Source organism: Melospiza georgiana, chromosome Z (assembly GCF_028018845.1).
Source record: "Melospiza georgiana isolate bMelGeo1 chromosome Z, bMelGeo1.pri, whole genome shotgun sequence".
NCBI lineage: Eukaryota > Metazoa > Chordata > Aves > Passeriformes > Passerellidae > Melospiza > Melospiza georgiana.
In genome coordinates this window covers 39000220-39144398 of record NC_080465.1, presented here as the reverse complement: position 1 = coordinate 39144398, position 144179 = coordinate 39000220, and the positions used below count along the sequence as shown (strand labels likewise).

Here is a 144179-nt window from a genome sequence, read left to right as displayed (position 1 = left end):
TCCATGGATGGTGACTCCCCCACATCCCTGGGCAGCCCATTCCAATTCACAATCACCCTTTCTGTGAATAAATGCCTCCTGATGTCCTCCCTCCCCAACCTAAACCTCCCCTGGCACAGTATAAGACTCTGTCCTCTAACCCTGTCACTGGTTGCCAGGGAAAAGAGCCCAACCATATCTGGCTACACTCTCCCTTTGGGGAGGTGTAGAGAGGGATGAGGTCCCCCCTGACCCTCCTGAACAACCACAGCTCTTGCAGCTGCTTCTCATAGGACCTGTGCTCCAGAACCTTCACCAGCTTCATTGCCTTTCTCTGGACATGCTCCAGCACCTCAGTGTCCTTCCTAAATTGAGGGGCCAGGAACTGGACACAGGATTTGAGGTGCAGCCTCACCAGTGCTGAGTACAGGGGGACAATCCCTGCCCTGCTCCTGCTGGCCACACCATTGCTGGCACAGGCCAGGATGCCATTGCCCTTCTTGGCCACCTGGGCACTGCTGGCTCACGCTCAGCTGCTGTCAGTCAGTATCCCCAGGTTCCTTTCTGCCTGACCACTGCCAGCCACTCTGTCTCCAGCCTGGAGCTCTGCCTGAGGCTGTTGAGCCAAAGTGCAAGACCTGGCACTTGGTCTTGCTGAACCTCATACTGCTGGATTCAGCCCTTTGATCCAGCCTGTCCAGGTCCTCCTGCAGAGCCCACTATACTCCAGCTGATCAACACTCTCCTCCAACTTGGTATCATCTGAATTTGCCTGTGCTGGACCCTAACAACTCAGCAGCTATGATATTGCAGTTTTCCTTATAAGAGGAGATGTGATATCTTGTAATATTATCAAGGGAGGAACATCTTTAAACTAAAATGGGGTAGGTCTAGATGAGACATTAGGAAGAAATTCTTTACTGTGAAGTTGGTGAGACACTGGAACAGGTTGCTTAGAGAAGCTGTGGATGTCCCATCCCTGGAAGTATTCAAGGCCAGGACGGATGAACCTTTGAGCAATCTGGGTTATAGTGGAAGTGGGGATGGACTAGATGGGTCCCTATCAACACAAGCCATTTTATGACTCTATAAATGTGATTAAAACTCTCAACATTACGCATTTCCTCCTCTCCAGATAGTAACAGATATTAAAATGTTTTAAAAAAATCTTTGTACACTTCTAGCAAAAGGGAATTACATTAGGGAGAAGAATAAGTATTTGTTGTAATCTCACAATTTAAGCAATTTAATCTTTCCTACTTTTTCTAATCCTGTTTCCAGGATGGAAATCGTGGCAAAAAGATAGAGAAGGATGTGGGCATTGGGGTTTTGGAGGTACAGGGAAAGGAGCAGGTAGGGAATCAGGTGCTGCAGAGTGATTTCAGCCAATGATAGCTCTTTGGGGGCACAAACCAAAGTGCCAGTACTGAAAAACAGGCTATCATTCCCCATGGAATGGGTCTCTGGGGGGTAGCTGGACAAGCTGCCTCCAGAGAGTCTTGGAATGGCATTGACTCAGCAGGAGCTGAGGGAGTTGCAGGGAGGACAGGAACACCAAGGATGACTGAAGCACTGGGAGGGCACTTGCCTGGGACAGAAGGGGGAACCCTCATGCTAAGGACCTGCACTTATTTCAGGGACAGGGTGACATCTATTGAGGGGACAGGGTTGGCAGGAGTGCTGGGCTCCCATGGCCCTGAGGGTTCCACCAAGCCCTGTTCCCACAAAAGTGGGGGTTGTGACAGCTCTGGGGCTCCTGAAAAGCTCAGGAGCCCCCTCTCTGGTCCCAAAGAGGGGTATCCCAGAGAGAGGGATGAGGTAACACAGACCTGAGGGTCCTGATGAGCCCAGCTATCCCCCTCAAAAGATGTGTCATTACCTGGTTGTCCCAGGAGAGAGGTAATGGGGGTATGTCATTGTCCCCAAAGTCCCACCAAACCCAGCATGCACAGGAAGAGAGTTCTCGAGGAGTGGGATATCCAGGGCCATGCTGCTGCCATTCCATCACAAAAGGGCAGCAGTCTGTGGGCCAACACTAATCCCTATCCGAGCTACCATCCCCTGAAGGTCTGAGGGAAGTAATCATTCTGGCCCTCTCCCAGTCCAACTGGTGTCCATTTCCCCAAGCTTGCACATCCTTCCAGCCCAGCCTGGCATCTACCTTACAGCCCCATGCAGCCGGCATTGTGGTGTAGTGCAGCACTGTGTTGTAGTACAGGTCAGATTCCAGGCCTGCTTACCCTCCAGAATGAGTTATACTGTCCATGTAAAAAACCAATCATAATAAACAAGAGAAAACAAGATCCATTCCCACACTGAGGAAACACTTCCCACCCTCCAAGCTTCAGGGCTAGGATGAAGTCCCTCCTATCCCCTGAGGTTCAGCCATAGTGGAAGGTCTCCCCAAAACCTCAGAAGTCCTTGAGGTGGCCATAAAAATCCTACCTTCTGAGTTTGCCCTCACAGAAGAAGCCTTTGAAGTAGAACTTGCACAGCCCCTCCTTGAAGTCCATGTAGTCCGTGGGCCCACATTTTTGGGATCTGCAGCATCGAGACACCCGTGGCCCTGTCAGCATCTGCAGCACAGCTCTTAGCCAGACCCATCCGGGGCACCTGTTGCGTTCTGCTGTAGGGAACTGCGAGTTCTTTCAGTAATGGGTTTTTGGGAATGAAATTAAGCCAAACGAGGCAAACATTGTATCTGTAAGCTGTTTACGGGAACAAAACCGAAAAGGAGCTGCCCAAATGAAAGACGAAATAGATAGAAAAGGAGGAAGGAAAACGGAGAAGGAACGGGGTAGCTGGGAGAGAGAGAAGACAGAGAGGAAAAGAGGAGGTTACCCCGAGCGAGCCAGGGAAGTGCTGTCGGCGTCCAGGTGCGGGGCTGCGCTGTGCCTGCCTGGGCGCGGCTCTCGGGTGGCGGACAGAGATGGAGCTGCTCAGAGACACAGGGAGGCAGGGCAAACGCGGGGGCAAGCAAGAGCCGGCGAGGGCAGGAGACCCAAATGGCAGGCTTGGAGCCAGGGTAAAAAGCATAAGACTCAAAAAGCCCCCACTCAAAAGCAAGTTTCGAAAAGTCTCAAAAAACCGAGCCTCAAAAACAAAGCGGAGTCTCAAAAATGCCCCAAGCTAAAACCACGAAGAGGAAGTTTCGAAAAGCCCTGGGGGCTTGTTACGCAGTTACTTTTTATGCCCCTGCCCCCTCCCCAAGCCTGCCTACCGGCAGGAGACTGCTGATCGGTCCAGCCTTTCGCCACCCGAGGGAAGCAGCCTGTCCGAGGGGGTCAGTGTCCCCTCTGCCTGTCCCATGCGAGGTGTTGCCAGGCAGAGTCCTTCCCGAGACAGGGCTTTTCCTATTCTCCTCCTGCAGGTGCACACGTGCAACCCCTCCCCTATCTGCCTCTGACAGCCATTGTTGAAGTGCAACAGAACTGAACTGGCTCCTCGCAGCACCCATGATGTCATATTCTGTCTTCTGTCTTTTGATTAAAAGGCAACAGCTCTCAATACGTGTATTTCCGTCTGTTCATTCAGAGCCTTTGTGACCTTTGTTCTGGGTTAGGACTCCACTAGTGTTACTGTGCAACTAACAGCTTCAGCAGTCAATGGAGTAAATTTACACTATAGTATGCACTGCAGGACTTAATTTTTAGTTGCTTTAAAAAGATTAAACTTTTTGTTCTGGAAAGTTCTTTGTTATGTGTTCTCGGGATGTGTACACAGACTGGGGATTCCCAATGCTCTCTATTCTTGTCAGAAACGTCTTTAAACCCCACTGATAAGATGTACCTTCCCACTCAAATTATACTCCTCCACGGTATGGCAATGGCCTACTGCCCTCCAATTAGTATTTTCCTTACTGTGTTTTCTTTAGGCTAAGCAGTGAGATGGATTTTTCTTCCAGTGTTTTTCTTGGATGCAAACTTTCAATGCACAAATTTCAACATGCCTTCAAATTCTCAGAAGCTGACTTTGCAATTTGTAATGATACTGTTTAATGTAGGGGTTGGACACAATTAAATGTTTACAGTAAAATAGACAGAATGTCCAAAAGAGCTTACATTATGGCTTGTTTCGTATGTCACCCTTAAACTTTACTTGCTGTACTGTTTTATCCACTTACAGGGCCATTAAGAAGTGTGATTAAAAATGGTTTTCTGTTCCTACTCTGTTAGATGTAAGTGAATATTTATCCATTATTTTTCTAATCACAATGCTGATAAACAAATGTAATAACAGATTTATAAATAAAGACAATAGTTAACTAAATTACAGTAAGATATCACAGGTGCAATTACAGAAAATTCACATAACTGAAGCAAAAGCAAAACACAAATAAGATATAAGCAGTCCAATGGATAATACTAATGAATAAAGAAAAAAAAAGCCAACTATTTCAACAGAATTATTTGAAATATTGATCAAGATGCTAAACAGCATTGATTTAAAGCTAATGAACATTTGGAATTCCAGTTTGGAATTCCAATTTGGCATTCCAAATGTGTTCTTCAGAAAAAAAACCTGCTATTATGACTTTTACATTTCAGAAAAAAAAAGACAGTGCAATTATGCTTCATTCAAGTGGGACAGTCAAATCTTGGGGAAAGTCCATACTCCTTTTGTCATCAGAAACACTATAACATAGTTATATTCCTTCCCCAGCTGGATTCCATGGCACTTTCATTGATGTCATGCACACATGGCAGTGAAAACATTAAGCAGTCCAACAATTTAAAGAGTTATATTTAATAAATGATTTATAAATGGTTTACAGGTTGAAGGTGAGAATTAACCTTTTTGAGTCTTGTAGAATTTTGGCTACTGACCTTAAGTAGAGCCAAAATGTCACTGAGTCCATTCAAAACCACTGTTCTCTGCTGTAAGCCTGCCCATGACGAATGGACCTGCAGCAGACAGGTCAGCAACAGACTGTTCAATTAGAGTACATACCAGCTTCTTCTCAGGAACTTAAGGATGTTTCTTCATGTTGCTCTTATGCCTGCTGGCAAGTTGTCTAAACCAAGAAGCCTTGCCTGTTACAGACGTCGAGGCGTGAGTTTTGCTTCTGCTCCTTCATAGTGTGGTGTGCAGGTATGTCCCTGCTTCTTCATTTGCAAGCCTGACAAAACTCCTCCTGACCTCCCTTGTCTTTCTGTCTTGTTGTTTATCCAACTTATGTCTCTCTTTTCCAGGGGGAACACATGACCACACATCAGCTCAGCCACTGGAAATGTCCTGCACAAAGATTACCAAAGAGTCAGGTCCTTTATCTACAAGCATTTACTGTCTACCTTTTGATTCTTGCTCCTGGGAGGTAGAAAACTTGAAACAGGATATATTGTATGCTAGCCATTGTATGCTAGTTTGGGGGTTGTAAATGTCTTAATTCAAATACAGAATGCACATTAAATGATGTTTCCAGGGCAACACTGTGACTGTTCCATCAAAAAAAAAAAAAAAAGAAAAAAAAAAGAATGTTTTATGTTCTTAGGTATTTGGATTTTCTAAACTTGGCAAGTTTGGCAACAGTTTTCTGGCCACACCAATTGTTTTTTTAAATCTTTCACTAGTTTTTCATTTTTTAAACTAGGTTTTCAGCTTTTTGTAAACAAATCAATGGAACTGGAACAGTCAATGGTGCCAAAGAACAATCCCTTTCTTTTAAAATACAGACTAATGTCTCATACTTTTTCTTCCTTCCCTCTGCATTTTGGCAGAAGTCTCTTCAGATGATACAGTATGCTTTTACAGGACTTCAGTGTGCTGAAATGAGGCTGTTAGGAATGGAGGAAACATTCTATTCATTCTCCCATCCATCCATCCATCCATCCATCCATCCATCCATCCATCCATCCATCCATCCATCCATCCCTTGGGTCATTCACCTAATAGCCTACTTTTAGATCTCCAGTTACAAGTTGAGCATACACTATTACTCAGAAGCGGCTGACCTTTAAGAAGCTGAAAGAAAAGTAATTTAAATAAGCCAACAAAACTTGAATTTGGCACTGAATGAACCATTGTGCTTCTGCTTCTCAGTAAATTCATAGATCAGTGGCAAATACAGCTTGTTTGCCACAGAGATACCATGCTGGTGCCTTAGCAGCAGTATAAAGACATCACAATATGCAGTGATAAGTACTATGTGGGATCTCATGAAGCAGAACAAGAGACAGGGACATTGCATCATCCCTAAGCAACCGGGTCCCCCAGGGGGTCACAGGTCGAAGTGAACTCTGCTCACTCTGCTGTGTTACAGGGACTTGGGTGAATGAAGACAGCAATGCCACAGCATTGACAGTGACATCAGCTTCAGAAGAGGCACATCATGCTTCGCAGGCAGTGAAGCAGAGCAGAAGTTTTGCTGGATGGCTGCAGTCCTAGACACAGAATAGGGCCACCAGTGTCTCTTTAAGTTTATTTCAATTCAGATAAGCATTTCTTCTTGTATGTGTCTGATTTGCCTTAATTTTTAGAAGATGCTTTCCTTCCCAGACTTCTGGGGTTTCTGGAGTCTGAGCACTGTCTTTTCTCCTCTTCTAGCACTGGCTGTGCTCCCTCTCTTGTGGCTGTTGTCCTGTCATGATGCTTCTGCCCCCTGAGCAGACAACTAAGATGTTTCCTGTGGCTGTAAGTGATCCCCTGCACAGTGAGTTTCCAAGATTCTTTAATGATATTACACTTAAAATCTTCTAGTAGACTGGTGGTTTTTATTTTTAAACACACTTCAACTGTACTTGCCAGTTGCTGTTCCCACTTGCAGCACAAAGTAAGATATGTATTTGGTGAGATGACAGTATGCAGCATTTGTCATTTTGCATTTTCCTTTAGACATCTCTCTTCTGTGTGCTTTTAAAAAGATTGAGAAACCCTCCCATTCCTTCCCTTTCCCTCTGCCTTAGAAAATATATTTGCACTAAGTACAATTAAGGTCTGACTGACTCCCCCAAAAGAGGAACGTGTCTTTAGGAATGTAGTTTAAATGCTTCACATGTCAGAGGCAAATTAACTGTGGTTTATGATCATTTCATGGAATTCGTCTTCTTCATGCAGGGCTTTACCATGGCCACTTCAAGTAAAATATAGAAAGACAGTGTTGGTCAGAATTTACAGAATTCACAGAAATCACTAGGTTGGAAGAGACCTTAAAAGATCATCGAGGCCAACCCATGCTCTAACACCTCAACTAAACCATGGCACTGAGTGCCACATTGTCTTTTCTTAAACACATCCAGGGACGGTGACTCCACCATGTCCCCCGGCAGGCCATTCCAGAACTTTATCATTCTTTCCGTAAAAAACTTTTCCCTAATATCCAACCTATATTTCCCTTGGTGCCGCTTAAGACACTGTCCTCTGGTTCTGTCAGTTGCTGCCTCGAGAAAGAGACCAATCCCCCCTGACTGCAGCCACCTTTCAGGGAGTTGTAGAGGGTGATAAGGTCACCCCTTTTAGTCTCCTTTTCTCCAGGCTAAACACCCCCAGCTCCCTCGGTCCTTCCTCACAGGGCTTGTGTTCCAAGCCCTTAGCCAGCCTCGTTGCCTCCTCTGGACAATTTTTTCATTTACATCCACTATGAGGACATCGGGGGAAAAAACCCCAAAAGAAGTTAGTGATTTACAATTGATGAACTGTGTGTTGCAACAATTAGACTTCTAAATCTTTATTTAAAGGAGCTCATATGTGCGGTTTTTGGCTCTGATTCAGGGGAGCTGAGCCCAGAAAGCAGCATTATGATCATCTAATCTGAACCCCAGAATCACAAAAGCCATAGAACCTTCTCTCATAGGTCCTGAACACATTAAGTTTTATATAAATTGCTCCAGCTTTTCTTTCCATGTATGGCACAGCAACTGTGACATCTGAAGAACCCGTGCACCCTTAGTACCACGACTCAGTGACTTGCAGCAGTAAACCTGCAGAACGACACCTGAGGCAGTGAATTAGGTGCCTGTTTGGGTACTGTACTTAAACCTCTAAAAAAGCCTTACAAGTTTGAAGTGGTATGTCTTACTTCACTTAGTTTCATTTGCTCCTCACTATTATGAAATGATCTTAAGAAGAGAGAGATGACAACACAGACAAGATTTGGGTAGGAGCTGTTCACCCAGGTGGAGCAGACAGCAATGAAGCAGGGCTGACCGTGTGAATTAGACACAGCCTTTTGCACAAGCTTTACAAAACTCTAGGCTTTCTGAGCTCATTTCCACCCCAAAATAAGGAAGATCTTCTGGATTATCTCATCAGTTTCCTCTTGTTGTGCTAATGGAGGGCACCAATGTCACATCCTCTCTGCTGGGCTGCATGATGATCACTATCCCGCCTATCCTCAGCCATCCCAGTAATGGCCCAGGTAACTGTGCTACCGTTTGCCATGCCCTGGGCTGGGGAACTTTTCTTTGGATGAAAGGTGAAAAAGGTCTTTCAGATATCTAAGGTAGGTCTCATGTTAATACATCTTAGTGTTACCAGAAAAGCAACATGGCCAAGAGCTATGTAATGTGAGTGATGTGAAATAAGATCAGAAACAAATTTCAAACAAAATAAACAAAAAAGAGAGACAGCCTGATGAAATACTATTTGTAGGAAAAGGCAAGGTTTTGAAATTTACGAAGTATCCATGGATATATTTTCAGTTCGTGTGAATGAATGTTACTTAACAATTCAAATTTTAGAAAACTGGGTATGTGTTGAACAATAGCTCTTAGCATATTGCATCAAGCAACATTTTATTGAGATAACTGACTTTTCTGTGAACTTCTTTCCTGAATTTGAGAACACTGAAAAATACTCTACTTGTGTGTGTTCCTAAAGTAGATATCAAAGTCTTCCTTTCTCTTTTCCATTCTTCTCTATATTGTATATGGTTTCCCACAGCTGAAAATACAAGATGCAAAAAGCAGAACTGCTGCACTATTTTCTTTTGATTGGCCTCTTCATTTTCAAAGCAGACCGAACTTGTGTTTTGGGCTTTTTTTTTTTTAATTACAAAGATTTTAAACATACGAAAGTATGCTTGTTGCACCTTTTATCTAAGTACAATTTGGTGTGTATATTAGTTTTAGGTCCTTGCTGGCAGTCTACAGGCACACTGAAACACTGTGAACCGTGTCATTCATTGTAGATAATACAAGCAGGACCTGTGAGTTACACAGTGAGAGGTATACAGATATTCAGAGACATATTTTGATATTTGTGTATTTATATATAGGCAGCACAGTTGTAGCAATTTGTAATTATATTCCCTGTTTACTGGCAGCAGATCTACCTTCCTAAAGAACAACCCTTTTCTTACACCATGTGAACAGAGCAGTCTCCTGCAAGGGCAGGGGACTCGCTCCCCCCAGGGCAGTGCCAATTTTCCAAGCCCATGCCATCCCTAGCCCGGCCACCCACGACCCGCCCGTCTCACCGGTCCTTCCGACCTCGCCGAGGGACGTGGGCCACAGCAGCAAGTCCCCTTCCAGTAATGTACTGCAAGTCGTCGGGCAGACGGCTGGTCACCTCCAGGCCAGCGTCCAGCTTCTCCTTGTTGGCCTTGGTCAGTCTCTTGATCTCTACGAGGAGGTCGGGGCGGCCGTAGCGAAAATGCGGGTTCCAGAAGTGGTGCAGGGGCCCATCAGCGTAGCTGGTATCGCCCACCGCCGTGGCCGGCCTCGGTCTGGACCCGACCGTGCTGCTGGCCGGACTCACCGTCAGCTTGTGGAACCCGTACAGGTTGAGCTGGCGAACGATGCTGCCGAAGTTCTTGGTTTTGAAGAGCTCCTCCTCCCCGGCGGCGCTGAGCCCCACGCCCAGCAGCTCCTGCTCGAAGAGCCCCTGGTCGATGAACAGGCCTTCGCCGTGGGCGTCCCAGCGCACCGAGTGGACGCAGGGGCTGTTGACCAGCAGCCACAGCTTCATGGGGAAGGTGCAGGGCCGGGGGATGACAGGGCGGGACCGGGGCCAGAGAGCGGCGGAGGAGGGGCGGAAACCAGCCGGCAGCGGCGGCTTCGCCATCGCGCCCGGCGGCAACTGTCGCGACACGCGGCAGCGCGCGCACAACGCCCCGCCGCCCACAACGGCAGCCGCGCGAGGGCGGTGCCGCCCCCGTCGAACGCTCGCACGCGCCCGACGCACGACGCGCGCTCGGGCCGGCCCCGCGGGAACCCTCAGGCTCGCGAGCCTCGGTCCCGGAGCGCGCGGCGCTGCCCACGGCAGCCCCGGGCCCTGCGAGCCGTGCGGTGCCCTCAGTGCCCCCAGCGCAGACCCCGCTGCCCTCCGCCTCACAGAAAGAATACAGCTCTCTAGTAATTTCAGTATTAGAAAGCAGGCGTTACTTAATTTCAGCGCTGGGTGCACGGGGGAGGGGGGGGTGGGGCGGGTCCCCTTATTAACATATAGAAAGCCGTACACCTTATATCTTGGGCATGCGTACAGAGTTTGGAGAACAGCCTCAAAAGGGTCTTTGGTGGTTATTTGGAGAATGGCTCCCACCTTACTTTATCCTTTCATGGCCACAAGTTCACCTGAGGACATGACATGAATTGGCTCACAGTCTGCTGTCTTGGTTGAGCAACTTCTTTCCTTGGTAAGAAAACTTTTTTACAATTTATGAAACTTTAAACAACGCGTCTCAATTTCTCGTCACATCTGAGATACTGCAAACAATATGCTTTTTGAGTATTTACATCGTCAGTTTCCTCATGTCCCCTCAGTGTCCCCAGCCCACACTGTAATGTCCTCATCCTCTGCCCCTGCCATCCCTCAGCCCTCCAGGCTCTGCCACCCCCCTCAGCCACCCCAGAGCCCTCATGCCCACCACCTCCTCTCAGCCCCTCAGCCCCACTTTCCCCTCAGCTGCCCCCAGCCCCCTCGGCCTCCTGTGCCTTCAGTGGCTCCCCAGTTCCTTCAGATGTGACATCCCTGAGGAGGCCAGTGCTGGTGCCACCACAGCTCCCACTGTTCCTGTGAGTGACCCAGCCGAGGGGGTAACGCAGGGTGGATGGGGGGGCCAGGTGGGAAGGGGTTCAGGGGACGTGAAGAACAACCCTGGTGATGGTGAGAGGGCATCCCTACCTGGGCCATGGGCATGACAGACTGGCTGTGCTCACTCCAGGAGCACTGCCTGGATCAGTGCTAGCACAGACCATCAGCCACTCCTCAGACCCAAAGGTCACCTATGCCACGTGCATCAGAGCATCGCCTCTATCTCAGGAACCCAGTGCAGGTCAGTGACTGCAGATCTTCAGTAGCAGCAGTAAAAAAATAATGAGGAATGTTTCATGGCAGAACAAAGGGAATAGCAGTGATGTAGTCACCCTAAAATGGGGTAAGGGACTTCTGCAAAAGCCCCAGAGACACTTTATGGTCTTGACTCAGAATGTGAAAGGGAAGTGGTGAAACATAAACCAGAAGCTGGTTGCAATGTCCTGGGCACAGTTATGTTAATAAAATGCAACACAATGGCTGGAATGTGATATGGATGACTAATTGCCCCTGTTACAACGCGGTATCTACTTGCTAGGTGCTACTCAGGACTCACAATTATGAAATGCTGAAGAAAGGTTCATAGACCCACATTTTAATGTAACTGCTGTGTGTTGATAATTAGAACCTGGTTTTATGCCTTGATCCTTTAAAAGGATTTTAAATCCCTTAAATTATTTTCTCTTGTAGTTGTTTTTGGGGTTTTTCATGCTTGCATGCGTGCTGACTAATGCATGCTCCTTCTATAATATAGGGTATGAAGGAGACTGATTTTCAGTCAGCAGTACATCAGGGAGAAGCAGTTCAGCCATTATTTGTCAAAAGAGAAACAGTCTTTTGTAATATGGGGCAATCTCTGGCTAAAATTCAATAGAACCAAATTATCTAGCCAAGAAGCTATTGAAGAGCAAAGGGTTTAATCCTTTGGTGCAGTATGGTATAGACTTTGGGATCACTGTCAGTGAAGATTGCTTTTCCAGCAAAAGAGGCCTATGTGCAAAATAGCAAGAGGGATGGAGACAGCACTCCCTCTGTCACTTGCAAATAAATATTGTGGTTTTCTGCTCCATTTAACCTTAGCTATGGATACTTGTGCTGGTTGTGTGATTAAAGCTTATAGAAAAATACTTACCCAGCAGTCTGCTGGGGCCAGCATTTTTGCTCTTGCCCTGAAAAAACGAATTGTTCCTTGGAATCACAGCAGGAAAATCAGCCAAACCTGAAAAAATGTTACTGACTGCTGACTTTGGTCAAGGTTGCAGCCACAGAACGAGAGAGGGTTGATGCTGAATAAACTCACAGACCAATGCTGGACCAACTGTATGTGATGGTTTTGCCTGCACATGTGGAGCAGGAAGTACAGTGGCTCTGCAGCTGGCAGGAGTGAAGCGGAGCAGCAGCCAAGACTAGCTGTGGCAATTAAATTTTACTAGAAATAGTTGCTCTTATGTTACAAAGCAGGTGGCCTGGCACTGGGCCTGCAGAGCTACAGCTTTGCTATCCTCCCCCTAAGCCACATCACATAGCTGCTTGCAATTCACTGTCCAGCCAGTCATCTCTGTGAAGTTGATCAGAGAGAAAGGTTCCACTTGCTTTGTAAGAAATAGACCCAACAAATTGTCAGAGGTCACAAAACACTATTTTGTCATGCTGGAGTTCTCACATATGAGAGCTTTTTTATCTTTAGCAAAATACTCAAATAAAATAAGTGAACCAAGCAAACTCAGTGTGCTTAGGCACAAGTTCATATTTTCAAAGGCATTGAAGCATCCAGTGCAGTAGTCTGGAAGCAATATCCGAGACTTTTTCTAATGGCAAACCAAAAATCCATGATTTGCAAACTGTGTCAAACAAATTGCTGTTTACTCAAGCAAAAGCTTGAAAACTGATTGCACATTCCTGTGGTATAGCTATATTCAGATTTACTTGTGGGGTCATTTATCACCTCAGCTAAAGCTGCAGAATCAGAACAGATGCCTGGAATTCTAAAGTCAGATTAACTTTACTTATACCATATTTCACAGCCTTTCAGCAGTTCTTTCTTCCCATGTGCCCTGCTACCCTTTCCTTGTCATTTCACAAGCAAAATCAGACACTGATCTAGTGGCAGAAGGGTCCCAAAACCAACCTTACAAGGAGTAGTAAGTCATAGCTGTGCCATCCCTCAGTTTCTTCTATGAGACAGGGGTGGGGGCATTTTCTTATTTATTAAGGCAGTTGAGCATAGGAAGAGGTGGAAATACTCAGATGTTACGAGACTGCACAAGAATATTTTCTTGCTGCCATACCAGACAGTCTACATTTCAGGAGTCTGCAAAACTCTGAAAATCCCTTACTTCCATGAAGAACTTCCACTCTGAAAATCCTTGTGGTTAGCCACATTTGCTCTAAATGAGATAAACTTGTTAAGATACAGTCATGTTTAAGAGGTCATGTTAATGCCTGGAGGAATCTAGAGGTTCTGGATAAGGCTTTGATCTATCTAATTTTCATCAAGGATTGCAAGATGTGGTTACTTAAAAGCCTTGTGACGAGGTCGTCCTTGGCACAGTTAGCGCAAGCCGCGCCCAGAGCACATGCCCATCCTGCTGCTCTGCCTGTGCAGCTCACACATCTCTTATGACCCCTGCTCAGCCTTATGGGATCCAAATTTCCTCAGACCACTGCCTTCTGGAGAGAAAGGGGCAGGTTCATCGGTACTGGAAACGTTGGTATGAAATTGATTATGACAATCGGGAAAGCAAGAGTGGAGTCCCTTATCTCTCCCATAGCTTTGTCATTCTCTCTCATTGTCCCATGTCAGTTGCCTGCAGTATGGGACATCAAAGAACATTAACAAAGATGTTGCCAGAGGTGTTGTGCAGTGTGATGCTCCCAAAACACCTGTGCTGGACTTGCAGGCCTCTGCCAGGCAATGCAAGCTCTGGACATCTAAGAACAAGTGACAAAAGCAAAAGCGCTCCCGAAGCTTTCAGTGTTCCTGAATTAAGTACTTAAGATGAATACATAACAGGTATTTTTCAGTCTAGACTGCTGTTTGCTGTGAGAAATTAAACCCTCCTGAGATGTCAGCACTGATCGTTTTTGCATCCTTTAGAAACTTTCTTGTTTTAAGCAATTAAACTCCAGTACTTTCATACTGTTCTTAGTATGCTTCTTTATGAGTAGGCTCAGTACTCCTAAATGTGTGAGCTGCCACATTCACCTCTGTTCCGTCACTGACATAGTCCTGCTGCCTGTGATGAATGAGAGGGCAAGAGCCCAGGCAAGTCCTGCCTTTGATGCAGATTTCTGAGAGTGGCTGTTTGAAGTGGCCTGTGCCAGACTGCTCTCACTGACAAGTTCTTAATAATGGTTGATTAGGTCTATTACAAGGTGAATTATTTATTGAATTAACAAAATTAACAGACATAAGACTTTATACAGACTACTTACTACACAGGAATAAAACAAAAAGAACTACTAGTAAACAAAATACAGTGCATGATAAAGGTACCTCTACTTACAGCCAGAAAAGAAATAGTACAGATTAGGATTCAATGTAATTTACCACTGAATTGGTGATGGAGTACACTAGAATTCGTTCACTCAATTCCCAGGAAAGTATCCAGCAAATTTGCATCCAAACTCTGCTTGAGAAGTCCAACAGGTTTCCAGGGTGTGTGTAGGAGGTTTCTGCCTCCATGAAAGTTTGTGTAGCTTTTATAATTTGTAAAGTATTTTCTCAGTCAGAAATATCCAGCTTATCTCCCCACGTGTTCTCACACTCAGGTGTTTATTGGGAGTTCTACCCCTGGTGCCACAGAGAGAAATAATTCACTAGCAAGTGACAACTTACAAGTCAGAGAGCTGGCCTGGGTCATCTCATCACGCCACGTGTGGGGGGAGAATGTCCACAGCTATTGCACCAGAGCTATTGCACCAGCTGATCGACAGAGCAGAAAAGCTCTTCTGTGCAGGGGGATGTTCTGCCACAGTGCCATCTCCTTGATTCCTCATGAATTCCCTTTCAAATTGCACGTCAGTGCACGCTCTAATCCTCATCAACTGCTTTTCTTCAAAATCTGCAGGTGTCCACAGTTTTCCACAGGCAGTTAAAAAAATCTCCAAATAACCAGACTGAAGTTTCATACTAAAGTGGTATCATCAGGCCCACTTTGAGAGCAAAGCAAGCAAACCCTATATATATTCCTGGTAGGTCACAAGGCAAATGTCCATATTAAGGGGTAGTCATTTACCTGAAACACAGTTTTGGAAGAACTAGAAATAGCCCAAAAGACTCAAGTATCTGATGCTTGAATAGAAAAGAAGCAAGCAGAATTCCATCTAGCTGCCTTGGTGAGCAGTATCTGTTCTTAAAAGCCTATGCTTTTCAAGCCACAATAGATAAGAGACCAATTAATGAGTTGATTCCTGGTTCTTTTTCCATTGGGAGCACCTGATTCATTGTACAACTAGCAATGCTTCATTGAGCACCAGAAAATACATTTCTGAAGGTGAAGAAGGGCAGTATCTACTGTCAAAGATATAATTTCCAGTACCAGCTGTTCCAACTACATGCTCTAGAAATACTTCTTTGGGGTGCTGCAAGAGGGCTTTTATCTTTCACTAATCATTCTAGTGTGATTTAGAGCAATTCTAGTGTGATTTTTTCTTTTCTTCTATTTTGAATAACTTGTTAGCCATACAGTAGCATACTTACTTGCCTTGCTTCCTTCTTGGTAAAATTGGAAATGTAGCCCTTTCAGTGAATTTTTAATATTGAGAGACCCCCAAAGCGCAATGTTACCTAAAACTGCTCCAACAACAACCACCAGCAGTTATGCACCTCAGCCACTTTATTGTATCCAGTTACAACTCCTGCAAAACCTCATACTGCTATTTGAAATTTGACTTTACATGGTTCCTGTCTACTCGACATTTAATGAGTCAGTGCACCTCCTTTGTTATACAAAAAAAATCTTGGAGGGCATGAGCCTGGTGTAAAGTTACCAGATTTGCAAAGAGAAGGCCACACTCCTTTTCTAATTACAGAGATATTTATTTTTACTTTATTTTTGCTAATTCCATGATCACACCCTTCTGAGAATATCATTACATTTCAACTATAGTTTTATGTGAATAAAACTTGAAGAGAACGAGCCACCATAAAACAGCGAAGAAAGAGTTGTGATGATACATGACTTCTGATCCTTTAGATAACAATATAACAAGACTGAAATTATCAGATCATCATAACCTCAGCACAGATGGTTTGCTCTCCGGATATCTGTATTAAAGAGATGCCATTTGCTTTCGACACAAAATAACGTAATCATACAAACACATGCAAGTGTAATGCCACCCATGCACCTTCCAGGTATATGGCAACTGAAGTTAATGGCAATAATTCACAGCAGAAAAATCATTAGTATACATTTTTAGAAGAGGATTTGTGCCTGACTCATTCAAAATTAGAAACCTCAGAGAGGCAGGTCCCAAGGAAGATGTGAAGGATCATAAAGAAATACAAGTAATAATATAAATATGTGATAAGATACAGCAGACTTTCCCTGGGCCTTTCACTAATTTACTAACTCTTAAAAAATTCATCATCTTCCATAAATGAAGACACCAACAATCTAAAAATAGTCTTTTTTGCATATATAATGCCCAAATTTTACTCCCTGTCTTGACTTGACCTAACACATATAAGGACCAAACCACACATTTATTACAGATTTCCTAACCTTTTTTCAACTGTAAATAGATAAAAAGAAACTAATCTGCCACCCTCACAGTTTTTAGGTTTGTCATTTACAACTAACAAGACTACTGCAGATATTGTTACATGGAAGGTAAGGGGAAAGGAAAAAAAATCAGTATTTCAAAAAAGACTGTTCGCTTTTCAAAACAAAACTAAGGACTACTCTTCCGGTTTCTTCTAGACCATCCTATCCATGTCCTTTAAATAAAAAGACAGTTTGCAAAAATAGCTTACCTAGGCATTGGTGAGTTTGCTCTGTATATAACTAGAGAGAAAAAATATATTTTAGGCTGCTGTTGAATTTTGTCAAAATATCTGTTGAATCAGAAAAATACTACTTTCTCCCCTCCCCTTCAAACTATTAGTAACAGCTAATAACTCTTTCCTAATACCTTTCAAAGGTATCAGGGATTTTGTTTCCTAGGAACCTCAGGCACAACAAATAATGAGTGTAGAGCTAGTGTAATAGGCTTTTGTCCAGAACTTGCACTTTAATGCAGAAATACATGGGTTCTGCAGCTGTTAGTTCTTTTCAGCTTCAACGGATGTAAACTTTGTTTCACATTAAAATTGCCGTGACTGAGCACGATGTTATCTACTTCTGCTAGGTACAGCAAAGCTGGATGTGTTTTTAGAAGCTTAAATCCTGATGTGTTTATATCCTTGATATTTGTAAAGGACAAAAAAATACAGTAATAAATCAACAGATGAAACCAAAACCACTACAAGATTCCAAGGATTCTATCCTTGTAAGTGTATTCAAGACAGCTTATTTTGTTAGATAAGGTGGAAAAAATACTTGAGACAAACTGCAGCTAATGGTCTTTCAGAGCAATTAAGCAACAGTATAACTGAATTAGAGCTGTACCATATGCCAAAGTCTGAACCTTTCAATAACTTCACTGGTCTCAGTTTAAGACCACCAAGGTCAGTTTAGATACCAATTTATACAGGATAGGGAATCCAAGAGGCCTAGCAGCTCTGGAGAGGCCACCCCACTACTATATTTGCATCTTAGGACTCTGCTATCTGCTCTTAAGGTTCCTTAGATCCAGGTGGGTTGCAGCTCTGGATTTTCTCTTGGCCTTCTGGGAACACTCCCTGGACAAAAATTTTCTACTTTCTTCTGAGAAGTGCTCACTATTTTTACCAGTGTATTTACTTTTGATCATTCCATAAACCAGCTATAAATTACATTTTTAGTATCACACCCCAAAGCAATGCACTGTGTCAGAGAGCAGGATTTCTTCTGTTCAGCACCCATTAAAATATTTTGACTGAAGGTCCGAGTCTTCTTAGTAGCAGCTGCCTACCTTTCAGGAGTTGTTTTGCTGATTACATTTTCATTTCCAAATCAGCAGTGATGAACTGTGCCAGACAGTAATTCAGGCCAAGTCATCATCTGTCTTATTGACAATACCTCTCCTCCACAAGCGGCCTCAAGAGGCACAAAAGTCTGCAGCTCTCCTTGGCTTCACAGCTCACCAGAATCCATGGTTTTCCTGATGGATGCTCCTCCCGAAGCAGTGCAGCTCCAGCTCAGAGCCAGTCCGTCTGCGCCACACTCAGAAGTATACTCACCTGCTGCCTGAGGCACCTGTACTTGGTTCCTCTTTCTCCACATATATGAATACTGCATTGTGGCAATTATTGCTGTCTACGGTCCCACACCTGAAACAGGTCCATTGTCTGATAAAGCATAATGACATCTTTTTTTGTGTTTTAATATCTTGTATTTGTCAGTCTTTGCAGGAGCCAGTTATTCCACTTAAGAAGAAATTCTATTGCTTCAGCGTTCCTTTCTGGGTAACAGAGTGGTTGTACTTACATCCCGTGACTTTAGACACTGTATTGCCCCAGCATGCATCCCCATGAAGGGCAAGTGTTTAACGCCTGAGCTGGTGGAATTCTTACAAACAACTGCGAGCAAAGAGCACAAAGTCCAGCAGCCACTCACTTGTTAGACTTTAAAATCACTCTGAGTACCAGTAATAAACTGTATACTGTGTATTATGCTATGTAATGTAGTCTGCATTCTTAGTTAGCTCTGTACTTAGTTACGATTATTAACTTACAGACCATAACACAAAAAAATCAGACAAATGCAGTGGTGATACATGAAGTATAAAAACTATAGATAAACTGAGTGCTGTAACAACATCCAGTCCTGATGGATCTGAACTTGGATTAATTTTTGACCAGACAGTTTGACCAGGAATATTTTATGACTTGAAAACACACATAAAAAGTGCATGCTTTATTCTCTAAAAAAATATTTTCCAGAAAATATTTTCTTATTGGTAAAGAAAGAAGATGGTTTTGAAAGGTAGATTTTTTTTTAATTTTGTTGTTTGTTTTTGTTACTTAAATGACAAAATCATTTAGGTTGGAAAAGAGCTCTAAGATCATTGAGTCCAACTATTAATTTTTTTTCCAGACTTATCCAATACATAGGGGACATATATTTATGTAGGAAGTTTGAAAGTAAAGTAATTTTCATCATTTCAATTTGAAGCAGGGAGGGAGGAAAAGTCAAGATTTCAAATTATGTCAATTCTTTTTATTGCTTAAATAACATATATCTACCATATGTAGTGTGTTTTTCTAGTATTAGTATCTGCTTATTAGAATGATCTTACTAATGTTTGTATTTTTTCACCCACTGGTACATTAGCAGTATTAATTATAGGCTGCACCATCTAGCTATTTGCAGACTTCTTCTCTTACCTAACACACAAAGTATTCAAGCATCAAGTTGCTGATCTACCAGCTTCCATAAAAAGTTTTGTATTACCCATAGGGTCTGATAGGGCTTAACTTGAACATCTTCTTACGAATGGAAAAGAAAAAAGAAGACAGCCTGTACCTCAAAACAGGTTTGCAATATTCCTCTCTTTTACCAACAACAGCACACCGGTGCATCCTCACCCAAAACTTACAAATGTGGTTTTATTAAACTAAAGCCCAGTGTTGCTGGACACAAAGAACTCAATGTACGCACACTATAGCATCAAAGTTTTCAGTTGTGTTCTATGTGAGCCCTTACATTAATATAAAAAAAATTCCCCAAAGCAAGAAATTGTTAACTTTGAATTTCTCTCTGCTTCAGCAGGTCTTTCACATGAAAGAATGTGTATGAAAGGAAACACCAAGAGAACAGTAACTACAGATCAGTCTTCTGAGTAATACAATGCAAGATAGAAGCCCATATCAGCTGTGATTAGTGGTCAGTTAATGTCACTTATGCCTTCTTAAATGACATGTTAGATGACTGAAAACCCAAGTCCATATGCCAGTACTAATACTGATTCATTTACATTACTGACCAAAAACCAAGCATAACTCAGCACAAGTAAAATATCTATTCCATCAATCCATTCAGAAGTTACTCAGATCCATTTTGAAAAACCAAAGCCACGACAAGCACTGCATGTCTAGAACAGTTCCAGATTGGTCTCATTTGTCCACCTCACTAACTACTTTTTGTACATACACCAATTTCAGGTGGGGGTTTTTTTCATCATCTTCCCCTCACCTAGATTCAAGCAGTTGTTTTTATTTTAAAATTTCAGCTGTGCTATTACCCTGAAGAGAAACAAATTTGAAAGATTGATTTCAAGAAAGTCAGTAAAGATGTCCATGCAGACATCACTTCTGCATCTTAAGCCAGCCTACCTACAAAGAGCAGAACCAGAGAGAATTACGTCAGGACTAAGCAGCACCCTTCTGGTGGACCAATTTGGGCTTTCCCAGCAGCAACAGTGCATCCCAACACACTGCTGTGCTCTGCTGCCGTCTCAGCACAGCAGTCCAACTAGCAGCAGCAGCAGCGAACAAATGTAGTTATGTTCATACAATTACAGACTGGCTTCCATTACTTCCTACCCTTTCCAGCTGGTTTTCTCTCTCCCATTTGGCTTTATCGCAAGAGAAGACCCTGTCCTTCAGGTAAGGGGGAAAGACCTCTTCTGACCATCCTTGCCTTAAATTACAAACTCAAGAAGAGGGAGAAGAAACAACCGTGGCACACCAGTCTGTGCCTTTCCCGGACTGAGCAGCTCCCTACAGCCGAGAAGCGCTGCCCCGCTGCGCTAGCCGGGACAGCCGTGCCGGGACAGCCGTGCCGAGGGGGTCGCTCCCAGCGGCTGCCGGCCTGACCCTCCGAGTGCCAGCCGGATCTTCGCCAGCAGCACCAACGCCGCACCCGAAGAAAGCCGCTCGCACAGACACGGGCTCCAAGGGCAGAAGTGACCCCAAGGCCTGCCGCTGCCGAGCCCGGCGTCCCATGGCGGAGGGGCCGAGCCTCAGCCACCGCACACCGCGGGAGACGCGGCCCCGCCTAAAGGCCGTCGCCGGCACTTGGGCAAGGCGAGGGAAGGCGGCGGGAGCCTCTCGCACCGCACCGGGGCTGCGCGCAGTGCTGACAGCCCGTGAGCCACAGCACCTCGTCCCGCCGAGCCGCCAGCAAGAAGTACCCGGGGCGCTTAGGGACCAGCTGCTTCCCGGCCGAGCGGGATGCGGAGCCCGCCCTGGGCGGCGACCCGCGGCAGGAGAAGTCGGGGAGCTTCGGTACCCACCCGAGTGTCACAGTCACGTCCGCGCACCCATTTCTCCAGCTGCAGGACGTTCTGGACGGGGCTGGCGAACAGCAGTCCCGCCGGCAGCCCCTCCCTAGCGTGGAGCATCCTCACGCTTCAACGCTGCGGGTGCGGAGAGAGCACGGCCGTGATCCCGTGTCCCCCGCTCGTCCCCGCGTCTGTGTCGCTGCGCCCAGGGGAGGCAGCGGGGCACGCGAGGCGAGGAGGTGGTGACACCTGACACCCTTCCTTCCCCCGTCCGTGTCTCCCTGCTGCATGACCACGGCCCTTGGGGGCAGCCCTGTGTTGAGACCGCAACCTGAGGTTCGTGGCAGCCATGCAAGGGAGAAGGTTCGCGAGCTCCTTGGGAGTTCAGCTTTCCCCTCTCTGGCGTTTTCACCTTCACTTTATTTTCGAGGACCATACGGGTGCAACTGTGATGTCCAGCAGTGGGTGTCGCTGTTTTGCTATAAAAGTTTTTCCTGGATTGTTTGGTTTTTGTTGGGAGTTAGGTAGTGCCAGCCCCGCCCCGTCGTGGTCAAAAGGAAAAAAAAAAAACCAAACCCCTGTTAATTAATTTAGCATGTACGCCACTGTGCTGAAAATACACTATGAAGATTAATTAATCAATCTTTGAGAAGTGCTCTTGGGTTTACATACCGTGTGGATTTTAAGTTGGCCTCAGCTGTGTTTCCAGACATTTTGTAGTATGAATGTCGGTAATCTGTGGACTCAATGGTTACTTCGGCTATCCTGTATGGAAAGGAAGCAGATGTATCCACCCTGAATGCATTCAAAGGATTGTGGGGTTGTACAAAGTGACAATCTCCTGCTACATAGAGAATGGTTCATCCGAGAATTGTTCCTTTGAGCTTCTTTAGCCACAAGATGTAGAGAGATGTGGCACACTTTGCTGAACCTGTGTTTGCACTGATGACTGAGAAGGTTCATGTATAACAATAACTTCTTGATTATTCCTGTGAGGGAATTTGATGTTACCCCTGTATGAAGGAGGAGCAGGGATGTGCATGTGCCATCAGGTGCACAGCGCACTGTGCACAGTCAGTACTTCAACACTCAGCAGGATTACTTAAACCCAAACCCAATTCCACAGCCTCTTAATTAACACCCTGTCCAAATAACAGAGATTTCTGGGCTGTCAAATTCATTCTTGCAACGAAAGGTTGAATAAATACAGGTAAGGCAACACGGCATTTGTTTAGCACAGAAGAAGGTATCTACAGGTAGCTGAAATACAGGGCAAACGGCAGCTAAGAGTTTAGAAATCTAGTGCATAAGCAGGAAAGTGACATGCGGATAGATTTTACCTCTCCTAGATGTGAGAACCTGATGATGGACCAGTAATAAATAAAATGGAGCAACAGGCAGGATGTTGCTCACAATGCTCTGAAAAAGATGGTGGCAAGACTAGTTTGAAGGGTAAGTTTTTTCAATGTACAAGGAGACAGAGGAATATCTTTTTTCAACCAGGATCTTTACTGGATGACTACCTCACCTCAGTAGAAGTGTAACACTGACCACCCAGTCCTTGGCAGCTTCTCATGAGCATAAAACACAAATAGTGTCCCACAGAAGAGGCCAACTTCAGGCAATGGCTGTTGCTGCTTTTACTGCCTCAGCTTCAACTTGCAGCCTTGGTTCCAGCTTCAGGCCCCACCATTAAACCACTAAACAGCTATATGCCTGTGGCTCCAGTGCACTAGTTTTCAGCTGCAACTGTGAGTCTAAGGTAGTCTAAGCTTGCTTCCTGAAACAAATGTATGTGGTTTTGAGGAAGGGAGGGGGGAACAGGAACATGCGGGGAAGAGTTCTGAGATAACTTCTGTGTTGCAACCCTTTATCAAACATACACTGGGCAAATATGTTTTCTGAAGGCATAAATTAGTTTTAATTATCAAATCAAATAAGAGAACAATGCGTCTGAAAAAACTCACCTGTATTCCTGAAAGTTTGAACAACAACAGGTAATATGAACTTGAAATACTGAGGACAGGAAATTTTGATCCTTCCTTTTAGTCTTTAATGCACATGTTAAATTGTTAGGTGAATCAGCAAAAAAACCTCAAAAAGACCAAAACCCAAGTAACAATCAATTTATATTCTGCCTTTGTAATTTCCGATGATTTTCCTATTCAGATTTCCATCAGTCTCTTTAAACTATGGTGTTACTCAAGAATGTGAGGAAATAACTACAAGGGTTATTGCTCAAACAAGTCACTACCATATCCCTCGTGTGGTGAATTCCATCAAAATTTGACTGTAAACACTCTGCAAGATGTTGCTCACCTGAAACTGTTACCTGGTTGTGAATGCCTTCTTGTGTGCGCACCATTGTGGTTTCAAAACTGATCTGTGGAAGTAATAGGAAACCAGTTTTTAATTCAGTTTTGTCTTTCATTGGCCATTAACAAAGTCAGCAGTATCAGCAGTATTGAGTTAATGCTGCCAATGAGCTCCTCATTAGTTCTATAAACACTAGATTTTCTCTTGGTAAATCAAATATTTTGTACTTAAAACAAAATTTAAGTCTAGAGGTGCAATAATATGCTCTATTAACATTATTGTTGAGCTGCTGCTTTGACATTGAAGGCTAAAACAGATCAACCAACACTTGTTCCACAGGCTTACCTGTGGCCGCAGGTATGTGTGTGTGTTCACAGAGAGCAGCAGGTACAACGTTCCCAGGATTTTCCCTGGGGAAGGCAGTGAGAAGCTCAGAGAGAGAAAACGATTCTTATCTCTATTTGCTGCTCCTGTTGTTTGGCACATGTGGAATGTGTTATGGAGATTGTTTACCAAAGAGAGATTTCTTAACTGGACACTGGTGATGGTTGTTTGGATTGATTGACCAGTTAGGTCAAAGTTGTGGCATGACTGTCTGTAAGGGGTGACAGATTTTTCTTTATTTTCCTACAGAGTAGTAGAGTATAGTTTTGGGATAGTATAATATAATACAGTATAGCTTAACAAAGCAATTGTTCAGCCTTCTGAATAATGGATTTCCCATTCTGGGGTTTGCCTGCTACTATATGTACCCTGTGCTGTAACAGAGAATTGGGCTGGAATGTCACAGTCTTTCCCAGCTGGACTGTTGTCTCTGCAGAGTCTCATTGCCTTTAAAGTCAAGAGCAACAGCAGGTACAATCCTGCTTAGTGGGTTTAAAGGTGTTAGATCTGGTGATGTTAAATGAGACCACTTCTTTCCCCATCAGACATCACAACAGGATTTGTCTACAATGGATTACCTATTTGATCACTTTTTTATTTTTAACAAAAACTCCATCCACACTTTAAAGAAATTTAAATCAATTAAATTCTCTTTAATAGGAAAAAGACAAAAAAGCTTGATTGGGGTGCATTATTCAACATAGATATTGTTAGTTATTCTGGCCAGCTTGTCAGCAGAAACATACAAAGCCAAGTTTTTTTTGTCTACCTGTTGGTGTAATAGAGCATAGATTTGAATTTGCCATAATAAGTGGATGGAGGTAAGGTGTACAGGTAGAAGAACTATGCTTCCCAAAGACACACAAAATAGTCCACCAAGAAGTTCACAGGAAGGTAATGTGGTCATGTATATGGTGATGATTTGGGCTGTCCCATTTTCTTGCAATTTTAATAATTGCAGATTTTGATTTTGGCTGTTTGACTTTCTTGGGTGAAACCTGGAGGAAGAAGGGAAGTCTAAATTTTTCTTGGGCATTGCAAACCATTGCAGACCAGGGAAATCGATGAAGTGATTGCTACTGTTCTGAGTCACAGTCAGCTTGTCACTCATATGGACCACTCATATGTCACTATTGCAGCTTTTTCAGCTCTTTCTGACTCCCTCTGCCAGGACATCACTTATTGTGGGGAAAGGTAACATCCAGCTGCAGAGCACTGTGACAGCAGTTTTTTAATACCTCTTCCATCTAGAGCTCTGAAAATGTGTTTGACTAACAAGTAGGTTACTGGATAAGTACTGACCAACCACATCTGCCATGACCTCTGATCATAAAAGCAGCAGCAGATCTTGTGTACAGTGTGCCCATGGCAAATGCCTATAGACAGAGTCACTCTTTACTAGAACAGTTCTGCTTATAAAACATTTAGAATAAAATGTCAGCAGTAGCATATTTCAGTCAATAAGGAGTTGTTTTGGTTAGTCTGACATGTTAGGTTAGTTAATGTACTGGGGAAATACATGTACAATGGGATTTAGCAAAATTTTGAATGAGAACAGCAGAGCCTAGTCAGAATAAAAACTCTTTCTAGCATACTGTTAACAGTGCCAAAAATAGATCAAGGTTTCTTCCTCTTGTCTTGGTCAGATGCTTTTGTGGAAAAATAACTGGCTTATATTTCATGTGGTTTTTGGCATAGACCTTGACACAGAATGAAACAATTGATGCACACTGGATTGCTGCAGGCTCTATGTGATTTTACACAATTAAAGTGAATGCTTTAGGTAACTCAAATTAAAAAGACTTAAAATAACTAGATATAGAATGTATCTTACTTATTTGACAATAACATTGTGCAGAAAATTACCTTATAGAAGTAATAGAAATAATTTATTACCTTTCTTACACTTCCTTTTACTTACAATACCCAGTATTTTCAAGTTTCGCCCACATTTTACCTGTACTTTACACTCAGAGCTCTGGATCTGTGGATCTGTGTTACTGTGAATGAAACTTTCATAATAAAATCAGTTCAAATAAGAACAGCAACAGGTTGAATTTTGCAGGGTCTTCCTGGTAGTACTGTCAGTAGAAAAGAGCTGAGCAATGTAGGCTGTTGGTTATTTCAGGAGTTGTTTGGTGTTTGATCCCTCTAGGGACGATGTCCTTTACACATTGCTTTCCCATGTATGTGTCAGAGAAAAGCCTATTTAGTCTCAGCAAGGCACATGCTAGAAAATGAAGCCTCGACTCAATTAGCAAACCAATTAGGAGTATTCTGTAAACATAGAATAGCACTCTTAGGGAGTGATTTGATTGTATTGAAATTGATGATTATGATGAAGATGACAAGGCTGAGTGCCTATGGTAAGACAGGGGGAAGATCAGCAGGAAGTGGCTGCCAGAAGTCTCATGGTTGCCCTTTTATGTGTGTATGATTTCAGCTTGCCAAATGTCTGCTAGAAATAGAACACAGCAGAGACAAAGCAGACTGGAGGTTCTTGGACTGTGTGGAAGGGAACTTCTTGAACAGCTGGTGAAAGAGCCTGCCAGAGGAGATGCCCTGCTAGACCTGTTGTGGTTTTTTTGTTTGTTTGTTTGTTTGTTTGTGGTTTTTGGGTTTTTTTTTTTGTTTGTTTGGTTTTTTTTTTTGGTTTTTTGTTGGTTTTTTTTTGTGTATGTGCTTGTTTTGGCAGGGGTAGAGTTAACTTTCTTCATAATGGCTGCTATGGGGCTGTGTTTTGGATTAGTGCTGAACACAGAGTTGATAATACAGAGATGTTTTTGTTACTGCTGAGCAGGGCTTGCACAGAGCCAAGACCTTTTCTGCTTTTGGTACAGCTACCCTGGGGAGGAGACTGGGGGTGCTCAGGAGGAGACTCAGCCAGGACAGGTGACTCAAAGTGACCAAAGGTATATTCCAGACCACGTGACATCATGCTTAGAATGTAAGTGGGTCTGCTTGGATTGTGCATGGCTTTTGCTTTCCCTATTAAACTGTCTTTATCTCAGTCCACAAGTTTCCTGGCACTTATCCTTCCGATTCTCTCCCTGATCCCACTGGTGCGGGGGTGAGCAAGTGGCTGTTTGGGGCTTGGCAGCTGGCTGGGCTTAAACCATGAGACGAGCAAAGAAAGACTAGTGGATGATGCGATGGTTGGTGGCTGTCTTGGGCAGAGAGATCATGAAATACTAGTTTTCAGTACTGGGTGGATAAAGAGGGGCACCAGCAGAACTTCCACCTTGGACTTCCATCTAGCAGACTTTGGCCTGTTTAGGACATTGATTGACAGAGTCTCTTTGGAGTCAGTCCTGAAGGACAAAGGAGTCCAGGAAGGCTGGATGTGCTTTAAAAAGGAATTATTAAATATTCAGGATCAGGATGTCCCCTTGTCTAGAAAAACAAGTCATCAGGAAAAAAGACTGGTTAAAGAGAACTTGGGGGAAAAAAAAGGAATCTATCATCTCTGGAAGGAGGGTCAAATAACTTGGAAGGACTGTAAGGATATTGCAAGATCATATAGGGAGAAGATTAGAGGGGTCAAAGTCCTACTAGAACCTGATTTGGCCACAGCAGTTAAAGAAGCAAAAAAGGCTTGTATAAATTCAGTGATAGCAAAAGGAGGGTCACGGAGTGTCTTCATCATTTGTGGAATGCAGAGGGCAGTGTAGTGAGTGACAGGGCACGAGGAAAAGGCAGAGGTATTTAATGCCTTCTTTGCCCTGGTCTTAATTTCATTCCCACTTGTCCTTGGGATACCCAGTTTGAGAAATTACCAAATTCTCAAACTGGTGATGGGCAGATGAGTGAAGCCCCCATAATGCAGGAGGAAATGGTTAGTAACCTGCTGTGCCAATTAGACACTCACAAGTCTATGGGTGCTGGTGAGATCCACCCAGAGTAATTAGGGAACTGGTAAAACATCTTGCCAAACCACTCTCAATCACCTACCAACAGGCCTGGTTACTGTAAAAGTTCCAGAAGAATGGAAATCAGCAAATGTAGTGCCCGTCTGCAAGGACAGCTGGAAGGATGATCCTGCAGGGCTGTAGTTACTTCGGTTCTGAGCAAGGCTGTGGAAGAGATGCACGAAGCCCATTATATGGCACATGCAGGGCAACTAGGGGATCAAGCCCAGCAAACATGTATTTACAAAAGGCAGGTCCTGCTTGACCAACCTGATCTCCTATGACAAAGCAACCTGCTTAGTAGATGAGGGGAAGGCTGTGGGTATTGTCTGTCTGAACTTGAGTAAATGCATTTGACTCCATTGCCCACAGGATCCTCCTAGAAAATATGCTTGTGGCTTGGATGAGTGGACTCTTTGGTGGGTAAAAAAACTACCACGATGGTCAGGCCCAGAGAGTGGTGGTGAATGGAACTAAATCAAGTTGGTGGCCAGTCACTATTAGTGTTCCCCAGGGCTCTTTCTGTTGTGTGTAACATCTTTATCAATTGTCTAGGTGTTGCAATTGAGTGTCCCCTCAATCAGTTTGCAGATGACACCAACCTGGGTGGGAGTGTTGATCTGCTGGAGGGCAGGAAGGCTCTGCAGAGGGATCTGGGCAGGCTGGATCATGGGCCGAGCCCAGTGGTGTGAGGCTCAACAAGGCCCAGTGCTGGGTCCTGCCCTTGGGTCACAGCAACCCCAGGCAGTGCCACAGGCTGGGGCAGAGTGGCTGCAAAGCTGCCACAGGAAAAGGCCCTGGGGGTGCTGGTGACAGCAGCTGAGCGTGAGCCAGCAGTGCCCAGGTGGCCAAGAAGGGCAATGGCATCCTGGCCTGTGCCAGCAATGGTGTGGCCAGCAGAAGCAGGGCAGGGATTGACCCCCTGTACTTGGTACTAGTGAGGACACACCTCAAATCCTGTGTCCAGTTCTGGGCCGGCCCCTCACTTTAAATAAGACACTGAATTCCTGGAACATGTCCAGAGAATGGCAACATAGCTTGTGAAAGCTTTAGGACATGTCACAGAGGAACACCTGTGAGAGTTGCGTTTATTTAGTCTTGAGGAAGCTCAGGGTAGACCTAATTGCTCTCTAAACTGCCTGAAGGGAGGCTGTAGTGAGGTAAGGGTTGATCTCCTGCTGTGCTTGCAGTGAGAAGACAAGAGGAAATGACCTTAAGCTGAGACAGGGGAGATTCAGGTATTAGAAAGTTTTTTTCACTGTTAGGGTGGTCAGAGATTGGAACAGTTTGCCCACAGGGGTGGTAGGGTGACTATCCCTGGAGGTGTTCAAGAGGCATCTGGGTCTGGTGACGTGGTTTGGTGGCTTATGGGTGACAAGGGTAGTGCGGAGCAGACAGCGGGACTGGGTGACCGTGAAGGTCTGTTCCAACCTTGCCAATTTCCCGACTCTTTAGCTGCAGCGGGTCACTGGTGTAGTTGTAGTCTTGTACTATGCAATGCAGGCACCAATACTGTACTATACTAAGTTTTTGGTCTTCATTTGAAATTAAACAATAGGCAATGACTGGACCATAATTTATGGCTGAACATCCTGAGAAAAGCAAGCTTTAGGGTGCAACTCTTCTACCTTTACCCCAGTTCTGTGTGAAATACCTGTTTTAATCTTGGTATCCAATAGTTATTTGATATGTTCTAGCATCTACTACTTGGTGGGTCCTCCACATTAAAATAAAATTCAGCACTTCTTTATATGAAATATAATATGAAATATATATGGTGCCGGCAACACATACTTGAGACCCACAGAATATATGAACAGGTAAGATTAGTCTTTCAACTATGTTTTGTGAAATTGTCAAAACATCTAACACATTACCATATTGCAGAATATATACAGCAAAAATTGCAGAAGTAGGTTCTGCTGGTACCAAACTGACACCACTAATTCCTGGAGGCCAGAGTCTGCATGCCTCTCACTGTTAGCTGTTAACTATATAAATCTGTAATGGGAAATTACTGTGAACATTGAAATGAATAAGTACATTACAGTCTCTATTTACTGGGAGTATGATTCAACTCAGTTGAACCAACACTTCTAGGTGATCCTTGGCAGGGTGGGCGGGATTAGATGATCTTCAGAAGTTCCTTCCAACCCTAGCAGTTCTGTGATTCTATGATTCAAAATACTTGGGTTTTTTGCCATCTGAGACACACTTGTTGTTTAGTTCTGTTATTAAATAAGAAAAAAAAAGTGGTCTAATTTCAAAAGTGTAAGTGCAATAATTTTTTTCTCAAAATCAACCATACAACAGTCCAAAACAGCTATACAAGAACTGAAGCCATTCAGATATGTTTGTAACAAGAAAACAAATTTATTGATTTTAAAAGACAAGACACAATTTTGTTTTGAAAAACACAAGAAAGCTAGCCTGAGTTCAAGTCTGAAATATTCAGAAAAATCCTACTGTCTTTAGTATGTTCCAGTCATTTTTTTTATACAACACACTAAAAGTTAATATATATTTTTATAATTATAAAAGGTCCCCAGTTATTGTACAGTACACAATACAAATTGCCAACAAACTATTATTTAGCTCCTGCCAGTTTTGAGAGGACATTATATACTAAAAGATTTAGCATTTGTCACAAAAATCACATCAGGAAATACGTATTTACAAAATCAAATACATTATACAAAAAAAACCATCACGTTATTCTGTAAAGATGTCTTCTTTAAATAATTAAAAAGTATATTCAACTGTAGCCCAAAAACTGGAAAAGAACATTACATTATCTCACACATACAATCTACAAAAAGTTGCTTACCTCATTTACATAATATATTCAGTCAACTGGAAAATAAGAATTTGAATATGTCCTAGTGTTATGATGTTTCTGTGCTGTGGGACTGGATAATGTAATCTGCCACTTACTAAGTGAAATTTAAATGATGGCACTTAAAAAAAATACAGTATAAAATAAATGCAACAAGGGAAGTTTCCTAGAAGGTAAGAAAGCCCTGAGTGATGATAAAATTACTGATTGGTAGCTCTAGAATTAACCTAATTAAAGTTTACCACCTCAGGCACAATTTTCCAAGTTTTTGAAAGGCACTCAAAGTTTCTTTAACAGCCTCATTGGTTATTAACTGTAAATCCAAATTTTCAGTGGGTATGAGTGGAAATGGGCAACTTGCTTTGGTACAAAAGTGATATTTCCCCAACATATTTTAAGTTGCTTAACTGGGTTACTTTAAAATGGGTATTTAATGTTTAAATACAAGGCAGTCACTTTAATATTGTATGGAAGGAAACTTTATTTGGGGAACCCATTAAATATTCTTTGTGTAAAAAGCTTTTGCTGGCATCAGTGAGTCAAAAAGAATTGAACTGAGTTCCTGTTAAAACCCAATCCATTCAAGGTTGCTCCTCTGAAGTCTAAATTCCTCCTAAAAAGACATTTATTATTTCAGAGTAAAATTAATCTAGAACTGAAAATTCCTGTAAGATGTTTGCACCCTAACCAAGAAAGTGCTTAAGAACATACAAAGAACATCTTCCTGAAATAGTGAGGCTCATTTGATGCCCATAGGCTTTTTCTGGGCCTTGTTTTCTACAGTGAATTTCAGCCTTAATGAGCAATCTCCAAGAATAATTCTTACCAAATATTTAACTACTCAGGGCTTCCAATCCCAAAATTCAATTTTTTTTTCAACAGGAAAAGGAGAAGAAAATCAGAATAAAACAAGAGTTAAAATGATAGTTTTCAAACTAAGGCATATTTTACTCCAAACAAACACTAGGCAGTCACTTTGTAAGTGGCTTTTACTATTTCTTAGTTAAACTGGTAAATTAAACTCAGGTCTACTGGCACATAAAATCACTAGCAGCAATGATCAAGGCATGCAAACTCAGAAGCATTTACAGTAAATTATGAATAAAAAAAGTTGTTAAATTAAAACCCTTTGAGTATTGCATTTATGTTAATTAATTATGCATTAATTTGCATTAACTGACTAAAAGTGTTTACAACTTGCACTATACTACTGACGTAATTCCCTTAAATAACTTTAAATGATACCTTTTTTCTTTGCCCTCAGCTAGACTTAAATAAGTACAGCTGCTTTAGTGTTTGCTGACTGATATTGCAAGGAACCAGTAGAAAATGTACTGTATTCTCACTTAGTAAGGTGGCATCAGTATCACTAAGTTAAAAGCATCTTTACTTGCTGCTACACTTGTTCCCTTGTTCCTGTAAGCAGTAATTTGAAGAACAAAGGGGCTTTTAAAATTATTTGCTCGTGCAATTTCTAGTTGCTTTTAAAATTCTGACATTCAAGAAGGGCCATCCAAACTGTACCCTTGTATGTGAAATTTAATAAAATACCTTCATCTTCTAGCTAGTCATTATTGCAGTGACTGAGTTTTAAAAGGAATATTAACATAATTGTGCACTTTTTGTTCCTGTTTCTCACAAACACCGCCAAAAATTTCAATGCAAACACCTCAAATATTCTGCAAAATTTATTATTACTAAACCTTCTTTTAATCCTAAAGATTTCTCTTTTACAGTACTGGAGTATTCCAATACTAATCTATCTCAGGAAATTTTCAAAATAGCTGAATATATTTTCTAAACCTTTATCTTCTAAAGGAATCTTAAAGTAGACAACTTCCTATCTGTAGAATCATGTTTGATTTTCTTTGTATATATATATATATATGCAGTTATGAAAACCAGGGAGCTGAAGTACTGTTCTACATTACACAGTACATATAAATGGCAATGAATATTTTGCCTACATCTACTGAGGCCCCTATTAATAAAAAACATCCCCATATTGTATGCAAGTATTTACTTTAGACATAAGTAAAAAAAGATTTACAACACTATAAGCTATTTCAAAGTATATGCTCAGTGAACTAGTTAAATTATCTAAAAATCTTTGTTCCCATCATGTTACTTACAATGCTCAAAGGGTTAATGCAAGGCATCATATCAAATTAATTTCCTAGTACTAGAACTAAGCACTGTGTGTTTATGCTTCTATTCCAGTTTTTATTGTCAGTGTTAAATCACCAAACAAATTAGCAGAGATACTAGAATTCCATGTATCAATTTGCTTTAAACCATATACAAAGAGCAGGTCCTGTTAGTGTGACAAGGGCCCAATTTTCAGAAATTCATCTTGCTCTCTCAGATTTGCACTTTGAACTCTGAAATTATTGTTGTATACTTATATTACTAATAAATCTGGGGGTTTTGTCAGCACATATATGGCTCTCAGTGGTTGCTTTTGTTTTGTAAAAGCATTCTGAATTAAATTGGATTGTGGTGCATCTCTAACATGGATTTTTTTTCTAAGCAGTGCAGATGTCAGTTGGTGAGAATGATAAAGATATCAGATAATTTCTCCTAGGGAAACCAAGATAAAACAAAAAGTGTTTCAGATATTTTAAAATACCTTGCTTTAAATTAAATTTATATATAGACCTATGCATTCCTGAATGACAGAACTTAATTTTCCTAATTTTTTGAACTAAAGGCAGTATTGCCTTTAAAATCATCATTTTATAGGCAAATAATTTAACATCTATTTTCCAAATTTTTATGGAACTTCTAAAAAATGAAGGTGCTTTGAGCATACTACAGTACAAGCAAAAAAAAAAAACCTGAAAAAAAAAGTTTCAAAACTGATTTACCACAAGGAAGATGAAAATGTAACAAAACACTTTAACATATATAAAACTTTTGAAAATTGGGCCCTGTGCTTTGAAAAGGTAGTTCAACAAGACCTCTTCCCCCACACTGTCCACTGTGCTATTTTGTGCTAATGGGGGAAATGCCTCTAAAATAATTATTCTGGATTCCATTTCAAGATTAGATAAAACACAATAAATCATATCAACTCTCATAATGTCTACCCTGTGGACACACGCTACACCTCTCCATAGCATTGACCAGAGACGTCAGAGCTGGTGTGGCAATGCAGCCGCACGCTACACATTACAGAATACACACTGAGGTATTCGCATCTCTCTACTTCAACAAGTACTAAAACCCAGCTATTAAACAGCAAGGGTGTGCAAAATGTTTTATCTAAGCATTTGATTGAAATTTCAGTAAGAACAAAACAAAAGACCCCCAAATCTGTAAGTTTACAACAGAGTAAGATAGCTGCTCTAAAAAACCTTGGTAAAATCTTTAGAATTTAAGAGTAAGAATACAGACTCCAGTCAGTTTTTTGAACCTGTGAAAGTTCCAATTTGTTTTGATAATTCATTGTTTTTAGAAGCTATGAAATACACTCCATTTTTTGTATTCAGATTTTTGTTCAGTTTTGTTTTTCACTTGATGACATTTAACAACTGAGTGGAGTGGAAAGCTAAGCAATGAAAGATACTCAAGTCCCACTATATTTAGCAATCTAGATTTACCTTTTACAATTGTACTCTTTTCTCAGCAACAACAAATTCAACATTAAACTAAGAAAGCATAACATAACACAAACAAACACAAAAATTAAAACAACTACTACAGTATTAAAAAAAAGCTGAAAATGAAAAAAAAGTTGAATTATTTCACTTTATTTTACTTGTAAACATCTTATAATGCACAATGAAGGGGAGTAAATATTTATCACAGCTTAGTTTTAGCATTTTTGGTGAAGGGTACAGATGTGCTGATTTCTAAGGAAAAATCAGGACACACTGAGTGATATATGTGACAACAAAATCTATAATGAGATTCAGTGCATTTATGAGTTTAGAAATAATGAATATAAATGTCACTTTTATTTTTACTGAGGCAAAAGCCATCTACTGACATTGGTAGGAATTATGCCTACACAGAATGAGCTGGATGGGTTCACAATTCTGCAAAGGAATTAAATATTTTTTTTTGTGCACCAGTAATGTTAGGACATTTTAGTTTATGTGCAGCTGTATTTGGAGCATATGTAAACTCTAGCAACAAACTTGTTTGCTATAAATAAACTTCCATTTTACATGCTCTTCTCCCATTTGGTATATATGACTTCAAAGTAATTTCCAGACACACTAGATAAATCAGAATAAAAGAATCCTCTTTTTTTTTACACAGTCTTTCCTATAAAGTTGATATTTTTGTGTTCTCATTCACTTTTTGGATTTTTTTTCTTATTTAATTCTTCTACTTTAGTATAGTAAATTCATGTGTCTGCATGTCTGCAAAATGAAATGTTTTTGAAGAAAAACTTGAGTTCTTTAATGTCAATTAATATGGTCTTTATGAACTGATATTATTTAACCATTAAAATGTAATATCTGGCTGATACACCACAAAATATAGAAATTGAAAACATGCACTGCATTATGTACCTGCTCATTTATTTCTTTTTAGTTTTTAAAATTAAAAGTAGGCAAGGGTTTAGAAAATATATAATCATGCTTGGGACTATGGTCAATCTACTTTGACATTTGAAGCTGGTATTAAAGCTAGTTTTGCTTTTCAAATTCCCAAGCAAATTTTATTTCTATTAAAGTGAAATCCAGCTAGAAACGAGAAAAAATAGGTCTATTGTCATTCTAAGAGGGATATTAAAATTATTTAATAATAAAAAAATCCTTTTATTCTTTTGAAGGCTGTGTAACCTGCCCTTACTTCTTAGGGAATTTGAAAATGACAGGCACACCTTGTTGAATTAATTTAAGAGTTAAGAATAACAAAAAGTACTAAGTCTTAGCTTCAGTTCTGTTTAAGGCACCATGTAATAGCCGAGGTACAATGATCCCTGATGTACATTCTTAAATGGCAATGGTCCATCTAGCCACCTATTCAAATTCTACACAATTGGGAATAGGTACAAGTGAGGTGTGCCAGTTACACTGCCTTGTCTAATTTTTGTAAAAATTTAAATCCACTTTAACAACAAGGAAATGTTTTTGAAAGGAAAATGATGCAGGTTGCTACATTCCTTGCATTCTATAAATCATCTTTTCTAAGAGCAGCAGATTGAACCACTAGTAGGAAAAGACCTGGAATAGAAGAAAGTCATCCAAATGGAATGTTTTCCTGTATGTCCAGTTCAGCATAAGTAGCACATACACATAAAATTAACAATAATCAAGTCACTTTTTTTTTAGCTTCAGTTTCTAACAACTACAGTGCCACTGAACAATCAAAAGCATCAGTTCAGTGGCCTCACATATAGAATCAGTAGTCTTCAAAACAGAGGAACTGGTATGCAAATAATATCTGAAACTGTTGATTTTAAATGAAGCTTGCATTGTTTACATCATGTTCAGATAATTAGGTACATTTATGCCATACAGATTACCACATTCTGATACAATTCTGTCTTTAAACAGCTTCTTCCTCACAGGAAGAAATGAGGAGATCTTCTCAACCCTCCAGCATTATTACAAAAAATCCCCCTGAATACTCACAATTTTATCAAAATAGTGTCTTCTCGTAGTACGATGAAAAGCACCTTTTATAACAAATTTGATACATCTGCTGTCAAATAAGTATGCCTCCAGTGTAAATCAAAGAAAACAGTTCTTTTGATATTTCACAGAAGTGCATCTAATTAAAAACCTATCTATATGAAATCAGCATAATAACTAATAATTAACATTAAAATATTTTTAAAACTATGAAAAAATTAAATTATTATAAGAGGACAAAACATTAACATTAAACTTTGCAAAAATCTTCCTTGCATTTGATACAAAGAAACCTCTTCATATTGAGTGGCCAAAGTAAAATGATTTCGTTTACAAAAATTTGTTTCTAAACAGACCTGGCAAAATACGTACACCCATTCCATTTAACAACTCCAACAAAATAATGATCAGAACAGTTACATTTGACAACAGTCAACCTTCAGACTTATTCTCTTTTTTTTTTCTTTTTCATATTAAACCTAAACAGCTAATGCAATGGGGCGTATGTCGGAGGCCAGGGGAAGTTTCACATTAGACTGCAGTATATGTATTTCCAGTAGCACTGCATTGTCTGATAGTCTGAGTAGTTGCAACAATGTGCTCATTATGAATTGGGTTCAGGAGGTTCTGCTGTACTCCACTCTCAAGCACTGGCTGCATGCAGCCCACCTGGAATGCCTGGTTTAGCTCAGTTTTCTCCCTCTTAGCTTGTGGCTCTCCACTTTCATCCAGCTCTTCATCTATTTCACTTTCAACTTCGCTGCCCTCATCTGCACAAACAAACCAGCATGTAACTACCACAAAAGAGAAGTTTCTAATACAAGGCTCTTTATTTTGTAAGTAATAGTTGAAATACAGGGGAGCAATCTGATAAAGCATAAACTGAAAATTAAAATTTTAATGGAAAAGAAGTCAACTGTTATCTCAAATAGATAAACAGATTCAGGTTTCATCACTTGAGCTACACACTTTTAATGTGAAAAAAAAGCCTGGAATCTCAAAAGGTCTAACAAATAATGTTAACTTCATATTGGAAAATGTCTCATTTCCTAAACACGATGAACAAGAGCTGTTACTTTTAGGTACAGATAGGGTAACTGAGGCGAGGAGAGTTGTGGTCACTTGACTGCAAATTTTGACAAACATTCTTATATTCACTAGTTGAGTTCTGAGGTCAAATCACCCCAAATCACTCAAGTAGTCAGTATAAGAATGCATGTCAAAATAGAGCAGGAAGAGAATTTAAGGAACTAATTTTTCCCTGACTACTTGCATACAATTCTGCTTCTTGACTTAGCAAAACATTCACTACAGTTAAATATCCATAAGCTTAATCTTGTCTTTCTTTCCCCAGCTGTTACCCTCCTGCATCCTATTAGATATAACAAAATTTGCATAAAAATTTGAGTATTTCTTTGTGACAATAATAAACATCTTCAAAATATTCTTACTGTAAAACAAACCTACGATATTCCAGTAATTATTACATGTGGCACATTACAGACACAGCTATTGTATTATATCAATGTATCCACACAGCATATACATGCACTTTATAGGATGATACAGCTCTAAATTCTGCTTGACTTGTGTTTTTAAAACATAAGGATTTATTTTGCTCAGAGACACGTTAGCTCAAAACAGAATTATACTCTGGAGATACTGAAATGCTTACCTTTATCCATATTTCCAGGGGACACAGCATTTAAATCACCAAACTGCAAAATAAACAATTAAAAAATGGACACAGTCTTAAGTAAATGTGGACATAGAATATCTATGATGTAGGAAATCTGTGCTCCACTTGTTTGATGCATTCATTCAAATGCATGATCTTAGCTGCAGCCACAGTCATAGCAGAACAATTTCTCATTCCATTTCAGTCTTGTGCTTATTAAGACAATTATCACTAAGTAAACCCTCAAAAATTAAAATGGAGAAATACAACCTTTTTAAAGATTCTCAGGGCCTTTGTTGTTTGAAGTGAGCTATTTCTGTGTCTTATAAGGCCATAAATTATAGTGGATATTCATTCTGAACTGCCAATATTATAACAAAAAACTCTCTTTAAAATTTCCCAGGCACCATTTTAATTGTGCTTGAGCAAAATGAAGTATGTACAGTGTTGTTAATCTACCTGGAAGGCAGGTGAAAGGTACTGCTGAGAAAAGGTTTATAACCTGTTAACTGATTTACATCAAAATCCCGAGCTTTTAAAAGAAGCTGCATGGGAGTTAGAAACCTTCTTCCCTTTCCTTCCTCCATTTCTCTTGTGTGAAATTTGGAAGAGTAAAATGCCCCTAGTGGATATCAAATGAAAAGCACATTGTTTACACAGATACATTTCTAGCCATAAATTATGATACCAGTCTTTTCCAGAAGAATTTTGCCAATACCTGTGTCCAAGGTAGGATAGGAGAGGAAGGGAGAAGTATGAGAATGCTTTTCTCAGCCGCAACCAGTTTATACTGTTTTACAGTGCTTGTTGGACTGATATCTTCCTCATTTTATTTCAGCCATTGAATACACAGAACCATAAGAAGACATGCATTTCATGTATTACTTCTGTTCTGCCCCTCACCTCCAAAAATTTTGCAATACTTACTCCCTCATAGTATTTCCATATTCAGTCTCATAAACTTGTTAGAGTTTATGAGACTGAATATGAAAATACTATGAGGGAGTAAGTCTGCTGAGACAACAAGAATGTAGTAACTGCATACTTGTGTAGTACTTTCTGCAAATATAAGGCAAGAAATGTAAGAGAATCTATACTGATGGTGGGTCTTTCTACTAAGCAGAAAATTTATTTAACTTTTCTGAAACACGTCATGACACATGATATAAAATAATTTGACAAAGCAATCTGAGACACCTTCCAACTTCTCTTGAAAGTATATTATCTCTTTATAATATTTAATAAGCCTATCAATATATCTTGTGGGAAGAATGACAACTCAACTAGCAAAATTACCTGCAATTTATAGGTAACACAGAACATGATAGAGTGACTCGCAAGTGTAAAAATGTAACAAATCCTTCCTATTAACGATTTAGCACATTTTCAAATATATCCATTTTCCAGCAATTTGAAGCATTATTATTTTGGGACAGTTCATGCTTTCCCGACTGTCTCACTCAAAATAAAAGGTCAGATGAACTACTGAAAAGAAGAGGGGTAAGAGAAACTTTGCCTTGCAAATGCCATAGCTGAGTATAAAAAAATAGTTGTGCTTTGAGATTCTAGATCTTCTTTTATAAGCCAACAGTCTTTGCAACAACTGTATGAAAATCAAATGTGTTGCAAACCTCTATGTATGTCTGCACTGGTATGTGAACAGGTCTGTACAAGCCAAAATTCTGCATGTAAACCAGCCTTCTTATGTCAAAGAGGGTATACATTTTATGTGGGAATTATGTGTGCAAATGCATGTAAACAGATCCACAGAAGTAACATTTTCCTATTACTATGCCCTTTTTTATTTTCACATAAAATATTCAAGTCTCAAAAAGTGGACAATAGTTGCTGGTTGATCAATGTTTTTCAAACTATGCATATGAATCTGTGTGCAGATTCATAAAAGAGTAAGTTCATTTAGAAATAACTGATTTTAGGAATTCAACGTTATTTTAATACTTTTACAATGAACCAGTTAAACAAGTCTGAAACCACTGTATAGATTTGTAACTCAGTCATTTGTAATACTGCAGAACATCCGACCATTCTACATACACGCCTAAAAATGTGCAAAAACACTTTCTCCAATTCATCACTAAATCTATCAATCTAGTCTCTTACATATTATCTTACCTCTCCCATAACTGCAATAGGTGTCTCTCCTGTTGCCTGAGCAACACGATGTTCTACTAAGTAAAACATGTATTCATCGTAAAGCAAGCGGATCAGATGAAATGAGCCAAAGCTAGCAGCACTGCGCAAGGTTAAATCCCGAATCACCATTGAGCTATTTGAAAATAAAAAATATATATATGTTTATGTATTGTATGTCACAGCCATTTTAACATTTACCCATGTAGACAGACATTTCACCTCAAAACCAATATTCTCAAAAGTAACATTATCCTCAAATGTCTGATTTAATGGGATGACCAGGAAAGGGCAATCATTTGCTTGTCTACTTTCTCAGAACGTACTGGTGAACACCACATAGGAAATAACCAGACTGGTTTGGTTTTGGTATTGACCTATGCATAACTACCACTAATTGAACAAGTGTAAAACTTAACTTGAAAGAAACTTTGTTGAAAACAAAAACAACTAAAATGGCAAGAAAACGATTTGTTTTCAAAGAAACTGTTGCTTAAATAATGTCTGTTGTGTCAGTCTTTCTATGGCAATGCTTTTAATTGCCAGAATTTAAAAAGTTTTTAAACTTAAAATTAAAAAAATATAGACTTATTGTGTGTTCATATTATGTCTTCATATCTTCAGCTAGCAGTCACTACAGTCAGGTTCAAAGAACAAGGTTTACTCTGATAACTGTTTCAATAAGCAGCTAACATGAAATGCTTGTCTTAATGTTCTTTTCATATATTAAAAACAGCTTTTGCCCTTCTTATCTAATAAACATTGATGCCACAATGTTTTAGTAAGTAATACTGAAAACAGTGACTTAATAACTGCATAGTTTTTTAACCGAAACAATTCATAGTATGTTTCTAACTCTGGACAAAATTACACCTGCATTCATTTTCAGATGGCCTTTAAAATAATAAACTAGGGCCATTTAGGTCCCTGTTCATTTGCTGATAGCCCTGAGTTCAAGGTTAATAACAGAAGTCCTCTAAAAAAACCCCCATGGTTTTCATGATGTACCAAGCTACTGGTTGATATTAGATTTATCAATTTCATTACAATGAACAATTTAGCAATTAATATAATAGTTAGAATGTTTTAAAATCTATTAAATGCTACCTGTAGAAAGACCATTTTAACAGAAATTGCCGTGCTGCTTTAGGAAAGCTGGGTCTTCCTTCATATGGTTTCAATGCTTGCATCATTACATTATCAAGCCAGGCAGCCCACTGCTCCAGAGTGCTCTGCTGTTGAAGAGTCATCTTGAAATCTGTTTCGAGTCTCTGAACCATGTTGTCATCACACTGGCACACCCAGGAAGCCTGCTCCTGTTACAGCACATGGCAGCTCTTGAATTGACAATACATAAGCCAAAGCACACAATGTAATTGTATCTCAAAGGTTAAGCTGCTCAATGGATGAAAGAGACTGGACCCACTTACTAGACAGACTAAGAAGTGTTTTTTATTTTACATCTATTGTAATTTTGTTGAAAGGAAATAGGTGGGAAATATATAGCATGAAAGAACAGACATCAAATAAAGAAATTAGAACAAACAATGTAAACAAAAAAGTTTCGTGTTTCCCACATTCATTTGTGATAAAAGGCTTCCAATTTTGTAATTTTTCTGTTGGAATACTTATATCTTCTATTTTTTTTCTGGGATTTCAGGCAGAAGAAGCAAGAAGAGTCAAATTTAGGGAACTAAAGTAATAAAAAAAGTAGAGAGAAATCAAGTGCAACATTCCTTTTGTTCTGAAGAAGTTAAGCTGAAAGACAAACCCTGTTACATGGTGCTATAAAAAAAACTTTGTATGCAAACAAGGATTGTTTGCTGACTCTACACAGTAATAGATTACACATCACTTAAAGACAACATGAGCTGCGTACAAGTGGAGAAACACACTACGCAGCAATCAGCAATTTAGTCAGTGTTAACAAGTTTAAATAAAGTTAACTGCAAAATTCAGAAAATGAGAAAAAAATTAAGCTCACTAACTGCAAGCCATTTCATTTTAAGCTTTAGTTGTCATGTGCCAAGTTAACATCTCATTCACAGACTCTGTATCCATGTCAACATATTACTGTACTTAATATAATGTATCTTTGGTCAAGAACTCTTGACTAGATTTCTGTTAAGTGTGTTAACAAGTACATTAAAACACTCTTACAACTAAGAGAAACAGAGAACTACCAGAAGCCCAAAACCTTTCACTTTGCTGGCCGGAAGGACAAAAGTATTTTTCCTCAGACAAGCAAAAACATCTGGAGAAATTAAGCTTAGTAAAAACATGAATTTATACTATATAGGTTCTAACCACACTAATCTAATCCATTATTCAGGAGATCTTGTAAATTTAGGCAGAGGCACGTAGAAAAAAAATACTAATATATGGGGTTTTAATACTAATGTATGGAGACAGTCTCTACTGAAAATGCTATGCATTTAAATAACTTTAGAGACATTCAGAAGATATGCTACTGAGTTCTAATCCTAAAATATAATTTTTGCTATTAGTGAGACACGATTCATGGTACCCATTCTAAGAAGGTATTTGCTCTACATTTGCAGAGAAGCTGGAAGAATATGTGCATTTCAAGAGAGCAAATTGAAACAGGTAATGGTTCTGAGCTCCTACTTTTGTAAAGCATAAGCTGTCACATTTGGACTGAGTCACAATGTATATGAATGAGCAAAATATTAGCACTTGTCTTTCTTGATCGAATGATGCCTGACAATAATGTTCAAAATCATAGAAGAAATCAAACTTAAAAAAACCGTGCTATTCAAAACTAAATTTTACCTGAACATTGGCAAAATCAACACGGTTGAGATCATTGAGCATCTGGTTGATTTGAGAAGTATTTTGAAGCACAGCACGAGCTGCTTGAGCCAGGTGATTAAGAGATGTGTATCTTCGCAGAGTCTGGGCAAAGGCACTTACAGCGGCAACCTATGAAGAAATTTATTATTTTTAAATATTGTGCCCCAAAGATTAATTCTACAGATTGAGTCTTGACTTTCATTTTAACAGCGTATATTAATGAGTCCTCATATTTTAATTATACCATGTAGCAGATCAAATAATATTACTTTCCCTGCAATTACTTAATGCTTGATGCTAAACATGAAATTTAGCATTGATGTTAAAATGCTTCTCCTTTTAGATGCTACTGCCCACTTGGTTTGCCATTGCAAGAATAGTACTTTAAGTTTCATCTACCTTGGTTTGTATCATCCTCTGTGGAATATTGTTCATGGCATTTGAAAGCCAACCTTCAAGGCTTTTTGCAAAATTGCGAATGGCTTGGGTCAAGGCACCTGCACATTGGAGAATAAAAACAGAATGAAAAGAAAGCAGTGCACCTGTCTTGAAATGCTTTGCATCCCCAGGACACTTGTACCTAACTTTCAGGTCTGCTGCATTTACTTATTAGACAAATCTAGTCCATGTTCAAAATGCCTCACTGAGATAAATTTTACACAATAATGTATTAATAATATAATGTAATAATTCTTTTTACTTTTGGTTTAATAAACATTCTGACTTCGTCACCAGACAATCTTCCAAAGAAATTTGTGACTTAGCAGTATTGTTGGGGGCACTCCTATACAAGAACAACACTAATTGCAGCAGTTGTGGTGGAATTTTCCATCACAAATTTTCAGCTTTCCATTTCACCTAGACATGTCTTTCAAAAAGCAAAAGTCTGGGGAAAAATCCACTTTTAGGAATACTGCAGTTTCCTCAAATAAGTCCAAATTAATCTTAAACTATGTCATAGTGGTGCTTAATTCAGTTTTAAAGAAAAAATTCCATTCACATGCAGTCCCCTTAAGGATATCATCAATAAGCAAGATATAGGAATGTGTTTCACTGACAGAAAGTGATATTATTGAAATGACTGTGAAATCTGTGTGCATTTTGTTTCTTTTCTATAGCATCCACAGAAATGCTGAATGGCTGACAGATTTAGAGAGACACTGAAGCCCCTATAGTACTCTGCATTACTAAAACCAGAAATTTTAATATTTCAAAAGAGGAGGACAGGAAGTATTATCCCAAGGAACAGTATCTGGAAAAAATAAAATCGTATCTTCTGAGTGATAGAAACCTAGCTTTCCCATGCCTAAACCTTGCACGTTGACATAACAGCACTACACTCAAATTGTTGCAAAAAGTAGGCAAAACAAGAAAAAACTAAAGGTTTCTGAAGACTACTAGAGAATGAAAGCAATGAGAATGAAGAGGAAAAAACCTAAGGAAGTAATATGTTTTTTTAATAATACCTTTTTAAAATAAAGTCTTCTACCAGAAATATAAATTTACTAAAAGAGAAACTATATTTTTTGTGATATCTTTTTCACATGTCTTCAAACTTGCAGTCAGGAGCAGTAAAATCCATTTTGGTAATTCTTATAATTCACCACACCTCTGAATGCTTAGCTGAACAATTTGACCTTAAAAAATATCCCTCTTATGCTATCAGGTTTTTTCCTACTTTAAGGCTAACACGTGAAGAACAAGCGTTTTTCCTCAACCCTGTAAATCCCCTAGTTCACCTGTGTTGCTTTGTAAATTATTTCTGTGCACTTACTATTTTACTATGTATTCATTCACATTTTCCTACCTACCAGACAAGATGGAAGTAATAATGTAAAAACTGTATGAATAGTACTTAGATATTTAAGAAAAACATTACCACTTTTTCACTTCGAGTGTTCTCATGACTCTTTTTTACCCAAGTGTATTTATATATATGTTAGAAAATTATTTGCATCACTGTAATGCTGATCTCCTTTGAAAATAAATATGGAAAAGCAGCTCAGGCCTTAAGAGAGGCCTTTAATTAGAAAGAAAAAGGAACAAATAAAAGGAATTCTAAGTTCTGAAGAAATAAAATAGCTAAAGTAGCCAATCAGGCATCAGTATTGTATAGAGCCATCATGAATTTCTAATGACCTTTGGAGATATATTAAATACAGAATTTTTCACATATCCCTAAGTACACATGTAGCCATTACCAAAACCATAAGCACCTATATCCTTGAACTTGTAAGTACATCTGAACCCTTTCAAAGAATCTTTGTATGATAAGCATGGTGCAAAGGGCCTAAACCAATAAGTTCCTAGTCACACACTAAAGGATGTGGCAATGGCAGTTACAGAAAGTTTGATTTGCATAAGCACCTAAAAAGCTTGACTTCTGAACGAAAATTCCCCTGACTTGTACAAAACTGAGCCTTACAGTCTTTCCAGTACTTCAATATTTTGTCAGTCTGGAATTGTGTAATATGGCATGGAAATGCATTTTGCATAAATTCTCCACCTATCATGGAAATTAACTCACAATCAAATTTGTTTTGGTCCATTCTGCCATATGAGAAGATGCAAGATGTCCACTCTAAAACATAACAGGACACTAGATAATTATGGTCCTTATTCCTTACTCCAATGGACAGCATTTCACTTTCTTAGGAAACTGAATTTGTTGTTTTATACCCAGCAATTCTTCACTCATTCTGTGGGTGCGAATTATTTCAGCTGATAAATTTAATACAGAGGTTAAAAATAAAACAATTTTTTTCCTCAACAGTCTTTTTTTTCTAGTCCAGTAATATGCATCAACAATAGGACCTGTCTAAAAGAAAAAACACTAAAGATCTAAACAAAAAAAGGGGCTTTCTTCAAGCCCTTTTCAAATAATATTTTTCCTTATTTTGAGCAGCAGCTGCTGCTATCTTCCCATTTACTAAAAAGAATCATAAACATGCCTTTAATGAAGCATTGATGGTCCCAGGACCTCTACAGAGTCCAAACTTTCCTACAAACTGCTATTTTCCCACAGAGGATGATTCACCCAGCTGCATTTTTCTTATATTCAACCTTAACCCATTATTTTAGTCCCTTGTAATGACTGGAAATGCTTTTATTCAAAAGCAGGAGTTTAAAAAATCATAAGATTTGAACCATTTAACAGTGAAGAAGAAACTTGGATGGCCCACCATTTAAAGGAAAGGTGCTAAAAAAAGCCATTTAGTTAGCTGGTCCTAAAGGATAAAGTAAGATAATGTGTTAGCTGCCTTCTAAAGGTAGCTCAGTGAGTGCAATTTTGAGCAGAAAATCACTGGACTGTTCACAAAAAGTCTCTTGGGACGAATTTGTCCTGAGATCAGATGAGGTGTTTGAATCCAACAGTTTGATGACCATTCCCAAAACAGGAATGTCAAACAGAGTAGGTATCAATTATTCAAATATGACTGGTAATTTTAGAAAGAAAGAAATAGCATGAAAAGGACACGATGCATCTAGTTATTGATTAATTGATTTTGCCCATTTTCTTGAAATCTTGTATTGGCAATGCCCAATGAATCTTACAAAGCAAAGCGAGAAGACAGCATGTTGTCATTTAAACATCTCTCTAGAGCCTGCCAGGCTTTACTGGAAAAGCAACTGAAAAGGAGAGGATCAAGTTCAATGAAAAACTGTCTGCACCACCATTTTATTCAGAAATTAACTTGCTTTTGCATGTGAGAGTTTTCATTCAACCTATTAAATGTTATAATTTAATTTGTGGGAGTTTTTATTATTAACTAATTGTTGGTGATACACTATATTACTGTAAAATCCTACCTAATGGTATTGTCATTAGAGAAGTAAAACTTAAATATAAACCAATGCAAAATAATTTAGACAAGTTCTCAATAGTTACATGTATTTGCAAAAACATTTTTCCTTTATTCTGCTATATAGATGCACAAATTATGCCAATTGCTACCAAGAACTTACTTGTTCCTTAAACAAAAGGTAAAATGTGCATTGTAAATGGCACATTTTCGTATTTTATCCATTTCCAGTTTCAATTTTTTTGTATTATACATAAGTTGCTAAAATTTGATTTTATTCCACTGGCAAGCAAGAAGTCAATAAACCTTTTTTGCAAGGTACTACCACCAAATATTCTTACTGAGCACGTATTACTCACTATAACAGAGAAGGTGTCACAGTGTGACAATATAGCTTTGTCACCTGCAAAACTATTTACAGCCCTAATTAAAAAAAAAAAGCAATCCAAATTTTTTAAAGTAAATACTGTGGTTTTTTTCATTGGAAGAAGATAATACATAGGAAGTATGAGGGTTTTAGTGGGTTGCTACCATGATTTCAGTGTAACATTTTGGACACTATATGTGAGACAATAAATACTTCATGAAGTTCAACTTTCTTCACATAAATTTGTTTTCTACCAAAAGTAGCCATAAAAATACACTGCTAGAGCAATGACAGATTCTAGTAGAATTAAATTTGAAAAGAAAGCTCTACTCCTGGTAATGGTGATATGACTGGACAATCACTCACTATTTCCTGCAGAATTTATGACAGGAAAACAGTAGATTAGAATCATAAAGTGGAGTAGGAATTTTTCATTGCCTTAACAATTATTAGAATTGATTTCAGCAGTTAGGGATAAAGGACCACGTCTCCAAACATGGAATCACAAAGACCACAGTACTCTTCTAGACTAATCAAAAACTAATATGTGTCGTAGGCATTTGCCAGCACAACTCCTTGTACAACGAAAGTAGGGATAAATTATACAGTATTTTGTATAATTTTTTGTATAACTTTCAAACTTTTTTCTTAAGCTGTCCTATGAGGCACAAGTACACTTCCATCATATACCTGCTTACAGAAAAATCTTTACAAAATGTTTCAGATGTTGAACTTACTAGGAATAGGTCTAAGGACGTCAGGAATGAGAATCTCCACCAAAGCCTGGTACATCACATGGTCACAGTTACACATCCATTTCAGAATAGACTCATTCTTGCACAGAGTAATCAGCTTTGCTTTAGGAAGTCGACTTTCTATTTCGCTCAGATTGCTGGTGTTAAAAAAATTGTGGCAAATTAATAAATGATAATGCATTTAGGGGCATGGTTTAGCAGCTAACACAGCAGTGCTAGGTTAACAGCTGAATTTGACTTTTCTGACCTAAGTTTCTATGATTCCATGATTTACAGCAGGCAAAAACCTGGGTGTTAAAATGTACTTTTTTATACAGGTGTCACAGATAACTCAGTTGCACCCAATGTAACTTATTTACACATTGTCTCACATGGAAATGGATTTTAAAAATGTCTCTATAATTCTCCTGAATAGTGCAGACATATGAATGATGTTTCTGGCTTAGAAGTGGTGGATTGAATATTGGGAAGAGACAACTTCACTCTAGCTGTCCACGCAAAATGAACATGGATGACACCACTGTTTCAAGATGTACCTTTGGCATACACCCAGGCTATACAAAACTGCCAGACAACATAAATTTAATTTGGAAAATAATAATAGAAGAAAAAATTACTATGTTAAAACTAATATGATTTTTATAATTTCACATTTACATTATTATGAGACACATTAAACACAGAGTAACATTTATTGACCTTGGTTCATTAACAGGAGTGCCATCAGGTGGAGCAGAAGGAGAATAGCGCCAGAAAGTTTGCCACAATTTTTCTATCAGGCTGAATTGAAGATTAACAACCACATCCAGTATTGCCTGAAAAAATGAAAGATGAGATCATACCCAGAATGGTCTTTTACCCAGAATCCCTCCACTCCCAACTCCAACTAGATCTACATCTCATTTCCTTCATGACAAAGTGGAATCAAGGCAAACTGTATATTTCTCAAGTTATAAATGGTACTTGTTTTATTATCTTTGATACCCATAAATTATCCAGCACTATAAACTGTTGTGCACAAAAACTTGCATGAGGCTTGCATGGAAGCCTCTGGGAACTAGTATGGCCTATGTTTACTACGTAAACATATCACAGGAGTTAAGGCACAGAAAATATTTACTGCTACTGCAAACAGAAGAGTAAACCTGACATGTTACTCCTTTTCATAATGCCTTCTAAGTTGGAAGCACCTTCAAAAATAATTTTAAAAGACACATTGTTAAGTATCAAATGTGGTTTAAATGTCTTAATGTTTTTTGATACAAGACAAATATTACTGCTTTTAAAAATAAAATAAAATTATAATCTAACCTGATTTACATTTGCTGTTGACTAAACCAAATATCTCCATACACAATCTAAAATCTAACATTCTGAGAAACATACATGTAACAACATTTTATTCTCAGTATTTATTACATATTACTCTTTCCCCTGCAAAGGGGATCATTCAGAAAACCCGTTTTGCTCTTGTTTTCATTGAGATAAATAAAATATTGTGGGAAGGTCACATGCCCTTTCATGGCTACAATATATTGGACACTATTCTCCTGTACTGGCCTTCAGTAAGTCGTAAACTTTTGAAAATAAATGGTTTATAGGAAATACCTCACAGTGCTCTCGATAAAGACTCTGTAGTGATTTGATGTCCTCAAAGGTAGTACCATCTGGCAGAGAAGATATTTCAACTTCTCCAAACTCTGGCAGTACCCGAGATGCATCTGTTGTCATGACAACATAATGAAAGAAGTGCCAATTAAAGTATAGTTAAAAAAAATCTAAGGATTATACAAAGAAATAAATTCAAAAAGGTCATAATATTCAAAGGTGAAATTATTTAATATCTGTTGTATGCCAAAATGCTAAATACATTAATAACTTTTAGTAAAAAATGAATACAAAATTATACTAGTATAGATTACAATGCTATCGTGTACATAGTATACATATATGGAGAACCTAACATATGCTTTTTCAGACTATTACGAAGAAAATATGTAGATTCAGTGCAGGAGAGACTAATCCTTAAATAATTTTTTTGTTGCTCAGCTGAAGAGCTTCCATGAAGCCAGGTGTGATGGGGCTTAATAAACTCAATATACATTTTTACTTGACATTTACTAGACTTTTAAGTAGAGCCAATGTGTGCTTTTGCTATTTGGCACAAATATTTCTGGGAGACAAGCTGGTAAGATAAAAATACTGGACTGAAAGATACCTGGAAAAGAAGATTCAAAACATTTTAATGCTACCCTTATGCTCCAAATGGTTTTAGTTACAGCAAAATCAAGCCAAAGGATTTGGTGGCTGAAAATCCCAACCAAATAAGCCTACACTAATAGCACACTCTATCACCACAGCCAAGGATTCTTTTTACATAAACAATTAACTAAATTAAGATTTGTTTCTGTGACTGGAATACATGCTTAACTGGTCAACAAATCCACAATCTGGATATTTTTAAACGTGACCTTTGAGTTTTCAGTTTAAACTATTTGTCTTTTTCCACTCACAACACTAGAACACCCTTTCAAAACAGCTAGGAGTGGCTAACCTGCATAGTAGTGCAATGCCATCCCCCTATGCCAACTTTCACGAAATAAAATGCACTGTAATGCACATGAAGGAAACAACTTTCATAGCAGGAATTTCAATATGCACATTTAATATAATTATGCAAAGCAACTTCATATTTATGTAATATGAAGTATAGCTCACACTGTTTTTTCTAATTTTCCTTTTATACTTACATTATGCATATTAAATATTACATAAAACTTAAATTACATAAAGCGTAATTTAAGAGCCTTTTGGTTCTGTTGAGAGTAAGGATTTTACAGAGGGCATGATAACTTCAGATGCAACTATTTTACTTGTCTGGCTTGATATTCACTGTGAAAACAAAGTTCACCTTACTTATTTATATAGCAGTATAAAGCCTGCTTTTGTACCTAGAAACTGTTGATGATGTTGACTTTGGGCAATTACTGTTTGTTCAACAGATGTGCCTGTCTGTTGACCACTTCCTGTGAAGCCATCTGCAACTCCATCCACTTTCTGCATAGGCTTATACCTGCAAAATATCAAGTACAAAATTATCCCTTCTGTTTACTTCTTCATAAATGGAACACTGAGTTTGATTTTTCCATCTCAAAATAAAATTTTCAGGAAAAGTGTCAAAAGAATTTGGAGGTTCTTACTTACTTCGTAAAAAACAGAAGGAAAAAAGCACTAAGGGAAGCCAGAGTGTTAACAATGGCTTACAGAATTCACAAAGGTGATATTCCAGCAGTACTCCCAATTTCTGCTAGAATTTAGCTTAGTAACAGCATATTGTAACACCGGCAAATTTATACCAAAAAAATAAAATCCTTCCCTTTCCACACAGACTGACATAATTTTGTAAAACAAAGGTAATGTTTCATGACTTTTAAGAAGCAACAATACTGTCTCATAATAATGAAGACTTAAAACAAGCACTTTTTGATACTGAAGTTATGCAAATCCAAAAGCTTCATGGTTCCCAAATTAAGAAAAGGAATGAAGAAAAATGAAGCATACATTCAGTCTACAGCTTTTGCTGAAGAGAACTAGAAGTATTTATTCAACTAAATGTGTCTGATAGAGATGGCAGAATTGGTATAACTACCAAGAAAAAAAGTGTATTGACTGCAATTTACCACTAATTTAAAAGACAAAAGAACCACTAGAAATATTAATAAGCTAATGAAAGAGAAATATTCCCATAATCAAGAAAATTAAAACATTCAGTTTTTTAGTTCTCTCTTAATAAATCCTGCTAGAATTTTTGAATACACGTGGATAACAATGATAAGAACACACACTGTTATATATGAAACACTGAAGTTAAATACTAAGCCCTCTATGGCACAGTACTTTTCATGTAAAAGCTACATATTGTGCATAATGGTACCTTGCAGTTCCCACCCAACATCAATACCTTTACAGATTCTCACAGCAGAGCTTAGGATTGGTGTCAATTGAGCCTGAATTGGGTGCATGTTGGTGCAGGTACATGTGTACAAGTACAAAACATCGGGCACAGAAGTGTGCACTAATTGCACATAGTGCCATATGTGTGATTTTGTTCAGATATAATCAAGGAACATGCTGACTTAAAGTTAAGAAAATGATGCCAAACATATTTAGGTAAGGGAAATAAGGGAACTATGTAAGACATACAGTGGTCTTAAATAAATTAATCAAGCAAATAATACAAAAAGAAATATCCAGTCCTAACAGTTATATAATGAAATTCCAAAATCGCTTTTTCTTTGTGAATCACGAAGAAGACAAGCGATGTGACAGTGTTTAGCTGACTGGCATCATTTTTCCAAAATAATTCTAGTTAGACCATATGTTTTGGTGCACATATGTAATTTTGAATGCAAGTGAATGAAACGTCTAAGTGAATGAGATTGAGTGGGTAAAATAAGCTTGCTGGGAGATTTTGTAAATATCTATCATCATTCCTTACTATATAATCCTGCCATGGTTTTTGTAATAAGCATTTTCTACATGATGTTATTATGAGACATCTCATGCTCCTGTATTATGCTCAGCAAAAGACAGTTAAGACCATATATCTTACCATGAGCTTCCATTTAGTGTTGTAAATAATCTGTACTGTCTGGAAATGACAGTAAAATCATTTCTGATCAAAATGATCTTTGTGTTTGAAGTTAAGTTTGAAAAGTTTGAAGTTAAAAGTTAGTGTTTTCGATATTTCAGTTGTGTACAAAGACACAAAATATGCCTGGTACACTATCCCAAACTGTTTGTTCAACTGAAGGTTTTTGGAGGAGTAAGTGTTCTAAAGATGACTTGCTTGATGTAGTGCTCTTCTATTGATTAGAGTCATGAAATTATGCATCTAATGTATTTTACTTTAGAGCAATATGACTGGCTAGTAACACCAGTCAAATCAAAATTAATTTTCAAAGATTATTATTAATTTTCAAAGGTAATTAATTTTCTGTTTAAAATAGTTTTTAATATGCATATTCACACATTCTTTCACCACCAGTACAGCCCTGTGCCGCAGTTTTCAACTACTTCTGAGCCTTCACAGGTTCCTCAGGAACAACAGATACTAAGGGAATATACTTACATATACTTGGAGGCAAACCATTGAGGTCATATTAATTCTTCATAGGGACATGAAATAAATTCCAAGCAACTTAATTGTAAGTTCTCTGATAAGAAGTGTGAACATAAAATGATACAGCAATGAAAAGAAATAGGAATGTTGAAATTAAAGCTCTTACTGCTTTTACTCATCTTGTGGGACAAGAATTCAATATCGTTAAGAAGAATCTGTTCATATTATAGGTAATCATTACTTATTTTCTGTAAATTTATGACAATTTCTAGGTAAATATTCTTTCACTTTGACTGGTGCCTGACATCATTGACATTAATTGGGTATTCAGCACACTTTTGTTTTCACAGCAAAAAAACTGAACAGGAATTTGAACTTGTCCATGTAAGGAAAAGACTTGATGAATGAGAAATAGCGTGAATAGATGTGTTTCATACTTTACCTCTGTTTCTGCTGCATGGGCTGTTGTCTCATGGCCATATATTGCATGTCCTCTTGTAGTCGATTAAGAGGAGAGTCTGGCTTGACCCGAATCCCATAATAATGATACTTGGAGTTCCCCCTTTATGGAAGAGCAAGCATTAAAAGAGCAGTAATACTAGTTTTACATATTTTCTTTACAATTACTTTTGAATTTACATTGACTGGAAAACAACACACACAAATCAGGTCTGGCTCTCCTGTCATACGTGTTTTACATGAGTGTCTTTTTGCTACCTTTGGGAAATTAACTCATTCTCTTAAACAAATATTATCAGCATACTAACTTGCAGTCCACTTCAGTAAGAAAAATAAAATGCAAATAAATACAATTTATCTAGTATGGGCAAATAGTATTCTTAGTGATTTCCAAATAGAAAGTTATGTTTTATTTGTAATGATAAAAATCTGAAGTGTAGTGACCAAAATACAAACACATTAACGGTCAAAAGCAGAAGAAAGGAAACTATAATAGCATCTTGAAAAAACACAGAACTGTTCAACATGAAGAAATAGAACTGACAGAAAAACACTAATATTTTAATGCAGGATTCTTATTAAAAGAATTCTTATGTATTCTTTTTCCTAGCAGACTAGTTTCTTATCCATAATTATAACCTTTATTTTTTATTATAATTCAGGATTTTAATTGCACAAACCTAGTTCCAAGTCTTCTGGTCCGTAGTCCCATGAAGATTGACCGTATGAGTTTTCCAAAGGAGGCAGCATTGACTGGATCCAACTTGTGCTCCTGACAGTGTCTTAAGTAATGGTTGTAAAGGGTACTTCTTGGAAGGCTCACTCCTTCTGCAGTTTCATAGTTGTCTAAAAGCCATTGAAGCTATATCACATACAAAACAGAAAAAAAACCACCCTATTATATACTTTATTGAAAATATTGTAGCCATACAGCATTAACTTCTGACAGATGGAACCACTCTTCAGGTCTATTAAAAATTACTTTCTTCCTCAGAGTGTCTTTAAATGTTAGTTACAATACAATACAATAATGCTTTGATATCTTCAGAATTACCAGGGAATAATAGCAGAATTCATTGCATTTGTGACTTCAGGAAAGTGCCCTTTTCTTAAAATATTTTTGATTCAGTACCACGTATCACTATGTAATAAAGGTATCTATGCTTTGGAGACAAATTGTTAGTACCACAAAGAAATAAAGGAATCATGAATGTAATACACATAAACTGCAGAAAACAAACTTCTTGGGCACAACAGGTAATTAATGTATTTGTAAAACCAGAAAATGATACTGTTTCTCTTTGTTGTTAAAAAACATTAAGATACAAATTAAAAAAAAGCTACTGCATAAAAGTCAGAGAGCTACCTAGTAACATTGAAAATAATTGGAACGTCTATGAATCATTAGAGATACAAACCCTTTCAGCTGTAGCCTGCTTGCCTTTGACTTCCAAATGGAACAGAATGAGTTTCTTGGAAAAACAGTAATCTTTTCATGTAATTGTGGTAGATAATTAGAAACATGCAAGAAGAGACATTATGTAACATCACTGCATGTTCTAAGTACAGCACACTCACGACACACCTCTAGCTGTTGCTAATATACAAAAAAATGTTAAAAGGACAATTTAATACTCCTAGATTTAGCACTAAGGGAAAATCACAAAATATAGCAAAACCAGTATACTCTGAGAATTCATTAAATTTCACTGTTTTTGTTTTTTGATAAGTCAACATTTTCCTTATTTTTTCCTGCACTTGTCATGGATCGCTAGAGTTTTCTCACCTCTAGAAAAATACAGAAAGAAGATGCAAATACTTCCAAGACATAAGATTTTTAGCTTGGTTTGCAGGCAATTTTGCATTTCAAATAAAGAAAATGAAGAAGTACAGTTAATCATGATTTATGATTGTTTTATATGTACTAACATTCACAAGTGCTTCCAAACTGAGCATCTGTCATTTTGAAATATAGCTGAAGAAAAGGTATAATTGTTAATATTTGAGTTTTGTGTGAATGTATTAGACTTATTTCACTAGTGATCTGACCTAAGCCTGTCTTGGCTTACAAACGTAATTATAACTTTCAGTGGTTGCAATCTATCCATACTGAAAATCTGTTCTTACATTTCTATTTGTATTAATACGTTTATATAACATTTGTCATATATTATTACATCTAGAATTGAATCAGAACTATACAGAACTTGAAGTACTTCTGCTTTCCCCAAGGGGAAAAACTCTGTCAATCCCAAAAGACTGACAAACAAAAAATTAATTATTTTGCAATTAAGTTCTGTGTGTAGCATTAAAGATATTTTCCTCCAGATGGTTTCTAATCTATTATTAATCACTTTGAGTGCACTTCATTAATTATATGAATTTCTAACAGATGTTATTTCAAACATAACTTGCATTATTCAACACACAAAAAGCCAAATGAAAAGTTAAGTGCAATACTAGAATTTTTGCTCTTGGAAGGAGTTACTTAGTAGTAAGGGCTTGAAATCCTTACTTCATAGATTATAGCCTGGAAGAAAAAGTGCAGTTAATTCATGATTTTAAGAGAAAATTGAATCCAAACATTATTGTAAACAACTTTTTAAAGAACCCAAACACTTCTCCATCAAGCTGAAATACAATTCTAAAATTGTTCAGGTTTGAGTGGTGGGTTATGAATTTGTAGTACTGACCATAATGCAATGCTAAGATGAGGAAAGGTAGAAAATATTCACAGAGCCAGACCTGTTAAATTAAGTGTGATTTCAATTAATCTGCAATGTTTATAAAACACTCAACTATCAATAGGCTGAATAAGTTGATCCCACGCAGAAATACATCAAGAAACAAAAGAAAACAGAGGAGCAATTACAAACTCCTTGAAATGAGAACTCATGTATTTAGGAAAACAAATCCTACAAAACTTCATTGAGGTAACAAAGGTTGAAAATTTAAATCCCAAACTAAAATATTTCCACAAATTAATTTATCACCTTCTAAGTGTATAAGTTAATTAAAAACACAATTTAGATTTCTATTTTAAAATCTGTTAAGCAAATTATTTAATAAATGCCAAACCAAACCATTAGAAGGCAAATTCAAGAAAAGTTTAAAGAGACAAAGTGTACAACTACACTCAAACTTTCTTTACACTGTCCTTGAGTTTAAAGACAATAATCATTGCTTTAAAAACAGGCAAAACATCCTGTAAGCTTGATCTAGATTTTGAATTTCTTTCAAAATGACCAAAAGCAGTAAAGACTTTTTGCGATAAAAATGTGTGCAAGGGTTGTTTTAAATTCTTCTTTCCCCACAGAGTCAAAGATACATCCTTAACACAGTATTTTTCACAAAGTGTTCACAGTCAAGAATATCACGGTAAGTCTTCACAGCTGGAAGGACTGTGATCTCCTGCACCAATCTTGTTATGGGGAAGACACTGTGAACAGTGCCTAGAACTAGGAATGAGTGAAACACAGCTTACAGAGGCACTGCAGCTTATCTTGTAATCTTTCTTAGTTTCATACAATGACTAGAGACTTCCTAACAGGTTTAAACAAAAACTTAGAATATTTCTAGTGTTTTAAGTATTTTTAGATGGTTCTAAAACATTCCCGAAAAAGTCACAGTCTGTTAAAAATGACATTTAAACAACCATTTTGATATTATTAGTCCAATAATATCTATTATTATTTAAATAATAATTTTGATACCACCTTACCTTCAAAATAATTATTTTGTAAGCAGAAAAGGTGGAATTTAAATTTTCTTTCTGTATATAATTTCCTGTAACTTTTTATGATACAGTTTTCCTCTACATTTTAGTTTTAAGGAAAAAAAAGCTTGCCTAAATTCTCCACAAAACATTATTAATTTTAAGTTCAACAAAACCAGACCCCTACAGGAAAAAAATCCAAATCCAAACCCAAACCTTCTAAAGCATACATTTTTAATTTAATTTCCAAAGGATAATCTCTACTATCATATTCTACATTTCAGACTGCAAACTAAATTTCAATTTCTTCTGTAAAGCAATAATGGTATTTGAATTCATATAATAAGCAAAGCTGAGAAGGAAAAAAAGTAATATGAACACAAACCAATCAACATGGCAAAAATACAAAATTCAAAACCATAAGAACCAACAGAAAAAAAAACAACATTTCAGAAAGACTAACAACTTACAAAGTAATAACATTATTTACATAATAAGTTTAAAATTAACTTGGTCTTTTTCCTCTATTTTAAAGTTTTATATAATGAACTTGTCACTATATTTGGAGATCATGTTTTCCCCAAATATCTTTTAGCTTTGTCTATGAAACGTTAGACTTGCAGTGTAAGAACAAAGTAAAAGGCAGATGAATAAGACATTTCTGTGTACTTCAAATTAAGGCACTGCTTTCAATTTTTACCAGGTCATCAGAAGGATCCTTAGGATTCTTAAGTAATTTCAAAATAAACTCACTAGTCAGAATAAATGAAGAAACACCTAGGAATAACCTAAATATATTATTTAGGTGTGCTTTTTCTTCTCTTCCTCTTCACATGCCACAAAATTAGTATATGGTACACAGTTCTTATGATGCAGACAATTGTATTTAAAATGCCAAAAGCCACCTAATTTAGAATTAATTGAATCTTAGCTTGATATTTACACTGTGACCCGCAAAACAGTCAAATGTGTTAACTCATCCTAACACAGGTGTACAGCATAGGAAACAGGTAACACTCTGCAATATACCATAAAGACATTTAATCTGACAAAATAAAGCCATGGGAGGTGTAGTAGAAGATTACAAGCAACTAAGATGGGAAGATTAAGAGCAAAAAGTAATAATAAAATAAAACAAACATTTAGAGGCAGGCTAAGCATGCAGAACAAGCAAGAGAGAGTGTATGTGAAGAAGAGACAACTTACATGGCTGTTGAGAAGAGAGCTTCTGTGAGTGGACAGACCATCAGACTTTTGCAGTGTCTCAATCGCCATTTCAATCTGATAATAGATGTCATTAAAAAAAGGACTCAAGATGGGATAGTAAAAAAGCCTGATCAGAGAAGTTTTGACAGATTCCTTACAGATCAACAGAAATGCCTGCTTTATTCCTGGCTAGGGCATATATTTTATTAAAAGGTCTCAATCTAGAGTCCCAGTGAACACAAGCCTCCTCAATGGGGTCAGAAAGTCCTTGCACATATCCAATTTTGCTAGCATGTATAATGCAGGATCACAGCCTCAAAGTTCATTTTACCTTCCAAACTGCTCAGAATGAGCTCAAAGAAGTAGAATTACTGGTGAGCTGCACAGAAATAAAAATAACCCAGTCGGAACAAAAACATAATCACTAAAGTAAAAAAAAAAAAAAAAATCCCTAAACGATTTTATGGAAGGCCTCCATATGTTTTCCCTTCAACTATACCAGGAAGAAACATGCAGAGCTTGCAATAAGAACTGAATTAGAAACAAAACTTTAACTATCTGAAATCACAGAATCAAATCCCAAACCAAAGTAATTCAATAGGCTTTACACCATTAGCTTCACTGGGACAGGACATCAATCCTTACTCCTGCCAGTACCCTTTGAAGATCCCCAGCTGCCAAAGTAAATGGAAAGTCAGGAGTTACACAGACTGCAGGATCCAGCCTTTGGAAAAGCAGATTTGTTCACAATAATTTTGCTTTTAAAAAGGAAAAGAAAACACAGTATAACTAAAATACAAAGGAGATTTTTTTCAAATTCAAATGTATGGTTACTCTCATGTCCATTTTCTCTCTTTTCCTTTTAATTAACAATGGATATTTTGGTTTTGATCAGTTTGGCAACAACATTAAAGAAAAAACCTAAGGGTAATTTATCTGGGGAGCCAGAAGAGCAAAAACCAACAATGAAAATGACAGAGACAATGGAATGCACAGTAAGAAAAGGCACACAATTATTAGCTACAATAAATGGCCAAAATGAAAGCAATGGAACCACCACTTAAACTTTTAAAAAAATACTTATAATTATCTCTGCAAACATTTTTAATGAGCCCTGTCTATCGTACTTCAAATACCACAGTACTAATTTTCATTTTAATGACATAATTTATCAATATTGGCTGAATTTACTTTCTGTATAGTAGAAATGGAAAACTACTATAGCTGATATTTGAATTTACCTGTAAAACTAGTTTCTCCTTTTTTTGAGGGCAATTGACAAGTATTTTAATATATTAGCTGTCAGGAGCAATTTCTTTTACTTGTGTAATATTAGCTTTGCAAGTCTTTAAAAAAAGGTACATTATTAAATATATGCAATTACTATATTAAAAAACATTCTTGCTTGGCAATAACGTTCTTTCTTTTAACAGTCTGACTTGCTTCAGTGGAATAAACCCGAAGTCAAAGTATTAAATCACACAGGAAAGATCAACTTTTAAAAGCATGCTTCAAGAAAAAAACTACAAGGTCAAAAGATCATCATAAGGTCAGTTTACTATATATTGTAGCCAGAGAGTTTCCCTTCCTAAAAAAAATACTACAATCAAAGAATTGAGAGTGTACAGACATTTAAATCCTAAATCTGAATGTTAGGTCACATGTACCACAGTGCTTAATCCACAGCAGTACTGTACACCAGGGTTACACTGCCTGCTGCTCATTCCCACTACTGCCCTACTCTCATTTTGTTGCTGCAACTTGTGGTCTTCTTTGTTCAGGAAACCAACCTGCTAAAAAAATTGGCATCTCTAGTAATTTCACTTGAAAAGTGGCATTACAGATGACACTGACTTCTCACTGCCATATCAATTCCACAGCTTTTGTGGGCTTTTCATCATTTGGGAGATGTTTGTTGCTGGAGTTGCTATTAGTAGATTTCATGACTATAGCCACTGAAGGCACAGAATTTGTGTTCACTTTTTGTCCATCACATAAGCCAAGCAACACTGGTCACCACTATAACATGTTAATTACTTTATCAAGCTCAGAAATGGGATCTATATTAAAAATGAGTCTTCACATATTCTACTAGGACAAGCTTAAAGAGAAATTGTTTTCACTACTATTTTGTTCACCATTTTTAGGTAATATTTTGATAAAATGAACTTTAACCTTTATCTGACAGATGTCTCCACAATCCCAGAAACCCTCTTTGCATATAGGTTGTAAAATTACTTTAACTACTTTTGAGCATAAACTATGATTGAAGACAAATTTTTTAGACACTAAGTGATTCACTAGCCCTTTCTGAAAACTTATGGCTGCTTCTTGTTTTACTCTATTGGTGTCCTGCAGGGCTGAGTTCTAGGGCCAGTTCTGTTCATTTTTAACAATGATCTGGATACAGGACTTGAACGCACCTTTAGTAAGTTTGCAGATGTTATCAAACTGGGAGGCGCTGTAACTGGGAGGTGCTGTTGACTCTCCTGAGGGACAAGAGGCCTTGCAGAGAGAGGGGAGGGATCTGGATAGAGTGGAGCACTGGGCAATCACCGGTGACATGGAAATGACAAGTCAAAATGCCAGATTCTGCACCTGGGATAAAGAAATGCCAGACGCAAGTCTAAACTGGGAGAGGGGCGGCTCTGGGGTTGCAGAGAGGGTTCTGGGGGTGCTGCTTGGCAGCAGGCTCTGTGGCAGCCAGCAGTGTGCCCTGGCAGCCAGGAGGGCAGCAAACTCCATCTGGGTGCAGCAAACTCCATCTGGGTGCAGCAAACCCCATCTGGGTGCAGCAAACCCCATCCTGAGTGTAGCAAACCCCATCTGGGTGCAGCAAACCCCATCTGGGTGCAGCAAACGCCATCCTGAGTGCAGCAAACCCCATCTGGCTGCACCAAACCCCATCCTGAGTGCAGCAAACGCCATCTGGTTGCAGCAAACCCCATCCTGAGCGCACCAAACCCCATCCTGAGTGCTGCAAACCCCAGCCTGAGTGCAGCAAACCCCAGCCTGAGTGCACCAAACCCCAGCATGAGTGCACCAAACCCCATCCTGAGTGCTGCAAACCCCAGCATGAGTGCTGCAAACCCCAGCCTGAGTGCACCAACCTTGGCACTCTAAAGGGTGACTCTAAAGGTCTCTCTGTGTCCAGCATTAGGGCAGGGCCTCCTGTCCAGTGCTGGGTGCAGCTCTGGGCTCCACCATTTCAGAACCATGGGAAGGTCTGTGAAGGCATCTGGAGAAGGGCAAGAAGGCGTCTGGTGGAAGGACTGGACACCATGGCCTGTGAGGAGCTGCTAAGGGCTGAGGGCTTGTCTAGTCTGGAGAAAAGCAGCTGAGGGGCAACCTCCTTGCTCTCCACAGCTTCCTGAAGAGGGGAAGTGAGAGGGAGGTGCTGATCTCTTCTCCCTGAGACCCAGTGACAGGACGTGGGGGAATGGCTCAAAGCTGCACCAGGAGAGGTTCAGACTCGCCATTAGGAAGCATTTCTTTACAGAGAGGGTGGTCAAGCTTGATAATGCCCTGAGCCTATCAATGTGTAAGGGGCATTTGGACAGAGCCCTTAAGAGCCTGCTTTACCATTGGGTCGGCCCTGAAGTGAAGCAGGTGGGCTATATTATTCTTGTAGGCCCCCCACAGCTGAAATATTTTATTTTCTTCTACTCTGCTATTCCAAGTATTTGGGTTTTCAGGAGGCTCTGTGCGACACCCGTGTACAGGAAATAGAAGCTACCCAAGTAAAAAGTTCCTTAAATGAAGGATCTGTTCCTTATGTGAATGATCTGTTCCTTCAAGCTTTTAGATTCTAAGTTCTGGCCAGAGACTTTTATTTAGGCTGTAAAAAACGGAACACTACCCCTCTATTCTAATAGCACTTAAGCACAAACACGGAATAACTACACAGGTAATACAGTGTGTATTATTATAATATTTTGTTTACAGATGAAAGTAATTTTAACATTTAAAATTATATTCTGTAAAAATGCAAAAGGAAGACTGATACCCTACCTAACAATAAACTATGAGAGATTCCAGGCACAACTTACTACATATTTATCTGATATGTTAAATAGGAAGAATTTCATTTATTTGAATATGTAATCAGTCATACATTCCTCCTTTTCTTGCCTTAATAAACTACAATAATTTATTTAAAAGTTCTGATAACTGAAATATACACTATCACTCACACTGCAATTCCAAATAAACCATGTTAGATGTTACACTACATGTAGGAAGACTAATCAGTTTGTACAGTTACAAACATAGGCAGTCACTAAATTAAGAGCATTAGAGATTGTGAATTTCTTCAATTTACTTTGTTAGTGAGCTAAAACACTGCCATATACTCAGATACAATCAATAAGGAATAAGGATATTCTCCTGGGGTTAAAAACTTCAGCAGTTTGATCCCAGTATGTGCATCTACAATGTAATCCTTACATGATCTCCTGATTTGGAAGTTACTGACTGTTTTGGCTAGGTTATGTCTCAGTATTCATTAACATGTTACTAGATAAACAAATGACACGTAATAGTCTAAGATGCATATAGCACAGACATAGCAAACACCTATCCCAAACCCACTTTGCAAAAAACTCCCTTCCTCTTAGGAAGAAGAAAGAAATAGTGGTTTTCCACATGATTCAGCTAACAATTTCCACGATCAACTAACAATTTAACAATTACTACAAAATGTTATCATAAGTTGCTCTTATGATGAGGATTTAAAATATAAAGAAAACAATGTGCAGAAATTGAAGTCCTGCTGTTTAGTGAATAATCTGGGCAGCCTACAATTTTCTTTTCTTTATCTGTTTGCATTTGCAAACCACTGTCCACCAGCAGCAGGGCAGGCAGGTGGTATCTTAGTATTCAATACATTGTTGCAACATCTTGAAAAAAGATAGCTACTGTCTCTTTTTCCACAGGCACCTCTCATTCACAATGCCCTTTATCCACTTCCAAAGGTTCACCCTTTCAGGCTTTAAAGGAAGTGAAATTCTAAAGCAGCTATCATCACAATGCTCCATTATGAAGGAATTACTTATTCATCATATGTATACAAGAAAGGCTGATTTGGTGGTACAGCTAGCTAAGTCTTGGGTACTTGAGGCAATTGCGCCTACCTAAATAAGGCAGAATGAATCTGAAAATACATGATAAATGGACACAGGCTTTTTGAAAATGTGACAATTTCAGGCTTTTAGGATGCCACAAACATGCATGGTTCATGTTGGCTTTCAGTACTATTTCAGGACAGAGTATTCATGTATATAATACTGCTTTCTGAAACCTGTGCCAGAGGGTTGTGTTAGGCCGACAAGCTGGCTCACAAGAAACAAGCTTGAAAATGAAATTATATTGACCATGTGAGGAGAACTCCAATCTAGTCTGTACAGCTGGGAGACTTAAATCTAAAAGATTTGCATTCCTGTCAATAGAAAAAGCTGTAGCAACACCTGCAAACAGATTCTGTGAAATTTTGCAAAAAATATTGAAACAATACCATGAAAACAGACAGAAAGATACTTCTTTAAGTCTGTGGAATGAAAGAACTGTAAATATGCAGAAAGAGAAGAAGAAAAAAAAAGCTGGAAAATTAGTGTGGTATTTTACATAAAGCTGACCTTAAAAGAATGCTGATAAATCTTAAAGACTTAGAAAAAGAAGGGCTTTTTTATTTCTAAAAACACCCCTGGTTAAATTCTAAATATGAAAATTTAATATACATAACAGATACGGGTCAAAACACCTGCTGCAAATGCACACTACCAGTAGTCTACAGGTACATAAAGCATGCATCCTGACTAATGAATACAGCATGTTCTCTAGTGATTATAAAAGAACACATGGAGTTGTTTGGGAGAAAAAGCACACCTCGCAGTCACAGACTGGAAAAATAAAAAATGCTTGGAGTTAAATCCAATTACCTTTTCCTTCCCAAATTTTCAAATGTAATGTTATTACCCAGGTCCCAGGGGACCTTGACACAATTCAGGCGGGCTGATGCAAACCTCATGAAATTCAATAAAGTGAAGTGCAAGGTCCTACACTTGGGTCATGGCAATCACAGGCTACAGGGTGGGTGGAGAAGTGTGAAAGCTGCCCTGCAGAGAAATATTTAGGGGTCATGGTTGAGGAAAACCTCAACAGCAGCTGGCAATGTGCATTCACAGTCCAGAAGGCCAAAGGTGTCCTGGGCTGTACCTAAGCACTGCTGCCATCAGGGCCAGGGAGGGGATTCTGTCTGCTGAGACCCCACCTGCAGGGCTGCATCAGCTCTGCGCTCCCAGCACAGGAGGAACATGGACCTGTTGGAGCGAGTGCAGAGAAGGGCATGAGGCTGATAAGAGAACTGGAGAATTTCCTCATGAGGACAGACTGAGGAAGTCGTGTCTGTTCTGCCTGGAGAAGAGAAAGTTGTGTGGAGACCTCACAGCAACTTCCAGATCTGAAGGGGGCCTGCAGCAAAGGTGGAGAGGGACTCTTTGTAAGTAACTGCAGTGATAGGACAAGGAGTAATGGATACAAACTGAAAGGAGAGAAACAAAGGTTGGATATTAGGAAGAAATTCTTTACTGTCAGGGTGGCAAGAAACTGGAACAGACTGTCCAGAGAGGCTGTGGAATTGCCATCCCTGGGGCTGTTCAAGGCAAGGCTGGATAAGGTCTTGAGCAACCTCATCTAGAGGGAGGTGTCCTTGTCCATGGCAGAGGACATTGGACTAGGTGATCTTTAATATCCCTTCCAATCCTTAACAATCTATGATTTTATGTTTAACTTCTTTGCTAGAAGTTCTCCAACATAGGGTCAAACTGACTAATTTACCATCTTTTCCCTAGATCATCCAGTTATTTGTATACCTAGTGTCTCTTATATACGTCTTTAAACATATTCTAAACCTTTTTCTCCGTGGTCATTTTCCCCACATTTGGAAAACAAACCAAAAAATCCCATATAAAAATCTGTTGTCAAGCTTGTCATAAAGACTTTTAACACATATACATTCCACCTAACACTGAAAAACATATGTAAATACATCAGAGTTGTTCACACCAGAGAACCAAAATAGAGAAACTAAACAGAAAATTCAACTCAGATTACTATTAAAATCAAATCTGAAAACATTTATGGCATGACAGCCTTAGACAGAGAGGGTGGCCATATTAGGACAAATGTTTATTTAACTGAAACCAAAGAAAACCTGTAGTCCTTCAGAAATGATGCATCTATGCCATTGACAACCAGACTGTTTTGAGAACATCATCATGTCAAGTCTCCTGGCATCCAGTTTATTATGCATTTTCAAAGAAGAAGAATTAACACAAAGTCTTCCCATGGATTGAAAGATACCTATTTTTGATCTCTTATGATGAAAAAATTGCATTTCTTAAAATATTTTCAAATCAGAAACTGGAATATTGCATTGGAATAAACCGAGTTTCCAACAATTCGGTTTTTTGATAAACAATACCAGAAATAAACATTAAACTGCCAAGATTGGAAACATTATAATTGCTACAGGGCTTTTATGGGGAAGACACACTGAAAGCCAATGAGGCCACACTGTATCAGAGGAGAAGCAAGGAGCATAGACAGATGAAGCCAGAATCTAGTTGGGGTAGGTGTGCCTGACCTTAGTAGCAACCATTCTTCCTTTCTCCTCACATTCCTTGTCTTGTGAAGATTGTATTATCTCAATAAAAGACGGCACCGTGTAGCAGCAAGGTACTCAAAGGGACAGAGAAATACAAATTATTTTGGTGACATTGCTACACTGAAACCTCTGGAAGAGAGGGGGACAAGCCACGATGCTCCATAGCCTGAAGCAGAAACCAAAGCAGGAGATTTATCAAGGCACAAGATCCACCTGATACCCTTTTTTCACAAAAGCCACTATGCTCAGTTGCAGAAATGATAAGTAAATATCTTGCCTATTTATGATGTCAGACAAAATGATCTAATAATCCTTTTTGCATAAAAGTCTGTGCACCTTTGATTTGATCAGAAATGTTTTATTTTATGCTAAAATCTATTTAGCTACCCCAAAATTACCACAAAAGTTAAGCAATAGAGGAGGAAAAAGCTCCTACCAAGAAGGAAATTAATACATAAAATCTCACCTCAAACTTAAATCCAAATTATAACCATTATGCCCTTATGTAAGATGTAAAAACAGAGAGTTTTTCTGAGATAGTTATAAGATTTCCACTAGAATTGTATTATCAGGATATGGTATTTGCATTGGGCCTTCTTACTTCTTGTTTTCTCTCCAATAATTACAACATATTTTCAGCAGGTATTATCCTTCCTTTCAAGTTATTCCTTTGCATGCTGTGTTTACTAGCAGAGCTAATAGTTTGTGGGGATACATTACATACATATAAATTTTGGTTTTATTTTCATGCAGATTTAGATTTGCACTGACATAGGATGAATTTCTGTAACAGCATGAGTGGAGACCTCCTGCGGTTGGTGACGACCGGTGAATGACAACTGTAAATTGAGGATCAGTCACAAAGCTTGTTAGCAAACAAGACTAATAGATGGGAGCCTCTCACTGACTGACAAGAATAACAACAAATTTATTACTAGAAACTGTATGAATTTTTTAACCTTGTGATATTATGAAATATGGTGATTAGATTACCTTTTTTCATGACAAGAACAATCCTTAGGTGTTTACATATGGGGAAAAAATGGAAGGAGATTTATATTTCATTAAGATAGCAATCAATCCAATTTTTTGGAGAGTCCTTTAAATGTAGTGGTTCCTATTTAATGACAGCTGCCAGTAAACCAAACAGATGACTCTTTCATGCAAGTTTCAACATGCAAATTTGTTTCAAACAGACATCCAGCTAGGCTAAACCAATTCTTCTTCAATGCAATCACACACATTCTTGACCAATCCACAAACATACTCACATGAAAATGATAATTATGGAAATCTGCTTATCTACTGAGCATCTTATATAGAAGTTCTTATAATCTGAATGTCTTTCTGGTTTTATAAAAAAAACCCAACCTTTTCAGCATGTAGAGAAAGTAGTTTCATAGGCTAGCAAAGGATATAATGGAAAGAAGCAGTGTAACCAATGAAAAAAAAAAAGTAAAGAAAAACTAACAAAAGTTATTCATGCATACCAACATAAACCTTTACTGTATATATGTTGGAATAGTTTTGAGAGAGCATAAGTCTTGATATTTTGGCTATAAAAGCAATGCTACTGCATGCTGTAGCTTAATAAGGACTGCCTTCTTGTATGAATGTTTGACAGAAAATTAAACAAATTAAATATTACAACCAAAATATTAGCTCTTTATTGAAATTCTGAAGCAGAACTCAGAATTATATTAAACCATAAAGAAAAAGTGAAAATAAAATTAAGTTTAATTAAGTTATTGAATTCTGCATAAAACAAATAGCTTACCTGCTGAAGAGTAAATTAGATTTTAAATTTAATTTATCTAAAAGACAGTTAATAAAATTTACCTATTTTATATATTTGACTTATAACCTGAAACTCTTGTTTCTTCATTTCTTTTAACTTAAACTAAATGTATCAGAAAGAGTTAAAATCATTCATACAATAATTTGCTTATTAGATAATGTAATGATTTGATCAGTGAGGGTGATAAATGACAAAACAAGGGAAGTTATCAGCTGAAAAGAGTAAACAGTACTAGTACCTCTATGGCAAAATAAAGAGAACTTGTGATGACCACATATATTAATAAATAAATTCCTATTAATTTCTATATCCTTTTCTCTATATGAAAATTCTCCAAACTAATCAAAACTGGGAAAAAATTTTCTGCATATCATTCTAGCAAAACAGTCTGGATACAGGTCACTTTGATCACTCTAATATATTCTCTATACAAGAATGAAAAAAGTTATGACGGTAAAGATCAAATGAAGATCACAACTGAAACAAGCTCTATCTATCAAAGGTGCAATCCAATTAAAGTATTACACTGCTCTATTTCACTCAGTTTAGTTATGCCACCTAGTAAAATTAAAACACACGTGGTGCTTTCAAGTGAGCTTAAACTGAACTTTTAGCATTTCAATTAATTCTTGTATGTTTCAGCTGAAACACACCTAGCCTAAAATGATTATCTAAAATCATATTGTGTCCCAGTTCCTTAGCAAGAAATGTACTTCTGATTACTCTAATGTATCATTCTTATAGAAGTATACTATACAGAAGAAATAATACACTAAGAAACAGAGGAAATTATTATAGTGCCAAAATGCAACTTAGTAATTGTTGTTTAACTAGCTGTATTTTCTCCTATTCTTAACAGTGAGTTGATATATAAGTACAGAATTTATTTTGCGCAACTAAAACAGGCTATTTTACTGACACACAGGGAAAGAGAAAAATGCTGCTGAAGCCATGAACTTTAGCTTCCGTTCAAGGTTGGCAAATTCTACTTTTAATTTTTGAAAAAAAAAATCAAACTAGTTTTTAATTTGCAAATATAGTGTGGAGTTCTGACATTCAAATAATTCTAGGATTTTCAGCTTCAAAGTAACTCTACTACTCTTCATTTGTGTTTACTGGATACATTTAAGCCTCAATTGTTTTCAGAGTCAGTTAAGCATCTGAAATCTGAAAGAGGAATGACACTTTTTTCAGAAACTCTGCTCTTCCATTAAGTCATGCAAAATACAGGGAAATGTTAATATACACTCTTTTTTATAACCCAAGTATAAAATTCTCTGTTGCTATGAAAGCTCCCCTTATGTCCAGGTGGGATAGTTATACTATTCATAAATTATGATTCTTCACAATTTTTGTTTCTCCGAAATAACACTGCATGGGTTTTTTAGATGAAGTAATAATTTCCTGCATGGTACCAAAAATTGTATTTATTCATACCAATCACTTTAAGATTCAAATTGGAGAGAATTTTCAGATCATCTAAATTATACAATGCTTTTACATTTGTTCCAAAAAATTAAGTCCCCTAACTTTATTGCCTTTTTGAATATTGATGAATATTACTGATGTTTTATCTCCTTTCTATATCTTTAAACTGTTGCTATCAAATGTTTCACAATTCTCTTCCCCATTACTTTCAAATCTCTATGTGCAGACCAGAATACTCAGAAGCATGAGGTAAAAGTACTCCTTAGGGCAGCAAAGGTAAGAGTAGTATAAACCCATTTTCCTAACTGAAATATAGGCTGATTGAGTAAGTTCTTAGGTAAAGGTCTCCATGCTCATGTTTATGTATCCACAGTATTCTATACCATAGTTGTAACAGAATGCATTTTCCCATAGCACTGTCAGACATTCCCAAAAGAGCTTTTAATCTGAACACAATTTAGAGACATACCATAGATAAGTAAGAATGAAGTGTTAAAACATAGTACCTTGGTATTCTGAACAGTGGGAAATTTTTTGAAATAAGCTACCAAAACTATACTAATATCAGGCAAACAAACTGATTAAATGGAGGGAAGTTAGATATACTGATCTAACTATACATTATTTAACACTTACGTCTAACAGTTACACTCAACAACACTGTATTTTTCTAACGTTTTCAGAAAAATTACAAAATGTTTAAATGTAACATATGAAATGTAATTATTCACAAGCTGTCAAGGGAAAAGTATGCCTTCATGATTAAGTTTTCACAGTATTCTTACTCCTGCGTCTTATACATATATAGTGCTTCTTTCACAAAAAGTACTACGTAGTACTTATTCTGACAACATAATACCGCAACGCATTCTGTCACAAAAACCGTGTCAGTCTGCAAGAACATCTGAGTGACTAAGAGACTAGTCTCAAAGGTTTTGCATCAGTCTGAAATACTTACTGTCGCTGGGGAGGCCCGCGTTGTGTGAGTCACTGTATGACCAGAATTTTCCATTGAATTGCCAATCAGATAGGTTCCTCCTGAGCTGCTAATGAGTTGTCCTCCTGTTACGCCCATCTGAATCCCTCCAGTGCCCACCATGCTATGGGATGAGACCACCGTTGTCACCTGTGCAGAACTTCCTTGAGTATCAAAATAATTTCCCCCAGTGTTTTGACTGTACATCTGGGTTTCTGTGTAAGGATAAGTTGTTGATCGGCTTCAAGAAAAGAAAATAAAAGAAAAGGAAAATACATTATTTGTATTTCATTTAGCTGAGGGTAATGTTATAACTCAAGAAATTGATTTACAAAAACTAAAATCAAATAAAATAAGATTGGCAAACAATCCCTGTCTCCTCAGAGAATAACAGTTAATCAAGTAAAAGATTTAAATAACTAACTTGGTGTCAATGGTAAGTCAATTATCCACTGAACATTATAGAAAAAATGTCAGTCTTACACACGAAGAGGAAGAGAGAAAGGAACAACAAAAATTGAAGGCAGGCACACAGAGCTAATCTAATTATTAATATATTGCAAAGAAATCTACAAAGCTCCAACTGCATGAACATTTTTCTAAATTTGACAATAGAATTTCAATTTCAAGTTGCATGCTATATGTTTTGCATAATGTGTAGCCTGCAAAGTTACAAACAATTCATACAAATGTCAGCTCACAGAGTCCAATGTTCAAGAACCCTCTGTTGTCTATTGTTTTTAAATTCACTGAAGCTTGAAAATCTGAGTCTGCTGGTATTTTGGGAAATGCAGGACAAATTCAAAAATTGGACATGAATTAATGCAATGATAAAAAAAGCATTTAAGAAATAAAACCAAACAGAACTATAACTTGTAAAAACATTGCAAATATTAGAGAAGTTAAAGGAATGCAATAGTAACATTTTAAAAATAATTATCAAGTATGAAACATTTACATGTCATAAAACATTTCACCCCAATAAACTACTCAGCTACTGAAACCTTCTATCATGTCTTTCATTTCTTATTTACTTATCTTGAATCATTATTCTTCATTTGTTATAATCTACTTATAATTTTTGAATTTGTATATGTTCCCACAAACTAAGTTTTATATTTAACTCTATATATTTCAAAATTATAATAAATATAATTAATTATTTCAAAGACTGGGTCTTTGTATGTTGTCAAGCATGATAACAAATAAAAATCAGTCAGCTTACCCAACCAATAATTTTCATATTTAAGCATAAGAATCTGTAACATTTCTTGTAATCCACAGGCATTATCAACTTAAATGGCTTGTAACGAAACAAGTTAAAAAAACCACAACAAGCAAACAACAAAACCCCAGATACTTTTGTACACAAACACAAGACGTGGATGCAGCACTCATGTTTTATGCAATAAACTGATGATCAAGACACATACGCAAGAACCTGAAGTCAGATTTTTCTTCCCCTTTATCTATACAATATTTATTTTTAAATTAATATAGAGAAAAAGTCAAGGCAATTTACTGGTTTTTATTTATGAAAACTTATGTAAGATTATCTAATTAGTAAACAACACACCCAGAAATTATAATTTCTTGTTTACCTTCAGAAAAGCATTACTTCTAAATGATTGAGGAACATAATTAATTGTACCACATCAACAATCAAAGTCAGAAATTTTGCTTTGTTAACTATGGCTACAACAGTTTCTCTCTTCCCCTGCTGAGACTTTTAGAATCTCCAAACTTAAGTTTCAAAATCTGAAATGTTTCATAAGCCTCATACTACCTTATTCCCTCTCACCCCCCTTAAAGCTACTTAAACACCTTCCATTTTATTTTGACTATTTCAAAAGCCTCAAGATCAGCTGCAAAAAAACTTTGAAGCTAATCCAAAAGAAATGCCTAGCAGTCTGCTGAAAACAAAGCAAAATAGCTCCTTGAGGGACTAATGCTCAAACAGACATTTAATCTATTAACCTTTCTTTTGAAAGTTAAAATCAGTTGATCTTTGCATTGCAATAACCCATGTATGTATTGAGGTACTGTGCAGGTCCTGCTTAATCTGTTCTCTCAAACCAAGGTATCATGGTGGTATTTTGTCGTACCTTTGGGATATTGTTTATCCTAGAACCATAGGAAAGCTCTACTGAGTTGTTAAGGTGCAAAAAACAAAAACAGTGAACGCTGCCATCTTCATCCCTAAATCACCTCCCCATGTGCCACATCTAGATGTTTTGTGAACAATTCCTGGGATGGTGGCTCCATCACTTCCCCACACTGCCTGTTCCACATCTTGATCACCCTTTGCAGCAAAGAAATTTTTTCTTAATGTCTAACCAAAGTGTCCCTGGGTGCACCTTGTGGCCATTCATTCTGTGATGAGCACAATAACCACCTACAGACTGGATGTTGCCTCTGTCTTTACATCTTGTGAACAGTGCTGTGCAGCAGAGGACAAATGTAGGGAAATGTTGTGATGTAGGCTCAGGGCAAACAGTTCATGGAAATGATCACCAAGTGACTGAGACTGTAATTTCTCTCACAATAGGAAAGAAAAATCTTGGTATCAGCTGTCAGTAAGGAAAGTAATGAAAGGATAAGATCATTGTTCTTGCAATGCTGCAAGTTCTTGCTGCAAGTTCTTGCAATACTGCAAAATAGACACTGCTAGAGGAAATACGCTGTACAAAAGATGCAAGGAGAACAACTCTCACTTGCAAAAGTGGAATTGAATATTGGAAGCAATGTAAATTCTAGAGAATGTTTCCAATTTTGAAGAAAATTTAGTCACAGATTTGCTGTGGAACAGGAGACGAAATATATGTTCGCTTTTACCTTGTTAAGGTACATCATATGAATCATCTGTAGACCTCTATATCACACACAATCTCTAAATAAGGACTGACTGTAACAGAGCACCTATTTCTGCTTATAATAGCACTCTGTATCAGTGTATCAATGGGACACACATCAGTGGGTCTCACTGCAAAATAAACACACTCTTCTGTTTGGTCCAACAACCAACCAGGTTTTCTAGAACACCCAATCATTGGAGATGATTTAGCAAACCTTTCAAAACAGAGATCAACAGTGTACTTAAAAGTGAGATGAAACTATTATTACATGCAATAATAATTGCAACTTAGCAAAAAGACATTTAATTTCATCAAAATTATTCAATCTGAAAATTAAAAATGCAGCTGAATAAGATGATTTAGAAAGCAGTTTTAAGATACCATGTTTTTAGAAAGCAGACTTAAATGTTTTAAGGTCATTGCACATGGTAAAACAATCCTTTAAAATAAAGTTGCAGCAAAGAGGAAAATAAATTCAAATGAGGAAGTGATCTTCTATTTCTTCACAGCACTTGTAGCACAAATACATTATACTTTCTTAAACATCCTGACACATATCACAGTCAGTTCCTTCCCACTGCAAAGATTTTAAAAGCATTCTAGCATTCCTAGCTCTTCTCTCCTTTAACAGCTGCATATAAAATCACACAGGGAGTAATCTAAAAGTTTTCTTGCTCTTTATGAGAACACGTTGATGATTCACTCTTGCTTGTGATAGCCGAAAGGCAAAAGAACCTGATAGTTCCTACTACTGAAACACTGTGAAGTGCTTCACTAGAATGCGGCATTAGAAGAAAGCTTACCAGTTACAAGTAAATTGAAAGTTTAAGTAGTTAGGCTTCAGTATCCTAATTTCCAGAAAGCTGTGCAAACTAGATCATGTTTACCCTGAAAGCAAGCCACAAAAAGTCAGGCACTGTGTGAATTCAGATCAAGCAAGCACAGAGCAGGTGCCTGATGTTAAGATGCCACACTAGAAATTAACAATACCAGCAAGAGTCAGACTAGCCTTGCAAGGTACAATAATCCAAGGCATTTCCTCTTATGCCTCATTGCTTGCTTACATGTATTTTATAATGATTTACAAAATATAATGTTAGAAATAAAAGATATGGAGTTGTAGTAAAAATTCATTTTAAACACTTTTTTTTTTGCACATTTAACCAGAAAATAATTAATTTCATTAAGCGCCAGCATTACCACAGAAATCAACTGCAATGTCTTACCCTACATTACTCTAATATAATGTTACTGAGCTCAACTTTTACAGACACTTCTGTCTCCTCAAAGATACTGACATTCTGAAAAAAACACAACTCCAGAACAATGGCACAGAAAGAGTAAACTTGCTCTCGTCCTCCCTTAGTTTTCAGCATGCACATGCACACACTGGAAATAATTTATAGCCATCTGCACCTATTATCAGATTCTATGTAAATATCCAATCCATTTGGCCGCTATGTATGAGTGTGCAACCTTAGAAAACCTCCAAACAACTAAATTCTTTCATATCAGAACAATATCCTCAAACTCCTTTAAGTTTTTAGGATAATTCTGTGGTCCTTAAGCTAATAGAGAGCTTCACAGAAACTAGAGAGAACAGAATCCTGTTAATACTGAGAGAAGGCCTTGCCACAGGCCAGATTCTGGAGGTGATATATCCTAAGCAAAGGGAAGAAAAGGAAGTGCCATACACGTTGAGACTCTCACAAGAGAATATGATACAGTCATTTAATTATAATAGAGAGGCATTTATTAGCCATAAAAGAACTGAGATCTTAAACACCCAGTCCAAGACCATTTTCTACATGTAAACAAAGCAATAAAAGCACACACAATGCACAGCTACAGAAAGTCATGCAAACCAGGGAACACAGTAAATGAAAACAAAGGTGCCATTCTATAAATTCTATTCTCAGGATCTGTAATTTAGACAGTCAAAGAAACATTAATTACATATTTCTAAAATTCTAATTAAGTACAGCAAACCTATAGTCCAAGAAATACGGTATTGCCACTGTTAGGAACATGTCAAAGGGTACACACTAAATCTGCAAGACCTCAGGAGTTGGGCTTGTCAGTCTCTCTTTGTCTAGGCTTCTCTGTCTAAGTCTGAGTTTTGTTCCAGTAGTGATTACTGAACAATTAAATAAATGTTACTTAATCTTTTTCCATTTTATCTAAGCTTTCTATGATTGTGTGATATGAAACCTATAATTAAAATGCTGAGGCATTGCTCTAACAGATGTTAATATCAAATAGCTATTCTGTACAGAATAAACAATGACCCTAGATCAAAACTGTAGCAAAGAGAACCATGAGGTGGGATAACAGTATTGAAGAAGTATTCTGGCATTCTGGCAAAAATAGACCACATAAAACAAAATCAGATAAACTATGGAAATGGAAACCGGTGAATACACTGAAATGGATAAGGTATAGACTGTGCTAGAACACAAAAATAGCTGCAAGTACATTGTCTACACGTAACACCTGTGTTAGTGGTAAATTGCTGTAACTCTAACTCAGACAGGAGCCATTCACTTTAGTAAGCATAAGGGTAGTAAAAGGAAAAGGATAATGTCAGAGAAAAAGGGATAGGTACTAGTAACTAGTAGGAAGATAACTATTTCAACTATATTGATAATAATTACTTTATTTAACCATTAAGATTTTAATTAAGGCAATAGTAAATTCTTGGGTTTGCATAAATGGTGCATTTTGCCAACATAAACACCACAAATTGTTATACAATTTGGTGAAGAATATGGTTTGGATCCAACAGCAATATCAATCCTTGCACAATCCCAGCAATCAAAACTCTGCTTGCCGGATCAGAACTACCAGGTAAATAGCTACATTTTATTCATCTGCTACAATCTGTAACAAGAAAGTTCACGTTTAGTATGTGGAACCAACTGACTTGTTAACATAGGTGTAGCAATAATAGTCCTAATATATTCTGAACAGCCAGGTAAGCCTTTACTTGCCATTGCAACAACAATGCGGTTTTGTTTCAGGATACAGTGACATACTTGACAAGCAAAACTGTTGCTAACTAGAGACAAATGCACATAACATAATTCAAATATTCTCATATCATACAATGTATGTGACAAGTTGTAGGCTACACCCCTTGTATAATTATATTGCCTCCAATTATAATAAAACAAAATAACTATTAAGTGTAGACAAATAATGATATAAAATGTGTGGGAAGAATTGTATTACAGGAATACAACAATTACACTTGAATGTGAAAGAATGTGAAACCTGACAAACTTCTTAGTTTTATAACGCAAAGAATTAGGTAACTTTTTCCTGATATATATTGTAATGGCATTCTCTGTTGCTACTGTATATGGATTTAAATCAGTGCTAGTTTGCAAGTGCTTTATTTTAAAATAAAGGTCAATTCTTTCACAGAACTGTAGAATGGCTTGGGTCAGGAGGGATCTTAAGGATCTTCTAGTCCAACTCTCCCCGTCACGGGCAGTGAAACCTTCCATTAGTCCAGGTTAGTCAAAGCTCCATCCAACCTGGTCTTCAATGCTGCCAGGGATGTGGCATCCACAGCTTCTCTGGACGACCTTCTCTGCCACCCTCTGAGCCAAGAATTTCTTCATCATATCTGTCTCATCTAATCTAAATCTCTCCTCTTTTACTTTAAAATCATTGCCTCTTTAGCCTGTCATTATCGGCCTGTAAAAGAAGTCCCTCTCCTACCTTTTTTGTAAGCCTTCTTTAAGTAATGGAAGGTTACAATAATGCTTCTCAATCTGTCCTCATCTGTCCTCATAAGAGAGGTGCCCCAGCTGTCTGGTCATCTTCGTGACTCTCTTCTGGACCTGCTCTAAAAAGCCCATGTCCTTCTAATTGCTGAGGACCCCAGAACTGGACACAGCACTCCAAGTGAGGTCATGAGAGCAGAGTGGAAGGCAATCTTTCATCAGGCATGCTGTGACAATTTATTACAGAGATTCCTGTACGAATTAATGTCTTCAGCCTAACTATGATTTTCAGACTTCTTAATCTGTTGCCAGAGCAGTACTGTTGCTTGACAGATCACAGAACAATCCTATATCCAATTTTGAGTTATAATTAAGGCTCTGATTTATCAAAAGATATCAAATACATAATCCTAGGAAGACTACCCAAAATCTGGTGTATAAAAAGTATATGGAAAATGTGCTTCACTACATAGAATCTTTGAAAAGTCTGAGTAGAAACACAGACTGGTTCCCTTCTCCATCAATAAAATTACCATCTTTAGAAACGCAAATCTTCCTGTAAGGATTGAACAACAAAGTCCTTGTCCACTATACTGCTGCTCACAACATAGGTAAGATCTCTGTAGGAGATAAAAACAATCCAGATTTGGCTCACATGCTAAGAAGAGCTTTCTTCTTTTTTATCCTATTGACTGATTTTGCAGCAATTGACAGAGGGATGCAGACATAGAAATACAATAAAATAACAGAAAGCTGAAGTTTCATACCAAGCAGTCAGTGACATCTGCTTCTGTTTTGCCCTTGGACTGTAATAACTAATGTAGTACACTTTTTATAACTGCCAAAAGTCCCAACAGCACACATAAGAATTTGAAAGTAATGAAAAGAGAAATCTGAAAAATAGCATATTTAAGAATGACCTCTTTTGGAGGCTAATAGGCTCTATCATGGTCACAAGGACATTATGCTGCTGTACATGTGTGCTGACTTCGGCTGGGGTAGAGTTAATTTCTTCACAGTAGATAGTATCAATGCCATTTGTAGCACAAGTCCAAAACACAGCTGTGTACTAGCTACTAGGAAGAAAATTAATCTATCCCAGACAAAATCAGTACAACAGAGAAGTCAAATTCATATTTAAAATGCATTGTTTAGCATTTACAAGTGAGAAGAAAACTAGAGAATTACATGAAAAATTAATAAATCAAAATGTGCTAGTAGATATGACCAAAGAACACTGTCAGTGTCAGCAACCAAAGTCCCTGAACCCAAATAATATTACTCTTTTAAACTGCTTTTGGATTACCATCAATAAATATCTTCAGACATTTCTAAATTGCACTTCTTCAAAAAGCCAGTTAGAAAGCAAAAATGGTAAATGAAAAAATAACATTGAGAAGTTCCTTTCCAAGCAATACACTCTACTTTGAAGTTTGAGCCAATTTCAAAGGCAGTGTTGCTCCAAGCCTGTTATTAGACTAGGTAATGTGCAGAGGCCAGATCAAATCTAGATTTTTTTTTAGTCTGTCTTAGCTTGCATATTGAAGAAAGAAACTTGATGATGAAAAAGCTTGTTCAGGAAAGCAGGAAATGCACAATCATGTGAAAACAAGATGTTAAAGAAGCAGCAAATGAGACTGTTAATTTCCTTCCTCTGCTTTTCCTCATTCCTTTGGGAAAAAAAAAACAACCTAATCTCATTTTATGAAACACAAAAATGAAATTAAATTACTAGATAGTAACTACAGCTGCTGCATCTTTCTATCATTTGCCACTAGGATTGCAGCCAGGAAGAAAGAAGGCCTGCCTTTTGTCCTGAGGACAGAAGCTATACAATATGTCTTTCAGACAGAACGTACCCATGAAAATACTTTTTCAAACAACACTATGCCATACAGGGGGCAACTAAAACAATTACAAGAATTCTACTTACACAAAACTTCTGCCTAAATAAAAACAAATAGTGTGAATTCACGTTTTAATCCAAAAAATTATTTTGACACTGGAAGAACTGCAATGGAATAATTTTTCTTTCTAATTTAATATACAGTAGTTGATAGAATCTAACTGAAAATATTTAACTGAAAGTATTTAACTTCACATTTTAATGAACACTCAAATTCTGACCATTTTCCAACTTACATAGCTCCATTAGTGTAGACTGTGTCACTTCCCTCCACATACTGAACCTGGGCTGGGTAGACATGCTGTACCTGTTGCACAGTCTGTACTTGCTGTACCTGAAAACAAGAAAACCAAAAGTTTGGGATATCATAAAGAAGTACCAATGCTCCAGTGCACCTAGTGGCTTCTAAACAATTTGGGGTATCTCTGTTCTCAAAATTACTAATGGTGTATCACAGCACTAGCAAAGAAAATTACTGTTCTTACATAGTATTTGTGCTGTAAGTTTGGTGAACAGAGGCCTAACACTGAAGATGCACACTCATACACATCTTCAGTGTCAAAGGCAAAACTGGAGAACACAAAGATGAGATGAAGTGTAACTTTGTTTTGCACCAAGCTGAAGAACTACATTTACTACAGAAGAAAGTATCATTTCATTTCATTTATTCTTTTTCTTATTCTGTTTAAGTAGTAAACAGTACAAGCCTTAAAATCATAGCTCAAATATGTTGCAGTATGTTTAGAAATAAATGTTCTCATTAAGATGCTTTAGCTCTTGTTTAACTGCAGTTAAATTACAGTGATACAGTATTTTTTTTGTGGTGTACAGTTATGGGCCAAAACCCCCAGTCTGAGTAACCCCTTTCCCAGAATACTATCAGCTATGAAAAATTCCAACACAACCTGGTTTTACTTCAATGAATTAAATAACAAGAGGCAGTAAGGGCATGGATTATCTTCACATGTATCGCTAAGGACAGTTACTTATCAACTCCTTTGATTCATTTACTATTGTAGGAATATTTCAGGTCATGCAAATTTTCTCTCCAATCCTAATATTTTGTCTTCTTCCATCTTTACTAGATGAAGAACTTCAACTTTTACACCTTCCCGTTTTCAGAGAAGCCATGTTTTGGTCCAAGAGCAGTCCAGAATCTAAAACATTCTAAAGGACTTACTTGACACAACTTTACCAAGGAATTGAATCAAAAAAGTATCAATGCACTTATTTAGCAAATAGATTTAACATTAGGTGACAATAATTTTTCTCGCATTTATTGTTATAAGGCTACTTCAATCTAAACCATTTGGTTCTAATGACTGCAAATACCTAATCCCAGATCAGTCTGGGTTTCATGCACTTGATGAACCCCCTGCAAGAGATCTTTAAAAATATCCTAATCTAATACTTTCACCTGTGTTATGTTTTAAAAAGTTATGCAAATAAGTACATTTCCTACTTTTCCATAATATTGACTCTGACTTTGAAACAAAAATCTAAATTTTTACAGAAACCTTCCCTTAGGTTAACAGTAAAACCCAAAGTTTGAAAAAGAGAGAAAACAGCCAAAGTTTAGAATGCAGCTACATTACCATGATGAAAAATCAGATGCTTCTGTCCACTAATAGAAATAAGACAGAATATGATAGCTATTAAAATCTAAACTTTTATGATTTCCCATATGAATCATTACATAAATTGAGAAATACACCTGGTATACAATCTCTCGACTTCAAAAAGTATACTTTGAAGATGTCTCCTTAATTATTAACGCAAGGTAACTGAGTACATTTCTTCTCCTAACAATATTTAGTTATTTAAAAGAAAGGTTCAGTTCTCAAAGTAATCATAAAAACTCTAATCAAAATTGTGCACATTACTATGACCTTAGAAAATTCTCTGAATTAGAAAATAGAAATAGCTGTATAGCAAACATCTCCCAAAATTAAATTATTTCTATTTCCATCACTTTTGACTTCATAACTTAAATTAATTCAAACCATCATTTCATGGAATGGGCTTGATCCAAATCCACTGTAAGAAAGACCTGTAACCTTGTTATTAATCTGTACTACTCAAAATTTAGATCTGCCAAACTCTGACAAAATGACCCACTTACGCAATAACTGGACAAAATACGTATGTGCTTTATTGTGAAATATATATGCAACTTACTGTTGTGCTATTTTTAAAGTTTAAGTCTAGGCATATTTATTCCTTTTGGGTGAGTCAACTCTATTCCCTTCAATCAATGGGAGAAGGAGAGTCATTGTTGATCAGTCTATTACGGAACACCAAACTGATCTACTTGACCTATGCTGTGAGAAAACATCTTGAAAACGGGCTTTGTTCCTAAAACCAGTAGCTTGTCACCTGGCATGTAATGAAGATGCCCCATTTTTCTCTCAGTAGCACAGCTGGGGAAACACTGTGGAAATGATGCTGTTGTCAGTATCAATTCCATGTTCTCACCCAACTACTCCCAAAATGCACTTCGTTCCCTATTCACACATACTGAATATGGCTTAGTTCCTATTAAAAATAACCCACACTATTTTGCTGTTAATAAAGGAGACATGGTTTTCTCCCTATAACCTGCATACGCTGGTAAAATGGAACTCTACATTGTGTACAAACACAGCATTAAAACAGAGAGGTCACATTCCCCTTCTATGTAAAAGGCATTATTATGTCCTCACATTATTCTTGAATACAAACTGCTACCCATTTCAAAAGCATCAGATTTGGTAAAGTGCAAGACCCTTCTGTCAGAACTGAGACAATACTGCAGGGACAAAGTGTGTACACAGTGCATCAATGTTTGCTGTCTATTGGACAGGAAACTGAAAAATTCCAAAATATGTTTCTCTTCTAATATGGAGCAAGAACAACAAAAATTTAATTTACCATGAAAAAAAATACCAATATCTGTTAAAATTAAAACTTTCATTGCTTAATTTTAATTTTCCAGCAGTTTTTATCTAAGTTCTTTAATAGCCTAACATGTAGTACTACTAGAAACATCAGGACTTCTTATGCATAGAAAGTAACTTGTTTTTAAAACCAACATTTAAGAATGGATATGCTACAGTGCTATTAAAACATTTTACCTACTTTTGAAAATCAAAATGTTTTTCCTTTAACATTGAAGTTCAATACAAAGACGGCCACTGAAGTTTTTTTTTTCAATACAGTAATTTAAAAAGTTTACAAAAAAACTTACTTTGCATCAGCTTCTCTGAAACTCAGTACTGCTACAGTTAAATTCATTATCCTGCCAAAGGAAGCTGTAGTCACTACACAGTATTGCAATGTACTAAGAACTTTAGAGTGGGGAAGTTTAGAGGCAAATATTTCTCCTGTCAAGCTCTGACAAATAAAATAAGGAAGGAGCCTTTAGGATGGCCTTGTACATGAAACCTCTGCCATGATGAAAGTCTTTGTGGTATGATATTTCCAATACTAATTTTATTTCCTATTTTATTTAATTTTTAATTTTTTAATGAGAATTAAATCTAGTGCCTCTGAATCTTCTTTTTAATATTCAACAGAAAGAAACAGATTAGTATATTTACTCTCTATGAGCAGAAAATTATTTGAGAGAAGTCGATTATGAGGAAACAAAACACCATGAAAAATTTTGGAAAATGTGAAAAAGGTCGGTTTTTTCTTCTCAACTGTTTTATTTATCATTATCTTTTCAGCTCTTATTAAGCTGTTAAAGGAGTGGTATCAGCTAAGTCACGTAGCTTTTGGGGCAAAGCAGAAATTGTTGACTATTCTCGCAGTGCTTTCCAGAGGCCTAAAACTAAATGGCCTTCTTATATTAAAAAATTCTCCAATAATTAATTGAAATGGGCTCAAAATAGAAAACACAATAAAATATTTATGAAACAGCAACAGTATGCCTGTTTAAAAATTATCTTCTAGGGTGGACTGGTGAACTAGCCATGGTAATTTTCATTATTTTCTGGCTGGAAAACAGAAAATTAACAAAAAACTTTTGCAATTTTTGACTTAAATAACAACAGATAGTAGAGCTTTCATTCCTCTTGCTTCAGTGACTCTATCCTGAAATAAAAAAACTGGAATAGGATTAGAAGCAAGTAGCTGAAATGTTGCAGGACAGCAAGAGGTGAATGAAAACTTATTTCAATATACATGTGTAGTTACATTTACTATAAAAAAAAAGCAAAAATAAATTGTATTCTTAATTATACTACCTCGGAGGAACAAATAAGGGACTAAGTTATATTTTATCTATGAAAATTTGTTAACAAAATAAAGCATATAAAAGCATACTGAAATGCTGAAATTACACTGAAGCATGAATCAAAATGTAAGAGTGAACTTTGATTTCCAATAAAAAGTGCTTCTGTTCAAAGTACTACTAAGCAAAGACTAAAACAACAGAGCAATATATATATATAAGGGTTTTTAAATTCCGTTTTAAAAAGAACATATAATTATCCACTGTGTCTTTGCAAACAGCTTGTATGTGCAACATTTTCTGTCCTTGGAGATAAAAATAATTTTTTCCTTCATTAGTATGGATTACTTTTGGCAAGTAACATATAAATAGCACATGCTGTAATATTCTAAGCACATTCATATTTATATAATGGCTAATGTCAGCTCATGATTATGTGTTTCATATGCTAAACATGATTTTGCATTAGGAGCAATTTTGATTAGCAGAAGTCTGCATCTCCAGTTAATGAATGACAGAATGCTTTGTGAATGCGATGGCCACTGAATTCAGTGACTGTGAAGAAATGCTTTGCCCAACTTGAGTTGCATGGACATAATTTTACAAAACAGCTTAATTTTATTTTTCTTTCCCCAATTCTTCCATATCACATGGCATAAACTCAAAAATGAGTTTAATTTTGAATCCTTAGAAGCCTACTGCACTGAGCTGAAGACCGCCTGTTGAAAAAGCAATCATATATTAATGAAAAATCCCACTATTCAAGGAAACAGAAGACGAAGAGAACTTCTTAGGCTATTTAAACAAAATTTAATTACACTCCCACATTTTTGGTCTTACTGTTGTTGCTTTTTGCTTCTTATTCCCTCTATCCCATCTCAACAGTGACTTCCGCTGTGTTGCATGAAACCAGTTGCTACTAGAGTCACTTCTGCAAGAGGAAAAATCCAGGTTTTCATAAATGGTACCTTTATTGTTCCTATTCTTAGAGCTTTACAGCAGACTTCTATGAGCTGCATATTAATACCAGCTATATGGAAATTAGGGATTTGTTTTAGCTGGAAATATTAAAAGTTACTAATCTGTTGATTGCTTTTTCAAAAGACAGGGTGCCTGAGTACTAAGACAGCTGGAGAGAAAAGGCTCTTAGTCTGCCCTTCCACTTATACAGCTTGCTCTTCTTCTGGGCAAAAATATTTCATTTTGAAAAAAATGAAAATTTTTTGTGCATATAAGAAACATGATGTCATGAAATCAACCCCAGAATAATGCATTCAGGCAATGTCATTTAAACATGACATACATACAGGAATAGAAACTTCAGAAACAGAAACCTCCCTAGAAAAATGAAATACTATACATTTAATAGTAATTAAAAACAAATTAATCTAAAATTGCCTTATTCACTAGAAAGTACTAATAAATTACTGCAAAACGTGATATGTACGTTTCAGCTTACACCAAATTGTTCTATATACATGGAAACTCATGTTACACTATCCTTGAATTTAACAAAATCCCAGAAGTGTCCCATTGTTTTTAGCAATGTATATTCACAAGAAAATATAATCAAAATTTGAATATTCACACATAATTTGGATACAGTTGAAATCATTAAGTATGTCCATTATAAATCATAGAAAAAAAGAAACCACATTTTATATACTCTTGTCTAAAACCTTCTCTCCAGCTTTCAGCATTGGTAATTTTGAATGTGCAGAAATAATAAGTCCTCCCTCGGCCATCAAAAGAATGGCATTATTAAAATAGTAATTATAATGGCTCTTTCTCCTAATTTTCTTAACGCATATTGACTTATTCCTACTAAAGGTACATAGAGGCAATATTAATTTTATGCCAATGAAATTTATACACAGGTAAATCCTCACGACAGATCATACCTGCAATTTCCTCAACACAGTGATTGTTTTTATATTTGCTATTCTCTTTTTTCAACCCTGGAATTGAAATTACCTATACCACCTACATTCTTCATCACATTTTCTGCTGGCATACCATAGTCACATCTTCACTCTTCCCTTCCTCTTCACTGCTTCCATAATCTAATCATCTCTCTATACACATATCTCCCATACATACGTGTTTCAATCACTGCAATACTGTCTGCACTGGACTTCTGAACATTCTTGTTGGATCTTCAATCCCTGTTCCTTTATATTTCTTTTGTCAAACATTATGCTGATTATACAGTCAGCGTTAAGAGTCAATTAGAAAAATATAATTTACTATGTCCACAGGGAAAAACATTCCAGTATAATGACGGTGCATTCAACACAAGGTGATACTCAGAAGTACCAGTACTAAAGGAGATGTACATAAAGGTGATGAGAAACAATTTATTTTGTTCTATTTGAGTGTAGTTCTATTTGAACTACACTCAAATAGGGCAGCAAAAATACTGCTTGCCGTTCATATTAAGATATAATCAAAGAAGGAAAAACCAAATCTCATCCTTGGCTTCTATATTTTGACACACATGTAACATTATTAATGGACAACTAGCATTACTTTAGAAAAGATATAGACAGTTGGTGACAAAGATTAATACATTATTTATGTGAGAAAATATGTTAAGGAAAACTCCCAGTCTTTCCATTCATGAGACTCTCTGGCAGTCACACTCCCACTGCAGAGACTTCAACTGAGGGCCTGAGGTTCCTTCAGTAGGCACCTGCACTCAACAAACACGGAGCCAATTCTATCCTAGAAGTTTTCAAAAAGGTAGAAACTTTGCACAAACAAAGTTTACAAATACCAAAGTCCTGCTCATTCTCCATTTTTCTGTAGGAGTAGAACACAAACTCATAGAATCTGACCATACAGTTCAATCAATACAAATACTAGAACTGCTATAAAGTATCCTATATGACACTAACTTTTTCTTACCAGTTTTTACCAGTAAAACTTTTTTTTACCAGTTTACCAATTTTTTAGTCCTTCACACTGACCAGTGCTTCACAAACTCAGTATGTAATATTAGACCATTGTATGTACATCTGATATGCCCAAAACAAGCAACCATCTAACACTACCAAACTGCCATCTTGTATTTGAAAAAGCGAAATACAGAAATAGCAAGGAACAAGTCATATAAATGACATGTATTAACATTCGTCATCATGAAAGAAGATATAAATCAAAAAATTATCCTTTGTATTTCACAAAGGAAAATAGTCTTTCACTCAGAAATCTTACAAAAGAGTTATAGACAAATCTCCTACAAAGTGTAGCTAAGATCAATCATTGTACTATAGTAATGGAACTACAAGGCACTACAAACTGAGTCTACACAACAGGAAAAAATATAACTGAATGTATGACACTGCGAAACACATATATGAAAATGCACTGGAATTTAAGATCTTAACAAATGCTGAAGAGTTTAATTTAGAGAGAAGCACTGCGCCAGCACAGAAATGAATGGCACTGTTTAATAAAATACATCTAGTTCTCATATTACTGATTCGGAAAATGGAAAGTCAGATTTTAATGAAAAACATCAAATATCATCCAGAATACCCATCACAGGACAGCTAATTTCTGTGCTTTCTGGAAAAGTCTTAGACAGTTATCGTGGCTTTCACACTGAATCCCCATTTTCTACCTCCACATTTTCCTTTTTAGCTCCCCATTCTCTTCTGCCTCCATTTCCTCTAAAGCTCATGGGGGCTGCATAGGAGTAACCACCTCATGTAACAGAACAGTGCATTGTGCTGGCTGCTACATAAATCTTCTTCCTTCCCTGACAAATTTACATTATGAGTTACTGACTGTCATATCACAAAAACTTTCATGACATTGTGCATGTATCTGCATGCATTGAAGTCTAGAAGTGCAAAGAACTGTGCTTTTCATATTTACATTTGTATTGTACTTACTTGGACATCCAAACAGATGAAGAAATGATATAGTCAATAATTTCAGAAACATATGCATTATTTAAAGGAAAAAATGTAAATATTCAATAACATAAAGCAATTTGCTGTGAGCTATTGCATGAATTATATAATAAATAGAATCATGTATGAGTACTATCAGAGCTTGTCAGATGCTCTAGTTAAGGAACAGATCCTGAAAATAGCTTGCTTTTCTCTGGTTATTTTAATTTCAGCAAACTAAAATTGATAAAAGCAGAGCAAAAGTTCCTTTAGCAGTCTTGCACAAAACCAATTTCTTCATTATATTGTAAAGAATTATTATTAGGAATTTTTTTTTCAATCTTAAAATTAACAGCCACATACCTGTTGCTGAACTGGTACTTGCTGTACTACCTGTGTGGGAACTGCTGCCTGGCCAGCCACAGACGTCTGTAAAGTCACAGTTGAACCTGTATCCGCCCCTGTCTCTGATGTCTGCATTGTGATCTCTGAATAAAATTAAAACATAAAATCCAAAAGTTAGTGCATAAATGTTTTTATTTTGCCACTTACATTAGCACACTAATTTGTCCCTTATTTCTAATAATATTTTAAAATTAGTTAATACTAATCTTGTTATGAGCCCAAATATTTTTCCCCTACTAGCACAAGTGTCTGTATAAATAGAGTTTTATGTTATTTTTATCTTACTTATATTTCAAATATCTTTTGCTTACATATGAACAAGTGTGTCACTTATCTGAGCTTTGTCCCTTTAGGAATAACTCAGAAAAATCAGCAGCAGATCTTCTTTCAGCTTGTAAATAACTGGTCAGCATTCAAAACCATATTTTCTCTGTCTTACTGAATTACACTAAAATCTCTATACATTCAAATTCAAACCTGAACTTGAAGCGTGCCACAGAACGAAGGCCTCTACTTTGGAAAGTAACCTTTGAAAAGCATTTAATGAGTCACAGTGAAAAAGCCACTCAAATAACCTTCTTTAGTAGAAAGCATTAAAGCAATTATTAAGAAATTTTTGTACTCTAAAACCATTTAGAAATATATAAATGGTAGACAAGTGCCTATGATCATGACCCTGATGTTTTAAGGAAACAACAAAATTTGGGTAGAATGAAGAAATGGTTCATTCTTCATTCTTCTTGATGAAGAATCAAGGAAAATGCCTGACAAAGAAAACTTATCAGAAAGACAACCAAGAATGACATCTTCATATGAAACATAGACTGTGAGCTGCAGATTCCTCAAATTTGCACAGCCAAAATGACAATACAATTTAATGGTGACAAACCAAAATGAATTCAAAATTGTGAATCAGTCTTTTATTTCCTTTTCTTTGTAAATTTTTTAAAGCAGTGGATTAACCAATGAAATTAATAAACGGATGAGGCAGCTTCTTCTTCACCTGGTACCTTCAAAACAGAAGACTCTATGTGTCTGTGAACAATCATGGTGAACAAGCACAAATTACTAGTCTGTAATCCAAATGTTCTGTGAAAACTTTTACTGCCCTCAGTCTCTATTAATCTACATTAGCTACAAAATACTTTGGCAATCTGAGAACCACTGTCACTAAAAATTAGTAGCTCTACCATGCATAATAGAAGAGATTTATATGGGAAAAAAATTATAGATACTTAGAATGACCTATGCAAAGGATTTTTTTCAGTTTAACTCATGAAATCCAGATGGCTGACACTGAAGAAACTTTAATCTCTACCACCACCACCAAATAACTAGCTCCTCCAAAAACTCAACGATTTTTTTTTAGACAAAATCATAATAAAAATATTGAGGGACGTACCACTAGATAACGGGAGGAATTAATTACTGTATGAAAAAAAAATTCACTGTTCTCCTTGCAGAACCAGGTGTCAACATCAAACTTTCCTCTCAAGGCTGCATTCCACAGCAGTTTAAGCTGATTTAAGACTGGGTTTCCACAGTTCCTCCCTCCAACTGTCTCTAGTTCACTTTGCATTGAAATGTAGCCACTGCAAAGCAGGAAACAGGTATATAAATTTGGTCAGGTGATAGGGCAAGGATCTTGCCAGTTGGGACCATTCTTGGTTTAAACTCCAGGAAACCATGCCTATGAACACCTGATCGATTTAAATTCCTCTTCTTAAATATTCAGAAAGACTGATAAATTATTGATCAAACTAATTTCAGATTAATCAACAGACTCTCAGAGTACAGAACCCTGTACTTTTAAGCAGTGGATGCACTTCAGGACCCAACACACCTGACAAAAATATCAGCATGCAAAAGAATAAAGAAGTAGAACTTCAGATTACATTTATATGTTAAAATCTTAACAATTAAAATGGATGTTCACACAATAAATATGGAGGAGTTGGAAGCCTCAAGGCTGCTACAAAATTATGACCTAATTGTGATTTACTCAGAGTTGGTGAGATGAACCCCATGGCTGTAGTGCAGGCTGTCCAGAAAGAACGGGTGAGGAAGAAGAGATGGGTATATTGTGTTTGTCTGGCAAGGCTTGGGTAGCAAGCACGGGGGGACTACATGGGTGGCTTCTCTGAGGAGCTGTCAGAAGCTTCCCCTGTCTGATGAAGACAGTGCTAGCTGGATCCAAGATGGAACTATTGCTGACCAAAGCTGAGCCCTGAGCCCATCAGTGACAGTGGTAGTGCCTCTGAAATAACATATTGAAGAAGGCGGGAAAAACTTACTGGGCAGAAGGACATTGCAGTCACAGAAGAAAGGAGTGAGAGTATGTGAGAGAACCTGTAGACATGTCAGTGAAAGAGCAGGCTTCAGAAAGTACCTGAGCTGAGATAGGAGCAGGTTTGCTGGCAGGACCTGTGACTCCAGGGGAAAGAAATGCTGGAGCAGCCTGGTCCTGAAGGGCTGCACCCCATCTGAGCGATCCATGCTGGAGCAGTTTGTTAAGAACTGCAGCCCACAGGAATGACTCACAGAGAAATAAAATACATGGAGGACTATCTCCTGTGTGAAGGTCCCTACACAGAAGCTGAGGAAAAGTGTGAGGGAGGAGTTCACTACCTGAGAAGGAAACAACCACAGAAACAATGTGTGAAGAACTGATGGTAATCTCCATTCCGAATTCCCCTGCACTGCTGGAAGGGAGGAGGTAGAGAATCAAGAATAAAGTTAAGCCTGGGAGGAAGTGGAGAGTGGGGGGAAGGTTTTTGAAGATTTAGGTTTATTTCTTACTATTCTACACTGATCTGATTGGCAATAAATTCAAATAATTTTCCTCAAGTCAAATCTGTTTTCACTGTCATGGTAATTGGTGAGTGATCCTTCCCTGTTGTTATCTTCCTCAATGAGCTTTTAGTCACATTTTCTCTCACTCGTCCAGCTGAGGACTGGAGGAGTTACAGAGTGGTTTTAGTGAGCACCTGGCACTCAGCCAGGACTGCTTCCATTGTTCTGGTTTAAGTCTCTATTCTAAACACAAAATTTTATTATAGTTCGGTACACTGTACACATTTTTCCCTCTAGGTGCCATACAATATGGTCTGACAGTCAATCAAAGTATCTTCCTATTTACTGGAAGTTTTTCTAGCACCACATCAATGATGCAGTCAGCGTAATTCCTTTACATTGCATCAGTATTGAGAACACACTGCTGGTTTTGGCTAGGATAAAACTAACCTTCTCCACAGAAGCTGGCACTGGGCTGTGGTGAGCACAGAGTTGATAATACAGAGATGTTTTTGTTACTGCTGAGCAGGGCTTGCCCAGAGCCAAGGCCTTTTCTGCTTTTGGCATTGCCACACTGGGGAGGAGACTGGGGGTGCTCAGGATGTCAGGAGGAGATGCAGCCAGGACAGGTGACCCAAACCGACCAAAGGGATAATCCAGACCATGTGACATCGTGCTCAGTGTGCACGTGTGTTGGAGCTCTCCTGGAGCTGGCTGAACACCTGCCTGTACACGGGAAGCACTGAACTAATCCCATGTTCTACTTTCTCTTGTGTTTGGCTTCCGCTCTCCCTTTTAAATGCTCTTATCTCAAACCCTGAGCTCTTCAGCTTTTACCCTTCTGATTCTATCCCCAACTCCACCAGTGGGAGAATGAGCGGCTGCAGGGGCTTGGCGGTTGGCTAGGATTAAGGCCAAAGAAATAATCTAAATGCAGACTCTCACATTTTTTCACTGATACTCTATGTAAGTAAAGGAAGTGAATATTACAGCAGAAAGACATCATCCTTGCCTAATTGGACTGTCAGGTGTATGACAAACAACAGATGAATGTTTGGCAAGGTCCTTTTTATTCTGCCTAATCAAGCAGTTGGACACACCCATCTGTTACTGGTATTGCTTTGTATAGCCAGTGCTTGTTGCATGATGTGAATGTAAGCTAAAAAGGCCGCATTCTGAAAGAAGACTAATTAACCCCTCCAAGTGGGAAAAGATACTGTCAGGACCCAGCTGCTGAATGCAACAAGGTTAGTATTTCCTCAGTATAATGGGCAGAACTTAGGCACAGCTGAAAATTATTCCTTTCCTATATATTCTGTACCGTTTTGTGTTGTCTGTTAAATTTCTTAAAGATTTTTTAATATACCCAAATTCTCAGTTGGAATCCTTCTGTTTTTGAGGCTTGAAATATGAAGACAGAATGATTTAAGACTATAACTTGTTCTAATACTTATCAAAAGGGACTGTTAAAATGTGTCAGATTACGGTTTATTTTGTTCTTGGACTACTTCACACTGAACTAATTTACTTTTTTAAGTGACCAGAGTTTGCAAAGTTTTGTTCAGCTACATATGCTTTATTGTCTAGATCAAATAATGTAGCAGTCTTTAATTCAATGCAGAAAATGAAAGCCTGTAATTTACTTTCAAGTGCAGCAGGAAATTTCTTTTTTCTCCTCTAGAAGCCTAAACAAAACATCACAGAAGATAAACTGAACTAGATCTCGTAATCACATGCAGTAATGGTAGGCTTTTAATAGTCAAAATAAAAGGCTGATCTTAAAATCTTATCTATTTATAATGATGAATAGCCAATATACTAATTAAGAATTTGCAGCAACATAATGTGTTTCACTATAAAGGAAAACTCAAAACATTGTTTCAACAATTAATACGGAATGCTTGGCTCCTGAACAAGAGTACAAATGGAAACAGTTTTCAGTAATATACTAGTTTCACATAAGCATTCCTTTTCAATTTTTGTATAAACAAAAATTTTATGAATAATTGACTTCATAGCTGTGTTATGTAACCCAAGAGCAGAGGACAGATTACACAAGCTATTCACAGAGGATGAACAGAATATTACAATAGTTTCTAGATACTAATGTAAATTTCATGTTAGAACCCCAGTGTTTTACTAAACACTATTTGATTGTTTGTCTTTTCCCAAGGTTCTTGAGAATACCAAAGTAGGCAGCTGGACTCTCCCTGGTATTGGTACTAGTTGCTAAATACTGCAGTTAGCAATACAAATTTCCTTACTCTTTTTTCAGCTTGTCACAGATTTATGGAGGAGTAACAGTTAACTGATTGGCACAGAATGAAGTTTAGAAGCTGCCTCTCTGGCCTTCCATAACTACCTCTGATTAGTAAAACCCAGTAAAAGAGTAACAAACAGAAGGGTAAGACACAGAGATGCACATGGGAAGAGACCTGTGCAAGTAAAAACTCCTGGTAACTCCTTCAAAGAAAGTTCATAATATAAAAAAGCATTGTCTTGATGATCAGTTGTTTACTAAGTCCCTAAGAATGGTACAGTACTAGTCAACAACAGTCACAATGAAATCCCATATTGCCAGGAGATCACAGCACATGGGTGCTTAGATTGAATGACTAATTCATGACACTCTCACTTTGATCTACTTACTAATTTTACCTTCAAAACCACCAAAACTGTATCTTCTCTTGCTGGAAAATTAATCAGTATTACACAGTAGCCTTACACATTAGTACCCACTAGCATCAAGATTACATTTACTTACAGGCTAAAGCTTCTCAAAATTTTTGTTGTGAGAAAACTAGCAAACCATCAAACAATTACATTTATGCTATTCTAAAGCATTAGTTTGCCCACTAGAGAGTCTGTGAGTAGAAAAGTCCAAGAGGTGCTTTCCTTCATCCTGGGTCAAAGGGTGTTAGGGAGAGGGCATGATATTGCATGTCAACACTTCATTATAGAACCAGCATTAGCAACAGGGCTTCGTTTTTTCTAATGACTATAGAGCCTTCTCTGAGGTTAACAACTTGGGAGAGCTGGGATATGCTTCATTAATTGGGGCAAAGATATTTCTGCCAGCATGATAGCTGACCTGGTAGGAAGGGACTGGAGCAAGGAGGTATGGGGAAGAAAATATTTTCCAGCAGCCCAGTGAAGGAGTGGTGGACAAGTTCAACAAGCAAAGGCCTAGGGTGACATGAATGAAAGGCAACAAACAGTCAAATAATGAGGCTTAAGCAGGGTCACCTCCAACATGTGCATATGAGCAAGGAAGTAGCTACAAGGCATGTTTATGAGGAAGCCACATAGATCATTTTTCAGAAATCAGCATGCTGAAGTGCCTGTCTGAAGAGCTCATATGTGAAGGCATATACAATGGCCTGACACTCAGCAGGGTGAATAAACATGAGGAATAGAGACCTCTGTGCACTTGCAGGACTATCGCCTTGTTAGATGACAGTCATGTGCTGGGACAGCAAACAGGACTGAATGGCAGCAATGGAGGGACATTAGCTATCTAACCTTACAGTTTGTTTTTTTCAGAAGTAAAAATGTCTTCAAGAAACAATCTAGGATGAAGTTCACAGGAATTTCCTTGTTGGGATGGTGTTTTGTAGTGTTTAACCAGAAACGAGTTTTGATAAAGAATTTTATTACAGAACATTTCTACAAGTTTAGTGTGTTTTCTAAGTTGCTATTTACACTGCTAAGTCTAGTATATTATGGCTTTTAATTCACACTTAATCAAGCATTATCCATCTTTAATAGTACTCGAGTACTTTTCAGATACTGAGGCATCTGTCTTTATTATATTAGCATAACTGTTATGAGGAGATGGGATGAGCATGTTCACAATCTCCCAAAAATATCTCTACGCAGAATAATAGTTACAATAGCAAATGAAATTTCTAGCTTGAGCCAAGATCTTATTCTAGGGCACTAATGATAACAGCCGAATTAATTATAAAGTCTAACATGTATAATGCTACTTCTTCACACCTTTCAAAATTATTGACAACAAAATGTATTTTGATTACTTTCTGAGGAAGAACATGAAAGCAGGAGAACCACCTGAACAAAACAGCTTTTTTTGCCTCTGCATAACTTATACAGTTATGGAGAAAGTAGATCTCTAGGTTATTTAAGAAGTTATGGGTGTTTGGGTGGGTTTTTCTCTTCTAGTATGATACTGTGCTGCAGTCCTTTCATCAAAAGATTGAGCATGTACCTAATAATAACGATACAAAGGGAGAAAAAGTGATGTCAAAATGGAGACTATATTTATTTGGACCACTCAGTAGATCAAAGCATAAAATGAAAAAGTAAAAAACATTATGGCTGGAAAAATCTACATTATTAACAGAATGAGCAGTATTAGAAGAAATAGCTTATGTTCTCCCTGTGTCACAAATTTTCTGTTTGTGATTCTTACTATTGGACTTTCACCAAATGGCAGAACAGTCCCAGAGACTGGAAGAGACCTGCTCAGGCAGTGCTACCCTACCTACCTGCTACTCAGGACCATGTCCAGGTGACTTTGATTACAGCCAAGAATAGGAATTCCACAGCCTCTATGGACAGTCCGTGCCCATCCTTGGTCAGCCTCACAGAAAAAGCCTTGGTTCAGGTTGAGAGAGGACCACCTCTTGTATCTACACTGGGCACCACTGAAAAGAGTCAGATCTGCTTTAACCCATGTCATAACCTAACACTTAAAAGTTATGGTATTATTAATACACTGGCAACTTTCAAATGCTTCAGAGTTAGCCATTTCCTCACCAGGTACAAGAAGGAAAAAAATCATGCCACAATTATTGCCCCAATGGCTCTATTGATAATTTTTCCCCTCACCCATCACCTTAGCAGTAGTTAAACAGATGGTGAGACAGGTGACAACACACAGTTCCCCTATGAATAGGGGCAGGGGATGCCAATTAAGAAAAAAAAAAAAAAAAGAAAAAAAAAAAAAAAGAGAACGTAGAGGGAGAGACACAGGTTTCACCCAATAACAGCCTACCACATCACATTTAGGTTATCACCAATATCATTTGCCAAACTACAATTTACAGTCACTGGATAGGAAAGAAGGCTTAGGATAGAAACTGATGAAAACTCTTAATGGGCTATTTAGAGTAGTCTAGAAACTAAAAGTGGTTCAATATTAAAATATCCTTAAATTTTGGAAAATGTACAGAATAAAAGGTTCAACAGAATGATCCTGTCTTGCTACATCATATTAGAGAACAACAGTTCTAATGCAAGATTGTGCATCTATGGGAAAAGAAAATGAAGAGAGGCATCTTTTCCCTTATTCTGAACTACAGCAAAGTTTGCTTCAAAATCCATACATCACAAAATTATCAGATTCCAAATAGGTAAAGCTTTGGTTGTTTTACTTAGGATGCATAAATCTTAATATTTCAGTTTTTGAGAAGCTGAAGCAGCTCAAAACATTGGAAACTGCGTTACAGGCTCACACATACTTGACATGATTTTAAGCAGACAGCATGGATACTGATATCCAAACCTAATCCCCACAATATTTAACTTAAGTGCCTAGTATACATATTACAGTAAGCAGATAACTATGTGATGGCACCCTGTGTATACAACACCTTTGAATTAGATGAAATTCTGTATTTTTGCTGGAAGTATTACATTACAGTAGAATTAAAATTTTAAATTATTTTAACAGAAAGTGTTTTGATAGTAGCACACAACAAAACTGAGCTTATGCTAGAACAATTTACTAATATGTACATGTTAAGTAGATGTTTAAATAAAAAAAGGTATCACATTGTCTGGCAGTATACCAAGTTTTGGACATATATCTCTGTAGCTCGTTTCTACTGCGTGATACTCTTCTCTTTACTAAGATACAGAATACTGCTCTGAGATTTGAGAATCCTAGTGAAAAATACTGTTGACACACTGAAAGTTATTTGGAGACATATATTCTAAACATCTCAGATTTAGGGTCTGAAAAACGATGATAAATTACCACAGAATTGTAGAATCATTAATACTGGGAAATATCTCCTAAATCAAGTTTGACCTTTGATCAAACACCACCATGGCCACTAAACCACAGCACAAAGTGCCAGGTCTGCTCATTGTTTGAACACTCCCACGGATAGTGACTCTACCAGTTCCCTGGGCAGCCCATCCCAATGCTTAACCACAGTGAAAAAATGTTTCCTAATATCAAATCTGAACCTCTCTAGGCAACTTGAGGCCGTTGCCCCTTGTCCAGTCACTTGTTCCCTGGGAGAAGATGCTGCCTCCCATCTTGCATTGTCTCCTTTCAGGCAGTCATAGACAGTGGTAAGGTTCCCCTGAGCCTCCTTTTTTCCAAGCTTGAACATCTCCACCTCCGTCAGCTGCTCTTCACAGGACTTGTACTCCAGACCCTTCCCCAAGCTCCACTGCCCTTCTCTGGACATGCTCCAGCACTTCAATGTTCTTGTATTGAGGGGCCCAAAACTGAACACAGGATTTGAGTTGTGGCCTCATCAGTTCCAAGTATGGGGGAACAATTCCCGCCCTGCTCCTGCTGGCCACACCATTGCTGATTCAAGTCACGATGGCTTTCTTGACCAGATGTGAGATCCATCTGGTTACTAAATACAGAAGCTACAGCCGTCTTTTATCTATGAAAGTACAAGGAACAAGACTTCAACAAGAATATTATAACTCTGCCAGTAGGAAGGACTAGATTGCCTTAAAACAAAGAAGCAAGCTAAGACAAATCCTTTCTATGTTGAGGAAGGAAACATGCAAAATAGTCTTAGAGCTGGGATATTGGCAGGATTACTTCAGGGATAACTATAGGTAACCTACTTAAACAATGAATGGAACGGATAAAATCTCACCAGTTTCTCCCATTCCTGTCTTCCTCAACGTGAAATTTTATTTTGTAAGAGAAGGATACATATCATGCATGTCAAGAAACAAGTTAGTGACTATTTTACTTTGCTAATGACTGAGACATCATCTGAGGCATATCTTTCTTTGGATCTTTCCTTCCCTGTACCGAGATGGTCTATTTGTGAAACATACCATTTTATTCTTGCTCTGAGATATTACCTTGCTTGCTTAAAACAGAAAAATGAACAAATTCTTATTCCCCTTATACTCAGACACCTAAAAAGAATGAATTAGAAATCACAAGTACAGTATTTTATCATATTGGCTTGTATGCCACAGTCTGCAACTATTTGGAAGAAACAGATGAATGGAAAGATGCCTGAAAACAGGTATCAACCCTCAGAAGAAACCCGAAGACCAATGTATTTGATTAGTGCTTGATTCTTAGCTTGTAACAGACTACAACTAGAGCATAAAAATTGTGTGTCTGAAATTTGGAGATTTGATCAGTGCCTCTCAGAATATTACAACAGTCCCAATTATCCAATAATAATAGCTGCAATAATTCACACCTTAGCTGCAACTGGCACTCTACTTGGTATGGTGTCAACTCACATAAAATGGAGAAGAAAGTGCTAGGAATGCAAGATAATTCTGAAATACAATGCAATTAGAAAATAATTAAGATGTCAATAGGCAGGGAATGTAGAAGATGATAAGGACAGTGTGTCCAGATGAACTTCAGCATTCTCATTTACATCTGTCATTCTGCACCTAGCAGCTGTGTATTGCTTATTACCCTCTTATCCTAAATTATTCTTACTCATGCTTATATTCCTACTGAAAGAGGATTAACTGAAGAAAAAAGAAAGAAAAAAAAAAGAAAAAAAGAAATCTCTAGTCATGATGTAATTTTGGCTGGAATAGAGTTAATTTTCTTCATGGTTGTTGGAGTGGGACTACTTGTTGGATTTGTGCTGAACACAGGGTTGATAAAATACAGCTGCTCTTGCTATTACTGAGCAGGCTGCTTACAAAAAGAGACAAGGCCTTTTTTGCTTTTGACACTACCATGCTGGTGAGGAGACTGGGGGTGCACAGGAGAGAGGAGACATGGCTGCAACATCAGCATATAAAATGAGGAAGAGAGGGACATTTGGAACAATGGTTATTTGCCTTCCCACGTCACCACTATGTGTGATGAAGCCCTGTTCTCCTGGAGATGGCTGAACACCTGCCTGCCCATGGGATGCACTGAATTAATTCCTTGGTTTTTTATTCTGCTTGTGTGTGTGGCTTTTGCTTTCCCTCTTAAACTGTTTTTATCTCAACCCATGAGTCTTCTCACTTTTCCAATTTTCTTCCCAATCCCAGTGGCAGGGAAGTGAGTGAATGGCTGCAGGGGGCTTAGCTGGCAGCTGGGGTTAATTCATAAGAGTCCTTTTTGGTGGCCAATGTGAAGCACAAAGAGTTCAAGATAACAACAGATTTGACTCAAATGTACTAGATCAAATTTATAGCTAATGCCATTTAGCTAGTAAAGAGCAGTTTCCTGTGCTTGCCATGTGGCTTGCTTGCCTGACTGAATACTAGAGTCTAGTGCTCATTAGTGGCCATTTGCTGTCTTTGCTGCTCGCTGCAGTGCTGTGCTGCTGATCACCTCACTGTGTTGTGCCTGAGAGCATTTTGAAAACAGCCATGGCAAAGTGCCTGGGCTGGCAGGTGGCCAGGGCATTGTGGCAGTTTTCTGTGATGCTGTACTGGAGAGGCTGCAACACCAGTGTGAACTTGAGTAGAAGGATGAGTCCACTTTCAGTCCATGGAGGACCCCACGGTGGAGTAGCTGGATAACTGAAAGCAGCTGGGACCCCACAATAGGCTCATGCTGGAGCGGGTTCCTGGCAGGACCTGTGAATGCACGGAGACAGGAGCCCACCCTGGAGCAGGTTTGCTGGCAGGACTTTTGACCCTGTGAGGGATCCAGGCTGGAGCATGCTGTTTCTGAAGGACTGCACCTTGTGGAAGGGACTCAGGCTGGAGCAGGTCATGAAGAGCTGCAATCTGTGACAAGGACCCATGCTGAAAAAGTTTGTAGAGAACTGTCTCCTGCGATGGTACCGCATGATGGGTAAGATATTCTCCAGCAGCCTGTTTTGCTGAAGATCATGGTGAGACATGCTGTCTCTCTGCAGGCCATGGAGGTTCATGGCGACCACAGCAGGAAATCCTTGCTGATAGGCAGGGTAGAAACAAGTGAAGGAGTTCACTGCAATATTGAACCATAAACCTGGCCCAAAACGATGAGAGACAGAGCTCATAACTGCTATACCTTTAAACTGTTGCTGTAAGCCATGATTTGAGTTGCACCTTACAGGAATTACCATGACACTAACAACCCAAATCAATGGAAGAGAAGAAGGAGCTCCAGTGCAGCAGGGACCTGACCTGAGCTGGCTTTGGCGCTGTTACTCCATGCAACACACCACCTCCCCTAACCCAAATGACCATCAGAACCGATGGAGCCCAAAGTCACAGACTAAATACACTCAATGGACCTTTTGTAGACATTTTATGAACATCTTGCTGAGGTGGTTCTCAGACTAAGGGAATGCTATCTGTGTATTATATCCAACAGAAAATTATTACATCAAATGGAAAGCAGGTTGTGGTTAATAAGATCATACCGAGTAGTACGGTACCGGAGCATGAAGTAAATGCCAGAAAATAAGGGCTGGAATGTGCTGGGTTTACCTGCGGCAGAGGAAATTTTCTTCATAGTGACTGGTATCGTATTGGGTTTTGAATTTCTGCTAAACACAGGATTAATGATACAGAGATATTTTTCTTTTTGCTGAACAGCGCTTGCACAGAACCAAGACCTTGTATGCTTCCTGTACCACCCTACCAGTGAGAAGGCTGGGGTGTGCAAGAAGCTGGGAGGGGACACACTCAGGACAGCTGACCTCAACTGATCACAGGGATAACCCTTCTAATTCTCTCCCCCATCCTGCTGATGAGAAGGTGAATGAGCACCTGCATGGGATTTAGGTGCCAGATGAACTTAAACCAAACTTAAACTTAAAAATATTCCAAAGAATAAAATGCAGTGCTTCTGCATTCTGTCAGCACTGACAATGAAACCATGAAGAAAGAGCCAAGTTTTGTGAACGCTTCAGTGCAAAGCTTCTTTACTGATCACATTCAGCCATAAATTATGCAGAATGCTCTGGGCAAGGCATGCAAACTCTTCCTTAGCATCAGAGTAATTAACTCTGCCTTGAAGCCTCAGTCAGCCCTGAACATTGGCATAGCTTGGTCATCATGGTTTGCACAACACCAGGCAGATTTATCCTCTGAACTGCCTAAACTGAAAAAAAATTTCTGAAGTTATTTCAAGGACATTAAACTTTCAGACCTAGGAACTGATAAAATAATTTACATGAAGGTGTGGAACCTGAAAATATGGAACTTGCAACGGAAAAATTTTTAAAAATTTAATATTTTAGTAACTTCAAGTCCTAGATCAACCACAAATTGGTGGCATAGTATTTCTGACTTACCAGAAGGCTTGTAGGCTCTAAAACCATCTGATATTTTGTGTATCAACAGATAACATTCCTCTCTCTTCCTAAGACTACTTAAGAGTGTTCCTGTCTTGACAGCATTTGGTATAGTAGAACACTTATCTTTCAATATACTTTAATAACTTTACTTCATACTGCAAAAAGAATCTGCAAGGACTAAACTGTTTAAAGAACAGACAATGGAATGCATTTTAATTTATATTTGTGATTTTTAAAAGGTAAAAATCCCAGCATATTATGTGCTCTCTATTTTAATCATAGTAGTAGAAAAAATATTCTCATATATTTTATTTGTGCTGATAGCTTTAATTATGTATAACTTTAACTTGTTTCAGATGAGTCTTTCTGATCTCCCTAAACAACAATACATTGTAACACATATTAAGTGCTGACATGTTAAAAATTACTAAGTATTTAGACACAACTGGAGTAAAGAAAATGGGAACTGTAGATTGATATAACCTTTCAGTAAAGAAAGGCAGATTTGACTGTAACAGCAAGTGCCTCAGTTCCAGACTTTAGACTGGAGGTCATGAAATGCTCTATCCATCTATCCATCTTTGGATTCCACAGGTAAAAAGAAAAAAAGAAAAAAAAAGAAAAAAGAAAAAAAGAAAAAAGCAATTATATTTGATGTGGAAGGAAAGGCAGACCAGAAGATCAGAACGGATTTGTTCAGCCTTAATAAAAGAAGTTTATTAAGTTCAGATACATATAATTTCCTGAAGAAAGACCCACAGGTAAATTGCCTCCTTAATTTCATGACATACCTTTATAACTTCAGAAACATCCAAATACTTTTAGTGATAAATATGATCAACAGTGTTTCTCTGAGATAGCCTCTCCATACACTCAATCTAAGAAGTGGCCAATTTCCAGATTACTTGTGTTCTAAATGCTAAAGATTATGCTTATGCTGTAGCACAAATAAATCAGTAATCCAGTAGTTTTTCTAAGACAACCTAAACCTCATTAAAAAAATAAAAAAGGAAAGCTTAGGCAGAGTGCTTAGATTTTCTTAATTCAACCTAAAGAAAAACTATCGACCTTCTTCCCATAACTCATTTATCTTTTCCTAACATCTTGGGGAAAAAATCAAGTAAATCAGTAGTTACCAAATTATTAACCTATATTCAGCTTAACTAGACATTCTTGCTTACCTACTGGTATCTTCCAGGCATCAAAAGTGCAAAGATTTTTATAGGAAAACTGAAATGTTTGAGTTTCTCAGATAGGTTCACTTACATTTAAGAAGTCTGTACATAGAAAAGTGAAAAAAAAAACATACTGACTGGCTGCAGCAACTGACAAACTGACTACAAGAAAAAATGGACTCAAATCAAACTAAGGTATTGACAGTATGGTTCCAGGTTCAACAGTCTGCATCTGATCCACTGTGGTTGCACACAAAAGAATAGTGCAACCCAGAAACAATTTTGGGTTGCAAGCAGACTGGAAGATGAAGTTTAAAACACTATACATAAGAAAAAAGATGTAAGTTTTTGAGGTAGGAGAATTTCCTATTAAGAATGAGCTTGGATCTGTACACCATCTTCACACGACAGCTCTCAGATAAGAACAGATATAAGAAACAAATTTCTCCACCATCTGACAGACGGAAATAGTAAGATTTAATTCATATGGTTGGTCAGGTGTAAGAAATAACATACTTCCTAGTTCACATAACTTTGCCTTACTAAGAATGGTCTTCACCATACACAACATTATTATTTGCCTGGCTTCGATTACAGCATAATACCTCCCCATCTCCAGTTAAGAGACATAAAAATTATTTGTTCTTTCACTACTCACATCCTTGTAGCATTACAGTAGTAGTCTTGTTATCCTTCCTGAAAAAAACTGTTTAATTCCTACTGCAGCTTTTCTTACAGCTTTTGTTCCTTAAGGCTTCATCCTATACTATGAGTCTTTCTCATTTTGTAAAAATTACACAGGTGCTACTATGCTGGTTTCTTTTCACAAGGAAAGAGAGGACCTGGATGCCAACATTTGGAACTTGCACTGTATAAACAAACATGTACTGCCTTTAAATATAAAAAAGTTTTACTGCTATAGAGTTAATATTCCAAGTCTGTCTACAATTCCACAGCAAATAGTTCTTACCTTACCCGCAAAACAAATCAGTACTGAATTTTTTTTTTTTTTGGTAACTTTAGGAGAACAACTGTAGCATGAAGAGCTGAAAGCCTGAGTTACTCTCAACTATTCACTCATTTAGCATATGGAGAGACAAATACTACCAGCAGTTCTACCACAGTTCAACAAAGCAAGCTAAAACTATCAATCATTGTAAGGCAAGTTCCTTGACTGCAAAAAAAACTTGCCTGTCAGACCCCACAAAATTAGCTGTGCGTTTTAAACAAGTTTGCTGAAGTGTTACTGTTCACAGCACATATGCCAATGCAGCTATTATATTTACATTTAATAGCTGACATGAATTGACAGGTATCACACTGACTACGTCATGCTTAGATAAGTGCTGATTTTTTACTTCTGGTAAAGAGCAGCTTTCCTCTAACTCTGTACATTGTAGTTCAAGTTTCTGATACCAAGCAGAAAAATGTGCCTACCTACTGCAAGATTTATCTTCTCTATAAATGCGCCAACATTATGTTATATTTTGTTATTTCTACGCAAACAACACTGCCCACTTAACCAAATATTTATTTTGTCTTCATTCTAAGAAAAAACCAGAAAGCCACAGAACCCTACCCTAATTAATCCATAATTAAAATACTTACTCAGTTAAAACGTCCAAATCTGGTATGCCCACAAGTGATTCTCCATTTTTGGTGAATCAAGATAATGACACAACTATCTCAATTGCTTTGGGAAGGCAGGACGTAGTTCAAGTCACACCAAATACAAAGTAAGATCAGTGGCAGTACTTATAGGAGTTGAAAAACGGACAGATTTTGCTCCAGTTCCTGCTGTATCCACTATACTTTCACAATATATTTGCAAATAAGCATAATCTAAATGGTCTACTCACATTTGAAACGTCAAGGCTGCTCATTAACCAATGAAGCAGCCAGTCATATTGGCTACTTTTTTCAACTACAGTGTTTAAATACTTCAGACAAGACAGAAATTTCCTTATGAAGTACAAATTACACAAATCTAGAACACCTGGGCAAGCCACACAGTTACCACACACTGAACAAAATACTAATGGAATATTCTTCCCTTCTTTTAATTTGTTTACTACAAGAGAGATGGTCTATCTCCTAGAATAAGAGGAAGCCACAACAGTATCCTTAACTCAGTTTTGTGATATTTACAAGAATTGCTAATTTTCTTTTCTCTCCCTTCCTATCTCTCCTCACACCTTCCCACCATCCTCAAGCTCCTGGACAAAAGTTCTCTACACTGCAGAAGACTACCTGCATGTTACTCCCACCTAACACAAACTTTTAAAAATGCATTAGTTTTGCACATTAAAATGTGCCATATTTTATATCAACAGAAATAATTCAGCATTTGCATGGTTTTCACTTAGAGACGGTGCACACAAAAAAACTGTTATACAACTACTACCTAACAAGACACAGCACAGTAAAAGGGAAGGTGTCTGAAGTTCTCAGTGCAAGGTGTATATGACAAAGTTAAAATCTTTCTGTTAAGACTTTGCTCTAGGACTAGAAATTTGCTTTAAAATATAAACAAATTTCATGTATTTTACATGCCATGAATATAATGAGCTATTACACAGAATATTAAAATATTAAAAAGAAAAACTCAGGAAGTTCAGTGCAGACATAAGAGAAGGAAGCTCCTGACCTACAGGACAGCAGAAATAACTAGCAACCTTTACATACATGTATACACATATACTTGCCTAACCTAAAAACAACACAAAAACATTTATAAAGTTATTTTTAAAGTTACTGTCTCTAACTAATTCTGAGATAGTCCCAATATGCTCAACAGAACCATCTTCAAAACACCAAATATTTAAACTTAAACTTGCTACAGCTGGATGTTACATTGCTACAGCCATGTAACCTGAGCAATTCATGTGCCAAGGAAATACTTTCAAATTTAAACTATCGATATGCACATATAAATACACAACAGGTTCCATCCTGAATTTTCCTCCTTGAAAGAAGCTAGATTGTATTTTGCTACAAAAATCCCCAGCTGCATTACACAAAGTATTGAAGACAAGAAAACAGAGGTCATCTCCGGCCTCTGTTCAGCACTGGTGAGGCCACACTCGGAGTACTGTGTCCAATTCTGGGCTCCTGTATCAGCTGGGTAGCAGGGGGACTACAGGGTTGGCTTTGGTATGCTTTCAGAAACTCTCCCCATGTCAGAGAGAGCCACTTTCACTTGGTTCCAAGACAGACTCACTGCTGACCAAAGCTGAGCTGAACACCAATGGTGGCAATGCCCCTGTGATAACATAATCAGGAGATGGTAAAAAAAGCCATTCAACAGCACATGAAAAAGACAAGTAATGCTGCAGACATCAAGGTTAGAAGAAGGAGGAGGAGATGATTCAGGTGCTGGAAGAGAGATTCTTGTCACCATGAAAAAACACATGGTGACACAGTTTGTGCCCCTGTAACCCAGAGAGGTCCACACAATGGAGCAGATATCCATTCCGCAGCCTGTGACTGAAATACAGGAGGATCCTTACCGAATATCAGGAAAAGCTTTTTTTTTTTTTTTTCTGTGAGGTTGAAAAACAGAAGTGCATGCCCTATCTCCATCCTGAAGATATTCAAATGCCATCTGCATACGGTCCTAAGCAACTGTCTCTTAAGTGGCTGTGTTTGAGGAAGGGTTTAGAAGAGAAGCCCTCAGGAGTTTACTTTCCACTTCTGAAGTTTTCTTACCACAAGCAAGGGGCCTGGGGAGACTGAGGCTTATCTTAGCTCAAAAAGCCACCACAACAGGATAAACATCCTGTGATTCAAGGGTTTTCACCCTTGAATGTTTGCTGTCCTCCTCAGGTGCTGGTTGTGGTGCAAGCCCAAAGACTTACATGCTATCACTGAGGGGCAAACAGCCATAAACTCCCAGCACTCCAGCAGCCAGTGCATTGGGTTCTGGCTCCTGAGAGTGCTCTGGGGCCTTCGACATCACTGAGGGCTCCCGGCCACTTCCTCCGTCCCGGACGCCTCCTGCAGGTACCCTGTGCCAGCCGAGTCCCACTGGCTGGGCGGGAGCAGAGTGGAAGGCAGATTTCTCCTGCCATGGAGAAATTTCTCCTGCCTGGGGGAACGGAGTGGGAGGCAGGTGTCGAAGGCAGCTGAGGGGCTGCTCGGTCACTTTCCAGTAAAGTCTCCTTAGCCTGCAAGGAGACCCTCCGGGAGGCCCCCGTCTGCCCTCTCTGCCCCACACCGAGACCCTTCGGGAGGCCCCCGTCTCCCCTCCCTGCCCACGCTTTGGGCCTTCTCTGCTGCCCGCTTCCCGGCGCCAGAGCAGCTCCGGCCCCGGGCCCGTCTCCGGCAGCCCATGGCGCGCGGTGCCGCCGAGGCTCTGCAGGAGAGCGGCTCCGCCGCGCCGGCCGCCCCGAGCGGGGGGCAGCGGGAGGCGGACGGGCTGTGCCCCATCTGCCTGGGCGACCTGGACGACGCGGCGCACGTGGACACCTGCCTGCACACCTTCTGCTTCGCCTGCATCCGGCAGTGGGCCGCCGTGCGCGCCGCCTGCCCGCTCTGCTCGCAGCGCTTCGGCCGCATCCTGCACTCCGTCAGGGCGGACGACGACTACCAGGAGTACGTGCTCCGCCCGCCCGGCTGCCGCCAGAGCGCCGCGCCCGGGCACGGCGCGCTCGGCCCGTCCCCGCACCGGCGCTACCAGCTGCGCCCGCGGCCCCGCCGCCATCCCTCTGCCAGGAGAAGGGGGCGGCCGCCAGGGGACGGACGGAGAGCTCCAAGAAGCTCCGACACCTCTGCCCGATAGGCTCCGGGCAGCGCCCGGCCCGCCCCGCCGCTGCGCCTGCCATCCTCTCGCACGTGCTGGGGGCGCGGCTTGCGGCCCTCGTGCGCTTGGAATGAACATCCAGAGGATTCCCGGAGCACGCGTCTCGCACAACCCCTTAGTATACTACACGCTCTTTTTCTTTACTAGTAAATTATATTTTGTTTAAATTAATGAAGTGTTTATTTCCTTAATCGATGAAGTTTAACTTTTCTCCCTCGAAGTGGATGGGTGCAGGGAGGCAGTAGTCGGGAGAGGGGTGTGAGTGAACAGCTTCATAGTGCTTAGGTCTCATCTAGGGTCTAACCATCATATTCTGCACCTTTTAAAAATGAGTCATGGTGGCTCCTAGGGGCAAAAAGGAGGAGTGAGCTAAAGCTGTGATAGTTTTTAGGGGGCATATTAATATTTTCAAGAATCTCAGTCTGTCTTCTTAAGAGAACTTCCTATGTGCTGCAGATACTGAAATGAATTACATTCCAAAAGTACAGTCCATTTTTTCTTTTTTTGTTTTTACATCAGCATTCCTTGACGTGTATTAGATTGTCTTATACAGATAAGCTGCACAGGTTAACAAGAAGATGGATTTTGTTGTTTTTTCTTTTTATGAGGGTTCCAACAAATGCTAGTAAGTTTCTAGATATATCTAAGCAAGTAAAAGGCAAAAAAACCAACAACAAACAAACAAGAAAATCCCAAGCGATATGTATCACCAAAGAAAAGAATGATTTTAACTGAAAATATGTACACAAGCAGTATACAAAGTGCAAAAGCTGAATATGACCTCAAACAAATACGGGTATACTTCCTTTATCAGGCTGTCATAAATTAAACTGTTACTGTTAGCATACTCTGCAATAAATGTCAGATAAGAGCACATTCAGGAGTTAATATATTACACCAAAGTCACAATATATTAGCACTTCATCATTTCAGTCTTAAAAGTTATTGTCTAACTTTTGCATGAAGATTGATGTATCTTCATGACAAGCAAATTATTAGAAAAATCTGTTGTGTCTTAGTTTAGGATAAGCAGCACATTATTTGAAACCCTATTTTATTAGAGCCAAAAACCAGTCTGACAAAATGGAAGAAGGTAATAACCAGTAACAAACACAGACTCTGAAACAAGACAAATAGCAACTGTACCATCTGCAACATGTCTCATGGACTAGAGAACATTAAGTGGTCTTCACAAAAGCACAATAAAACCTTAATAAAATATAATAGCTTAAGAGCTGATTCTGTCATCAAGTTTATAGGGTATTTGGTCACTACCAGCAATATATTGAGACTAATTCTTTTCAAAGTTAAAACCCATGCAGATTTGCAATTTATTACCACATGCTGTAGAGAAAGCTTTAAAATAAGAAATAAGCGAAGTTGAGCAGGATTTGTAATTTCACTCATTATTTTAAGTAAATTAGAAAACTAGCTAATAATAAGACAATATAAAAGCAAAGGGAAGAATACTACTACTGATGAAAGCACAAGGCAAGGAAAGTGAAAATTAATGAAAGGATTGTGTCTAATCTGTTTAAAAAATGGATTTGGATAATTACAATCTCATGCGTCAAAAAGCCCCAAAGATTTAGTATCCTCCCCTCCTTTCTTGCTCAAAACCACAATACAGTTACTTTGGGATACACCTGAAACCTGGTACTATAGTGTCACCTGGAACATAACTATCATTATAGGAAAATAAAAAAATAGTGCTGAAATATGAGATTTGCAAAAAACCAGGAATTAAGATTATAATCAGCCTAAGACATGCAGTAAGAATTTCACAGCAATGCCTGTAATGCAACCGTTATGAACCAGTCAGTGAACCAGGGCCCACACAACTCTGAGTATGCCCTGTGAGACTTTTTATGCAACCATGTAAGTGCAACATTAGGGCCCAAGAGAGAGCCTGCCCCACCCGTGACTTCTTAGGACTAGAAAGCACGCATACTAAAGTCTTTGAAGCTCTGAAACATGTATTTGCTGATACTGACATTTCAAAAGAGTCCTGAACACAATTTAACAAGAGAGGGTTGTGACCAGTGGCATGAAGTTCAGCAGGTTGCCAGTCCAGTTGCAAGGATCAATAGTGGATACAGTAGTGTTTAATGTCTTCATTAATGACCTACAGGATGGAACACAGTGCATCCCAGAAAGCCTTTGGGTGACACACAACTGCAAGGACTGGTTTGTAAATAGTGGTTGATAGTGACTAAAAGCCATCAGGAAATCAATCTCCTTTTAAATTATTTTAGCAATTTACATTCTTGCATTGACAAATGATAAAGATCAATCTTTGTGAAATAAAGGGGTAAGAAAAAGAAAAAAAAACATTTGAGTTACAAAATATTTTTCTGGAGACTGATAGGTGCTAAACAATTTTAGCCCTCAGTTTAGCTTCATTTCTTCTCTGATGATTAGGATATTGTCAATTTTATACTAATATATTCTTTTCCTCAGATAAAAGCTCTTCAATCTGATTGAATAATACTCCATATAAAAAGTATTAAAAAATAAAAAAGATAAGTCAAGACTGGTATCTCTTAAATCCTAGACATTTCCTTCTAAATTCCACAACAAATTCAAGGTGCTAAATCTCAGTATGTTAAAAAATCTCACACTTTTGAGAAAAAAAAGAAAAACATTACAACCAAAAGAACCCCTAATACTTAGAAACTCTGACTAAGGATCAGCTAACAAGAATTAGATTTGTGAACACCTTCAGGTATGTAGGCCTAAACAATTAATTCTGGACCACATACAGAATTTGCAACACAGGGACACACTGCAAGTTTCCAGATTAACACCCTTATTTCTGGATCTTCTTTCCTCTTCAACAGACATGACAGATTCTAGAGGTAAGCTATCAATTTAGAAAAACACATTTTTGTACTTCATAAGCATCTCTCACAAAGTATAACCACAAGTCCTACATTATTTCACATTAAAACAGTATGTTTTTAGCATATTAGTTTCTTTTCCTGTGTCTTCCACTTTACCTACTTGGATTTGACCGTTTTGACATTGGTTTATTTCAAATGGAGTGAAATGTTATTTCAGAGTATAAGATAAATTTTCTTTTCTCTGTAATTTCTATTACTGATACTGCTGTCAAAAAAAAAAAAAAAACAACCAAAAACCAAAATCACTAAAACAAAACACAGTTTTCAAAGTAATATTTAAACAATTGTTTCCATACTAAAAGCAATCCAAAGTAGCAATCATTTTTCAAAGCTAACTTCTGAAACCTGAAGTGTTAAGGTTTATACATTTAGGACATTCTTTAGGCTCCACCATATGCTTGCTTTTTTTTTTCTGTAGAGAGTAATGTAGGTGTCAGTCATGCTTTCTCTTGCAACACATATGTTTTGCAACTTCTACTTATCACCTCCATTACATGCAATGTAGGAAGGTTAGCACTAAAAATAACTGAAGAACCTGAATAAGTTAAATACATAAATTATTATTAGAGGACAGAAAAGGTAACAAGTGTCTTGTGACTCCATTTGCTTTGTTTGTTAAGGAAGAGAAAGTTAATTAACTGCAAACACCAACCATAAAGACCTAGACCTGTTTATGTCAACATAACCTTTGGAGAAGCTAAAATATATTTTACATTCAAACTTCATTCCCCCTGCCTTTTCTCCTTTCTGGAAACCGGGATGTTATTACAAAACAATAATTATCTACAAAAGAGTGAGCACATCAGGCATAAAAACTAGAATAATTTATTTTTAATAAACAATTTCCTGTATTATTTTAAATATGCATATGCAATATGAAATAAATATATTCATTTTTTGATTTTCATATCTAAAATTCTGTTGTAAAGAATCACTCTGTATAAAAAATTTAATCTAAAAATCACAGCAAGAATAGTGGTTGCAAATTTAAACTTTATGCAGCATTATTCAGCCTTTAGACTAGAAAGGCTGGACATTGCACATAAAAAATGGAAAATACCACAATTTTTATTTAATTTCATATTTCAAAGAGAAACCTAAAGTCTTTTTAAAGTATGTATTTTAAGGACACTTACATGAAGTGAAACTTTAAAACTCTTCTTTCACTGTGTTCTGCTATTACAGTTTCTTGTCTGGCAAAGTATAAGAAAGGGAAAAAAGCAGAAAAGAGGAGGAAGCAAGGGCAAAGGAAGGGGTGGTGGACAGACAGGAAGAAAAGAATGAAAAGTACTTTCTGTCCTCATTTTTGTAACTGTTTAAGGTACAGAAGTCATTGCCTCTAGAGCTTTCATGAAATCTTACTTAGTTTTTACTATGTATTTTTGAAAAACTAAAAATTACTATCTTTTATAAAAACCTATCTGTGCTGCAATAGTTCTCAAACTTTTCCTTCCCTATTCTTGTTGTGAATGTCTTGATCCTTTTCCATCTCCATCTCCATCACATTCTTATTACAACATGCTTTCTCAATCCTCCATGTGTAATCAAGGTTTCACCAGCTGGCTTCACCCTTCTTCGTGTCTGCTATCACAAATGCATTGATTCCCCTGCACAAAATTTGATTTTCCAAAACATCTTCCATTTAGAAACTGCTGTAAGAGTCAACTGTCCATAAAGAAAGGTGTCCAAGTAGAGAAAAAGACCACATTCTCAATCTGAAATTGAAACTCCTGGCCATTTTTAATATCTTTGTTCTTAAGCTGACACCATGTGCTACGAAGTGAGCTGAAGAAAAAATGTGTTGCTAGAATCTTGAGAAATTCCAGTCACTGATAGTAGAAACTGAAGTGATCAGGTTCCTAGGAGAGTTAGTACTGAATTTAAAACACTAGGAGGAGTTTTGTGCAACTTCAGCTCAAAAAACAAAATTAGTAGAAAACAACTGCATAAAAATCCATGCAAGAAAAAATATAACTGTTCCTCTCCAGGAAACAAAAGAAGAACTCATTCTAGAAAAAAATAAATCAGCCCACAGGGTGACAGAAAAGACACACAGACACACAGACACACACACACACACACACACACACTAGGTGTAACAATGAGGTAAGGTACCAATTTATTCACATGCCTTTCTTACACGTTCTTCATAGTGCGGAAAGCTAGGTAAATAGTATATTATAATGTTGTAACTGCACAGTTTTAAGAATACTTCCTATATATTTTCTACAAGAACTAGTATCTAGAAATGCAGTTTAGCAAGCATAGCTCTTTCCCAAAGTGTGTTCTGTCTTACCCTCCAGTTAAAAAACTTGTTCATGTACTCCAGGGTTTCTGATAAATCTTTATTACAGTGAATGCTGTCAAGTTTTTGTTCCAGTATACCATTGGTATAGTGGTATTTCAGTTCAGCATAAAAAAATAATCAGGACAGGGGTCTGCATGTTTTCAAGCAAGGTCAAAGAAAACCCCAGACATATTAAATTAACATTTCCTAACTAAAATGCCCATCACCACTACTACCATAGTATCTAAATTATATAAGTACAGAAGCAGCACAAAGAAAGCAAAACAGTTATTTACATAATCATACTTAAACAGCTAATGGCATGGAAGTTGAAGTCTTTAAACTCCCTGAAACCTTAAACACCAAGTGCATAAAAATAAAATAAGCTACTGTAGAGATATTTGAAAACAGGCTGAGACACCAATCCTTGTTTCTATGACAAGCACCTACTAGAAATACTGCACACACCTGATAAGTTTTTAACTCCAAATGCATGCCTGAGAGAAATCCATTACCTAATTTTTTTCCCACTTTTTCTTATGATTACTGATAGAGACTGACTAACACCTATAGTGAATTTGAAGCCATATGGTATTTATTAAATGTTGCTTTTTAAAAAATCTTTCATGTTGTAGTATGCAGAAATTTCTTTAAACCATGAAACATCTGAAATTAATGAAATGTAATGAAGATTAATATAATCACTAGCATGATCTTTCTTACCCACATGCCATTTTAAATGCTTTGAGTAGTTATTTCTCTCATACTATTGGTCAGATCTGACTTGATGATCAGATCATATTTATCTGACCATGAAGTTAATGTACTACATTAAGAATTCCTCTACAGTGACTTAGCTTATGAAACTTACTTTAGAAAATTCAGTTAATGACGATGTTATTCGGTAAACTCCAACAGTATAAGTGAAGACAAACTGATAAACCAATGTAGCTCTATTATGTTACAGTCGTGAATGAACATAAACTTCAAAAATTACATTAGCTTCTGAAATACCGTTATGAATATGTCCTTAATACACTAAGAATGTTGCTAAGCTGCAGCTAATCCTAGAAGTTCTAGTCCATGGAAACTCTACTTTGGCTGCTTACTAACTTCATTTTAGTACAAATTGTGGTGGCTTATTATACCACTTGAGTAGATTTACTGATTTGAAAAAGTGCAAAATCATTACAGAAGGCGTGTGCTGTACAACGTGATAAATAAATCTCAGGTTGATGCTAACCAGTTTCTTCAAAATACAACTAATGTACTAATCCTCTTGCTTTTCTCACCCCTTTTTAGAATGTTTAGAATTCAACCCTGTAATAGGTGATATATGAGTGATTATATTGATCTTGTTAAAGGGCTGAATTCAGAGCTAGCAGCAGAACTGAGTCTCTTAAGCTCTAGACTCTAATAATATACACAAAATGAACATCAATTTCCATATAGCCATTTACTGTTTTGCATGTCCTAAGTATTTCACTGACTTAAGCGTAGAAAAAAAACCTCAATATATCCAGTAGATGTTTCATTCCCTACATAATGTCTAGGTTAGGAAAACCAAAACAACTCTCAGGCATCCTGGCCCATGCAGTGAAGATCCTTGTCTAAGAGCTGAGAATCTTTAAATACAGTACTGTTTTTCCACACTCTTTTTCATGATCTTTGATATCTCTTTTTGCCTTTTCAACCATTCAATCCTCTTCATCAACCTTCCTATCTCCAAAGTAGTAACTTCCAGTAGTAAAGAAATGGCAATATACAGCACTAAATTAATTATTCACACATTTGTAGGACTGAAACTGTTGACTGTAACAATTGAGTTATTTCTGAGATATTTCCTACAGATATAAGATCTGGCTAATGTTTATGATCAATAATTCAATTCCCAAATACCTAATCATTTTAATTCAAATATTCCCTGATGAACAATAGACACTGACAGCAACTGGATAGTTTACAAAAATTAGATTTTCCGTTTAAAAGCAAGTAATGAGGAATAAGCTCATTGGCAAACAGCAGGTCACATAGTAAGTTATGCAGTGCCAAGCCACGGGAACGTTGACATGGCATCTTTTTAATTACACTAGCATTAATGAAAAGCAAGGAATAGTTCTATGCAACTTACTTTAGCATCTAGACTATCACTATGCTCTGGCATTTAGTTCAGATTTAGCTCAATAGTTTTTTTAATTAAGATATTTAACTGACTAAATTAATGAAATCAAACTCACCATGAACAATTCTATTCTTTAATTACTTCCTTACATTAGTCTTTTACTAGTAGAGGCTATACTATCCTAAAGCCTCTTTAATAAACCAGATAGCAAAACAGCATTGAAAGCATTATAACTAAATCACATAATGTTGCATTCAGAATAAATGTTCTGAAAGTGGTAGCTGAATAGCTTAATTATCTAGTGCTAGTATCTGTTTTTAGTCAGTATTCTACCAAAAAAGAAAATACAATCTTAAGCAAAAGTGAACACTACATAAATCTCTATTAATTTGAAAAACAAAAAAAAAGGTTCAATAAAATGGAGTAACACATGTGGAAGAATGTGCAGTTATTTTCAGTAAGAATATATATAAAACAACTGCATTTCTGTGGTAATTGTCTACAGACAGAAGCATGGACCAGAAATGTAGTAAAAACACATATCCCCAGCCCCACATCTGGAACATCCCCTGACCAACATGACCTTTCAAACAATCAAGAAGGATCTGGTGGCATTGGTGAGCTCCCTCAGCATTCCTGTGTGCGTTTTCCCTGAATCAATGGAAATTTGTATGTCATGTTTGTTTAAATCATCATAACCTGACACTCCTCCACAGAGGGAAAACTTTCCATGATCCACAAGTTTTCCACTGGTACCTGCAACATCTGAAGGAAGTTCTTACCAATAAAAACCAAGGTGAAGAATGTACCTTGGGTACCTTGCCTTTGTCCTTTTCTACCAAATCTGCCCCAAATTTCACTTTCTAGAGAACTCATTTTCAATTACTCTCTGGACATTTCAAGTCCCTATTCTCCCTTCCACACATTTCTATTTTTAAATAATCCCCAGAGAGAGCATTGATAGCAACATATTTTTCACAGTGATCAGCTGCTCCCTTGTGACCCAACTCACTGCAGGGTATGCAAGACTGTGACGTCACAATGGTTTTAGTAATACAGCTACAGTTTGATATTTTGTTGATTCATCACAAAATTAAACTACTTGCTTTTCTCATTACCCATCTGTCTCACATACTGAAGAAGTACAGAATGGAAGTGAAAAGTGTAGGAAAGAACTGTAGTGTGCAGCCAGAAGTGACTAATAGTACAAGCCAGGAGTCAAACTCTTCACATTTAAGGCATCATTACCTGGTAAAAGATATTTTTTCAACACTACAATGGTTTTATTTCAGATATTAAAAACAACAATATCAAAGAAAGCTGAATAGTACTAAAATACATTTGGGAATATTCCCTTCCCACCTTCCCCCAAACTCAAATACATGACACAATTGACATGTTAATAAATTTTGATAAAATTACCTAGTTAAACACATTAAGGAACTGAAACTTCTTAAAAGAACTGATGTATGTCTGAACCTATAACACTATGTTTTTACAGTGAGTATTACTACAGTTATAAAATAATACTATTTTGAAATAACAACACCAGATACATCCTATATTTGCCACTTTTATAAGAGCATTGGCATGCCAATTAATTAATTCCAGGGAATTACACTGATTTTAATGTCACATTTGTTATGTCAAAACACCTTCTAGTTCAAAAGATACTGTCTTCTACAGAAAAAACAGTCCTAACTACTGAGATTTCAAGTAATTGCAGTATTATTTATCTAATGATTAGAGGCTTAATATATTTTATTTCAATGAGGTAAATGACTGTAAGGTGGTATCGCCACTATTCTCTTATTCATTTAAAAACTGAATGGCATATTATCTCAAGTCATTAATAACTTGATATTACTGACTGATTTTGGCTTGGTAGTTATATTCCTTGATCAAGTAAGAGAAAATTAAAATAAGATTTGCTTTATAGGTCAGCACCTTCCATGACTGTAACAGAAAATTTCTCTGCTTCTAGAAAGACCTAGAAATTACCCAAGTTCCAAACACTGGGCTTTTTGTTCTATTATGCTTCAAAAATTAAATCATGAGAGACAGCAATTCACACATATATCTGTAAATTTCTTAAAAGAGAAATCCTTAATGACAGCTTTCTCATCAATAACTAATACAAAATAGGAAGCCCCAAGGGCTACATGGAAAATTGTCTGATCATAGTCAGCATTTTCAGAATAGTCAAAAATTCTATTAAAAATATGAGACAAATGAAACATTAAGAATTAGTACATGAAAGTATAATGTAAAGCTGTATGTAATATTTAGCAATACTATTTAGATGCTCTCCTATTTACTACAACATAAAATGCATTTGAAAGAAAAATGGCAAAAGAGTATTTTTTTTCTCAGGCTACCACAGAAATCTTAAGATTCTTAATTGTCAGATACATAGGAAAATACCTAAGAAAATCCGTAAATCTTAGGCAGCTTGGAATTTTCCAATAATGAAACTCTTGCCAAAAAAAAAAAAAAAAAAAAAAAAAAAAAAAAAAAAAAAAAAAGTGAAACGTGAGCATTCTGAAGAATTACTTTCCAAAAATATAAAAATACATAAATCTTATATATATATAGGCTTAAATCTCATAACCTGAAAATTCCATCTCTCTCTTCAAAAGGTCACCATCAAAGATTAGTTTTGTCCATCTTTGTCCTCTCTAGAAAAAAGCAGGTCTGATTCCCAGGAATTCTGCACAGTAGCTCCCTACACCTATCTTTCCAAAACAAGTAACTCTAAGATCTTCAAGGGTGTATCAAAAAGAGAGTTACTGAACACACAAGTTCAGGTCCAACGCACAAACGGCATTCTGTACTTATCTGATTAACAGTTATGTTTACGTGATGTAGACCTATTAAGTTGAGTGTTAAGTATTTAATTAAGCAGAAAAACATCTCATTGACATTCTTCACTCTTCTTGGCAGATAAATGTGGCATAAATAACAGTATACCATCAAAGAGTGAATATTGTACATGGGTAAATTTATGGAAGAATATAATACATACTCCAGTAGCATATAAATAGCAGTTAAGTCCAAAAATTTAGTTAGATCTTGTAGTCCTCCACAAAAAAATTACATTTAATGCTAATATAGCTTTTTTCTTGGAAGCTTTCACTACTTCTGCCTGTTTCTTCACCCATTAAAAAAACTCTGCATTTTTAAACATCTTATAATTTTCCACAACATTTCATTAACACTACATAAACCAACATTATTGCTTGTATTTGTTATTTAGTCATAGTCAGTGTATTGAGAAAAGAAAGACATCACTACAAAAAATAAACAGAAAGCGTATGAGATGTTTGCTTCAGAATTGGTATCTGGTAAATTATTCCAAACTACAGTTTTCAACTTACAGATATTAAACAAAAAGACAATCGTTTTGACTTCTTACACTAAATTGTAGTGTAATTATTCTTACAATAAAACAATATGAGAATAGATATTTTATATTTACATGAAATGGAAAATTCTGAAAATAAATTTGCATATCAACAGCACTAATTAAAACAAAATAGGATTAAGCATTCAATGCCATGCCACAATGCATTACATTTTGTGGTAATTTTGTAGGAGGATAAATGTACAGCCCAATGGACTACACAGATTTTTTGCCAAACTTCTTGTTCTCTATTGTCCTTTCTTCAATATTGTACAGCCCCCAGAGTTGCCCCTGTTATCAGTAATTAAAGATTAATGTTTTATACTCTTAGAGCAGTTTTCATCTATTCAGAAAACAAAGAGTGCCATATTAATGGAATATAGCAGATTACAAATAACTAATTTGTCCTTTTTGTTAAGGTAACTGGCCTATACTACAGTGACACTTCAACACCATCCCAAAGCCACATATAGGAACTGAAAAGTGGTGTTAATCTAGTGTCAATCTACGTCTTTATTTAACAAACAGTGTTACAATTTTCAACTGTTAGCCAGGTCAAAATATTAAAACTGAAATGTAATCATCTGGAATTACTACTATTACTATTTAATGACATTATTTCTGTCTCATTCCAAGTCACTTGCTTATCCATATATTTCTACCTTTCACACGTAACAGGTCCTGAAATACTGACAGATTAGTGCCATGAAACAAATCTGTTACTCAGTTTTATTCATTACCTTTAAACAGTATACTGACAATGTATTTCCTAATTTTTCTAAACAATATGCATATCAGTACAGCTAGGGGTTTTTATGAAGATCTAGTACAGGTCAATTTATAAAAGAAGTTGGGATTTAAAAGCAATGTAAAGTGGTTACTAAATACTCTTTTTTATTAACTCTTTTTTTATTCCAACTAATTCAATGTTTCTTTGTTTGCCCCAATGTTCTGAACTGCTAGACATCGAAGTCACTCATTTTAAGCACTTTGTCAGGGTTTTGGTACCTCAATTTTCAAAATTACTTTAATTTTTCCAACGAGGTTCACCACTTCAAGAAACAGAATCTCCCTAAATTCAACACTAGTTTACTGTGAAAAGAAAACCATGACAACTGTTTGTACTCTTGCTTTATTATTACATCCGGCCTGGTCACTATTGGAAATTCAATCTATTATTGTTGCTAGGAGCCTGTTGCTATGCAACCTAAAAGGGCTATGCAGCACTTTCAGGCTGAGAAGCGTTGAAAACACCACAGGCCCTCTCCTATGGCTCTAACCGGTTTATTTAAATAGATTAACACTCTCCTTAGTCAACCCCAATTCCAGGCATACTCTTAAAAATAGTTACAATGACAGGTTTGAATACGGTAAACGAACACAAACTCCAAAAAATTACACAGAAGCAATACAGAACCTACACCGCACACTACAACAAAGCAGAGAGCAGTATTTCCTCTGATCCATAATTTAAATTAGCAAAGCTAAAATCTGTTAACTCCAAACCCTGTCAAATTCGAACCTTCACATACTAACCAGATTGTATAATGGAGTTGATAAACATGCTCTGCAAAGATATTTTATAATAAACTTTTGACAGAACAATACATTTTCATACAATTTTCATACTCTAGATCATAAATGTGGAACTTAGAGGAAAAAACCCAACTTAATTAACTCTGAAATGGCAGAATATTTCTTATTTATAGTCTACATCAAAAGATGTCCAACAAACCTCTAAAGAGATTCCAAGTGAGTTCTAGTTTTGTGTGTCTTTGTGACCTTTACACATTCTATGTATTAGAGATCTATGTAAATCTCTACAGATTAATTTCTCTCAGCAATATTTCTGTAAATCTGGTGAAGAATGGCTAAGAAATTACAGGAAAAAGAGCTGATTATTATGGCTTTTCTTTTTAATTATCTGAGGCAGTTCCAGTCTACATCAAAGAACAAGTTGTTCCATGGCATCAGAATTAAGAAAGCAGCATTTCCTCCAACTTGGTCCTTTAAATGGATCCATACAACACTATAGATTAGATTGTGAGGTTTTGCTGCCTGACTATCCAGTCAGGAGTGAATGGATAGGATAGAATGTTGGGAGTGAAAAGTAAGTTGCAAATGCCTCTTCTTCAATGGCAGCATCCATTGTTTTTTACCTTTTCAAGCTAATTATTTTGTTAGTATGTTTTTCTGAAACTTCTAATTATCTTTTGAATAAGACAGGCATAACAGAAAAAAAACCAAAAAAACAACAAACCAAATTTTTTTTCCTAAGAGTACAAATTTAAAAAATCAACACACTGTCCTAGTATTGGAAATGTTAACATGTTAAGATGTTAAGTATTGGAAATGTTAAGAAATGTTAAGATCAGTTATCTAGATGTAAAAGACAGTGCCACAAAATTGATTCCAGTAGTGATATAAGGAAATGCTAGGGTTTATCCTTTCCAAAATGCTTTGTACTACTTAGTGGCTGATGTTTTTTAGCGGAACCATGAAAACAATAACAAATATGAAGTGTGTTCTGAAGACAAAAATCTCAGATGACTGGGAGTAAACTAGCAAATATCAGCAGAATGCATTCATGAATTCAAACTCTTCCAAGTACAACTTTTTTACTTTTCCAGAATTTTGAAGTCTGCAAAATCTATTTCAAAGGCAAAACTGAACTTTTCACCCGTGTCAGATAACACTCAAACAACAAAAAACCTTCATTAGCCCCTGTATTGGAGGGATTTAGCCTGGAATAGTTGACAGCCACAAATCTAGTAGAGTCTAAAGGAAAATGCCAGAATGAAACACATTCTAACCAAATCCATAAATCTAAAGAATTGTTGTGTATAACCACCATTGCTAGTTTACTTTTTATAATTTTATTAAAAAGGATCACTGCAATATGTTACCCTAGACAGCATGACCTCAAAGATGACAGGGTGCTTGGACAACACCAACAACTAGATACAGCTAGAGAAGTAATAGAAGAATGTCATGCTGTAAAAGTACCTAAGGTTTACAACTAAAAAGTAGGTACTGATTATCTAAATTAAGTTCTGCAGTCAGCATTTTGTTAGAGCTTGTAAGATACTTCTGTGTTTTCCAAGAATTTATTAGAGAAAAGGAGGACTTTGACAAAGAGAACGGGTCCAAAGCTACATCCATCCACCATTTTTCATTAAATGTTCTTCTGTAAGTACATTTACTTTATTGTTACTAAAGGAAATTAGATTTGCAGACATCAGTGGTTTTTTACACAAAACATGCCCTGATGCCTTTAGTCTGGTGAGACACTCTGGTTGTCTTCTCTGACACTTTAGTAAAAGAAACTTGACCAGAATCTCACTATAATTAGCTTAAGGAGGAGCCTAAGATTCCTTCATCCTTTATTACAGAAGATAACTTGCTTGTAAACTGGCCATTTAGATTAATTGTACAAGCTGAACGTTCCCTTGGCTCTAGGAGACAATTCCACATTAATAAGATTACTTATGAAGGTAATGTTTCTCCCATAAATCTAAAATCCTATTCTTAGGATAGAATTCACTACCACCACAATTAGAGCAGATCAAATGCATGGTCCATACAACTGCTCCCCTGAGTTTACTGAAACAACAACAACAAATATACCCCTTCCACCAAAACCCCCAAATGACTCAAGATCTTATTTTAAGATATTCTTCAAGCATTCCACTCCTCAATGACTGGGGTTATTTTCTACAGGGTCTGGAGATTTACCTGTTCTCATGTACCCATTAAAAGAAACAGATTCTGAATTTCTCAATTCAAGTTATTTCCAATTACATCAAACTGGCTAGAAGAATGTTCTTCCAAACATATTTTTAAGAATCAATTCTGTATACATTGCCATGAAGCAGGCTAAAACACATGGAGAGAAAGCTAGAGATTAGCAAACATGAAAGCAAAGTGGCTGTTGGCAAATAAAAAAATCAGGCAGTCCCTGAAAGCCAATCTCGGCACCCGTAGGCAATCCCTACAACCATGTCAGCACTGTGTGAAACTTAGCAGACTAGTCATACCCCCCTGTCTCAGGTAAATTGTTAAATATTAAACCACATCCAAGCCAGGCATCCAATAACAACAGGGGAAAAAAAACCAAATAGCCAAACTGTGGATACTGAACTGCAGAGCTTAATAAGTAAAGGTAAGTGCCACAAAAGTACGGAAAAAATAATTGCAATTGCAAAACATATGTAGGCAGATATCACTGTCACTAATGATGATATAATAAAGCAGCGAAAAAAAGAACTACATTTATAAACACGAAGGAAGGAAAAAATGCTGTCATAAAAAAACCTCAAGACTGGCATATACTTTAGTTTAAAAGAAAGAAAGAGAAAGGAACATTTACAAACTTAGAAATTTAGAAACCCATTTAAAGAAGGCTGTCTCGTTATAAAATACTGCTTTATTTCCTAAAGATATTATTTACCTTGCCCTACCACCTGAATTTTAAGTATCTCTTTAGAAATCTACTTAGCTTTGTAACTATGTATTTGAAGTACTGTAACAAGAAAACTAGTATTTCAATATGTTTACCATATTCTTTCTTTTTTTTAATTTAAGAAATTTATACTCAATTTAAGAGCAAATTCAGCAGCAGCAATTCTACAGGAAATATACAAGAAATGCATTATGTTGAAAGCAATGACAAAAAAACCTCTCACTACAAACATGCTATTTTACCAAACATGTTTGAAATTTACTATCACACCATACAGCATTATTTAAGATATTAATTACAACTTTGTTTGCCTTCCTGTGTGACCCTTCCCAACACGTTGGCTTTCACAAGCAGATATTTATTCACAAGACACTGTTACTACCAGTGATGCTTTTGATGTCACATGAAATGAAATCTATTTTAACATTTAAAATACATACAAATAATACCAAAAAAAACCCCAAAAACAAAACCAAAGAAACAAACAAACAAAAAAAAAAAAAAAAAAAAAAAAACAAACAAAAACAAAAAAAAAACCCAAAAAAATCCTATAAGCCAAACAGCCAAACATACAAAAAACCCTTCCACATGGCTTTTTGTTGACCTCACTGTAAAAGACACTCAGTTCCACAGCACATTCTGTTTGGCTTTTCCAACCTAACAGTACCAAGTACCTGAAAAGATAGTGATTTAGCAAGCCACAGCTTGTATTTCCTGGATAGATACCAATATTTTATTTTTATTCCATGTGTGACTTAGAACAAACCATTTCAACTTATATTTTCAGCCTATAGGCATTTATTTATTAACAATATCCTAAAATTATTAAACCCTCTTTAGTCACCACTACCTTTCTCTCAAAGAAACAGTTCTCTAAGCTCTTAGCTAAGACTGACTGTAGAAAGCATTTGAAAACATGAAATTGTAAAATGAAAACATGTATAAGGATTCTTATTAGCTAGGTTTATCTACCATGGCTTTCTTGCCCTCAAATAAAAAACAATGAGTTAAAAAAAAATTAGGTACAATGTAAAACCCAACTGAAGTAACGAATAATGAAAAGCATACCAGCACACAGAAATGAAAATAAAAAAATAATAAAAAGTAAAAATTTAAGGGAAATTAATTAATTATAAAAAGGAAGAGGAAAGAATGCCATTAATCAATGACAATGACTAGAACTGTACAACAGTGTGTATTTAACTAAGCTCTATGTTTACAGTAATTGTACTTATACAAATTGAATATTGAGAAATTGAATATTAAGAATTGCACAATTGGATACAAAGCATATTTGTTTTTTGTTTTCTGGCTTCTGATGTTACAAAACATTCCTAATGGAAATTTTCATATAATCTGACAAAAAGCTTGATGCTCAGGAAGTTTAAATATTACTTTCAAAAGATAGTTTGACAAAAGGTGATGGTAACTGATTTTTATAATTATTTGGTAACTTTTTTTAATTTGGCTCCAGCCTACTGCACCTACAGAGAATAAAAAACCAATTCAAATATAAAGAACATTCAGCCACAATATTTATGCAAGATTTATGTAATGAATAGCAGAAACTGAATTTGATTTTTAAGTCTTAAGATAAAGATATACAACTATATAACATACCATTTCATTGTTCTTCCATATTGCCAAGTAACAGTAAAAATAATATCAAACAGATATCACTAGCTATCTCATTTATAATATGGAAAATAGAAATATAAACTATGACACAACAACACTGAACACTAATTCTATAAATTTTGATATATGTTTAAGTTTATTTCACTTGTTTTCCTTATTGCAGCTCGTTGTCTTGCCCACCAGGATTTCTACTACCTGAATTTCTTGCTATTCATTTTAATCACTGACTGAAAAGTCAGGCAAGACTTTACAGGAACATTCTAAAGTAGTAGCACATTAGAATAGAGGTCCTTGAAAAAGGTACTGACTATGTCATGGTGTTAGATTGTTTAGGGCACTTTGAGTTTTACTATGCATTCATGTACTTTATTCAGTCAGAAAAAATATTTTTCCTTAGAAAAAATTCACTGGAAACACTTTATGGAAATCCTACACCCCTCCTTAACTTAAATTCTCAAATTTGACAGAGGTAAGTTTAACATATTATGAATAAGATAAAAATACATTGTAAATAATGTATTTGCTTATCCAGGCTTAATCATTCCATTCAACTCAGCTTATTAGCTGATATGAAACATCTCCATTTAAATAAAGGAATTACTTTCTAATACTGCCATGATTATCAAGACTACATTTATCATAATTAGTAATGTATACATATGTTTTTGCTTATCCCTCAAGCAGTGCTAAATAAGAGTAAGAGAAATCAAAGCACATTAATTTTGCTATGGATCTGAATGTCCCATCATAATAAATTCCAGCCAAAACAACAAAAAGTCCCCCAAAGAGAACCACTTCAGTCAACAGAAGCATTGTTTATCAATCTATTTTTTCTGATTTCACCAATAATAGTTACTGCAATACATACTTCCTTAGATCCTTGCTCTTGATCTCTATATCATTGCTAATAATTTTACATCTGTAGCTATATGATAAAGCAAATACTTTTTTAAAAACAAACATCTCTTTACATGCACTCCAAAATGATCGTGCATCCTTCTGAAATCCTTTCTTTTGGACATAGTCCAGTTCTTATCAAAGTGAACAGAGATATAGTAAAGTTACATGGAAAATATTTTAGATACCCTCATTACAAAAAAGATTGATACCCTCTTCAGATTGCTGGCTGTTATGTACCACTTACAAATCACCAGGCAGTAAGCCAAATATAGAATGTTTCATCAAAACCCCTGAACTTGTTTCAACAAAGAAAGGAAATTATCCAGTTTATTTTAAAATTTTGAATAATTTCCAATAAAAATGTCATTTGCAGTTCTTCCACTTTTAGTTTATTCTTTTCTTTTGCTACAACAAAAGAATTAAAAGTTGCAAATTAAGACTTTGATATATACACACTAATGTCCACAGAATCAGCAACTGGGTTTGGTTTTGCCAGGTATTCAACCAAGGTCCCTCCTTCTTTCATAAAACCCTTTGTTCATCATTGTCTTTTCCTCAAGAGACCTAAAAAATTTTGGTTTCTTGCTACTGCTTTTATTTTTTCCCTCAGCAGGAGTCCAGTGAAAAGTCTCATGGTTTCAATCTAAAATATTGTATAAATAAATGTGAGGAGTCCAGTCTATGTCGAGACCTAAGTTTGTGGAATCCATAGAATGAAGTGTCGGACCAAAATAACAAAAGTTATTACAGAAAAACGAAGAAAAAAGGAACCCAAGAGTTGTGTTGTTAGGGAGATCATCTCCTGGGCACCCAATCCAGGTCTTTGTGATACATGTCAAGAGGACAACTTTGTGACTCTAGCTCTATCCCTCCATTTTTACTTCCAGATATGAAGATTTAAATACAGTCCTAGGAAACTGAACCGGCCATCAAGACTAGAAGTCAAACTAGATCACGTCTAGGAACTTGTGCTGCAGAGCAAGAATCCCAAGTAAAATTACAGTATAGCTTGGGCTGCCATAGATATCAGGAGCTGCCAAGTCCAACTTCCCTCCCAAAGCAGGTTCAGATTTGGCATTAGACGACCTTCCCAGGGCTTTATCTAGTCAGAGGCTGAAAATCTTCATAGATGGGAATGGCAAAACCTCACTTAGTCCAAGGTGCATTGCTGGGCTGTCCTCATGGGGAAAAAGGGTCTCCTTGTGTCTAATCTAATCCTCTTGTGATTGTCCCTCATCCTTTCACCACACACTTCCTTTGCACTTACTCCAACCAACATCTTTCCCATAATTGCAGAAGAGTGATAGAAAGCAAGAAATGCATGTGAATGTTGTATAATAAATACAGAAGAGATGTGGATAAACATTTATCTCAATTCTCTGCCTATACTCATGTCCACACACCCCAAGAGACATCGTTCCTACAGCACAGGCACACTGCTTGCACATGTTCAGCTACCTGACAACCATGGACCTCAGGGTCTAATCCAGCCTGTAGTCTCAGACACTCAGTCCCCAGCCTGCAATCTGCAGCTACAGGTCTGTGACGTCCTAAAGAGCTTCACAGGACTAGCATTTCTTTTGTCTCTTTTGTCCAGAAGATTCTTGTAGAAGCAGGTTAAAGGAGTATTTTTTTCAGTGACCGCTTTTGTTCTAGATTTCACTGAGACGAGTATGTTTATAATAGGTAATCTGTATGTTTGCTGTAAGAAAAGACAAGCTTTCTAACGGCCTGTGAAGGATGACTAGCAGATTATTTGGGACAATATGCTCAATACAGAAATGACATACCAGTCAGTGATGTAAAAACCACCAGTTTTACCGTTTGCTTTAACACAAGTAACTCCATTTGACAAGTTGAACCATCTAGATTAAAATAAAATGTCTTGCTAGATGATTCTTATTCCTATGAAAGTATCTTCCACATTTCTTTTACTCTTAAATTAAAAATACCCCAAACAAACAACCAAATACAAAACCCCAATCAACCAAACCAACCACAAACTGCACACCATACTACACTGAGTACCCTAAGCATCTCCTGTTCCTTTGGTTTTATTGATGCCTTAAAGATCTATAAATGAGCAATACACTTTTGAGACAATATTAGTATAGGAGGTAATATAAAGGCTGGTCTTTATTGGAGGCCTGCAGGGGGCAGGTATGTAAAAATGCCAATCCCGCACAGGGTGAAAACAGTTTTACAGGTTTAGCAAATTAGCAGAATTGAAAAGAATCTCTATTTAGAAGCACAAGTGATGAGGTAATTCCACCCCGCCAGCTTAGATAGGAACTAAACTTTATTTATGAAGATGTGTCTCCAAGAGCTGTTTTGAACCTTGGCTCCCAAAGAGAACCAAGACAAGATAGGGGCCTTCAACCCCTGGGGCTTGGAGCTTCAGGAATTTGTTTTGTCTTTCTGTCTATCAGGGTAGAGAAAAGTACTGGAGCTGGCTAGGAACAATATAACTAAACAACAGTAGTCTAAATATAGTCAAAAATATATATATAAGGAGGAAACAAGAAAGCAAAAATCATTGTGGCATCATTACAGTAAACTTTACCATTTCCATACTAGTAAGTTAAATCCTGTAACTAGAGCACATAAAATGCTTTTGAATCAGTCTATGGAAGACAGAAGTACTTCATGTGGAATGAACATATTTTTAAAAATGAAATCTAAATATTAGTCAAAGAGAACAGATCAATGGGAAGTCAGAAGCATAGCAATAAAACAAATTTATACTTGTGACCATGCAGTTTGTTTTATGGAGATGACACATGTAATTTTATTAGAGGACGTAACACATTATGAATCAACATCTCAATTCCCACTATTAAGACTCAATTACATCTTCAAGCCATTTTTAAGGGCCGAAACCTGTTACTTTCCCTTTCTTATACTACAAACTCCGGGACAAGTACTAAAGCATTTCTGACCAAAACTTACATGCACATACACAGCTTTCTTTATCACAGATGACAAAAACATAACTTCTATTTTCCTATCAGCCAGATCCACCTGTTTTTCTGACTTGGACATTTTATCTTTTCCCATTTTATAAAATATGGGAAGAAAATGCTCATAGTTTTTCAAGATATTAATTATTTTTAAGTACAGGGGAAAAAAATTAACTACTGGCTCCAGTTTAACCCTTTTTTCAGTAGGCTACAGATGGACGGTCTGTTGATGTTGAGCTTTCAAGAAATTCAGCTGCGTATGAAGAGTTACCATCCTTGGATCATACCATGTAACAGAAAATACAACTATGCTGACACAAGAACTTCTGAATATGTCAAACTTACATCTGTGTTTAGAACACATGCCATTAAAAGCTTCTAAGACTTACAGCACTGTGTTGTTACAAGTCTTAGCCAAATAATTAGTATTTTATCCTGAAATCAAGCAGTGGGTGCCCTTATATGTCAATCTTTCACATGGAAAGTAATCCTAAAACTTCTCTTCATCTCAGTTGCCTGAAATATGTTTGTGACAAACAAACTTGTAACCAGTGATTTGAGACTGCATTAAGAATCCATCTTCATCAGGTCATGAAAGTTGGTCACTGCACTGAAATCATGATCCTGTGTCCAGCTCTACCCTGAATTCAAGAAATGTCAGTTTCTTCAGAATTCAGTAAGGAGAAATCAATAGTAAAGTAGGCCAAGGAGTGAAGATACTGACGACCTTCAAGCCCTATTAAGGACAGGAAATTTGACTCAGTGGCCCTTATCAAGATCACGGCAGGAAATTTTAATATCTGGAATTTGAATCTGCCTCCACAGGAAATATGGCTACAAAACAGTAACATAAAGTCTGGATATTCCAGACCACACAAGTTCATAAGTTTATATTGTTTGTCAACTCACCATCTGAATGACCTGAAACAACAGCAGTAAAAAACTGCTACACCAAACAGATACAACTGAATCAGTGTAAACCCACAACTTTTAAAACACTGGAAGGTCTGTTTCGTAAGACAGAATAATTACTTACATGATAAATTGTGCTATTGCTTTGTAGGACCATCTCTAATTCTGAGCTTACTGCAAAGAAACCTTTCCTCAGCATGACTTAAATTTGCTAGCAAAGGGTACTCCAGACACAAAACCTAAATTCTGTGAACTAGCCTGAGGTTTGCAAAACCCTAAGCCATTCTCATCTCCACACCACTACACAGCCAGCATGCTGAACTCTCTATACATTTACTTGCTCACTACTGTTCCATGCAATACCCTCTCAGGACTGTGCTCCTTACCCTAGAAAGGAGTTTCAAAGTTAGAGAAAGCCAGAGCAACTCAGGACAACCTTCCACCAGAAAGCACTTCGAAAGTGACAATGAAGAGCTGTGTTCTCATCTTGCCTCACTTCACTCTTGACTCACTTCGAAATCAAGACTTGCAGCTCAAAAATTTTTCCACAAAATAAGGGAATGAAGCTATATTTCTGTCCTACTTACCTCCACTTATTATTAAATAATAATTATATTAAATTACATTAAATCTGTGGTTTAACACTAAGCAGGTTCTATTCTCTAAAGAACTGTAAGGATGATGTAGCTCACAGAAGAGTTTCCATGGTTTTTTCAGAAAGTCTAATGAATAAACTTCCTAGAAGTTACAGGGAATTGCTATTAATATTACTCAGTTTCAACTCTGAGGAATTAGTAACACCCTGGATTCTACACTTTTCCATTTACTAAATCTGACAGGAAAACAATACAATAAATATGGAAGAGTTATTTATCAATTCCTCTGCAAACTGCAACTCAGTTGAATTGATTTAACATAGCGTGGACAAAACAAAATAGGAGTAAACTAAAGCTAAAGACAAATACAAATGTTGATATGATAGTTCAACCTGTCAAGCTTAGCTACCACAGTGTGTCAACTCACATCATAGCTAACAATCAATTTGATAAATCAGCTACTATACAGGTAGCTCAACTGCTTCTCACTATCCAAGGCTCATGTAACTTTGAAAACAGCTGGACTTTCCTATAGAAGTAATCTAAATAATTTACATGCACTGTAATAGCTTTCAAGTAATGTATTTTATAAATGACTGTTATAGTCTCTTGAACTTTATAAACAACACCTTTCTATAACTTAACTGTAAAATGCAAATCAGATAATCATTAAATTATTCCAGATTTTTCCATCAGAAATTTTGAGACAATTTAGTTTTTAAATGGCAATTATGTAACAACTATTTTTCTTAAAAACATTGAAAAGGAATAATAGGAGTTTAATTAAAGAAAGTAGTTCTAAAAAAAGGTTAATTTTTTATTGTATCTTCTAAATTCTTTGGGATACAAAGTAATTAACACTGACTTCCAATAATAAACACAATATATAAAAATATTAACTAGAAAGATAAATTAACAATCCTTTGTATATAGCCACATGTCCTTCCTAATGGAAGAACTACAATGTGCATCTCATCAGCAAAAACAGGAGGTAGAAAACATTTATTCTTCTTTCATTAAGTCTGTAACTCTATTGTATCTACTCTCAAGCCACAGAACAATAAGGAGGTAAGAATACAGCAGGTATCTCACTAGGAAAATAAAACAATTAGGACGGAGAATTTTGAATACTTTTTGCAGCAGTTAAATAGAAAATAAGTCTTCAAATTTATGAGGCATTTAATGTAAGACAGAAATCCTGACATTGATCGCTGCTTCCACTGGCATGAGAACTACACCTATTTTGGGGTTTTTTTTGCTTTCCCCATACCAAAAATGAATAGATTAAATCCTCTTTAGATAATGCTAGTTACTTTTTACCATTCAACTCTGTTAGTTTCACTGCTAATTTCATTCCCAGCTCTTTGCAGTGCAGAATGCTACCATGATGCAAGGAAAACAAAGTTCAAGTGATAATACTAATTTCCTTAAGATGATGCCACACAGTACAACAGCAACATTTCAAAATGCTTTGTGGATAATCTGCTAGAGATCACACCAAAAGACAACAGTACAAATTGACAGTCCTAGTCATCTAATGCACTAGGAAAGAAAACTTCAGAAATTCAATAAAACTCCAATATCATTGTCAGATTAGAGAGATACATAAGCAAGACTGCTTACCATCCTCCCTTCTTCCCACCCCAGATTTAGGAACTTTTGGGGAGAGGGGAATAAAGTCAGACCAAAGCTATTAGAAAATCACCTGAAAATTTAGCAGACCTAAACTGGACAATTCACTGGAGCCAAAAATGTATTTTTAATAAATAAATAGCTATCTATAACCTTAATAACTGTCTTGAAAATAGTTCTGTCACAGAATCCTATTATGCTATTAAAGTTGCTTGTAAAGGATGTACAGTTAACAGCACATAAAAAAGTAATCAGACAAAAAAACCCCAAAACCCCAGAACACCTTAACTGAGGAAGAATAGTCTGAGTCAATGGCACTTGCAAACTGACATACTTCACCTTTTAACAGACGTGCCTCTTTGTATTTCTACTTTGCAATGTTGCATGATTTAACTACACTGTTTCAGAGTTTAGAAAATAATCCCTGAGGTGGTATATAAGAGAAGGCATAGTTGGATGAAATATAATGAGGATGTAAAACAGAAGAGAGAATCTACTTACTTGGTACATTAACAGCAAACATGACTTGAGTCATTAGTTGTAGTAGCAGCATCCAAAGCCTGAACAAAATCTAAATACATGGTTCTTGCCTTAAAGGCCTTATAAACTTACTTGAAATCCGTCTTCAAAAAGAAATGAAATAACTAAATATATTGTTTCCTCAGTGATGGTCTAAGAAGCTGAGATGGACTCAACATACTGGGTCTATAGGTGAATGAACTGACCTTTAAAAATAGTGTTAAATTGCTCTTTCCTCTCTTTGATGAATAAATAAAATCATAAATGCTATAAGTACACTTCAGTTCAGTTATTCATGAACAATATTTGGCATTCTCATAGCATTGCTGTGAATGTCATGCAAGAATTTAAAGAAGACAGGTTAGAAATAAATTAGATATTGAAAGAGGAAGTCTAAATTGCTAGAAATTAACCTACCAAGTCTCACTAAAATTTGTATTGTAAAATTTGTATTGGAAAGTTCTTTATCAAACAGAATTTACAATATATTCCATCCACTACCTCTTGATTTTAGGAAGTTCCTAACTAACCAAACACCTTATAATAGTGGAACAGGTAGAACAACTAAATTGTTTGCAACAGTGTCCAAAATGAAGCAATTTAAGGTGCACTACCCTAGCTACACTCTGCGTCTTTTCGCATGTTTCCAAAAGGAAATTACACTAAATTCGACATCATTAACCACCTACACAGAGGGGAAAATATTACCTTATTAATTTTATGGGGTATGATAAAAAAATAGATATTACTAAACTACAGAAGTTACTACAATTAATTTCTAATCTGACAGGTTCATATATCCATAGAGAATTTTTTTAATGAAACTTAGTGGAACTTATAAATATGTAGAGGCAGGGGCTGGTTTAGGCACTTTTTTTGCTTTTTTTGGGGTTTTTGTTTGTTTGTTTTGTAGGTTTTGTTTTTTGATTGCTGTTTTGTTGTTGTTTCTTTGGGGTTTTTTTTAGGGGGTAGGGTGTGAGGGGGAGGTGGGTTGGTGGCTTTCTTTCCCAGAACTACTGATCAATGGAGAAAAGCATCCTGTCCTTTTTGCAGTTCATAAGTACATACCCTCCCATGCCCACCTCAGTTTCATCTAGGAAGAGCTTCAGTGAGAAAGGAAAAAAGTTGTATATACAGCAATATATTTTTTAAAAAGAGTTCACATATGAGCAAATTGGCTATATAAAATGTGAACACAGACTTATAAATGAAAAATATAACATACAATAAAGGTCACTCCAAAACGCATGTATGCCTCACATAAATTCATGTAGTACTTCAATAAGTATACAGCTTATATAATTTTAGCTATATGTTAAACAGACATAATTTACATATAAATATGTTTTCTTTTGATGAACAGAAATTGCATTTTAAGTGTGTGAATCTACATACACAGACATAATCCAATTCAGAACAGCCAATTTACTCTATGATTTTTAACATAATATTGTCAAAACAGTAAGTTTGCTTTATTGCACTGCACAGAAAAGAAAAGTGTAAAAATTTCAGTAATGTTTATTCAAGTCTTATATGCCTTACCAATGCATTTCAATGGACAAACTTTTAGGATTTTCTCTCCTTTTTGTATTTCAAATAGCACAGCACCCTCTGGTGCATCCGCTAGAAAAAGAAAACAACTAACAATAAACACCAGTCATTGTGATAAAAAAGTCAACATAAAAAGAAGAAAAAAGGAGTCCTTAGAAACAAAAATATTAAAAAATTATTAGAAAACTAACTTCAATTTAATTCTTCCCTATTAAAATCTTTTGTAATTGAGGAAATTATAACTACTGAATAAAAAATTTTAGAAGAAAGCTGCAGATATGCTAATACAGCGAGGTGCCAGAAAAATAAAATTAAACATACATTTGTTTCACACTAATGTTGTGTTCTTACTAGTAATTAATTTGTATTTAAAAAGATTCCAAAAAGAAATAATCTTTAAGTAGAAAAGATAAGGTAGTGAAACAAAATGTTACACCAAGCAGTATATCTGCTCTTGGTCTTGCAAGAGTAACATTTACTAGATCTACAGCTATCCACACACTCAAACTGCTGAATTTCACACCAAAATACTCACATCTCCTTTCAAAGTCCAATGAGAAAACAAAAATTTAAAATTATTGTATTATATGAAACATTTCAAACTCTGCTGACATTTTAAGTATTAAAGCATAAAGTCTAGTATGACACATCAAATTATTAAAATACACCTAGTCACTAGGAAAATAATTTCCTACAAAAGTACATTTTTCTATTCACAGAAGTGGAGATCACCATCTGCTTTAGGAAGCTCTTTTGTAAACCTCTGGAAGTTTCAACACAAGGCACAAGAAATGAAATTGACACCTGTTTAAATCAGCCATCTGTCCCTAACAAACTAGATTTAGCCAAATCTAAAAATCAAAATCTCAGATGAGAGAAAAAAGAAGTATTGTTTTGATTGACAACCAACTGTAGGCAAAATACACAGACAATAAACTTGTGGCTAATTGAAATAAAAGGTGTTAAACTTCAGTTATTCATTTTAAAAGCCTCATTAAGTTTTCAGCCCTAATTTTTGGCCAAAAGAAAAAAAAAACCAAAAAATCTTCATTGATAAATTCAAAACATTCTTCTTTTTGTATTCTAGTACATAAATTTAACAAGGAGCTCAATTTTGAAATGGAATTCCAACTACAATGATACTACATTGCCACTGAAAGCTTATTTTTTATTCTGTATTGTAGAGCATTCATATGTCTTTCCAACTGACAATGATTTTTAAAAAACATTTTAATAGTAATATATATTTTTTAAAGCCTATTCATTTTTTAAGCATTCTGCATGACACATACCTGCAGGTGGTAAGCTGTTGAAGACTGCATGTAAAAAATAAAACTAATACGGAATATTTTCAGAGGGAAGAAAGTCTTTCAAATTAAAGCATGAAAACGAGAAAAACTAACTACAACACTAAAAGGAACTACAATGATAAACTACTATTGCATTTTAGCCACTGGCTTATGTTTCAAGTAAGAGAAGCAAACAAAAGCAGCTGGACTTCTCAAAAGTTTAGTAAATGGAAATAATGTGCAACATTTATTTCTCTAGGCAGTTTTTGATTAACAATACCCTGTCAGGAAGGAACAAGAAATGGGATAGTGCTAACAAAACTGAACCTAATTATCTAATAAAGCACCATGTCTTTAAAATTTTCAACAGCTTTTGACAGTATATTTGACGCTGATTTCTTTTACCTACACTACCTTACTGAAAGGATTTCTCCAAAGTAGCATAATGTAGGTTAGTTTACTAGTAGCACAATAGAGCAGCTGATCCTTACTGTTTTGTTTGGATATGTTGAAACAGAACTAGATAGTCACACTCTGTAAGTCATGAAAACCTATACATTTAAAATAAATAAATAAATAAATATCACAAGCCATGTAATTTTTAAACACTAGTTAGCCTTACAAACACCAACTATTTTGTTAGCTGTGGTCATTAGGGAATCAGAATGTATAATGCAGGTCTCGTCTGTAATCACTGCAGTATCTCAGAGAGAATAAAAAGTCAATACTTTTCTCAGTGAAGTCCGTAATATTAAAAGCAGTGATTACACCTTCTTTATTATTTTCCAAATTGTAGTCACTGGCAAAGGAAAATGCAGCCAAATAGTACTATAAAGGTCTTTGGTTTTAGACAAAAACACGTGCTTTTAATATGATTTTTCAGAAACACCTCTATACATCACCCAGCAGAATTAGAACAGAAACTTTGTCTCACACACAGGCACACACTTTCCTTTGCTACCCAGTGGCCTGGATATATGTTCTGCAAAGACAGATTTCAATACCCAGGAATAATCCCATCCTGAGCAGTATTCTGTCCTGCTCTAAGAGAGCTTCTCAAGAAAGGTATGGTGCAGAACTGACATCTTTTCAACAACAGTAGATGGCAGGAATTATTTCAAAACCAATTAATCACAGAAACTAACAACAAATTCATAAAGACTTAGATGTGCCATATAACTGATACCCTACTAGAACTCACACTGAAAATTCTTAGTATATTTAGAATTATTTACACCAGGGCCTACAAAATTAGCCCACAGTGGCTTCATCTTGGAGTAAGAAAATTAAATGATGATGATGTAGGGGCTTTTGGTCATTATCTAAAACAATTTATTTTCTAAGTTCTTGTGAACTATGAAATATTAAAACACATTTAAAAAAAGATCCAACATGTCTTGCCCCGAGGAAAATCAGTATCAAACAATGCACTAACCACTTAGCAGATCTTTTAGTTAATACCTGCTTGAAAAAATTGCCCCAGTTACACTCATTGGTAGTTCCAATGTGAGACAACTCCCATATCTTACACTGAATATCTAAGGATATAAAAATGGAAAAGGTGTATGCACAATTATATGTAGGGTTTAGATTAAAAACAAGAGCATTATTTTTCCTAATTATATTACTAAATAAATAATGAAATAAATAAGTCACCACTTCAGATCTACCAAAACAACACATGATTTGACAAGTCAAAGGGGAGAGTGGAAGTGGGTATGGAAATGTTAAGATGTTAAATGTTTCATTGCCATAAAAGATGCCAAAAATTCACTTCATCCAAAGAATTTAAAAAGTATATGAAGTATGATTTGACATCAATGACAACACAAATCTTTAGACCTTAATAAGCAGTCACAAAATGGATGAAGAAAACAAGCATTTTGGATTAGAACTAAGAAGGAAGTCATACTCAATAACATGAGTCCTCCTACATCTCTTTGAGGGGTAAATAGCTGCCCCTTCCCTCTTTCACAAAAGTACTCCTGAAAAGCAGTATCACTAACAAAATCACACAGACTTCTTTTTCATACTGTTTTTTCCTCCTTTCTTTGCTGCTTAGCGCTGAAACCCACAGTCAGTGTCTTGAATTTCCTTCATCGTGGAGAGTTTAGGGAAACAAATGGATTCTCTCAACATGAACGTAACTCACTGTGCAATAAACTAGACCTACACAGGCACTGTTCCATGCTACACTGTCACTATGAAAGCATAATCTAAAAACAATTCCCTGCAGAACGAGTACAATAAGAAAAAAACCCAACCTGCTACTCTATTTATGTATTAGTGGGGGTATTGAATAAACAAAACCCCACTTCACAATACAAAGAAAATATAGCTTACACAAAACCAAACTGCAACATTAATTATGAATAAAAGAAAAAATTACACAGAGAAAGCACAAAAAATCGATAGTACGAGAGTATAATTAAAAGATATAGCAAGTTCACAAAAACCTGCAACATTTAGTCATTTAGTAGTCAAATCAAATCAGAACAAGGCCCCTCTAAGTGAAAGAGGGAAATCAACCCCTGCTCTTGCTGTCCTACAGGATCCGTCTCCGACTGCATCTTTCCTCTCGACCCTACGCCTTTTTTCAGGTTTAAAGCCATTAACCTTTGACTGCGGCCGCAGCGCGTTCCCTGATTTCTCCATTTCCCGACCCGTACAAACGAGACCCAACTCAGACGCACACCCACCGCATCCCAGCGATTGTCCTGGAGGTCCCGCAGCGTGCCTGCGTCCCCGGCATCGCCCAGCCTTTCCTCCTCCTCGGCCCGCACGGCGGCCGGCCCCGCTCCCCGCCCGACACCCCCGTCTATGCCCGCCGCCCCTCTCCCCCTGACCGCACAGCGCTCCCGGGAGGGCCGCGGGGGTTCGGCGGGGAGCTCCGCGTCCCCTGGCCGCCCCGCGAACACGGGCGCAGCCCGAGGGCGCAGCCCGGGCCCGGATGCCTCAGGGAGAAGGAGGAGGGAGGGCCGGGGTGCGCCCGCCGAGCGCATTCACCTGTGCCGGGGCGGGCTGCGGCGGCGCTCCCGCTGTCGCTGCTGCTGCTGGCGGCGGCTGCGGTTGTTGTTGTTGTTGTTGTGGTGGGTGACGGTGAGGCAGGGGGTGCGGAGCAGCGGCAGGAGGAGGAGGAGCAGGAGCGGGAGCGGAGCGGCTGTTGTTGATGGGTAACAGTCGCCAGGACTACGGTGACTATGGCGCTCGACTCACAAGGCAACGGTTGCTATAACTCACAAAAGGAGAGCGGGAGCGGGAGGGAGGGACCGACGGGCGGACGGAGGGAGGCGGGGGCGGCGGCGCGGCCGAGCGCCCCGGAAGGGGCGGGGCCTGCGGTAACGGCTGGCGCGCGGCGGCTTTCCCGGCTCCCCGGCCCGGGGCGCGCGCCCGCCCGGTTCTCGGCCCGCGCGGGGGAAGCGCGCACGGCGGGCCCGGCGCCGTGCGGGGTGCGCGGCGACCGCGCGAGGCCCGGCGGGGGGGTGTGGCCGCGCGGGGGCCGCCTTACGCCACTTCCGGCAGGGGGCCGGGCAGGAGTGGCTCGGCGGCCGCCGTCCCTCCCGCCTCAAGATGGCGGCGGGCCGGCCGCTCCCCCACCGCCCCTGGCCCGCGCTGCCATTTTCGAGGGGGGGAGGAGGAGGAGGAGGAGTGGGTCGCCGGCGACAAGTGGCGATGGAAACGGAAGCGCTGCCGCCACTATGCTTGTCGTTTTTCCTGTCCCGCCGACTCGCCGGTGGCCTCGTGTCAACCCTGCCGACCCCGGACTTGTGCGGGGGCCCGAGCCAAGGCCCCGGAGTGCCCGGTGGCCGCTCTCAGCCCACGTGGCTTTCTGGCCGAGTGCGTGCGTTGGGCCCTTGTCCCAGCTGGCGCTCGGACTCACAGAATCCATTGGGTTGTAAAAGACCTCTGAGGTCGCCGATTCTAATCCATGACCAAACACCACTATGTCACCTAGACACTGCACTGAGTGCCACGTCCAGTCTTTCCTTAAACACTTCCAGGGAGGTTAGCACTAAATGAGATTACGGGATGCTCTCCTGACAGGCTGTGTCTGTTCCTTCCAGGTGTATAGAGAGTCACAGGGTTGGAAGGGACCTCTGGAGATCATCTAGTCCAACCCCACCCCGTGCCAGGCAGGGTCATCCAAAGCTGGTTACACAGGAACGTGTCCGGGTGGGTTTTGAATGTCTTCCGAGAGGGGATATCCAGGACCTCGGTGGGCAGCCTGTCCCAGTGCTTGCCAAACTCAGGAAGTTCCTTCAGTGGGTATGTATGTGTTGAGGCTACGTATAGTGGCCCTACATCTGCTGGCTGCTACTGTGTCTCCCGTTGGTCTCTGTGCATCGCCATCTGCAGCCTGTTACTAACCAGAAAAGTATCTCTGAAGCTTTATACACAGTGGCAGCAGTCTGTGTTGCCAGTAATGCTATAATCCATGTAAACCCTGGAGTTCCCCCTTTGTCTATGTACTGGTCTGTGTCCTCGCATGTTCTACCAGCCTATGGTTTACCAGTCACATCTTTTTAATACCTCCTGCTAAGAGCGCCTGACATTTGTGTGGAATGGTCTACAACCAATTCTACTCCACCTGTCCCTACAGAAAAAAATTGAAATTGCTCTTACATTAGTAGATTCACTCTGATTTTCAGGGCCCTGTGCAACCATCTTAAGCTATGGCAACTATTTACTAAAAAATACTGGGAATTAGGGTTAAGTGTATACAAACAAGATCTTGATTGACAGAGATTTAAGTCCATAACAGAACAATCTTGAAATAATAAAACTATTTAATGCCCTTCTACAGCTGAGGCTATGTCTTGATATTTCTGCTGTGGAACCTGATTTTTGAGAGATGCTAAACTAGTAACTTCAACTGAGATCTTCAACCTCATTGGATGTCTGGGTGTTTTAAGAGGTCACACTCACATGACTAACCTTTTCAAAAACATGAAAATGAGACACAACTATAAGCGATCTAATTTAATAAAAATATATAGCAATGAATTCAATTAAAGGTAAAATATGTTTTGATAAATATCTTTCATTCTATCTGGCAAATACAGATGCTTTAATTTAGCTTGTATTTGGAAAGCTTTTAGGATTTGTGTTTCATACAATTTTAAATTTCATATGAACAAGGTTCATACTATTTGGTTTGGTGGAAAACCAAATAGAGGTGTCAGCTACTGAGTAGTTTTACCAGAAAATTGTTGCTAAAGTGATGTGACCTAATTCCATGGTAAAGCTTTAGCAACATTCATGTCACCTATGTTTCTAAAGAAAGCATTGATGTTAAGTATTTTAATTCTGGATATTTTCTGTTGTGTCAATTGTCACTTGCAATGTTATGTGCTTGGCAACCTTAGTAGGGTGGACTGTGGTGAATGTGTAAAGTTGGAGGATAAAAGCACTGGGCTGTTGATTTTCTTCCTGAAATCATGGAACTTTATGTGTCTATATGTGTGGAAAGAGCAAATCGGGTCCTTGGCAGAAATTTAAAATATGCTTATAAATATCACTATACATCTTCCCTGAGCCAGTATATTAGTGAATATTTGAATTTATGGCAACATTTCAGTCTATAGGAAAATGATCAATTTCTTTGTTAAAGGGAAGTGGCTACTTTTGTTACAAGAAGATTATTTAATCACTTCAAGATTTTTATGCTTCTGTCTGTGAAGTTAATTTGCAGAGGTGCCCACTTAGATCAGTCAGGATCTAAGGGAATCTGTTTCAAATAATTTCAAGTAAATTTCTGCAAATTTGTATCCTAGCATTTTATCAATTTGATCTTTATCAAAGACTTCATTTTTTATGAAGTCTTTTTTTTTAACTTATACAACAGTTATTCGCTGCAAGACAATCCCTAAAACATTCAGTCCCTTCATAGAATTTTTGTAACTAATGACATTAAACAACCTGCCAAATTTAAATATGAAAGCAGTGTTGATTAAAAGTGGTTGTGTTGCTAAAAGCCTTGTGTTTTATGTTTAGATGCAGAATATGCTGCATAGTAAAGTAATTTTATACCTTTTCATATGGATAAGGAATAATCAGAATGTAATCAATGTTTTTTACTAAAAGATGGTTGGACAGAAGTTGCTTGTGTACCTTGAAAATTATCACTTTCTGTTGCCAGATTCAAATCTTCAACACCTCTGAAAAAATAACTGGTGTCATATGCAGGAATTTCTACTGCAATTTTGTATGTTGCAAATGGTAATGGAAGACTTTCCCATTTCTTGTTCCTATAAATTCCTACTAATTCCTTTTTTCATACTAGAGTTATAATACTTTAAGTGTTTTATTTTCAACAGAGCTACATTGCTATCCTTTCAGAACTTTTACAAAATACAGAATCTTACACAGTTTGCTGTTTCCTATAAAGTTGTAATTAGCCTGTCTAGTAATTTCGTATAACATTGCCCTTTTTTTATTTAAGTCCATTTCATAGGTTGTTTGCATTTCCAAATGGTTTTCAGATACATTCTGCCATTTGTTGCATTTCTGAAACATACCATAAGTCATTCCTGCCACAGAGCACAGTAGCTATCTGTCTTATGAAGCAGTACGAAGACAATCCAAAGTACTAAGGAAAAGTGTGTAAGAGCAATCCAACTGATTCAGACCATGGGTATACTTACTGGACAAAGTAGTGTAAGTTAATGCCTCGACAAGTGCAATAAGAAGCATAAGTGCATTTTGCTTGTTTAACTTTGCCGACCTATCTCCATTTTCATGATTTTCTGAACTCTGCATGATAATCTTTTTATCTATATCAGAGAATCTTTTCCAAAAACTTTGCTAGTCACCCCATAAACTCATGTATAAACTTTGCATTTGCAATATCTTTCATCAAGAATTGCCAACCATCTGGAAGCTGTTATATGAGGAAACAAGCCCTTTTGCTTTCTAGTCCTGTTCATTTGTGTGATTTTCATTCTCAAGGGTGCACATGATGTGGGGGAAAGAGGCAAAGGAAGTATGTATAGATGCTGATGTTATAGGATAGGCAACTTAGGCAGATCCAGACACTCCAACGTCCAATTGCTTGCCGGGCATGATTCTTTTGGATACTGTTGTAAATATAAAGAAGGCTAAACAATTCTACCTAAGTTAGTTACTTAGTTATTCCTTACCTTTCGGGGAAACAGTAGGACATATAACAATCTTTCTCTTCTGTTATCTTAGAGCCGTAACAAGTCATTCACTTGTCTCTTGAGTATTTTCTGCTTAGTCTCTTTATGGAGAGAATATTCCCTCTTACTTGGTGATCTGCATACCAGTTATATGTGGTACATGTTCTGCAAATGCCTACTAATATTTTGGTATTTGTATAGGGTTAGGTGAAGTTGTCTTGGTCTGTAGGGTGAGTTCTTTGGAGTTTGCAGGAACAGTATATGGGGGTTTTTTGTTTACTTTTCTTCTTCAGTTAGCATCCTGGAATGTCATAGAATCACAGTCCTAAAATATTTTGGGTTGGAATGGACTTTTACAAAGGTCATCCGGTCCAACGCCCCTGCAGTGAGCAGGGACATCTCCTGTTAGATCAGGTTGCTTGAATCCATATCCAGTATGACCTTGAATGGTTCAAGGGCATCCACCAGCTCTCTGGGAAAATTTTGGCCGTGTTTACCACCCTCATTGTAAAATATTTCCTCCAAATATCTAGTCTGTATACCTTTCTTAAGCTTAAAACCATTACCCCTGTCCTATCGCTACAGTCCCTACTAAAAGGTCTGTGTTAATCTTTCTTGTAAGTCCCCTTTATAAGTACTAAAAGGGCACAGTAATATTTCCCAAGAGCCTTCTCTTCTCCAGGCTGCTCAACCCCAAATCTCTCAGCCTTTCATTATATCAGAGGTGCTCCAGCCCTAAGTCATGTGGCCCTCCTCTGAACGTGCTCCAATCGATCCATGTCTTTTCCTTTTCCATGTCCTTTCATGTCCATGTCTTACCAAGGATTCCAGAGCTGGATGCAGTACTTCAGATGGAGTCTCACTAGAGCAAAGTACAGGGGGACAGCCACCTCCCTTGCTAATCATTCAGGTACATCAGGATTCCTCTATCGATCTGTACCAGATGGTTGAGGAACTGAGACTCCTTTTCCTTTGCTGACACAAATGCCTGTGCAGTCTGCATGTTTGACCTTGGGGATGGGAACAGATGGCCTCACTGCTTTGTTGGGCTGGAGACTCAGTATACTTTAGGGTTGCCTAGGCATTCTGTTATACTGCTATGCTGCTCTGCAAGTCCTGGGTTTTGATGAGGATAAGTTGATACCTTTTCCACATAGAAAATACTTGATTTTCTTAAATTATATTTTGTCCTTGCTGCTGGTCCTCTCATCAGTGGCTGATCAGACATCACTAGTTGACCATCAATTTGGTGTCTTCCTTGTACTATGAACTGTGTCCACACAGTTTTACAAGCAGTGCACTTTCCTGGATTCTCTGTAGGTTTCTTTGTGGCCCACTGTTGATAATTCTGAGACACAAGTCATGGGCATTACATCATTTACAGGAATGAGGAAGGGGCAAGATTGCAAGAACCAATCATAAATGCTGATCATAAAGAGCATGTGTAAAACTGGTGACACCTAGCCTTTTATGTGCATGAAAAGCATTGCAGGGTATGGCATAAGCTGTGCATACTGAGAGCTTTCTGCTCCTACCTCTGTGCTTGCTATGCACTGGTGGACTTAAGTGGGTGCAGCCTAATCACTGAGCTGAGGCACTTGCATCTGCATTAGCAAATAAAACATGTTATGTGAACTCATGGAATGCACCTTCCATGGGTTACATTGGAAAGTGTTTTGAAAAGCTGTATGAAGTTTGTATGTATGAAAATGGCATCATGAAGGGAATCAAAGCATATTACGGAGTGTAATAGATTTGCCTTGACAGTGTATGAGCTTCAGTATGAACTAAAATGCTGTAGTACCACATCCATGGATAATTCAGAAGCTTGACATGTTAATAAGTATTTTCAGTATAATTAGTAACTTAGAGATAAAAAGGGAGGATTTATGACCTTTGGAAGAAGTAGGTAACTCAGGAAGAGTACAAAGATGTCATTGGCACATGTAGAGAGAAAATTAGAAAGGCAAAAGCTCAACTAGAACTCAATCTGGCCACTGCTGTGAAAGATAATAAAAAGTGGTTTTATAAATACCTCAACAAAAGGAAGGCCAAGGAAAATCTCCATCCTTTAATGGGCATGGAAAACATTGTCACCAAGGATGAGGAAAACGCTGAGGTCCTCAATGTCTTCTTTGCCTCAGTCTTTAACAGTAAGACTCGTCCTGAGGGCAACCAGCCAGATCTTCTGCAATACATGATGAAGTACTGAGCTATTTAGACACTCAGAATTCTATGGGATTGGATGGAATTCATTCAAGGGTACTGAGGAAGCTGGAAGAAGCACTCACCAAGAAATTCTCCACCAGTAGTCCTGGCTATCTGGGAAGGTCTCAGACCTGGAGGCTGGCCAATGTGATGCTCATCCTCAAAAAGGTTGTAAGGAGGATCTGGGGAACTACAGGCTGGTGAGTCTGACCTCACTGCTGGGGAGGGTTATGGAACAGATTGTCTTGACTGTAATCACTCAGCACATACAGGACAACCAGGGGATCAGGCCCAGCAAGCAGGGATTTAGGAAAGACGGGTCCTCCTTGGTCAACGCAATCCCCTTTTAAGACCAGGCGACCTGCCTAATGGATGATGGAAGAGCTCCTGGATGTTGTCTATCTGAACTTTAGCAAAGCTTTCAATATTGTCTCTCATGGCATTTTTCTGTAAAAGCTGGCAGCCCGTCTCTTGGCCTGGTACACTGGGTTAAAATCTGGCCAGGTGGCCAGGCCCAGAGGGTGGTGGTGCAAGGAGTTAAATCCAGCTGGTGGCCAGTCGCCAGTGGTGTTCCCCAGGGCTCAGTACGAGAGCCAGTTCTGTGTAGTATCTTCATCAGTGACCTTTACAAGGGTGTCAAGTGTAGCCTTGCTAAGTTTGTGGACAACACCAAGTTGGGTGGGAGTGTTGATCTGCTGGAGAGTGGGAAGATTGTTCAGAGGGATCTGGACAGGCTGGATCATGAGCCAAGGTTTCCAGGTCCTGCCTTTGGTTCACACCAACCCCAGGCAGTGCCACAGGCTGGGGCAGAGTGGCTGCAAAGCTGCCACAGGAAAAGGCCCTGGGGGTGCTGGTGACAGCAGCTGAGCGTGAGCCAGCAGTGCCCAGGTGGCCAAGAAGGGCAATGGCATCCTGGCCTGTGCCAGCAATGGTGTGGCCAGCAGGAGCAGGGCAGGGATTGACCCCCTGTACTCAGTGCTGGTGAGGCCACACATCAAATCCTGTGTTCAGTGTTGAGCCCCTCACTCCAAGAAAGACATCAAAGTGCTGGAGCATGTCCAGAGAAGGGCAATGGAGCTGGGGAAGGGTCTGGAGCACAAGTTCTGTGAGGAGCAGCTGATGGAGCTGGGGTTGTTTAGGCAAGTGAAAAGAAGGCTTAAGGGAGACCTGATCACTATCTACAACTGCCTGAAAGGAGGGTATAGCCAGGTGGGAGTTGACA

The 144179-nt window shown here is 37.6% G+C and overlaps 2 protein-coding genes across 3 annotated transcripts in view; one reads left to right on the top strand and one right to left on the bottom strand.

The window, feature by feature from the left end:
* The window catches only part of LOC131096232 (acrosin-like), a 9481-nt gene extending 6265 nt beyond the window's left edge, over positions 1–3216 (top strand). Inside the window, exons 5-6 of the mRNA XM_058044547.1 lie at positions 1261–1332; positions 2659–3216. Of these exons, the coding sequence (XP_057900530.1) occupies positions 1261–1332; positions 2659–3216 (630 nt within the window). The remainder of the gene's footprint in view (positions 1–1260; positions 1333–2658) is intronic.
* A 26999-nt stretch (positions 3217–30215) lies between these two features.
* Positions 30216–136838, bottom strand: RFX3 (regulatory factor X3). 2 transcript variants are annotated; one of them, XM_058043629.1, is made up of 17 exons: positions 136617–136838; positions 87196–87320; positions 78957–79054; positions 70211–70469; positions 58364–58438; positions 54123–54304; positions 53426–53545; positions 50813–50934; positions 49470–49582; positions 48561–48676; positions 47844–47998; positions 43336–43433; positions 42916–43065; positions 41230–41438; positions 40105–40258; positions 37969–38011; positions 30216–37063 (listed from the first exon to the last, which is right to left on the bottom strand). In XM_058043629.1, exons 2-17 carry the CDS (start codon positions 87310–87312, stop codon positions 36825–36827), a joined length of 2250 nt encoding a protein of 749 aa, XP_057899612.1. In that variant the 5' UTR covers positions 87313–87320; positions 136617–136838; the 3' UTR covers positions 30216–36824. The 2 variants fall into 2 exon arrangements, with proteins under 2 accessions (XP_057899612.1, XP_057899613.1); XM_058043630.1 differs by lacking the exon at positions 58364–58438.
* Positions 136839–144179: the final 7341 nt, after the last annotated feature.

Bases quoted from the DNA above. Each gene is read 5' to 3' on its own strand.
- RFX3 (XM_058043629.1), bottom strand. From the start codon at position 87,312: ATGCAGACATCAGAGACAGGGGCGGATACAGGTTCAACTGTGACTTTA. The intron at 53,546-54,122 runs GTTTGTGCAATT...TCTTCCATAAAG, and splicing joins ACCAGAAGACTTGGAACTAG to GGGGAACTCCAAGTATCATT. The intron at 40,259-41,229 runs GTAGCATTTAAT...ATTTTCAAATAG, and splicing joins TTAAAATGGTCTTTCTACAG to CTCAATGGTGATTCGGGATT.